Here is a 144,179-nt window from a genome sequence, read left to right as displayed (position 1 = left end):
AAAGAAAACAAAGGTTTCAAAATTCAAAAACTGATAGAAATGCTAATTGTGATGACAAGATTAGTACAGGTTGCATAAATGTCTTCAAATATCACATTATAGCCTATAAATATGGACAAGTACTTCACATTAACCAAAAATGCATGAAACCTTCTGGAATATAAAAAACTAAACTTAGATGTTATTTAAAGAAATGTTTTCTGTTGCAACTTCTTCTAAGCTTTCAAAATATAATTTTCCCTAAACTCATGCATTTTCCCCTACAGTCTTCAACAGAAGGAATACAAAACATGCATGACAGTTTGTTAATATGTACTCTTTGTACTGTATAGATAGCAGATATTAGCATGATGAAGTTCTAAACAGATGCTTCCACTGAAATTACTTCAAATGATTTTTATAACCTTGTGAACTCAAACTAAGAAATATAATATTTATAAAGCCATGAATGGCACATTTTATACCAGAGTAAACTAGGTAAAAAATGTTATAACCATATATCAATTTTGCCTTGCTACATAATTTTGGAATATTAGTCAATTACTATGAACAGTTCTATAATTTGAAATCACTAGTGATATTATACATGTCATCTTGAGTGTTCATCATTTCATCCTACATTCACTTACAATCACTTTTAATGTAAATTAATCAAAAAGAAGAAATAAAATGCTGAAGTATTTAGTGATCAAAATTACATGGAGAGTGTCTAGAAAAAATGAATAATAATATATATGCACAAAACATGATAATGGTTTATTATAGCCAAAAAGGAAATCAATTTTATATAAATGTTTGGGAAATCTCTGGGGTAATAATTGAGTGATGGAATCCAATCCTAAAAGTTACCCGTATTCTATAAGGGAATATCTGAAGAAGTCTACCTCTGGTCTCCCATTTACCCATATAGAAAATTACCAAATTGGGGCTGGCGCCGCGGCTCACTAGGCTAATCCTCCGCCTTGCGGCGCCGGCACACCGGGTTCTAGTCCCGGTCGGGGCACCAGATTCTGTCCCTGTTACCTCTCTTCCAGTCCAGCTCTCTGCTGTGGCCAGGGAGTGCAGTGGAGGATGGCCCAAGTCCTTGGGCCCTGCACCCCATGGGAGACCAGGAGAAGCACCTGGCTCCTGCCATCGGATAGGCGCGGTGCACTGGTTGCAGCGCGCAGGCCGCAGCGGCCATTGGAGGGTGAACCAACGGCAAAAAAGGAAGACCTTTCTCTCTGTCTCTCTCTCACTGTCCACTCTGCCTGTCAAAAAAAAAAAAAATTAACAAATTGAGAACCTTTGGCTAAAATGTTTTTTGTGCATCATTTTTAAATTTTTTAATGAGTGCATTTTTATGTAGATACAACTTTAGGAATATAGTGGTTCTTTCCCCCAAGTTCCATCCTGCTCCCATCCCACCTCCAATTCCCTCGCCTATCTCCTTCTTCATAATGGATCATTTTTAGTATGACTTTATATACAGAGGACCAACTCTACGTTAATCATAGACTTCAACAATTTGCCCCCACTCCCACACAGAATGCATAGAGTACGGTTTGGGGAGAGAATCTGCAGTTGAGTCTCATATTACAATTTAATAGGGACAGAGGTCCTACCTGGGGAGCAAGTGCACAGTAAGTACTGTTGTACCTTTAACAATTAACACTCTTTTATAACATCAGTGATCATCCAAGGCTCTTGTCATGGGCTGCCAAGGCTATGGGATATGGAAGCCTTTTGTGGCCACAGACTCCATCGGTATTTGGACACTGCCATAAGCAAAGTGGATGTTCTCTTCTGCCTTCAGAGAAGAGTGTCTCCTTTGATGACACCTTTGGGCAAAATGTAACCAAATCCTACACTGTCTGTGATAATAAATGTTTGCAGAGAAGCTACACACTTATGTGAATCACAAACGAAACATTTAGTGATGACATTTTTTTTTAAACTTTTATTTAATGCATATAAATTTCCAAAGTACGACTTATGGATTACAATGGCTTTCCCCCCATACCGTCCCTCCCACCCACAACCCTCCCCTTTCCCACTCCCTCTCCCCTTCCATTCACATCAAGATTCATTTTCGATTATCTTAATATACAGAAGATCAGCTTAGTATACAGTAAGTATGGATTTCAACAGTTTGCTCCCACACAGAAACATAAAGTGAAAAATAATAGATGATTTTTTAAAATGATGATGAAATCAGAGCAGACCTATTGTCATGTTTAATCCCAGTGAGAGTCAAGTTGGGAATTGATAATTTCTTTTTTTCTTTTTTTTTTTTTTTTTTTTCAGGACATACTACAGGGCAGTTGTAATTAAAACAGCATGGTACTGGTACAGAAACAGATGGATAGACCAATGGAACAGAATTGAAACACCAGAAATCAACCCAAACATCTACAGCCAACTTATATTTGATCAAGGATCTAAAACTAATTCCTGGAGCAAGGACAGTCTATTCAATAAATGGTGCTGGGAAAATTGGATTTCCACGTGCAGAATCATGAAGCAAGACCCCTACCTTACACCTTACACAAAAATCCACTCCACATGGATTAAAGACCTAAATCTACGACCTGACACCATCAAGTTACTAGAGAACATTGGAGAAACCCTTCAAGATATTGGCACAGGCAAAGAATTTCTGGAAAAGACCTGGGAGGCACAGGCAGTCAAAGCCAAAATCAACTATTGGGATTGCATCAAATTGAGAAGTTTCTGTACTGCAAAAGAAACAGTCAGGAGAGTGAAAAGACAACCGACAGAATGGGAAAAAATATTTGCAAACTATGCAACAGACAAAGGGTTAATAACCAGAATCTACAAAGAGATCAAGAAACTCCACAAAAACAAAACCAACAACCCACTTAAGAGATGGGCCAAGGACCTCAATAGACATTTTTCAAAAGAGGAAATCCAAATGGCCAACAGGCACATGAAAAAATGTTCAAGGTCATTAGCAATCAGGGAAATGCAAATCAAAACCACAATGAGGTTTCACCTCACCCCGGTTAGAATGGCTCACATTCAGAAATCTACCAACAACAGATGCTGGCGAGGATGTGGGGAAAAAGGGACACTAACCCACTGTTGGTGGGAATGCAAACTGGTCAAGCCACTATGGAAGTCAGTCTGGAGATTCCTCAGAAACCTGAAGATAACCCTACCGTTCGACCCAGCCATCCCACTCCTTGGAATTTACCCAAAGGAATTTAAATTGGCAAACAAAAAAGAGGTCTGCACCCTAATGTTTATTGCAGCTCAATTCACAATAGCGAAGACCTGGAACCAACCTAAATGCCCATCAACGATAGACTGGATAAAGAAATTATGGGATATGTACTCTTTAGAATATTATACCGCAGTAAGAAACAACGAAATCCAGTCATTTGCAACAAAATGGAGGAATCTGGAACACATCATGCTGAGTGAAATAAGCCAGTCCCAAAGGGACAAATACCATATGTTCTCCCTGATTGGTGACGACTGACTGAACACCAAGAGGGAAACCTGTTGGAGTGAGGTGGACACTATGGGAAATGGTGGCTTGATCAGCATAGCCCTGACTGTTAATGAACAACTAAATACATTATCCCTCTTAGTAGTTTTTTTTATCTGTTCTACTTAATATGACTGGTTTAGATCTGTAATTGATGCACAGTTATTCTTAAGTGTTGAAAATTAACTGAAATGTGATCCCTGTTGAAGATGGTGGTGGGAATGGGAGAGGGAAGAGATGTATAATTTGGGACATGCTCAGGCTGACTTGCCCCAAGTGGTGGAGTTGGAAGCATACCAGGGGATTCCAATTCAATCCCATCGAGGTGGCATGTACCAATGCCATCTCACTGTTCCAGGTGATCAGTTTCAGTTCACAGTTGGTCATGGTGAAGGGACTGGGAGTCAAAGGGAGCACATAGACAAGTCTAGTACCTGCTAACGCTAACTGATGGAGTAAATAAAGGGGAGAGTGATCCAACATGGGAAGTGAGATACTCAGCAGACTCATAGAATGGCAGATGTCCTAAATAGCACTCTGGCCTCAGAATCAGCCCTAAAGGCATTCGGAGCTGGCTGAAAAGCTCATGAGAGTATTTCAGGCATGGAAAGCCAAGACACTCTGGCAAAAGATCTCTGCGAGTGAGATCCCAGTGGAAAGAACAGGTCATCAAAGAAGGAGGTACCTTTCTCTGAAGGGAGGAGAGAACCTCCACTTTGACTATGAGCTTGTCTAAACAAGATAAGAATTGGAGAACTCAGAGGGCTTCCATAGCCTTGGAAACTCATGACTGGAGCATAGGGAGATTACTGATGCCATAGACAGGAGTGTCAATTGGTAAAGTCAACAACAGGAGTCACTGTGCACTTACTCCTCATGTAGGATCTCTATCCTTAATGTGCTGTACATTGAGATTTAATGCTATAACGAGTACTCAAACAATATATTTCACTTTGTGTTTCTATGGGGGTGCAAACTGTTGAAATCCTTACTTAATGCATACTAAACGGATCCTCTGTAAAAAAAAAAAAAAAAAAAAAAAAAAAAAGTGATGACATTTTGTGAGAGCTATCTGCCAATAAACCTGAACTAGCATCCAGGATGCTGGTGGCCTTGGCCTATATGATAAATCTGCTGAAAATTACAGAAACATTGAACAAAATTATAATATTAGAAAAACATGAGTGAGGAAAAGATGGATCTGCCTAATGTGGATGCAGCATTTTCTTGGGACATACTGTAATCCCTGTAGTGTATTTTCTATAGCCTCATAGTTTTAAAGTAATAGAGACAGATCAGAAACTCTGGATGTGCTCACAAAAGGTCTTCATTTGAAAGTTTTCACATTCCATTGATTTCTTATTATACTTAATTTGAAAATCGCAATCCAAAAGTAAAAAAAAAAAAAAAAAAAGTTATGCACAGCATTAAGCTTTGTAAAGTGATAGGGAGGCTCTACTGGCACATACATGTCACTTGGAAGGATTCATGATGTGACAAAAGGAACACTGTAATTTGATACCTGAAAGTGACAAAGATGGACGCATCTACACCATGGGCCAGAATTCAAGTGGAAATGCTGGGGGTCCATAGGACTAAAATTTTCTGTTATAAGAATACACTAAACCTCTAAAGGAAGTTGGAATAGGAAAGCTGGTAAAAGCTAAAAATTCTATATATTATTAATAAAGAAAACATCATGAGCATCTTCATAAGACAGAGATTTGTATGTAACTAAATCTATGGGAAGCATATAGAAGAAAAGAGTTTAGCTTTATCTGTCAATTTATTAACAAGTTGTCATTTTCTTGTTTTTTCCAACATAACATAATATTCATGCTGAGGAATTAGAATCATTGTGATATTGTGAATTGGATTTGGCATAATCAAAGAGATTAAATTATGTTCAGCATCATTCAACTGTTACATAATCATTTGCCATTGTTTTGCAAAAATAATTAATAAATGCATATTATCATTCGTGATTCAGAATTCTTGTTTAAGATGATTACAGCATATCCTAATTACGTGTTGTTTATAGTCAGGATTTTGTAAACAGGAGTTTAAACACATAAAATCTGCACACATTATGGAAATCATAGTTAACATAATTGTCATTGCAAAATTTTCTGCAAAAGAGTCAATCAATTTGGTGAAATATCAGTTAAGAAAGTAATTACTTTTAATTGCCTATGTAATGAGCCCAATGTTTTAAATCACTGGTACAGTGTAGATTTAGAATTAAGTAGTGGAAGACTAATGTGTAAAGATATAGAAGCATATGTGTTTGATATTCAAGACCTTCATTTCCCAGGGAAATATTTATAGTTTTTCTATTTCTTCTCTATATTTTGCAATGGTAAATATGTCAAAATTTTATTATGAAAATAAATAAAGAGATCCACATAAGATTTGAAAACATAGAGGATTTTTTAACATATGCCTCATTATCCCTAAACACTAATTTAGACATAAAATTTACCCAAAGTAAAGTGCTACCATAGATGAGTTTCCAATAAAGGCTGCTCATTTTTTCTCTAATATACGAGATACGTATATTCACTAAAAGTTTCACATTTTAGAAGGCTTCTTTCATAAGCCACACTGATGAACAATAATAGCTTTAAAATTTAACAATGTTGCTAAGCAGATGCCATTGTAACTGTAAAACACAATTATTTCTGGCCGGCGCCGCGGCTCACTTGGCTAATCCTCCATGTGCGGCGCTGGCACCACTGGTTCTAGTTCCTGTCAGGGAACCGGATTCTGTCCTGGTTTCTCCTCTTCCAGTACAGCTCTCTGCTGTGGCCCGGGAAGGCAGTGGAGGATGGCCCAAGTGCTTGGGCCCTGCACCTGCATGGGAGACCAGGAGGAAGCACCTGTCTCCTGGCTTCGGATCGGCGCAGTATGCTGGCCATAGCGGCCATTTGGGGCGTGAACCAACGGAAGGAAACCTTTCTCTTTGTCTCCCTCTCTCTCACTGTTTAACTCTGCCTGTCAAAAAAAAATTATTTCCAACTTTGGGAATAATCACCTTAAAATTATTGGAAATAACTAATATAGGCCTGCTCCGTGTCTCACTTGGTTAATCCTCCACCTGTGGTGCTGGCATCCCATTTGGGCGCTGGGTTCTAGTCCCGGTTGCTCCTCTTCCAGTCCAGCTCTCTGCTGTGGCCCGGGAGAACTTTAGAGGATAGCCCAAGTGTTTGGACCCCTGTACCCGCATGGGAAACCAGGAAGAAGCACCTGGCTCCTGCCTTCTGACCGCCACAGCGCCAGCCTTAGCGGCCATTTGAGGAGTGAACCAATGGAAGGAAGACCTTTCTCTCTGTCTCTCTCTCTCACTGTCTATAACTCCACCTGTCAAATAAATTAAAAAAAAAGAAAATAACGAGTATAATATGTAGCTCAGTAAAATGAGACACATAATTGCTTTCATCATTATGTCACCTCTTTACCTGTAATCATTTTCTATTTTTTCATAGATTACTTCAATTGGGTATATAGTGTAAGAGTGTTCCATGCTCTTCCATGAAACTTGGGGATCAGTACAATCTGTACGAATTCTAATCACCAATTTATTGAAAAGTTGTTTGAACTTGATATATTGTGATCAAGAATATTATATAATAATTTTAATGATTATCTCAAGGAAAAAATCAGCATTCAAAATTCTCAGAGAAAATGATAGTACTAGTTTGTTTCATAAATCAATTCATTTTTTCCAAAATAATGCATGCACTGTTACCTAATATATATAAAGCACTGTTATATATTAGGTGGCAATGCCCTGTTTATAAAACTAGACATCAGTTTCAATTTTATTGACATCAAGCTGAAGTGATTTTCCCATTCATATTTGAAGTCAAATACTGTGTTATAATTGATACTTTGTCAATTTTCTACATTGAGAGATTTCTACACAATTATAGCATGTATTAAATGTATAATGCTAATTTTTTCATAGCAAAAGAGCAATTATTCAGATTATTCAAGTTTATGCAACATAGTATTAGAAGTCCTAGCTAGAGCAATTAGGAAAGAGAAAGAAATAAATGGCATCCAAATTGGAAAGGAGGAAGCCAGATTATCACTATTGCAAATGACATGATTATATATATACATATAAATTTATATATATATACATAAAAATCCCCCAAAGAGTCCACCAAAAAGTTGATAGAATTAATAAATAAATTTAGCAAATTTACAGTCTACAAAGTCAATATAAAAAATAAGTAACACTTTAGTATACCATTAGTGGATCATCTGGGAAAATAATTCAGGATATTAATATCATGTCCAATAGCTACACTAAAGAAAAGTAAAAGTGCCTGGGAATAAATTTTTCATCAATAGCTAAAAGTCCTGCACAATAAAGACTGTAAATCATTGATGAAAAAATTAAAGAGTATTTTTAAGTTTGAGATTAGCATGTACTACTTGTAATTTCATGGGCTATAGCAAAATATTTTAATACATATACCTAGCATAAACTGATCATACAAGACAACTAGCCTTATTTCATTTTTTAATGCATTTTTAAAGATTTATTTATTTATTTGAAAGGCAGAGTTACAGAGATGCAGAGGGAGAGAGAGAGAGAGAGGCCTTCCATCCGCTGGTTCACTCCCCAATTGGCCGCAATGGCCGGAGCTTTGCTGATCCAAAGCCAAGAGCCAGGAGTTCCTTCCAAGTCTCCCACTTGGGTGCAGGGGCCCAAAGACTTGGGCCATCTTCTACTGCTTTCCCAGGCCATAGCAGAGAGCTGGATTGGAAGTGGAGCAGCCAAGTCTCGAACCCGTGCCTATATGGGATGCTGACACTCTAGGTGGCGGCTTTACTTGCTACACCACAGTGCCGGCCCCAGAGATCTTATTTCTTTAGAACTTTGGATTCCTGTCTAGTCTTAAATACTCCCTTCATGCAGAGCAGGTCTAGTGGTAATAAATGTCCATGTCGCCCCCAAACTCCGTGCTCAAATGTCAAGCTCAATGCCACAGTATTAAGAGGTGGGAATCTAGAAGGTGTCAAGGCCTTGGGCAACCCACTCTCCTGGACAGGAAAAGTGACTTCCTTTGTTTTTTAAACAAATATTTATTTATTTGTTTATTTATTTGAAAGGCATAGTTACTGAGAGAGAGAGGGAGAGATGCACAGAGATCTTTCATCTGTGGTTCACTGCCGAAAGGGCCACATAGGCAGGGTTGGACCAGGCCAAAGTCAGGAGCCTGAAACTCCATCTAGGTGTCCTGCATGGGTGGCAGTGGCCCAAATACTTAGACCATCTTCTGCTGTTTTCCCAGGTACATTAGCAGGAGTTGGACTGGAAGTGGAACAGCCAGGGCTACAACTAGCGCTCATTCAAGATGCTGGTGACACAGGGGGCATCTTAACTCGCTGAAGCACAATGCAGGCCCAAGGATGGGTGACTGTCTAAAGTGGCTTGAAGAGGTGGGCTGTTTCTTTTCACCATCTGAGTGCACCTCAAGAAGGCACTATCTTTTCAAAATTTACTGAGTTTTAGAATAAGATGTAGTACTTATATACTTTTTAAGGCCTTAATCTACCTTTTCAACTCTTCAGCATTTCTCCAACTGACCACACAAAACCACCAGTCTTTAAGTTTCCTTATTTTTTGGTGAAGGCACCATCTTAGAAGCAAAGAGTGAGCTCTTTCCAGACATCATGTCTGCTTGTGCCTTGAGCTTAGACTTTCCAGCCTGCAGAACAATGAGAAACAAATTCCTGTTCTTTTTCAATTACTCATTTCATGTTTTTTTTTTTTTAGTAGTATCCCTGAAAACCTGAGACATCTAGAAATGCCTCTATTACTCCATACTTTTCAAAGAACAATTTTAGAGGATATAGCTCTCTCAGCTGACACTTATTTAGCTTTCCATACCTGAATACATCAACCCCACTACCTTTTGGTCCTCCAGAGTTTCTGATGAGAAATCTGATGATGACCTCAAGGGGAAATGATGATGAAAGATACCTTCCTCTAAGCTCCATAGATGCGAAAATGTACCTCATGGTATCTTAGGCAACAGAACGTTTTGTTGCAGTATCATGATATCAGAGAAGTTGGACCATCATTTTGAGATTGATCATTCAGACATTAAATGAAAGGGATGTGTATTTTGAGAGCATATATTATTAAGTCTTCAAAAGCCAAATGTTATTATAACTTTTTTAATTAGAAATGAAAAGACCATGGAAATATGCTACAGATTTTATTTTTTTCATAAAATAAACACCAATCTCTATCACCAACCAAAGCATAATTCTCTTGGGGTCTATGTTTTTATTGGAAGATTCTTGAGAAAATCCCTGTGGATTATCTGTAGCTGTGATTGGTACATTTCTTGCTCTGACTTCATAAGTAGCCACTACTGTTATGTAATTCCACAAGTCTAGATAAGCTGCTGGCTGGGATGTGGTTTTCATCTGCCTTACACAGGGAGCTATTTTTGGTGACCTGTGTGAATTGGACCCATCTATCTTAGTTTCTGAGCTTCTCAGTATTTTTGTTTGTTTCTTGGTCTATTTTATGTATTCTTTTTCCCATGCCCCCTTTTTAGTTAGATGGCACTGTTAGATTTATTATTTGTATGGTAATTTCTTTGCAGTTTTCCTGTTTTTTTTTATTTTCAGTTTTGTTTAGAATAGCACTTAGCCTTGCTGATTAGTATTGTTAGTGTAGTTAGTATAGCTAGTGTTGTTAGTTACATTTACAGTACACTTGATATATTTTTGTTTATTAGATACTATAGTCAGGGTAGTCGATTACTTGGCATTTGTTGATAAGTCGAGTAGTTGATAGAGTAGATACATGGATATAACGATGAAAGGCAAAGCCATGTGAGGAAGGAAACAGCAGATGGACTCTCTCTGTCTCTGTCTGTCTCTCTGTCTCTCTCTCTCTGTGCATATGTGTGTGTGTATGTGTGTTTGTGTGTATTCCTCTCTTTCCATGACTTCAGTATTAAGACAAATAAATAAAAATCTTCTTAAAAAGCTACAGAGCTGGAGTGGATGTTATGGCACAGTAGGTTCAGCAGTTCATGTCAGGATGCTTCGTTTTAAGTTCCACTCCTGCTTCCAATCTAGCTTCCCACTAATGTTCCTGGGAGGCAGCAGATTATGATCCAAGCACCTGGGTTCCTGCCATCCATGTGGGAGACACCAATGTAATATCTGGCTCCTAGCTTAAGCATGCCCCAGCCCTGGCTTTTATAGGCATACGGAGAATGAATTTGAAAATGGGAGATTCTCTCTCTCTCTCTCTCTCTCTCTGCCACTTTTTCAAGTAAGTGAATCTGTATTTTTAAAACAAGTTATATAGCTATGACATATGAAATTCTGAGCAAGTTTGCATTATAAATCATCCTCAGAATCAACCTAATAATTCTATGATGCACTGCAATACCAACCATTCTAGACTGGCATTGAAAAAAAATCAGTCTTTGATTAAAATTGAATATATATATATATATATATATATATATATAGTTGACAGCTCACATGGTTTCTTACAACTTGTTATCCCAATTCATCAACATATCATCAGCATACCTAATATGCTATGAAAGATCCTTGCAAATGTGCTACACTATAGCCCGATGTTCCCTGTCTTCCACCATGTCTTCTTATCAAGGTGTGAACAAGTCTTAGGAGACATTATGTGTCACTTTTTGAATTAGAAAGTGAAAAGACTAATAAATGCAACTTAGATTTAAACATTGAGTTATTCAGCCCAATTACATGTATTTTACTGAGCAGCTATTTTGTTCATATGATGCTAGATTGATACAAAAAAATTAAAGTGGGTCTCTTGGAATTTTCAGGAGATAATATCTAATGACTAAATTATAGAATACCTGCAGATTCTGACCATAGACATGAGAATAAAAGGAAATCGGTATGAAAAAAAAGGGTTGGACCACTTTCAAGGGAGAAGTAGATATTGAACAGGGCCCTGAAGGTTGCACAGTATTCACTTATCACGATTGCACTGGGGGTGGTAAAGAAGTGGAGTATTCTAAGGAAAGGGAACAGCAGTAGTAAAGGAAAGGGGAAGAAACAGTGTGGTTTGAGCACATTTATTGGAAGCCTAGGAGCGAGAAGAAATGAAAAACAAGATTGAAGAGGGTGGTAGAAGACCCTGGGTGCCTGGTGTGAGGATTAACATTTATTGTCCTGGAGCAACACAGGATACCAATTCTGGATCATTTGTGTGAGAATCAAGCCCCTTTGCTGCTCTATGCTACTGAATATGCAGATTATCATGATTTACCCCAGATCTACTAAGTCAGAACTGCCTAGGAATTTACTTAAAACTTTTTTTGAAGATTGAGTTGTATTTAACATTTTTTATAAATGTATTTTTAATTATATTTAAGAGGGATAGAAACAAAAAGACAGATTTTCCACCTGCTGGTTTACTCTGCAAATGCCCAGAAGTCCCTGGGTTGGGTCAGGTCAAAGTCAGGACCTGGAATCTCAATCCAAGTACACAACATGTGTGGCAGGGATGCAGGTAACTGAGCCATCACCTGCTCTCTCCCAGGTACACATTAACAAGAAGATGAAAATTGAAAGTGAAGGAGGCCGACGCCATGGCTCAACAGGCTAATACTCCACCTAGCGGCGCTGGCACACCGGGTTCTAGTCCCGGTCGGGGCGCCGGATTCTGTCCCTGTTGGCTCTCTTCCAGTCCAGCTCTCTGCTGTGGCCAGGGAGTGCAGTGGAGGATGGCCTAAGTGCTTGGGCCCTGCACCCCATGGGAGACCAGGAGAAGCACCTGGCTCCTGCCTTCAGATCAGCGTGGTGCGCCAGCAGCAGCGCGCCAGCCGTGGCGGCCATTGGAGGGTGAACTGACAGCAAAGGAAGACATTTCTCTCTGTCTCTCTCTCTCTCACTGTCCACTCTGCCTGTCAAAAAAAAAAAAAAAAAAAATATGAAGGAGCTGAGACTTGAACCAGAAACTCAGATATGGAATATGAAACAGCAAATGTCCACTCTGGAATTAGCTTTAAACTGAGAATTCAGTTAACTCTTGTGTGCCCAAGATTTTGAGAATCTTTGGGTTGTCATTAAAACTTGTGGTACAGTAGAGGGCTATGGTGGTAAAAGTCATTTAGGAAAATCCATCTGGGAAAGTTTATGAAGGAGAATAGCTGAAGCTCAGAAGGCAGCCTTGGAGTGATAGGACTTGGGTTAGGGAGGGAAACTAAGGACTGAAACCCAAGGAGGAGAGGCTGAGACACTGCACAAAATCTGCGGAGCTTTGTGACTGCTCAGAGCTGTTTCCAAACTAACACTTTCTAGTTCAGACCTCTGGGGCTCACGGCAGACATTGTAAAATTGCTATTTGGAAGAAGTGCACAGGTAATTCTGATATAAACTTAGACTGGGTAGCTTGAGGATACTAGGCTTAAACATCCAGGTTCCATGTCCTGTTCTTATGCTTAATAGCTGAGAGACCAGGGCAAGCCATTCAGCGTCTTCAAGTCTATGTCCTCACTGGGATAGATGCACTATGGTCCTGGGTGACCTCTGAGAGTCATTCAATCACCACACGTCTAATTCTACAAACTTAAGTTTGAGAGAACTAGCAAAGTTAAGTGAAAGCTGATTATTATTTTTCTTTCTGTTTTCTCCTCTCTATATCTTTTTCTTCTTTGGTGGAAAGAAAGAAACATTGCTTTAGATGCTGTTTTTTGAGTTGATTCAGGTTATTCAAGTGAAATCAATGACAGCACATAGAAAATATATAGTGTACCACACAAGGCTTTCCACTGTGGTCAGAATGAATTGATTCTTAGATTACTACTTGATAATCTACAGAATAAGCAATTACAAAAGTACCCACTCATACTCTTATCAACTGAATTAGATTGCCCTCCTCCTTTCTAAGTTCACACTGTAACTATGAAGTCCTGAAATAGTATAAAAAATTATTCTTATTCATCCAGTAAGCACTAAGAGTCTCCCACAAAATTAGGCTACAAGTACTCTAGAGCTCCTGTCCTCAAGGCCTTACACTCTGATGGAGTGGTAAAGAAGTAAACAAAATAAAAATTACAAGCACTATGATTGGCGCTGTTTGACCTTGACTCAAAGGAAAGAAGCATCAGTTAGGAGTGGGGCACTAACAGAAGAAGAAGGATCTGAAGGAGTTGTCCCTTGAGCTTGATATTTAGTGGAGAGGTCAGCTGCAACGCGTGGAAGCAAGTTCTGAGCCACTGGTGGTTTGGTGTGGTGAGATGGCAGGGCTGTTTGACTTTACAAATACTAGGAACTTTCTGAAAAGTTTTGGCCAGAGAATAATCAAATTTGTGTTTGAAGAAAATGATGTTAGCAGTAGATGCTTGATGCTACCTCATGAAAGGTGATTCCTGAAGTGGCAGTTTGTATTTTCCTTAGGATGACCTATATTACAATCTAGCCTATTGCAATACACTTTCCTTACAACATGACCTTGATACTCTTCTCTTAGAGCGGTCAAGTTTATGGCCTTTTCAACCAGTGGAGTCCAGTGGAAATGAAGCTGTGCAATTCCACAAGGCTGAGTCACACAAAAGGATGCAGTTTCTCTGAGGCCAACATGTGAAAAGCCTTCTCTTCTCCTGTTTGCGATGGGAAGAAAAGGGAGCTCAGTGGTGGAGGCCCTGCATGGAGTGTATGTTATAATAATGCTTACTGCAAAGTATGAGTAGCCCTGCTCAACTCTTGCAGAAAATTATCATTGGAGTAGAAATGTTAACACCAACAATGTTGCTAAAATGGAAAGCTGAGGAAAGTGAGATGGTAAGAATAAGTCAGGAGCTGTTGTGAGAGGGAAATATTGACAAGTCACCCAACAAAGCAATCAAAGATTTTAGATAGAGTCTTCAGCAGGTCAAAACCTAACCCTCTCTGCATTTCAGCCACAGATCTCGCTCATATTTCATTATACCTAAAATCCTTGCACTTGTGGTCAAGGAGCCATTGTAAATCACATTTGAGTAATTGGGAGTACCAAGAAAGGTGTTGACATGCTACAGACTGGCCCATGTTGTTTTAATTTGGAATTACTTGATTAAATATTTTCCATTGATTTGAAAGGCAGGGAGAGAGAAACAGGGAAGTCTTCCATCCACTGGTTCACTTCCCAAATGTCCTGAAAAGCCAAGACTGGGCCAGGCCAAAGCTAGCAATTATGAGCTGTAACCACGCCCACTACATGAGTGAAAGGAATCCAAATAATTGGGCTATTGTCTGCCTCCAAGGCATATTAGCAGTAAGCTGGTCCAGAAGTGGAGTTGGGACTCAATCCCCAGCTTTCTGATATGGGATGTGAGTACCTCAACTATCAGCTTTACCTGCTCTGCTGTAACACTTACCCCTTTTTTGAACTCTTAAGGAGTCCTGGTAATTTTTCACTGCAGAATGGTATTAAACAACCAAAATCTGTACAATGGGTGTGCTTATTGCTACTGAGTTATTAACTACTTCTCTTAGGAGATCAGTTTAGAAAATATATATGGGAGCTTATGCTGTGGCACAGCGGGTAAAGCCTCTGCCTGCAGTGCCAGTATCCCATACGGTTCGAGTTCCAGCTGCTCTACTTCCAATCCAGCTCTCTGCAATGGCCTTGGAAAGCAGTGGAAGATGGCCCAAGTCCTTGGGTCCCTGCACCCATGTGGGAGACTCAGAAGCAGCTCCTGGCTCCTGGCTTCAGATCGGCACAGCTATGCCTGTTGTGGCCAACTGGGGAGTGAACCAGCAGATGGAAAACCTCTCTCTCTCTGCCTCTGCCTCTTCCTCTCTATAACTCTGCCTTTCAAATAAATAAATAAAATAATTTTAAAAAGAAAATATATGGGTACACTAACCTACATACACACACGTGCTGGACAGTGTTATCTCTTGAAGAAAATGAATGTCAAATACTAGACTAGTGAGCCCAGAGGTATTCTTGGTGTAAGTCTCAGCAGAGATGGTCAACTTCATTCAAAACTCATGAACACCAAAGAAACACACACACACACACAGGTTCGTGGATTCACAAAGGCAAACTCTACTAAACTTTCTTTATCAAAATACTTTTGGCATCAGAAAAAATCTTGTATTCTTAAAGAATAAGATCTAAAAACATGGTTTGGAAAATTATACATACAACCGATTGAACACTTTCATTCAAAAGGTGCTATTTAACATGTCACTTTAAACTCAATATCCAGTCATGTCTAGCAGAATGACAGCCTCCCAATTAATGTATGCTAAGCAAATTATAAATGTTTTCAACATCATATAAGTTGGAGTACTTCTCTAAATCAGAGGCCATAAAGGTAGGAAGTTTACACAATCTACTAGAATTGGGATCCAGTTGCTTTTAGGTGACAAAATGGTGAGTTGAATCAAACATGAAATGATTAGACAAACTTTTTTTTTTTAACTTTTATTTAATGAATATAAATTTCCAAAGTACAGCTTATGGATTACAATGGCTTCCCCCCCATAACGTCCCTCCCACCCGCAACCTTCCCCTTTCCCACTCCCTCTCCCCTTCTATTCATATCATGATACATTTTCGATTCTCTTTATATACAGAAGATCAGTTTAGCATACATTAAGTAAAGATTTCAACAGTTTGCTCCCACACAGAAACATAAAGTGAAAAATACTGTTTGAGTACTAGTTATAGCATTAAATCTCAATGTACAGCACACTAAGGACAAAGATCCTACATGAGGAGTAAGTGCACAGTGACTCCTGTTGTTGCCTTAACAATTTGACACTCTTGTTTATGGCATCAGTAATCACCCTAGGCTCTTGTCATGAGCTGCCAAGGCTATGGAAGCCCCCTGAGTTCACTGACTCTGATCATATTTAAACAAGGCCATGGTCAAAGTGGAAGTTCTCTCCTCCCTTCAGAGAAAGGTACCTCCTTCTTTGATGACCCATTCTTTCCACTGGGATCTCACTCGAGGAGATCTTTCATTTAGGGTTTTTTTTTTTTTTTTTTTTTTTTTTCCCCCAGAGTGTCTTGGCTTTCCATGCCTGAAATACTCTCATGGGCTTTTCAGCTGGTTCTGCATGCCTTAAGGGCTGATTCTGAGGCCAGAGTGCTGTTTAGGACTTCTGCCATTCTATGGGTCTGCTGTGTATCTCACTTCCCATGTTGGATCATTCTCTCCCTTTTTGATTCTATCAGCTAGTATTTACAGACACTATTCTTGTTTCTATGATCCCTTTGGTTCTTAGTCCTATCATTACGATCAATTGTGAACAGAAATTGATCACTGGGACTAGTGAGATGGCATTGGTACATGCCACCTCGATGGGATTGAATTGGATTCCCCTGGTATGTTTCTAACTCTACCGTTTGAGGTAAGTCAGCTTGAGCATGTCCCGAATTGCACATCTCTTCCCTCTCTTATTCCCACTCTTATATTTAACAGCAATCACTGTTCAGTTAGGTTTCAGCACTTAAGAAGAATTGTGTATTGATTACAGTATTCAACCAAAAGTATTAAGTAGAACAAACAAACAAACAAAATACTAAGAGGGATAACATATCAAGTTGCTCATCAACAGTGAGGGTGAGGGCTGATCAAACTTTTAAAATTTTCTACTGAGCCAGTGTCTCTGACACCCAGAGTGCAAAATTTGGATGCTAGGTCCCACTTCTACACATTTTTTTTTTTTTGACAGGCAGAGTGGACTGTGTGAGAGAGAGAGACAGAGAGAAAAGTCTTCCTTTTTGCCATTGGTTCATCCTCCAATGGCCACTGCAGCCGGCGCACTGCAGCCAGCGCACTGCGCTGATCCGAAGGAAGGAGCCACGTGCTTCTCCTGGTCTCCCATGGGGTGCAGGGCCCAAGCACTTGGGCCATCCTATACTGCACTCCCTGGCCACAGCAGAGAGCTGGCCTGGAAGAGGGGCAACTGGGACAGAATCCGGCGCCCCGACTGGGAATAGAAGCCAGTGTGCCAGTGCCGCAAGGCGGAGGATTAGCCTAGTGAGCCGCGGCACTGGCCTAGGTCCCACTTCTAGAGACTCCATGCTTTCAGGGTAGTTTTACATTTTCAACAAAAACATTATGTGACTCTCATGATGGAGATACCCCTATAATACACTGCAACTGAGCAGTATACCCAGGATCAGCCATATAATTTATGGGTCAAGCACAAAATGAAAATTGAGGGCCCTCATTTGAAAATCATCAGTGATAGCAAAACGCTGTTAAGCATTGGCCCAGAGTGAAAGGAAGCTTGCATAGCTATGAAGCCATTGATTATTTTCCTTCAAGTAGTCATTTACCTGCCTCTTCCACTAGATTAAAGGACTATTATTTGTAAAACAGAATGGAATTGTTTGTGAGTCTAGAGTAACACCATAAGATGATGAACTTTTTGAGTGGAAGGAAAAGTTTATATGTGTTCTGTCCAGTTTTGTAGTCATCACAAACTTGTGGTTATTGACCGTTGAAAAGTGGCTAATGTGACCTTATCATTTGTATTTTGTCAATTTTTATACATTGAGAGATTTCTATACAATTCTAGCATATATTAGTTGGATAAAATAAATTTTAAAAATTATCTAAACTCTCACTTCTGATAACAGATATTAAAATCAAACTACAGCCAGTGCCGCAGCTCATTAGGCTAATCCTCGGCCTGTCGCACTGGCACACCAGGTTCTAGTCCCAGTTGGGGCGCCGGTTCTGTCCCGGTTGCTCCTCTTCCATTCCAGCTCACTGCTGTGGCCCAGGAAGGCAGTGGAGAATAGCCCAAGTGCTTGGGCCCTGCACCCGCATGGGAGACCAGCAGGAAGCACCTGGCACCTGGCTTCAGATCCACGTGGCGTGCTAGCCGTGGCAGCCATTTGGGGTGTGAACTAAAGGAAAAAGGAAGACCTATCTCTCTGTCTCTCTCTCTCTCACTGTCTGTCAAAAAAAAAAATCAAATTACATTCGTATGGTTGCATTTCTAGTACTTTTCAATAACACCTTTCATATATGTATCAGTCTTCAATTCTATAAATAATTAGTAAAACAGATGAAAAATCCCTACCTAAAGTTATCAGAGAGCAACCTAGAGCAGGCAGAAATTGAAGGATATTCTATAGTTAGAAAGGGAAATTGCATTAGATTATTTTCCTATATAGCATGGATTTTTCCTGAATGACAACCTGTGGTCATACTTAATTGAATAACTAAAACAGAGCTTAGAGAAATCACATCAGATGTACACTAAGAGGGAGAATACCTAACTGGAAAGAGCTCAATGGGATTTAAATGCTATATATAAACTCCCTCCAAACTTATGGCTTTTTTTTTTTTTCATTTTATTTGAAAATGAGGGACAGAGAGTCAAAGATAGAGAGTCTCTGTATGCTGGTTCATTTCTAAGATGCCCACTGGTCCAGATTGAAGCCAGGAAGCAGGTCACCCTTCCAGGTCTCCCTCTGGATGGCAGGGACCCAAGCACTTGAAGTGTCACCCCTGACTCCCAGGAGCACACCCGCATTAATCTAGACTTGAAGAGGAGCCAGGAATCAAACAGGCACTCAAATGTGGGGTGCAGGTGTTTCAAGTGGCCATCTTCACTGCTGCACCAAATGCTAATGAGTTCTGGCTTATTTTTAAATTTCCCATTTCCAAGAGAAATTCTCAGAAACACAGCTAAAAGTGAAATAATGGAATAAATCTTGGAATATAGATTTATTAAATAAATTTAATAAATAATAAATAATAAATAAATTCATTAAATAAATTATATTAATACAATAAATCTTGGAATGAATAAATGGAATAAACTTTGCTACAAACCATAGGAAAGATCAAGTTGGAAATTTAATTTCACCCACCTTAACTCTATATTAAAACACACCAAAATTGTACTTTATGTTTATAACAAAATTCAGACTCTTTAAGATATCCTTCATATTAAAAAAGAATTATTTATAATTATCAGGTTTATAAAAATAAATGTGGATTATATACAAACAAAGAAAGCTGATTTCATGTTCATTTTAAAAAAATGTTGAAGGATCTATTAAAATTATACTGAAGGAAGAAAAAGAAAACCTTGTTTATGATGAATGAAAAATTAGGAATATTTGTTGAATGAACAAATTCAGCAGAGGGAATAAAGTATAAAAATGTGGATATTATAAATAAAAATACAACACACATAATCACACAGATGTGCTCTCTCTCGCTCTCTTCCTCCCCCTACACACGCGCACATAGACACATCCATTTCTATATATAATATATACGTAATACTTGATGAATTTGCCAGTGGAACATGCATTTAACAGAAGAAAGTACTTATTAACTTGAAAATAATAGGGCAATGGAAATGGACCAATCTGAACAGTACAAAGACAGAAACAAATGAAGATTCTAAAAAATGTAACTCTAACTAAAACTAAAAATAGGCAGTAGAAGTTGTTTAAAGAAACAAGATTTTTTAAAAATCCCCAAATGGATCTAGAGATAAATGTGTATATTTCAAATACCAGTTATTCCCGAGAAAGATTAATACAGCAGTATAACCCTGATATACTGTATCTAGATTGATCATAGCCCAACATTGAAGGTCAAAACTAAAAAGAAAGCCCTCAAATTAACCATGAAAATGACACACAGACCACAGAACAATGATCATGACGACAGAACATATATTTAAACTACTGAAACACACAGACATATTTATAGGAATATATTTTTAGAAATCTGCCAATCCAGAATTCCATCTTCATTAAAACTGTCATTCAAGAATGAAAATGAGGAGCCAGGGCTTTGGTGCAGCAGGTTAAAGCCTTGGTCTGAGGTGCCAGCATCCCGTACGGGCGCAGGTTCTAGTCCTAGCTACTCTTCTTCTGATCTAGCTCTCTGCTGTGGCCTGGGGAAGCAGTGGAAGATGGCCTGGGTCCCTGGATCCCTGCATCTGTGTGGGAGACTCGGAAGAAGCCTCTGGCTTCTGGCTTTGGATTGGCTCAGCTCTGGCCTTTGCTACCATCTGGGGAGTGGGCCAGTGGACAGGAGACCCCTCTCTATGTAACTCTGTCTTTAAAATAAATAAAAATAATTTAAAAAAAAAGAATGAAAGCAATATAAAGGCATTTTTAGCCAAAGAAAATGAAGAGTATTTGGAACAGCAAACCTGCACTGGCAATAATGCTGAGAGATGCTCAAGCTGAACAGAATGGCACTGTGTGGAAACCCAAATCACTTAGGAATAAGCAAAAAGCACCATAAAAGGTGAAGAGTTAATAAATAAAATAGGATATTTTAAATATTTAAAATATGCTCGGCTTTCAAAAAAATTATTACATTACCTGACAATGTTCACAACATGTTACTAATGGCAATAATAGCATAAAGGACGGATTAAGAGTAAGAAATGAAGAGTTAAAGAAAATGTGAATCCAAAAGAAAATTATCCCTAAAGAAATCAATGACTTGTGTATGTGCGTGTGTGTGTGTGTGTGTGACTGTGCATGTGTGACAGAGAGAGTGAAACGTGATAATGTAGAGTAGAAATATATGAACTGAAATAGAATACTAAAATAGCATTCATTAAATAAATAAATAAATTGAAAGCAAAGAATAAGAAAATGAGAGGATTAAACAAAAAACAATTCTCAACTGGTAGAAATAAATCCAACCAGATTAATGAGATTCTGTTAAATCTCACTAATCTATAAATATCTCAGAATTGTGTATTTCAAATTTTCAAGTGTGAATAATTATAATGATTTTCAGTAAACAACGCTGTGTAACAGAAAAAGTGGTTAGTACAGCTTGAGATTAGATATCTCAAATACTTATCCTTTAACAAGTGGCATTCCTATGTACTTTAGGTGTACTTGTCATTTTGTCATCAGAATATTAAGATGTGTAATTAACAGTCATAATTTATCAAAATTAATGTTTACTGTTCTAACAAGACCGTTTTTAGTTGAAGCTGACCTTTTGCTCTTTTAACTCTGTGTGCATGTGGCAGTGAATGGTGTAATGCATGATAGACTAGTTTAAAGGGAACTGCCTAGACTCCTATCAAGATGTAAGCAGTTTTATCTAATTTTGGTTTATATAACTCCAAAGGTCATCACCCCAAGTCTGCTGGAATTTGTAGGTAAAGTCTTTAGGATATAATTGGGTTTGTGAGAGTGGGATCTCCATGATGGGATTAGTGCCATTATAAGAAGAGAAATCAGAGCTTGCTCTCTCCTCCATCTCCTCTATGTGAGGACACTGTAAGAAGTTATTTACCAACCAGAGTTCTCACCAGACACATAATATGCTGACACCATGGCCTGGGTTATGTCTGTTGTTTAAGCTTCCCAGTATATAAACAAATACCTCTTGCTTAAGCCAGCCAGTCTATGATATTTTGTTAGGGCAGCCAGAGTAGGCTAATACACTCGCTATTGATTTTTCATTGTTTCTAATATCAGTAGTTGAAAAAAATCAAATAAAATAATTATTTTGAACATAGTTTTATTTTCCATAGTTCCTGAATGTATAGCAGAGATGCATGGGAGCATAGAATTTATTCATAATTTATAACAAGTGCACCATATCAATAAAAACAAGTAGTTAACTAGGGGTTCAAAGATATGAAATAAAAAAAAAACATAACATTCACTTATATTTACTGTATATTTGGTGGGATGATTTACAAGTTAATATCCATAACTTAAGAAATAATATATAACCTTTCATATTTTCAAGTGCGTAGAGAGAAAAGTCAGTTTTTACTCAAAGCAATTTAGCTATCATCATTAAAACTGAAAGGCTGTTTTTGCCAATGAAATATGACTCTTCTGTTACTGAAATCCACATTTATTTTTACTCAGTGCCATGAAGGTTAGAGTTGAAATATATCTTTGCAGAGTACCTACGATGTAATGAAAAATGTGACTTCATAAGAAAGGAAGTGAATGATGATAACCACTCCTAACAGTTTGATCTCATAATTTACTTAATGGTGCTGGCATAGCCACCATAACCTGCTGACCATTTCTAATGTGTCAAGAGATGGTGTCAGGGGAAATATGTTGTCCCACACATAGGAAGATGATGGTCTTATCCACTGGATTACTCACTCAGTGGTAGTGATGGATTTATGCTCATCTCCATTCAGATGCCTTTGCCCTTTCCACTTCCCCTACTTTCCTGATCACTGAAACTATTTTTATCAATATACTGTAAGCATGAAGATGAACATAAGTAGGAAAGGACCACAGGAAATAAAAATATTGGGCTTCTATTTTTGCATGTTTTCCTTGATTATAGATAACATAAGAAGAGTTAAAGTAGCCCTAAAATCATCTACCTCAAATGCCATTATTTTGTGTGCCCAATACTTTATCAATTTCTTTAATTTATGCATTAATATAACTATGTATAGATATAGGTTAGATAGATAAAATATCAATATTACGTTAGTAAATATCTGGCACACTGTTAAAGGATCAAATAAGATTGATAGAATTCAAGGAAAAGAGTGGAAAACATTTATACTATTTACAAAGAATGGCATTATAGAATTATTTGTCCCTTTGCCTAATTATGAATATGTAATGGGTTTCAGTTGTAACAGAAATGATAAAGTTGACATAAACCAAATAGATCAACAACTCATGAGAAACACTCATTAATGACAGTTTTTTTTTTTTTCAGAAAACTTTCGGTTATATATAAAATTAAAAACTAGAAGAATGTAATATTTTGAATGATCAATATACAGCTCACATTCAAACTACAAATGGAAGAATAAACCACATGGAAAATGTAATTAAAAGTAACAGGACTAATGTTTTAAGAAGAGAAAAGAAACAAAACAAGGATTCCAGGATAGCCAATAACATGCATTACAACTAGATACTTCTCATATCTAATAAATATTATTGAATGGGGATATATGTAGAGTGAGTCTGATTCAGATTATCATGAAACTACAAGAGGAATAAGATACCTTTGTTTGGACAATTGGTCAGACAAGCATGCAAAGAAGATTTGAGATATCACAGAGGAAAACAAAAAACGTGTAAAGCCAAAGGATCATGATATAAAAAACTTGCCTAAATATTGTAGAATAAACCTTTCATTTGAGTAGAAAAGGAATTAAAAATAGTAATTACAGGAATTAAAAATAGTAATTAAAGGAATTTAAAAATAGTAATTACACATTGGTCTAGTTGTTTTCAAGGAAGTTGGTAGAAAGGATGAGGAAAAAAAAAACATATATAATGATTTGATCATGGTGCTATCGAAGACATAAATGAATTTCAATTCATCCAATCACTTGTGATGCAACTAACAGTAATGAATTTAACATATAGTATCTTGAAAGAATTGGGAGACTGCCTTGGCAGGCATTATGTGAGAATGGAAATCATAAAAATACTCTATCAAAAATATGAATTTGTGTTTTTTGTAAAAAGTAATACCTAGTGTGCTGGAGTTCCAAACTGTGAAAATTAAAATCCAGTTTTGCCTTTAGTTTAAAAATGTAGTCAGTTTTAGAACTTTCCTTCATTTCCCATGTCAAATCCTTTGGTTATGTTCCATTCTTTCGATAGTGATTTATAATTAAGATTATCTCAAGGCCGTCATGGTGGCTCAATAGGCTAATCCTCCGCCTGCGGCACCAGAACACTGGGTTCTAGTCCCAGTCGGGGTGCTGGATTCTGTCCCGGTAGCCCCTCTTCCAGGCCAGCTCTCGGCTATGGCCTGGGAGTGCAGTGGAGGATGGCCCAGGTTCTTGGGCCCTGCGCCCGCATGGGAGACCAGGAGAGGTGCCTGGCTCCTGGCGTCGGATCGGTACGATGCCCCGGCCGCAGTGCCCCGGTAACGGCGGCCACTGGAGGGTGAACCAACGGCAAAAGGAAGACCTTTCTCTCTGTCTCACTGTCCACTCTGCCTGTCAAAAAATTAAAAAAAAAAAAAAAAAAAAAAAGAATATCTCAAACTCTCAAACCCATTCAGATTAACACCCAACAGTGAAACTCTATGCTCTCTGGTAAAATTGGCCATGTGCTTATAGGATTTTGTTTTTTCAGAAGACAATTCTGAGAGCTGTATCCGTGTGTACCTATGTCTTTCAGTATTTAAGAATCTACCCATGGAGGCCAGTGCCCTAGCGCAGTAGGTTAATCCTCCCCCTGCAGCACCTGCATCCAGTATGGGTGCCAGTTCTAGCCCTGCTTGCTCCTCTTCCAGTCCAGCTCTCTGCTGTGGCCTGGAAAGGCAGTAGAAGATGACCCAAGTCCTTGGGCCCTGCACCCGCATGGGAGACCAGGAAGAAGCACCTGGCTCCTGGCTTCAGATTGGCTTAGCTCTGGCCATTGTGGCCATTTGGGGAGTGAACCAACGGAAGGAAGACCTTTCTTTCTGTCTCTCTCTTTCACTGTAACTCTATCTGTCAAATAAATAAATAAAATATTTTAAAAAATCTACTCATGACACTGACTGTCTTGAGTAACAACCTAGTTTTGTTATAGTAGACTTATTAGATTATTTGAAAATTATAGTCCTGTGTTTAATTAATATTGTTGAGTATTAAAATGCATGTAAGTCAACTGCTCAGTTTCATTATATTAAAAGTGAAAAATACGTGCCGGTTCTGTGGCATAGTGGGTCAACCTGCTGCCTGAAGTGATGGTATCCCAAATGGGCACTGGTCTGAGTCCCAGCTGCTCCTCTTCCAATCCAACTCTCTGCTATGGCTTAGGAAAGCAGTAGAAAATGGCCCAAGTGCTCCCTTGTGGGAGACCCAAAAGAAGCTCCCGGCTCCTGTCTTTGGATCTGCACAGCTCTAGCCGTTTTGGAAATCTGGGAAGTGAACCAGAAGATGGAAGATTCTCTCTCTCGATCTCTCTCTCTCTCTCTCCGTTTCTCCTTCTCTGTCTGTGTAATACGGACTTTCAAAATAAATAAATCTTAAAAATAAAAGTGAAAAATGACTGAGTTATTTGACTGAGTCTTACCTAATCCAATCAAGTTTAAGTCATTTCATTAAGTCAATCGTATATATTTTCTTCTTGTCTCAAAAAACACATACAAGTACATTTTTGTCCAGAAAGAATTCCCTGGATCCCAGATTTGGTAGAAGAGCCAAAGTTGTAAAGTCATGGCAGACTCTAATTCTCTTACATTGAAATTATAGAAAATAGTTATGATATATTGCTTAAGTAACCTGCTACCCTGTAGTGCCTGCTGTGGTTCAGCATCTTGATCCCTCTTCAGAACTAAGGCAATAATATCTCACTTTCCAAAAAGGTTGAGTACTGATGATCTATGTTTGTTTCTTTTCACTGATAGTGGCTGCCTCACACAACTTTTCTTTTGCTCAACAAGGAAGTACAAAACTTATCTTCCTTGATTCTATCTCAGATTTTATTTCTAAATGGTCATTTTGTCATTAGCTATCTATCAATAGCTCTCTGTGGGACTGACTGACTGGGGCTACTATTGCAACTGCATCTTAGTTCAGTTTCTCTGACAAATCCTGCTTCATTCCTTTTCTCAAAGTCTTATAGCTGAGAGTTCTTCCCACTAAATTCTCCTGCATGAAAATTGTAGGGTCTGTTTGCAACAACACAGGCATAAGGTATTTCTTTGTAAAGGATCCTAGGGAGCAAATGAAAACATATAATTGTGTAGTTGGACCACATACACCAAGCTTGCAGTGAGGAGACCATCATGTCACCATGTTACATATGCACTGATCCTGACATAAAGTAGAATGCAATTCTTAAACTTCATGAGTAATAAGATCTTAAACTAGAATGGGAAAAATAGATGTTATCCCTACAGTGAGTACCATGTACCAGGCACTCGAGAAATTTGGGGAAATTAGTAATTATAAGAATGATGACATTTGGGTGTGTGTTGGGGGGAGGGTGACCAATACATTGGAGAAAGACAGTGAATCGGAGTATTATCAATCAACAGTTTAGTTCAAAATAAAAAGGCAAAGGATCACCTTATTAGCACACAAAACATTTCTCATCTCAGTTGAGGGTACTTAAGGCTGTGGAATGAGCCAGGGCTTAACTGGACTAACAAACAGAAATTAAAAAAAAAAATGATTGCCTTTTTATTTATTTAAATGTACAATGTTAGCATCAATGGATTGAATGAAAAGAATTGTAGACTTGAGATACATTATGAGGAACTCTGAATTGAAACACTTCAGAATTCTGAATCATAGATCCTCCTGCAAGTTGTGAGCCTATAAAAATAGTCATATCCTTTCAGTTTGTCTAACACTAGCTGGGAAAAAAAAAAAAACTTAAAATGTTTCATCAAATAAAGTAAATATTCATCAAGTGTTTATATTCATCACTCTTTCTAGGCACAACAAAATTAAATAGCTTAATTCCCATTATAACCTAGCAGAGTGAAGGAAGTATACTACACAAGACCCATGGGAGCCTAATCAGTTTAGATGGGAATGATATTAAGATTCCTGGATCAAGAGTGGCATATCACATACCATTTGATAAAGGACTAACTATTGCTATAGGAGCACTATCCTTTGCCTCAGAATATAAAACTTTGCAAAGTACTATAGAGGGGTGTAGAAATTAAAGGGGACACCTATTTTCACAGAACTAATTAGCCATTGACAGCTTGAAATGGTAAAAGTCCACCCCAATAGAAGTGAAATAAGTTTCTGAAATAACCTTGTTTTATTAGACAAAAAAATTAAGATTTGTGTATCTAGCTATGAATGATTCATTGTAAAACAGATTGCCCTCAATTTATGAAGGATTAGAAATAGCAAAATTCCAAAAATATGAAAGTTTCAGATATTGAACAAATGTCAGTGTAAGACTTTGATAACCTTTGGTTACTTAATAGGCTATTAGGCCGTTTCTTGGCTGCACTGTAGAGATAGGAAAAGCAAACAAGGCTCAATGGACTCACTGATTTGGACAGAGAAAGAAAAGACAAACAAGAGGAAACTTGTGGAACAGAACATTAGACTTTGGAGACCTGCAGAGAGAAACTCTGGCAAAATGGAGATTGCCTAACTTCTTTGGCTGTGCTTTGATTTACTTATGTAAATGGTGATTTCCCCTTGTTATGGGGACAGGAATGAAGAAACACTGGAAATCAGTAAGTTGGACTAAACTCTAGCAGTGGTGGGGAATGTGCAGTCCATAGGCTTTTGAAGACACATGAATTCATTTGATCTGGTCCCAACAAGTCAGCCACAGGTGGTATTCCAACTTTCATAATCTATAGCTGGCTGATTTTTAAGTTGATAATCTTGTACAGCCCATGAATGATGTTATAAATAGCCAAATGGACCTTTACAGAAAAAAGTTCTCCATCCATGCTGAAGCTCTAGTAATACTTTTAATTTTTATAAAGCTTATTAATAATAATGATGTTATTATAATGATAAACTGAGGCAAAAAATCAATCTCAACATATACATTTGGTGTTTAATGAGCCGATTCTTATTTGAAATATTTCAATGTAATACAGAACTTATTTAACTAATTTGATTAATAGAGATATTATATTTACTTAATGACAAATATTATTATATTTCCAATAATATATATTGACAGATTAACAAACCACTGTGATAGACATTCATAAATTTTATGATGGATCATATAAATTTTTTCCTATTTCATTTGGTATTTTATTATATATGGATTTAAGGTAATATGTGTAATTATAATTATATATGTACTTATCCTTATTTATAATATTACTCCACCTTACAGTGTTATAAACAACCTATTACTCCACAGTAGTTATTCACACATTTTTCAAAGATAAGCATTTATTAAAATATTTTATTTATTTATTTGAGAAGTAGAGTTACAGACAGGGGTAAAGACATAGAGAAAGATCTTCCATCCACAGGTTCAATCCCCAGATGGCCACAACAGTTGGAGCTGGGCCAATCTGAAGCCAAAGCCCAGAATTTCATCTGATCCTCCCATGCAAGTGCAGGGGCCAAACACTTGAGCTTTCTTCTAATGCTTTCCCAGGCTATAGCAGGTAGCAGGATCAGAAGAGGAGCAGCCAGGACTTGAATCAGCACCCATATGGGATGTCACTGCTGCAGGCAGAGGCTTAACACATTATGCCACAGTGCTGGCCCCTAACACATATTTTTTTTAAATAATTAGTTTTTAAATACTATTTTCAAAAAATCTGGCAAATTCTATTTAAATATTAAAGTTTAGGGGCAGGCTTTGGCTCAGCAGTTAAGCTGCCATTGGGATGGCTTCATTCCATATCAGAGTGCCTGGGTTTGATCACTGGCTCTGTTCTCCATCATAGCTTCCTGGGAGGGAACAACAGATAGCTCAAGTACTTGGGTTCCTGCCACTAAGTAGGAGACCTAAATAAAGAGATATAGATTGAGTTTGGGGCTCCTAGCTTGTGCCTGACCAGCCCTCAAAAACATCTCTGTATACAGGTAAATAGATGATAGATAGACAGATAGATAAAAATTAGATAAATAAAAGTAAGAATTTCAAAAATGACTTTAAAAGAAAAATAAAAAGGGGGCCAGTACTATTTCGTAGAGGGTAGAGCCTTCACATGCAGTACCAGTTCAAGACCTGGCTGCTCCACTTCTAATCCAGCTCTCTGTTACAGCCTGGAAAAGAAGTAGATGGCGGCCCAAGTTGCCCTGCACCCGCCTGGGAGTCTGGAAAGAAACTTCTGGCTCCTGACTTTGGATCAGTGCAGCTCCGGCCATTGCGGCCATCTGGGGAGTGAACCAGTGGATGGAAGACCTCTCTCTCTCTCTCTCACTCTGCCTCTGCCTCTTTGTAACTCTGGCTTTCAAATTAATAAATAAATACTTTTAAAAAAGAGAGAAAATAAAAAAATTCATTGGGATGTCACTGTCATTTACAATTTGAAATTAGTGAGTAAAACACTAACTTCCATTATCTATAATTATACATATATATATATATATACCTAACCCATGTTTATTTAACATTGTACATGTTTTTACTAAGATAAGCAATTTGTTGCATTTTTGTGCTGATGAAAGCTGTAGTTCATTTGAAACAAAAGTATTGCGATCATTGTAAATAGAAGTACACATATCTAGAAACATTTGAACAAAATTCACTCAACAGAGATCTCACTCACATCTATCTACTGCGTAACAAACTTTATTGAAAAGGTTGAACTAAGGTGCTAAGTCTGTAGTCTCATGACTAAGTCTTCTCTGGTACAACCCACGAGCTTAATAACTGACCATAGTTTTTTTTTTTTGTTTGTTTGTTTGTTTTTTTTGAGGAAAGTACATGCAGAAATGATGATAATTGAACAAAATCTTCAAGTACAACGAGATGCGTATAAATACTGCATTGATGTTTCATTTTTGTAAACCAAGAATCCTTGTTTGGATGGATTCTGCCTGCTTCAGGCAAGGCAAGGTTTTGCTGATTACCAAATACTAAAACACATTTAATGAAGTGTTTACGAAAGTCACTACATTAGTTAACAGAGTTTGGGTGATTTGGGCTTGGGGTAGGGAGTGTAGTTACTGATGTAACAAAAGTAGCAAATGCCAGAGCCAGTGTTGCGGAGTAGAGTTGGAGCCTCTGCCCGTGGCTCTGGAATCCCATATGAGGACCAGTTCCAGTCCCAGCTGCTCCGCTTCTGATTCAGCTCCCTGCTAATGGCCTGGGAAAGCAGTGGAAGATGGCTCGAGTGCTTGAGCCCCTGCAACCATTTGGGAGACTCAGAAGAAGCTCCTGGTCCCTGGCTTTGAATCAGCCCAGCTCCAGCCATTACAGCCATTTGGGTAGTGAACCAGAAAATGGAAGATATTTCTCTCTCTCTCTCTCTCTCTCTGTAGCTCTGCTGCTCAAATAAATAAATATCTTTTTAATTCTTTTTTTTTTTTTATTTGACAGGTAGAGTTATAGACAGTGAGAGAGAGAGAGACAGAGAGAAAGGTTTTCTTTCCGTTGGTTCACTCCCCAAATGGCTGCAACGGTCAGTGCTGTGCCTATCCGAAGCCAGGAGCCAGGTGCTTCTCCTGGTCTCCCATGCAGGTGCAGGGAGACCCTCCACTTGGGCCCTCCACTGCCCTCCCAGGCCACAGGGACAAGATTACAGAGACACAAAGAGAGACATCTTCTATCCATTGATTCACTACCTAGATGGCCCCAAAGGCCAGTGTTGAGCCATGCTGAAGCCAGGACCCAGGAGCTTCATCTGGGTCTCCTACATGGATGGCAAGGACCCAAATGCTTGGGTCATTTTCTGCTGTTTTCCCCAGACCATTCACATATGTGATGTCAGCATTGCAGGCAGAGGTTTTACGAGGCTCTGCTAGCTCCCTGACCAACTTAATTTGTAAAAGGAATTACTTTAATAATATTTAAAATGTTAAAGAAAAGCAGAGAGAAGGGGAAGAGGAAAACTTAAATAATCATTTCTTATGAAGGACAGGAACATGCACAGCTCCAGAAATTTCAATCAAGAACTCTGGGAAAGTACATGTATATTTCTTGTAGTCTTATCTTAATGTATTCTTGCACTCAAACTTCAATTGAACAGGAGCTAGAATCTGCTTATCTTGATTGGATTTCTTGAACATCAGCTGACAGAAAGTAGTAGTAGATAAGAGGGGAGTTAAGTTTCCATAAGTAAAATTCTTCCCAGAACCATACAGAATCACATGTGAAGAGTCCCCTAGGAAATGAAGGGTCACTTTAAGAAAAGAAGGAGAAATATGGTATAAAGAAGAGTGAAAAAACGATCCATAATACAGATCTTATTGTGTCAGAAAGATAAGGTACAGTCATTCTAGACAAAGCAATCAGTTTTTAACCAATATTTCCAACTTTTACTTTTTTGCATTCTTTCCACAGTACCTTTAAAAGACTAGCAGTTAGATCTCAATTTAACATTTTACTTATAAGTAAATGCTGGCAGATGTCTACAGCCTGCCAAATTACTTATGTATGCCCATACAATTGTGATGATTTCTATTTATAGACACACACAGATCAGAGCAACACAGTATTTCATAGATAAATTTTAATAATTAAATGTATTATACTTCTGATTCTTTTATATTCTTCTGATACGTAATTTCAAAGTGAAATTCTGTACAATAATTGTGGTCTGTCTGGGAAATCTAAAATTTAAAAAAATAACCTGAGCAATTGAATCTTCTTTGTTCAATGTTTTAACAGTAAACAAAGGTCTAAATTAAAATTATAGCCTGAAACAGATGTTCAACATATGCTACAGATACAGGGATGATTGTTATCATTATCAATTAAGTGCTCAATGACTGGATATAATAGGTATTGTAAGGAGAATGTCAGAAGCTGTAAATCTTAAATCACAGTAAATAGGGCAAGGGAAACATTTAAGCTGTAATGTAGAGTAACAATTTCTTACTGTATTAATTTCCATAAAAATAGAAAATAATATAATTGGGAAAACTTATTTGGTAGGCATAGTTTATAAAAATCATTCCCATTTCTCAAAATAAATAGTTATGATAATAAAAAAATAAAATTAACAAGGATGGAAATTTGACTCCGCAGCTAAGATACTGTGTGGGAAACTAGCATCCCATGTCACAGGGACTGGTTCTACCTTCCTGTTGCTGTGTTGCCTGGAGACAGCAGATGATGACTCCAACAGTGGAATCCCTGGCAACCATGAGAAAGACCAAAATTGAACTCCAGGCTTCTGGTGTCAGCTTGGCCTAACTGCTGTGAGCATTTGGAGAGTGAACTAACAGGTGAAAGATTTCTCTGTCTCTCCCTCCCTCCCTTCCTCTCGACATCCCTCCTTCTTTTATAAATAAAATTAAAATAAATAATATTTCCATTTGATTATTATTTATACTCCTCGCCTATATTCCCACTCAACAAGAGTCTTTCTACTTTTTACTTGTTGAACTCTAATTTTTAGAGCATTACAACCTTGACTGCAATGTAAAGTAAAAATGTTATCTCAAAGACAGAAGGAGAGAGAGAAGAAGGGAGGGTGAAAGAGAGGGAGTTAGGAAGGCAGCAGGAAGGGAATATTATATTCTTAATATTGTATCTATGAACTATATTGAATCTGTTAAAAACTAAAAAAAAAAACATAAAAAAGAATTTAAAAAATAAAAGTAATGCAAAACCAAAAAATACAATTGATAAATATAAAATTCATTACACTATACAATTTCATTTTACTATCCTGTAGGAATGCAGGACAGTGCAGCTCTGAGAAGACCAGTCTATTAGCAGTGAGTGAAACTGGCTTCTCGATCATAATGGAAATGTCAATAATTAAATTTTATGTACAACATGCATCTGTCAGACATTATACAACATTTTTTATATTTGTTTTATAAGTAGGAAAACATTATTGTGAAGTTTACATTATTAACATTTAGAGCACACAAGTCATTTCTATCAATGTTAACTATGTTGCACAATGAAAGTTGATCATGTACTACGAACTTGTTCTATAGGGATGTCATTAGCTCCCTGAGACCTTGTTCTATTGGGGTGTCTTCAGACACTAGCTAACATGGAAAAAAGCTTGTACAGTAAGGGAAATATTTTGAGTCAAGTGAAACAAATTTCCACAGACAAAATAGCAAATCTTGAATGAAGATGTAGTGTCATAGCAGGTTGTTGACTATTCATACATTTTTGGGAGTGCATCTGGAAAATCTTTTGTGAAGAAAATACTTGGATATAAAATAATAAGTGGTAGTGGAATATGCATAATTGTCTAATTTAATGTAAGAGTTCTGTTGAAGTTTAGATGTGTTAGCTAATTTAAGTAGAGGTTAAACGATTGACAGTTAACGAAAGGCACACAGATCAGAAAATCCCACCTGTGAATGGTGCAGAGGCAGCCAAGTACCGAGAGGGAATGTCTGCACAGACAGATGCCACCAGGAAGGATGGAGATATGCTGGAAGAGCACAGTCGTGGATGAGAGGAAAACCCATGTTTCTGTGATGTACCCAAATCGAAAAACCCAGTGGAAAATTGAACATAATGCTCCTTAATTTGTAAGGAGTGTAGACTCAGTCATAAAAATGACAAATCATTGAGAAGAAAAACACCTGTTGAAACTCTACCCACTATAAAAATAATTGAAGCAACTATATTTAAAAATACCATTCTCTGACAAAATGGGTGATGCAGTCTGTTGAGTATGACAATGGATGCAGGGGAAAACTGAGAGCACACACTCTGCAGCACAACAGCTAAAAGGTTACCCCTGTACCCCAAGGATATTGAAGCCACACACTTACATCAGCAAGGCTTTAAAAATATATAAACAACAAAGTAAGTGGAATATACAAAGGAAAACTATGAGTATAGTAGAAAAGTGACATATTTAATAAAGCAGGGTGATCAGTTCCAATATTTCAGAAATTTGTCAGTTAAGTCTGAATTTTCTTAGGCTACAGGACACCACTTCAGGATGACCACTAAACTGTACCTACTTGAGAGGTAAATAGTATATGCAAGCGGGCGCCATGGCTCACTAGGCTAATCCTATGTCTGCGGCGCCAGCACACGAGGTTCTAGTCCCGGTTGGGGCACCGGTTCTGTTCTGGCTGCTCCTCTTCCAGTCCAGCTCTCTGCTGTGGCCCAGGAGTGCAGTGGAGGATGGGTAAAGTTCTTGGACCCTGCACCCACATGGGAGACCAGCACCTGGCTCCTGGCTTCACGCCGGCCGTAGCGACCATTTTGGGGGTGAACCAACAGAAGGAAGACCTTTCACTCTGTCTCTCTCTCTCACTGTCTAACTCTGCCTGTCAAAAAAAAAAAAAATAGTGTACGGAAAGTAAGATTATGAATGGAAATAAGTAAGTTGGTAAACTGACTTACACTACTCAATTTTTTTATTTGAGAGAGGTTGTCAGGAAGTAAGCATATAAAGAGAAGGGGAACTAAAAATTAACTAGGTGTGAGTCATATTTTCTCCCAGACAAAAATATATAAGAATGTAGGATTATACACATGGAAATGCACTTTCAAGAGTCATGGATTTGAAACAAGAAACATCTTACCAGATGACCTCAACTTTCACAATGGAGGTCACAACTTTCTGGAAATAATGAAGGAAAGTATCTCACATCATTTATGGAGAAAACTTTAATTACTAAGATCAGTGAGAAAATTAATGGCTAGAGTCCTATGGAAAAGTTACTTGGTATATAGGGTTGGAAATGTAACTGAGTTTGAAGAATGTGGAGCAGTATCTATGATATTTAGCTTTTGGTGTTTCATCTTTCAGATGAACTATTTCAACTAATTTCCTCTAGCTGAATATTTTAATCCATGTAGAGTCACTGTCAGTTTGCAGCATAAAAAAGCAGGAATGCTAAGATTCTTTGTTAAATGTTATGCCATTAAGAGCAGATGTTAATCTTAGAAGTTAAGATTATTGTGTCCCACATCGGAATGCTACTGGCTCTAGCAACTGAATCCAGCTTCCTGCTAATGCTCACATTAGAAGCCAGCAGTGACCTAAAGATTCCAGCATTTGAAGAATAAAAAAGTTGAAAAGAAGGAAAAGAGGATATTGGAAAGAAAACAATATACAATTTTAAATTTTGTTATGTGTATAATTTCAGGTTATGAAAATTGGCTATATATGTCATGAGAATTGCAAATGAAAAATAGTGACAAATTGTTCTTTATCTGTAAATCAATATTCTAATTTTGTAAAACTGCACTAAGATTGAATAATACGACAACCCATGTAAATATCTAAAAAGAATGGCTAGTTGGTAGCATTTGTGCAATAAATATTATTTTTTTATGAAACTATACTTTAAGTCCCTGTTGCCATCTATTCGGTAATTAGTAGTCTCAGCAGATATCTAGCCTCTACATAGATGGCTCCAGGTTGAATATAGCAAGGTTAGAGGCAATTTGTAATATAAAATTGTTCACTCAGAACTCTAGAAGGAAGAAAATGATGAAGGAGAAATATGTCTCTATAAAACTTATTCCCAGAATGAGTGGATGGCAAAGTTGTGCCTCAGTCAGCAAGAAAGCTACTATTCTTCTAAGTCAAAGAATCTTATGGCCAAATAAAATAAGAAAATTACTATTTAATAGTCTGTGATTAATTCCAAATTCAAATTACTGTATTATCCAAATATTTATTTTCTTATGCAAATTAACATCAAAATGTCTCTTTGGAGCTCATTATATCACATATACTCACATTTGAGAGAGAGAAAGTGAATAACTGAATGACTGACTGAAGGGGTGAATCAACATATAAAAAATCATGGAACATATTAGTTAAAAAATAGAGAGAATTACTCCACTGGCTTAGAGTTAACAGAATACTAACAGCCCTTCTTCTTCTTTTTTTCTTTGACAGAATTTCTGGAAAAGTACAGTGATTTCACTTCTCAGCTGCAAAAGCTGATATGCAAATTTATTGTAGCAATTTAAATTAAAGAAGGTATAAATTTTTACAATCTTAGCATATGTACTCTACATATTTTCATAATACACAAACAAATAGAACCATATTTTTCTCTCATCCATGATTTTCAAAATTCACAGCATAATTACTTGATTTCAAATTTTGATCAAAGGAGATACTGCTTCTCATTACCATAATGTTGAATAATGAATTTTCAATTTATTTTCCACTCAAAGATGATAAAAATGAGACATCAAATACAGAAAGCAAATATTATTGTATTAGTTATACATAAACTTTTAGTTTGGAACTTGTTATAAAAAAATTTTAGTCATTATAAGCAACCAGAATCCATGAATTATATAAATTTTTCTCCTTATATAGGTTTTTAAAAACTTTCAGGTGTCATGCTCTCACACTTTAACACTTTGTAGATTTTATTGTGTGATTAGTCAGAAAGTGCAATGATGGTCAGTCCAAGTTACTGCAACTGAGATCTTTTCGACGAACAATCATCACTGAGAATCAATGATATTTGGCAAAAGCAACTTGTGTCACACAGTCACTTTCTTTAACAGAGAAAAAATTGCATGGAACTAAATTTCCAAATAAAGAAATTCGTATCAATCCCTGAAAAATAAGTAGACTATAACACAAGACACATACATTCAGGATATTTTAAAGAAAGTAAAAAGGTTTGATAATTGGTCCAAATATATCTGTTCTGAATATTCAGCATCTCTTGGAAAATCCTTTCTTATTTCCTAGTTTTCTTGTAGGGGTCATTCATGTATCATGACTCCATTAAAGGATAGATCCCTAAGTTGATATTTTAAATTAGTTATTCCCACTCCAGGGATGATTTTCTCTATTGTTCTCTGAAAAATCAAACATCTTGCAGGTTAGTTTATACGTCCAATGAATCCAACAGTTTATTACATTTCATTTACCACTACTTCCAAACTATTTTTTGAGTGTGGTTGGGGTTGATTATTTTCACACTGTGTTACAAATGCTATCACTTTTTTTTTGTGTGTGTAGGTATTTGGAGCTCTCTGTTCCTTGTTATGAGAAAATATGGCATGTTTACAGCAGGCATATGTTCAACAGGTTCAGTAGGTTCAGACTGTGGGCTTGTTTGATGGTTAAATGTACACAAGATGGCAAATTTCATTGAACTGCCTCTTAGCCCCGCTGAAGATGGCAAGGCTCTCAGTGGATATGAGAGCCACTTACTAAACTGTCCTTTATTGCAGCTGTCACTTTCATTTATTTTCTTTGATTAATAAAATTATACTTATGAAGATACTTCAAAAGTTTTTTTTTAAAAAGTGCTTAAAAGATAAGTTTATCTTGGTGCAAAAAATTGAATTCACACAAGACTTTTCATAATAATCATTTTCCATGGCTTTTTGAAATGCACTTATATGCATAGATTTTAAATTTCTTGAGATCCAAAATAAACATTCTTTACTTTCATCTTCTTGGAGTACATTTTGATGTACTCTTGCATGTATTACATCATTGTGGTCAGTTTATCATACATAATAGTTGAAGAATAAGAAATGTTAACATATTCCTTATTTCATCATACTATTTCACAGGCAGCCTCATTAAAGCATTAAGAGGAAAATAGGTTTCTGGTCTACTATTCACATCCTGCCATTAGTAAGATTTAAGATACTTTGGGCTGGTGTTCTGGTGTAGTGGATAAACCCACTGCCTGTGATGCCAGCATCCCTCTTGGGCACTGGTTCATGTCCCAGCTGCTCCACTTCTCATCGAGCTCCCTTCTAATGATGTAGGAAAAGCAGCAGAAAATGGCCCAAGTGCTTGGACCCTGCACCCATGTGGGAGATCTGCAAGAAGCTTCTTGGCTCCTGGATTTGGTCTGGCCCAACCTTGGCTTTTCAGGCATTCGGGGAGTGAACCAGTGAATAGAAGTCTCTCTCTCTCTCTCTCTCCTCTCTCTCTCTCTCTCTCTCTCTCTCTCTCCCCTCCCCTTCTGTAACTGTGCCTTCCCAATAAACAAAATAAATCTTAAAACAAATGATTCTATATTAAAATGACTGAAACACACTATTTAAGAAAAGTAAGTCATTTGTCATAAAATGTTTACTGTGGGAATCGTCAATGATTCAACTTTTCACTGACATGATATATGGGTAGAAAAGAGAGGGGGGAATATCCCAAAAGAGGTTCATTGGATAGTAAGTTCTAGCTGTGCGAGAAGGCTGTTACCTGAACACATAAAAGTTATTAAACACTGGATTTGGCGTGAAGATTTCAAAACTCTGAGATCCATAAAACAGAATGTGTTAAATATTGCACAGCTTCAAAATGTGTGGACTTCCATAAACTCAAACATTGGAACACTTTCACTTTTATGATATTTTAAATACTGATTGTATTGTTCACAATTTTCTTCAGACTAATGACATATACCACATGAAATGAGATTATTGTGATTATTTTAGTATATTTTTCTCTGAAATTAAGCATCTAGTTCAAGTTACAATGGAATAAGTATTTTTTAAATCCAATAATGAGAATATCAGAAAGCTAACTATTCAAGTGACTTATCGGAGAATGATAATAGAAATTCATACTAAAATGATTGTCATCAATGATATAGTAGGAGAGATAAATGTATTTGATGATATTTTTATTTGGTTAATGTTTTAAACATAGAAATGTTGATTCAGATGTTATAGGTTAAATGAATCATGATTTTTTTTTCAAGAAAGTTCATGTTATTTTTAATTGTGTACTATACACTTCACTACAAAATAACAAGATCTAAGTATTAGCATTTCTCAGATAACAGCACAAGTACATAATTACTCATTTCATGATTATATAGTAAAATGATTGCAGCAAATAGCTTGTCAAAGAAAGTTGACTTTTTCTGATTAAGACTGAGTTATTCAAATAAATAATCTTGTGACTCTGATAAACTAGGGGTTTCCAACATTTGATTTGTCATGCAATCATGTCTGTCTCGTTTAACCCTTCTATTGTTAGAAAGATAGTTCTTTCTTATAAGTGAAATGTACTCTTTAGAAATATGCTTTTTAAAAGCATATTTGTTATTTAGGCAGTATCAAATGTCAATTTTAAAAGCAGAAAAAAATTCATGGAAATTTTTATGCTAATACACAAGTATAATCCTCAAAAGATGAGGGATAAAATTGATGGGTCTCCTGGAAGTGAAGGCAGTGAAAGTGCACCATTGTCCAAGATTGCAGCCACATACGTTTTCTGCTCTCATGCTAGGCTGTAAGACCAGTTTCGAGTATGGGTTTGTGTTTTCAAACTGTTTATTTTGTGTGTGTGTGTGTGTGTGTGTTTCTTTGCTTTTCGCAAGAACATTTTGTATGAAAACCAGAAAGATTTGGTTGAAAGCCAGACATGTTATATTGAGGAAAAGAAACTGAGATAAACAGGAAGTGAGCGTGACGATTTATTATCATTTGTTTAGGTGACAGACTATGCTGTGCGTGATGTTTCTTGTCTCCACAGGTAACACAGACTTCAAACTCCTCTAGTGTCCTGGTGTTGTCTCCCTTCTTGGATTTCAGAATTTCGTGTGCATTTTCATTGCAGAAAGTTTGCAAATTCTTGTTTTTCCAGTCTATGACCAGCTTTTAAAACTGAAGTCTTGTTAATAAGCTATTAGGATATGGGAATGTTAAGCAAGAATATGCTAAAGTGAAACGTCAGATTTTAGTGGCCTTGTGCATAGGAGATTTTGCCTTCACAAGATTTTTTCCCTTATAATTGCTGAAGCTTTTTATTCCTCGCCCCATTCTCTGGTCTCTAAGAGAAAAATTTTCAATCAATTTAGTTGAAACCTGTCCTCTACTAGCTATGGTTTATAGATGACACAAGAAAGATGGAGGGAACTGGTTTGTGAAAATCTCTCCTTCCAAGTTGTGGTAAGATTTGATACAGGTCCTGTGAAACATTGCCCATTATTGAGTTCAGTTCTACTCACTGTTTACCACTGTTTACTTATTAGTAGAGAACACTCTAGGCATGTTTCACAATGGTTACACTTCCCCTTCATTTACCAGGATAAGGAAGGTCCTCCCTTAGATGCACATTTAAAGAAATTGATGGGGCTCCTGGAAGTAAAAAGTCCTAGGGTTGGTTGTTTGTTTTGACAGGTAGAATTACAGACAGTTACAGTTAGAGAGAGAGAGAGTTCTCAAATGGCCGCTACAGCTGGCCGGCGCTGCGCTGCACCGATCCAAAGCCAGGAGCCAGTTACTTCCTCCCTGTCTCCCATGCTGGTGCAGGCGCACAAGCACTTGGGCTATCCTCCATTGCCTTCCCGGGCCACAGCAGAGAGCTGTGGCTGGAAGAGGAGCCCATATGGGATGCTGGTGCCGCAGGCAGAGGATTAACCTAATGAGCCACAGCGTCAGCCCAAGTCCTAGGGTTTTAGATATGACTAAAGACATGTCAACTTATACTTGAAAGTTGTCTGTATAACTCTGACTTTCAAATAAATAAATAAATCTTAAAAAAAAAAAAGAAGAAGAAGAAGCTCCTGGCTCCTGGCTCCTGGCTCCTGGCTCCTGGCTCCTGGCTCCTGGCTCCTGGCTCCTGGCTCCAGATCGGTGCAGACCTGGCCGTTGCAGCCAATTGGAGAGTGAACCAGCAGGTAAGACCTCTCTCTCTCTCCCTGCCTCTCCTTCTCTCTCTGTGTAACTCTGACTTTCAAATAAGTAAATAACTCTTTAGAAAAAAAAGAATGACTGGGAATAAATCTACATGGCAATATGCTTTCTGATTTGACACCAAAAGGATAAGCAACAAAATAAAAAAAAAAAAAAAAGAAATATCTGTTCTTTCAAATTTATTGTAGCATTGCTAAAGCACCAATTGACAGATGGATAAATAGAAAGAATATGGTATACATGCACAATGGAATGTTACTGAAGGTGAATAAGTTCCTGCAATTCATGTAAAATATGATGCCTGTAATGAACAATATACTATTGTGCATTTAAAATTTGTTAAGAAGGTTAATATCATGCCTACCACAAAATAAACAAACAAAAAAAAAAACACAGACAAATGAGGTTTTATAAATCCTCTAAGAAAGCATTTTTTTTCAACAGACATCGTTAAGGAAGTAAAAGATACTGTACAAGCCAGGAAATATTTTTTAGAACTACATATCTAACAACAGTTTATAACCCAAAAATGCATAGATAACTGTTACTCCTCAACAACAAAAGGTAAATACCAAAAATTTTTTAAATATACAAAGTAAGATAAGCTAACAAAAGCACAAATAGATAAATGGAATTACACAAAACTGACGTTTTTGTACAGCAAAGGAAACAAGTAACATAATGAAATCCAATCTGGCCTGTGCCGCGGCTCACTAGGCTAATCCTCCGCCCTGCGGCGCCAGCACACCAGGTTCTAGTCCCGGTTGGGGCGCCAGATTCTGTCCCGGTTGCCCCTCTTCCAGGCCAGCTCTCTGCTGTGGCCAGGGAGTGCGGTGGAGAATGGCCCAAGTAGTTGGGCCCTGCACCCCATGGGAGACCAGGATAAGTACCTGGCTCCTGCCATCGGATCAGTGTGTTGCGCCAGCCAGCCGCAGTACGCCGGCCGCGGTAGCCATTGGAGGGTGAACCAACAGCAAAGGAAAACCTTTCTCTCTGTCTCTCTCTCTCATTGTCCACTCTGCCTGTCAAAAAAAAAAAAAAAAAAAAAGAGAAAAGAAATACAATCTACATAATGATAGGATACATTTGCAAGCCATTTATATATATATGGGAATATATATATACTTATATATATATAAAAGAGGTTAACATTTGGAATTCAAACAACTAAATAACAAGAAAAAAAAAACATTTTAAAAAGGACAAAGGATGTGAATAGATGTTTCTTAAAATAAGACCCAAAATGACCAGCAGACATATGACAAGGTGCTCAGCATCTCTAATCAATGGGGAAATGCAAATTATAACCACAGTGAGACATCATGTCACACCTGAAACAATAATCATTATCAAAATGATAAAAGGTAACATACTTTTGTGTGGATGTGGAAAATGGAAACTAGTGTATACCATTGGTTGGAATGTGAATTGATAAGCCATTCTTGAAAAATTATGGTGAATAGTTTATAAATAGAATGACTATATTATCAATCAATATTGCTACTGAATATATGCAAATAGCATGCAGCCAGTACGATTAGGAGATATCTTAACTCCCATGTTCATTACAACACTATTCACAACAGCTAAGATAGCTTCAAACTGTCTAAAAACTGTCTAAAGAAATTGTCTCATATATACATATATATGAAACACTTTATATGTCATAAATATTACACATATAAATATATGTGATACCATTTGGTCTTGAAACTCCTGTTATTTGTGACAACTTGGATGAATCTGGAGGACACCACATTAAAGCAAAATGAAGTAGCCACAGAAAGACAAATATTTCATGATCTCACTTTTAGGAGAAGTTTAAAAAGTCAAATTCCTATGATCAGAGAGTAAAATGTCTATCAGAGGCTGGGGTGCAATGGGCTTGGTGAGATGTTGTTCAAAGAATGAAGAACTTCAATTAGATAAATTCAAGAAATCAGCTGTATATCATGGTAAAAAAAAAAATTGACACAGGACTTGAATGGACATTTATCCAAAGAAAATTTTCAAAACCCAACAAGCACTTCAAAAGATACCAACATTAGTGATAATTAAGGAAATGAATTACAAAATGAGGTAACCCTTCATACCCATTAGAATGTAACAAAAAGATGGAAAATAAGTGTTATTGAGGACTTAAAGAAATAGCAAACTTTATGTATTGCTATTAGAAATGTAAAATAATATAGCCACTGTGGAAATCTGCTTGGAAACCAGCAGATTGTTCCTAGGAACATACCCAAAAAATGAAGACATATGCCCACATATAAACTTGCACACAAATGTTTATAGCAGCATTAATCATATCAAAATGTAGATACAACCCAAATGTCCATCAGTGGGTGTTATAGTTTGAACAGGATTTGACTCCCCAATTATGTGGATGGAGTCTTACTCCAATTATGGTGTTTGGGAAGTTGGTCTAGTGGGAGATCACTGGAAGTATGTCCTTGAAGGCAGTTATTGCAAGAAGTTCTCATGTATAAATATTGAGTTCAGATTAACCATCTCTCTCTGCTTCCTGACTTACTGCATGATCCTCTCAGATATCTGCCATCTTGATCAGATGCCAGAATTGTGAGGCCACCCAATTTTGTACAATAACCATCCAAAAGTCATGAAGAAAATAAATCTTTAACTTCTTAGTTTTTTTTTTAAGTTATAGAAACAAGAAGTTGGTTAATATAATGGGTGAATGGAAAAACAAATTTTGGTATACAGTGATTCAATTGGGCATAAAGTAGAAATGAAATATTATCCTACCATAAAAAGAATGGTATACTGAAACTTGCTACCATGTGGATGAAATTTGAAAACACCACACAGTGAAAGAAGCCAGACACAAAATGCCACTTAGTGTGTGATTCAGTTAATAGAAAATATCCAGAATAAGCAAATCTTTTGCATCAACAAGATTAGTGGTTGTCAGATTGTGGATAGAGAGGTAAATGGGGAGTGATTACTTAACAACTATGGATTTTTCTGGTGTGATGAAAAGGTGCTGGAACCAGGCAGATATGGTGATTATACAATATTGCAAATACAATAAATGCCACTGAATTGCGCACTTTAAAATAGTTAAAACTATGTTGTGTGAATTTTACCTCCACAAAGAAAGGAAAACACATAAATGTGAATTAAGCACTTTCTCAATCTTTCAATCAGAAGTTTCAGCTTCTTGAAAAATATATTTAAAAAGTCTTATTTTTCTGAAGTATGAGTTGGCAGTGTGAGTTTAAACCAGTTTTCATCTGGGGTTTTTAAAATGTGAGCTACACATCAGACACATATGTGTTCATGAAACATGTCTGCATTTCCCAAGACATTTTAATCCAACAGCTTATGAGAAGAGAACTGGAAAATGTTCAAGTTAAAATTGAATCCATGGATATGTACTTGGTTAAGATTCTTGTTTCTACATCAAAATGATGAGATTGAGTTCCAGCTCCACTCCTCAGTCCAGCTACCTGCTAATGTAGACCTTAGGAAGGAGAAAGTGATGGCACAGGTAATTAGGTCTCTGCTGAACATGTGGAAGACCTAGATTGAGTTTTTGGCTTCTAGCTTTAGCCTGCTCTAGTCACATCCCAGCTGTTGAGGGTGTCTGAGGACTGACCTAGAATTTGGGATATTTCTCTCTCTCTCTCTCTCTCTCTCTCTCTCTCTCTCTTTCTCTCTCTCTCTCTGTCTTTCCAATAAATCAAATAAATTCTTTAAGAAAACTACATACAGAACCATCTTTCAGGTTACAAAGTAATGATAATACACATTTTCTATGTATTCATTGAGGCTTTTTGTATATTATTGATAGAAGTTAAGAAATAAGAATATACAATAAGGCATCACTTTATTTAAAATCCAAATTTCCCAAATATACATTTATTGTCTTGTATATAGAAAGTCATTCAATTTCTTTGTACCTTATATTAATTTTTCTAACATTGGTGATTCAAATTGGCAAGGTCTAATAGTCTCATTTCTGACTAACAAGCATCTATTTGAGGGTTAATGTAAGTAACCTGTTTGGTGTTATTTTCTGAAATATCTCTGTATACAATCTCAGGCTTCTTCTTAGGAATAGGATGGCTCTTTTGGGAGTTACTAGATCTATACAAAATGAGTATGAAGTTATTTTTTCTGTCTTTTGGTCTGTAGGGAACTAAATAATGAATACCAGGTGCATCTTGCATTTTTTTAGTGCTTCTTCCCTATTTTTGGAACAATATGACAAGCTTGAAATGTAGTAAGTATTTTATGACAGACATCAACAGAAATCAGGGATGTTTTGTAAAGAAAAATAAAATAGTGTAAGGCAAAAGAATTTCCAACGAGTAGCTGAGATGCAATGAGAGAGAGAACATTAAGCTTGACCTCAATTTTTTTCCATAGGATTCTCCACATCCTGGTCCATTGTCCTCAAGATATTTTAGGGGAGTCTAGTATTTGTGGCATAACACATGGCAGGTCAAAGGCAAAACATAACAGGATGCTTCAAAAGTACCAGTGAACTAGGGAATATAGATTTTAATATCAACAGGTTCAAGTTGCTGACAGATTGGACATGTTTGCTAAGACATCTTATCCCACAGGAAAAGTGTGTTTCAGAAATTGATAGCTGATCTCACTGTGGCAGTGTATTGGGAAAAAGAAAGTAAAAGAATGTGTTAAGGCTGAAAAAACTTGTAGTTCTCTGATTACATTTTGTGATTCTGTTACATTTCCATTCAAAAACATTAAAAGCTAAAATAAAATAGCAAAGTGTTTTCTTGGAAATTCATTTTATTTTATCTTGAATACTATATTTTGCTGCTCACATAGAAATAGGACTGTACAAATATATTGGTTTAGATTTAATCTTATGAAAAAAAAAAAGGACAAGTCTATGTAAGCCCTGTAAAAGTGTCAGTGTCATTATTCCAAGGAAAAGACAGTGACAAAATATATTAATTGTTCTCTCAAATGTTGTGAAATCATTAAATCAAATAATATCATGTCCCTTTATAGATTTTCTAGCATGCCTGAGGATGTTTCTAACCGAAAGAAACACTCCATCTAAGATAGCAAAGATGAGATCTTGCCTGTCACTGTGAATTAGTTCTAATATAAGGTTTCAAGTGAGGGTATTGATTAACTCACAAAAGGAAGGAAGCTACTTTTAGGATATGTGGGAGGATATTTTGGGATTTTATTTGAGTCATTGCATTCAAGAACTGAATTTGTTCCTCTGTCCTTTCTGCATAACTTGTAAAATCAAAAAATAAAAACACATAACAATAACTAATAGATTTTAACAAACTAAAATGACAAAGAATTGAGTATTTATATTCAAGAATTATGTAGTTTATCCTGCCATCTATTTAGATAAATTATATGCGTGTTTTCAAAAATTCGTGGAAAATGTGTGTTATGAAAACTATGCATGGATTTTAAAAAACAGTTTTGCACAAAAATAACCTTTAATTACATTTTCCATTAACTTTTGAAGTACCTCCTCCATACAAAAAAATACACAGACATACACACACATGCACACACAGCTAAATAAGTGATAAGTTTTATTTATGGTAAATAAAACAAAACAACTTTAGGCTAAAATAAACAAATCCAATATATCATTATGGCTTTAAGGCTTTAAGGCACAATTTTAAATTTAATATAAAATTTGAATTGGTATGTGATCAAGCACTTGGAAAACTATACTATAAAAGCAATCATTTTAGCAATCTCTATGATTCCAAGATATGGTTGTCTGGAACATTCTGTCATGCTTCTTAACCTATGTTGAAGATTGGGATGGAGTTTCTGATTTCTGGCTTCAGCGTGGCCTGTACCTAGCTACTGCAGACATTTGTGGGGTAAGCCAGCAGATGAAAATATACTCTCTCTCTCCCTCTCTCTCTCTCTCTCTCTCATATATATATATATACATATATATATAGCTGTATCTTTAAGAGATATATTTCTAAAGAAAAGTTCATTCTCAAGAGACTCTTTTCAACTACAAACTAAGGAGAGCAAAAACAATTCTTAAACTATGGGCAGATTTGCAATATATAAAGAGGTTTAATTTATTTTTTTTAATTATTTAATTTTTTAAAATTTATTTGACAGAGTTATTGACAGTGAGAGAGAGACAAAGAGAAAGGTCTTCCTTCCACTGGTTCACTCCCCAAATGGCCGCTAAGGCCGGCGCTGCACCGATCCAAAGCCAGGAGCCAGGTGCTTCTTTCTGGTCTCCCATGTGGGTGCAGGGGTCCAAGGACTTGGGCCATCATCCACTGCTTTCCCAGGCCACAGCAGAGAGCTGGACTAGAAGAGGAGCAGCTGGGACTAGAACCAGCACCCATTTAGGATGCCGGCACCACAGGCAGAGGATTAACCAAGTGATCCATGGCGCCGGCCCCAAGAGGTTTAATTTAAGAATTGTAAAATAAAAGATAATGGGTATTGGTGAATTTTTGAAGAAAATAAAATATTTTTACACTGTTGTTGGGAATATAAATTAATATAACAATTATATATAAAACAGTATGGAGTTTCTTTTAATCACTAAAAATGGTGCTATCAGATGATCCAGCAATCATATTACTGGACATATATGTCCAAGTGAAATTAAATAAGTGTGTCAAAGAGTTATCTGCACTTCCATATTTACTGCAGCACTACTGACAATAGGCAGATATGGAAATAATATATGCGTCCATTCACTGCTAAATGGAAAAAGAAAAGGAGATGCTAATACACAATAGAAGTCTATTCAGTCATTTAAAAAAAGATGAAATGTCGCTATTTCAATAACATGGGTGACACTGGAAGTCATTATGATAAGTGAAATAAGTCAAGAACAGAAAGACAATATCACATGGTTTCAGTCATGTGGAATGTGAAAGAGGTGATCTCTTAGAAGTTCAGTGTATAAAGGTATTAATCAGAGACTGGGGAGAGATAGTGGGAAAGGTCAGTTAATGAGTACTTAGTTACAGTTGTAAATGAGTATGATGATCCAGGGTTCTACTGCATAGCAAGTAGGGTGACTACTGATAATGTTAATGAACTGTCTATTTTATAAGAAATTATAAGATATAAATAAACAATGTTAAATACTTGAGGAGGTAGATATATTGATCCAACATTATATAATGTACACATGTAATGAATAGTTACATGGTACCTCATAAAAGTGTGCCCTGTTGTATGCCTCTTTATAAAATGCTTTAAAAATACTGCAAAATAGTTTTGAAAATAAAATCTCTTTGCTTTGTTTTTTGCTCCTTCCTGTCGATCTCAGAAAAATAACTAAAAAAGAGTGATATCCCCAGATTTATAGAAAATGCACAGACGCAACACAATTATTCCTGCTTTAACACATTTGAACCAATCTGATGTTCAGCATGAGATATTTGCTGGGGGCTACAACTGTGGGAAGAGTCCTCTGGCTATGATAGGTTTGCCAAAGAATGACACAGTGGAAAGAATCCCTCTGTCAGGATCAACTTTAAAAACATCTGTCCTTTATGTTTTTCTCTATCCTAGAGGTCAAATAGAGGAGGCTCAGTCATACCATCCCTGTACATCCAGCTGCCCCTAAAGGAGGTCCAGATCTTTTCAAACAACAGTGCAAATCTTTTCCCTTGTTGTTCACTACATCCTTCAACACCTTAGTGCTATTCCCTGTTTGCATCTCTCTTGACAAATGATGTTGACATTGCCCATTAAATTCTAAAGGGAAAAATTTCAGGAAGACAAACAATCCTTGGTCTGTTGTCAAATTAGTCTGATAATAACTAGAAGTGACCCAAACAAGATTCTTTGACACTCAGAGATTAATGTAGTGACCGTGAATGCCAAAATATTAAGTCTTATGTTTGGTCATGTTGCTTACTTTCTGATTCATCATCACTCTTTTGTTCAAATTTTTGTTTCATTGAATATTTTGTGATTGTTGTGTGTCTATGAAGTCTCATGGTGACTGTATTGTGAATATTCTAATGACCTAACACAGACTAAGGTACATAAAAGAAAAATTGTGAGATGTCTGCTGGGTCCTATGGTTATAGCTATAACTATTATGACATTTCTGATTGCATTGTGTTTTCATCCTCAAAAAGAGAATCAAATTGACAGTTGAGCTTTTCAAAGTCATACATAAAGCCATCAGTAACTCTGCTTCCCTGCTGCTACAACCACTGTGGACATGTCACCCTTATTTTTTTTTCTTCTGAGTCCTCTGGGTGCCATACTGTTGAGCCTGGAAAGAGCAAGAGCTGCTGAGGTTATCAATTCCATGTGGAATAAAACTTTCAAGCATCCATCACATGTGCTGATACCAAATAATTGGCCTCATTCGGGTTAGCAAGTTCATACAGCAAATAACTCTAGCTGAGAGCAGTTCCTTATTATTTCATCGGAATTAAAAATGACCATTTTGATGGCACAATCCAACCATCTCTCCCCAATATTTTTCTGCTACTATCAAGGAATAATTGCAGAAGTGTTATTTTAAGTAACTCTATTGAGATTTTCAAGAATAATTCTTGTGCATATTTATAACACTCGAGAGAGAATGATGCATACTCAGCTGCTATTTCTGGTGTTCTGGTGTCTAAACAAATGCCTGAGACACCTCAACCAGAATGTATATGCTGCCCCTGCAGTATAACAGCAAAAGATGTACTCAAAATATTATCCGAGAATTTAAGTCATTTATATTTGTCAATTGCTTTGGACACTTCATAGTTTCTATAGGAAAGGTATTAAGGGTGGTGCAGGGCTTTTAGAGAACTGGTCATTTAGCTACAGCTGTGCACTCCAAATGAGGGTAATCCTTTGTCATGGATATGGTTCTTTTTGATTTGATTTGTTTGTTTGTTTTGCCTTCTTAGTATCCAATTCTATTTTACTTGTGTTTGGAATGGTACAGGAGCAGTTTTCCTATGTTTTGCTGTTGATAGCAATCACGAGAAAATCCTTACTTTATGGACCAAAAGTTTTTGAATTTTTTGAAAAAGGAGAAATAAAATGATTCAAGGGCACAGAGAGATATTAAACCATTAAGGAAGGAAGAGGGAACGGAATTCCAGCCTGCTGTGAAATAGTCATTTATTACATACTTGCAACTGGAAACCGCTTAATTTGCTAAGATCTACTTATGGAATGAGCAAAGCCTGATTAACCCCTAGAAAATAAATAACAAATAATAAGAAAAGTTAATAAATGTATTTCTCTATTTTACCTATCATTATGCTTCTTAAATACCAACTAGAAATAGCAATAAATCAACATATCAAAAATAACTTTATTGTTAAGGTTGACTTCCAAACATAAGAAATCTATTTGCACTTCCCCAGTGTTTTGCAATCTACTAATCTACTCATTTAACTATTTTCCTTAAGTTTCCAAATATTGAGTGCCATTCTTTATCTTGTATTTCTTAAAAATATTTTTCTACATATACCTCTATTGGTTATGGATACTCAATGATATTTGCAAGACAGTTTTCACTTATCTTCATTTTAACAGCAACTATTGAATCTCTGGGCAGATATTTTCATATAGCAGTTAAACGACACAAAGGCACGATGCTATTATTTATTAATAGACCTAATGGAATCTAAATCTCAGGATCAATGCAAGTGTAAGACAATTAAAGACCAATGGACCACAAAAGCCTGTGGAGTATATTGTAGGATACCTTATCCACATATGTTACTTAGCAGCATCTCCTTCCTGAGGCTGCTGCTAACTCTAGGAAGCAATTAAGATTGAACTAACTAAAAAAAGTGATTGAGAAAAGCAATGTATCATGTCTAGATAATTGTCTTACATTTAATGGTGTTTGGTTGGACACACACTTCAATCAAGAGATAGAAATATTTCAAAGTAATTATTGGATTTTTATGCAGAGATTTCCAGGAATATACCCAAAGTTTAAAAAAAATTAATAAATTCATAACAGATTGTGTCATTCTTTACACAACAATAGTAAGAATATAATTGTGGAGTGGGTTTTTGGCCTAAAAGTTACAATGCTGTTTAGGTTGCACATATTCCATGTCAGAGTGCCTGTGTTTGATTCATGCCTCTGGCTCCCTACTATTACACATTTTGGAAGACAATAGTGATGGTTCAAGGATTGGGTTCCTGACATCCAAATGCAGGACAAGAACTGAGTTCCCACCTCCTACCTGCAGTCCAGTCGTGTTCAAGCCATTAGAGGTATTTGAGGAGTGAACCAGTTAATGAGAGTGCTGCGTGTGTGTGTTGTGTGTGTGTGTTGTGTTTGTGTGTGTGTGAGAGAGAGAGAGTAGGTGTATTTGTGTGTATGTGTCTCTCTCATATTTTTTTCAAAAATAGAATGTAATTTTTTTCCATCAATGAGAAAAAGTAGGCGACATAATCTGAAATTTATGTTTCAAAGTGCAGTAATGAGTAAAATTTGAACTTAAATTACATTTCAGGAATAGTACTATACTTTATTAAGGAATATTTATAAAAGTTTATATTAAGGAATATTTCTAAAAGTTTAATTAAGACTAAATAAGGTATTACCTCTGTATTTTTTTTTTATTTATTTGACAGATAGATTTAGATAGTGAGAGAGAGAGACAGAGTGAAAGGTCTTCCTTCCGTTGGTTCACCCCCCAAATGGCCGCTATATCCATAGCTACGCTGATCCAAAGCCAGGAGCCAGGTGTTTCTTCCTGGTCTCCCATGCTGGTGCAGGGGAACAAGCATTGAGCCATCCTCCACTGCCTTCCTGGGACACAGCAGGGAGCTGGACTGGAAGAGAAGCAAATGGGACTAGAACCAGTGCCCATATGGAATGCTGCAGGTAGAGGATTAAACAAGTGAGCCAGGGCGCCAGCCATCAAGAACATTTTAATTATACCTGAAGCCAATAACATTAAGGTGGTACTATATTCTGAGAAGCATGAACTGAACCTCCTAGAGTGAATAAGACATTAATATTGCTCAGGAAATATTGCTATATCAGTGAATAAAGTAATATAAATTATTTTTAAACATTTTTGTCTCAGAAATATTAATATTTTCTTTTCTACTTGCAAACTATTTGAACACTTCATTTATTTTTAGTAATAATGTATATTGCCTATAAAAACCCAAGACCTGAGAAAGTATCTTCAATATAAGAGATATTCCCTTGGGGCTGGTACTGTGGTACAATGGGTTAAAAGCCTGGCCTGCAGTGCAGGCATCTCATACAGGTGCCTGTTTGAGTATTGGCTGTTCTACTTCCAATCCAGCTCCTTGCTAATATGTCTGGGAACTTGGAGGAGGAAGGCCCAAACCCTTGGGCCCCTGCATGCACATGGGAGACCTGGAAGAAGCTCCTGGCTCTGGGTTTAGATCTGCTCAGCTCTGGCCATTGCAACCATCTTGGGAGTGAACGAGTTAACGGAAGACCTCTCTCTATGTGTGTCTGTACCTCTCTCTCTGTAACTCTGTCTTTCAAATAAATAAAAGTTTTTTAAAAAGAGATGCCATCTTACTTGTTAAAGTGATCAGTTTAAGTTCATAATTGATCAAAAAGATAGGATTAAGTGTCAAAGTGTTTACATAAATAAGACCAGTGTCTGCAAATAATTGATAGAATTAAAAAGGAGAGCATGATCCTACATGGAAGCAGGATACACAGCAGACTCACAGAATGGCAAAAACCCTAAACAGTACTCTGGCCTCAGAATCAGCCCTTAAGGAATTCAGATCTGGATAAAAATCCCATGAGAGTTTCACAGGCATGGAAAGCCAAGACACTGTGGAAAAAAAAAAAAAAAAAAAAAAAAAAACCTATATGAAAGATCTCTCTGGTGAGATTCCAGTGGAGAGAATGGGCTATCAAAGAAAGCAGTATCTTTCTCTGAAGGGAGGAGAGAACTTCCACTTTGACTATGGCCTTGTCTAAATAAGATTGGCATTGGTGAACTCAAGAGGCTTCCATAGCCTTGGTAGCTCATGACAAGAGCCTCGGGTGATTACTGACAGCATAAATAAGAGTGTCAATTTTTAAATCAACAAAGGAAGTCACTGTGCACCTGCTGCCCGTGTAGGACCTCTGCCTTTAATGTGTTATACTATGAGAATTAATGGTAAATCTACTACTCAAACAGTACTCTATACTTTGTGTGTCTTTGTGGGTGCAGCCTGACTAAATCTTTACTTAGTATATACTAAGTAGATCTTCTGAAAATGAATCATGATGAATAGGATGGGAGAGGAATTGGGAGATGGGATGGTTGCAGGTGGGAAGGAGGTTATGGGGGCAAAGTTGCTATAATTCAAAAGTTGTACTTTTGAAATTTATATTTATTAAATAAAAATATGAAAAGAAAAAAATAGAATACTATATAGCAGTAAAAAAGAAATCTGGTCATCTGCAACAAATTGGAGGAATCTGTAAAACATTGTGCTGAGTGAAATAAGCCAGTCCCAAAGGGACAAACATCATCTGTTCTCCCTGATCTGTGACAACTAACTGAAGACCTAAAAGGAAACCTGTAGAAGTGAAACAGACACTATGAGAAACAAGGACTTAATCAGTTCTTGTCCTGACTGTCAAGGAACAACTTACTATTTTATTCCTTTTAGTATTTTTTTGTTCTACTTAATACCATTAGTTGAACTCTTTAATTAGCACACAATTATTTAACTGAAAAGTGATCCCTGTTAAATATAAGAGTGGGAATAGGAGAGGGAGGAGATGCACAGTTCAGCACATTCTCACTCGGGCTTAGCTCTAATGGTAGAAGTAGAAACGTGCCAGGGCATTCCAAATCAATCCCATCAAGGTGGCATGTACCAATGCTATCTTACTAGTCAAAGTGATCAGTTTAAGTACTTAATTGATCAAAAAGATAGGAATAAGTGTCAAAGAGATCACATAAACAAGACTAGTGTCTGCTAATACTGACAGAATTAAAATGAAGTGAATGATTCAACATGGGAACCGGGATATACAGCAGACTCATAGAATCAGATGCCCTAAACAAAACTCTGGTCTCAGAATCAATAACAAGAAAGCAAAGAATTCAACTAAAACTTAGGCAAATTATATGGATCGTTCTCAAAAGAAAAAATTCAAATGATCAACAAATCAATGAAAAAATAATTCAACATCATTAGCTGTCAGGGAAATGGATATTAAAACTTCAAGGAAGTATAATCTCACCCCAGTAGGAATGGCCATTGTTAAAAACATGAAAGATACAAATGATGAGGAGGATATGGGGAAAAGAGAACTCTTACAAACTATTGGCGGGAATGTCAATTGGTACAATCATTATGAAGAACAATATGAAGGTTCCTTAATAAACTAAAAGTAGACCTACTTTTCCTTCCACTTCTCCCATTTCTGAGTTATATCCAAAGGAAACAAGCATATCAAAGAGATACCTGCATTCCTCTCATACTTATTGTTGATAAATCCCCTCAATAGCTAAAATATCAACTTAGATACTCACCAATAGGTGAATACATAAACAATGGAATATCATTGTCCACAAAAGTATGCTATGCTATTGTCTGTTGCACAATGAATAGAATAAAAGGACATTATATTAAGTGAAACAAGTCAGACACAGAAAGACAAGTATTGCACGTTCTTTCTCATATATAGAAGGTAAAATTAAAAGTCAATCTCAATGTAGAATAATCGTTACTAGTGATTGGGAAGGGTGAGGAGCGGTAAGATAGAGGGACACTGAAAAACATGTGCCATATATGGATGGAGGGAATAAGTTCTGGTATTCAACAGAATGTGGCAACTATGGTTCATGGTAACATATGTAATGAATAACTGGAAAAGAGAAACTTGAAGTCTCTATTTCTAAAATGATTACAAAGAGATGAAAATGTTAGTTACCCTGATTCATGTAAAGCATTGTATGCATGTACCCTTGACATATGCACAATTATCATATGTTAAACATTCTTAAATATTCAGACATGGGCATGCTAACTACCATGATTAGATCATTTCACATTGGATATATGGATTAAAGTATCATATTGCACCCCACAAAAATGTACAATAAAAACTTCAAAATACATAGCCTGCTTATTTTGTTAAGTGCTATGTCTTCAACAGCTAAAAGAATGCCTAACATATAATTAGTCAATCAATTAATTTTGTTGGGGACAGTTATTGGCATACTGGTTAAGATCTGCTTAGATACTTACGTCTTGTATTGAAATGACTAGACTGAAGTCTCAGCTCTGCTTCATGCTAACACACACCATAGGGGGCAACAGATGATGTCTCACATTCTTGGATCCCTGCCAACCACAAGAGACATCTGCATTGGGTTTTCAGCTCCTGACTTCATCTTGGCCCAGCCCTGACTGTTGCGAACTTTGAGGGAGTGATCCAGTGGATTGTAAACCTCTCTCACTCTCTCTCTCTCTCTCTCTCTTTCTCTGCTTTTCATATATATATTTAATATATATCTGCAAATAAATTTTAAAATGAGATGAAATCAACATATGAAAGAGTTATTTGTTCTCCTGTGTGTATTACAACTCAATTTAAAATAGCTAAGATTTGGAATTAACCCAGATGTCCATCAACTGATGATTGGATAAGGAAAATACACACATATATATGTGTAAATATATATATATATATTTATATAAATATATACACACACCATGGAATACTTCTCAGCCATTAAAAAAGAATTAAATACTGTCTTTTGCACAAAATGGATGCAAATGTAGACCATCATGCTGTGAAATAAGCCACTCATAAAAGACAAATATATATTTCCTCTGATATGTGGTAGTTAATGTAGAATACAAAAAAGTGTATAATAATGAAACTGATATCTTATCATTTGATTAGTATTGTAGCACATGCCTATACTCCTGTGGAACAGTAGTCTTACTACATTTTATTATGGTTGGTGGTGCATTAAGTTTTGTGATTAAAAAGTAACTTGAGGGGCCGGCGCCATGACTCACTTAAGTAATCCTCCGCCTGCGATGCTGGTTTCTCATATGGGCGCCGGGTTCTAGTCCCAGCTTCTCATCTTCCAGTCCAATTCTCTGCTGGGGTCCAGGAGGGCAGTGAAGGATGGCCCATTTCAGTATAAGCACCTGACTCCTGGCTTCGGAGTGGCCGTTTGGGGAGTGAACCAACGGAAGGAAGACCTTTCTCTCTGTCTCTCTTTCTGTCTAACTCTATTTGTCAAAAAAAAAAAAAAAAAAAAAAAAAAGAACTTGAAATTATGTTGTATAAAAATTAAAGAAAAAGAGAAAGGTAGGAGACCGGATTGAAGGAAAAAGGGAGGGAGGGATGGAAGTATGGTTCTCTTAAAATTATATCATGCTATGAAATGCATGAAATCTCTTCTCTATATATTAATAAACTTTCAAAAATAAAAAATGAATTTTGTTAAATGAACAAGTCATTATGTTCCATTTGATCTATAATTTAATCTCTCTGCCCCTTAATTTCATAATCTATAAAATAGCAATGAAGAGGAAGGGAAAACATAGGTATTTGTCTAGATCTTATGAACCTCTGACCTTTAAACAGTTGAAAGATTATAATATCTGATACATATACTGTAGCTAAATAAGGTGGATAAAAATCTAGTAGTAAATACCAAATGTGAATTATTTCAATATGGAAGAAGTCAGGGTGAAGGGATATTGCTGGCAATTTAAAATATTATTTCCATGATGGAAGACTATTTATGAATGTAACATTTGGTCATGGACCAAATGAATGTAAATGGATTTAAGTGGGTGTAAGTAATCATTTCACTGGAAATATGCTATCATTGATAATACAAATGCAAATATAAAATGATAAGAAAATGTAAAACATGAAAAAGTTTGATAAAGAACCTGTTTTAAACCTTAATCCCACTAGTTCTCTTTGTTATGGAAACTGTCCACAAAATTTCAAAAGTTAGCTCTTTGTGGTGTGCTATGAATAAAAATATAAATAAAGTAATGCTCTAATCTCAAATAGCCAACTGCTTCAATCGTGCACAAAATTATAATGTGAAAAAATAAAGAAAATGTATCACAATTTCTCACATATTGTTTTAGATTTATAATCTGAAGCACTATTGAAATTTCACTTGTGAATTTGACCATGTTACACATAACTAAATGATGACATGGCTAAGTGGAGATGATTTCAGTGTTTATTATTGTTTATATAAATGAAGGTATTTAATGTTATGATGGAACATAGTTAATTTCAATTTCTTTATTCTGCAATGTACTTAAAACAAATATATATGCATGTATGCAATATAATGCATTGAATACATTCAAATGAAATTTGTTCATATAAAAATTGTTTAATATCAATTTACAAATTCTCTGGATTATAATTGCCAAAGCTCGCTGTCAGCTTTCCCGCCACCAACGACTGGCTAGGACGCTGACGGAGGAGACTGAGAAAAATCAGGTTAAACGCTCTTTGTTATCACACTGGCAGTAGGAGGGAAGGCCACTCAGCTGGCTCCTGCAGGCACTAGGCTCTACAGACCGGGGAGGGAGGCTAAGTAGCACTCCGAATTATAAGCATCTGAGGGTCTTCTTATATACCCTTGGTTAGGGTTAGCCCCACCTATGTTCCCGCCCTTCGAGCCCCGTAGTCATGGCAGCAGCGGTTATAACGGTTTTGCGGTTAGGCCATTATAATGGTCTGTGGTTAGGCAATAACAGTTTGCGGTTAGGCCATTTCCTCTTGCAAACTTTGCTACAGCGCAGTTTCCTTCCCCGATAAATGATGAGTTTCGTTTCTTCACGAGTGGATCCCTAACACTCTCCTCGACATAAACCCTGAATGTTCATATGTAAATTTTAGTTAGGGTACTTTACAGAATCTGTATAAAGACATAATGTCTTAGAGAAGCCTCCATTGGATACTTGCCTGTGTCTCCTGACTTCAGCTTCCTGAAAATGCGGATCATAGGAAGGAGCATTGATGGGAGATCTGGATTGAGGTTCTGGTTCCGGGTTTTGGTTCTGGTCCAGCTATTGTGGCCATTCAGGGAGAAGACTAATCCTATCTCTCCCTCAAATAAATAAATTTAAAAATAATAAAAAGAAATAATATAAACACAAAATTATGTATGTTTGCTTTCTTCATGATAATTTAAGTACCAAAATAGTTCATGTTATCACTGCCTACAATACTGACAATGTAAATCATTATTCAGATTTTCAAATTATAAAAACTTTATTTACACCCAAAAAGCTACTGAGTATTAATATATTATGTAACATAACATAAACAATAAAAATTACATAATATGCAGTGTATCATTTACAAGTTCATCGAAACTGTGCACTGCAAAAAGTTTACTAATTTCGAAATCTTTTGTACCAAAGTAAATTTTTTAAGATTTATTTATTTATTTGAAGGTAGAGTTACAAAGAGGGAGAAACAGAAAAAGATCTTAAAATCCACTGGTTTACTCCACAGATGGCTGCAAAGGCTGGAGCTGAGCCGATCTGAAGCAAGGAGCCAGGAGCCTCTTCTGGGTCTCCCACCTGGGAACAGAGGCCCAAGCACCTGGGCCATCTTCTACTGCTTTCCCAGGCCATAGGTAGAGAGCTGGATGGGAGGAGAAGCAGCCTGGACACAGACTTGTGCCCATATGGGATGTGGGCACCACAAGGGGAAGCTTAGCCCATTATGCCAGCCCCTATACCAAAGTAAATTAATTCTATTCCCCACTCACATTTTGAAGTACTTAATAAAAAATAAGTTTGTTGATATGAAGAATGTTAATGAAGTATTCATGAACAAAAAGAACAGCATTCTTTTTTAAAAAAAAATATTTATTTATTTGAAAGGCAGAAGCAGAGGCAGAGGCAGAGGCAGAGAGAGAAAGACAGAGACACAGAGAGATAAATTCCACCCGCTGATTCACTACCCAAATGACCGCAACTGCCAGAGCTGGGCCAACCCGAAGCCAGGAGTCAGGAGGTCTCACATAGGTGCAGGGTCCTAAAGACTTGGGCCATCTTCTGCTGCTTTCCCAGGAGCATAGCAAGGAGCTTGATCAAAAGTGGAGCAGCAGGGACTCCAGCCGGCGCCCATATGTATGCAGGCACTGCAGGCAGCGGCTTTACCTGCTAAGCCACAGTGTGGGCCTCCAAAGAACTGCATGTTTAGCTAGTAAATATCTAGCATTATCAGTCTAAGGATATAAGGAGTATGCAGGAAAGTTGTTAAATGAATTCAGAAATTAGGAGATCCCTAAAAGTGAGAAGAGTGATAGGACAAATGTTTCCCAGGAGCAAACCCTTAGGCAGTGATTACTGTGCAAGCGACCATGAATGCATAGTAGGAAAATGAGACAGGGACACCCAGCCAGAAGGCCTGCATTACAATGTAGATACTGTTTTGGCAGGGTGGGGCACCAAATCCTAATCACATCACACTTGAGTAGAATTAGGAAAGGGTGTACACAGTATTCTTCTTTTAGGAAGTAAGATAAATCTAATGATGCATTCTAAGTTACATTTAGTTCAACTATTGGGAAATCATTCTTTTTTTTTTACAGTTTGAGAGAATAACTTGGTTAATGACTTTAGATACATTCAGCTTGCTCTTTCTTCTTCACTACATTTTCTTCATAACCTAAGTATGAAGTCAGCCTTATTATACCCTTAACAAAACCTTTCACCTAACACATATTTTATTCCAAGCAAAGATTTGATTCCCTTTTCAAAAATCCATCTGTATTATGCCATACAAAGTGAACTATTTTAGCATACTGTATAAAATAGAATATGATGGTTGTTTTATTCCTACCTCTGTGATGCAGAGAATTTGTCCTACAATGTACTTTCACTTTCAAACATCTTCTCCATTTGTTCACATAATAGTAAAAATACATAATTCTAGAATTATAATAATTAGAAGATAATCAATTGAGTCCAAGTTCTGGCTTAAGAGAGTCTATGATAAGTCTGAACTAGTAAAATGAAAATAGAATGAACATATTCTTAGTACATTCTAAAGTTGAAAAGAAAAAAAACGAGATCAGAAAAAGACAACTTGGAAAACTGTTAATTTAATATTAGTCAGTTCAATGTTCTGTGTTGAAAACCAAATCAGACATTGGCATTTTCTGTAAGAAATGTATTTTTAACACAACCTAATAAGTAGAAAGGAAGACAGCCTGCTAAAAGAATAATTTCATTTTTTACTCAAGATAACTGCTATATCATAATGATGAAAGATTTCTTATATGTGTAAGACAAAGCTGAACTATAATGAGGCTATCCATTTTTTCTAGACCAGCAAATAAATGAACTGTGAGTAATGGGCTTCAATTTGGAGATATTTTTTCATGCTGAATATAAGGACTTTGCAAAACTCTAATATATCTTTGAATGCCTCTGCATCCTCTTCAATCATTAGAAACAAATTTATAGGGGTTGAGGGGAAAAAGAGACTAGAGTTCTATTTATATTTTATAATATAGTAGCATTGTCACGAAACCCTAAGGCTAAACTTTCGAAGAAAATAAAGAATGCCTGCAATGAAAAAAGAAAAAAAAATAATACAAGAAAACCTTAATTGACACTAAACTAAAAAAAAATTTCATAAAGCGGTTTAAAACAATACAACGGAATGAAGGCACTGCAAAACTACATAGGATAATCAAAAGAAAATTTGAATGAGTTGCAAACTAGCTATACAAAGGGATGTGGTATCTCTGTTTTGTTTGACATTTCTAGGGTGTTTAGGCAAATATTTCTAACGTCTAAAATTCATTTTATATTGAATTCAATGCAGATGGTTTAAACATCTAAATCATTTGCCTAACGTAGTTTTATACATAAAGAAGTTGGAAAGGATAATTGAATTGAGAATGGTTTTAGCAGTATGTTAGAGAAGAACATTTTTAGATTTATTACAATAGAATGTTAACTATCAATATTATTGTTGGAATTTTTTTTTTAGTTGTCCCAATAAAAGTTGATTCCAAACAAAGGAATGTCAGGAAACACTGTGAAAAGTGTTTTGTCTCACTTTGATTAATTTCTAATATTAACACAGTTGCTTGCAGACTGAAATGAAAGCTCATATCCTGACATTTCTAGCATCTTCTACTAAGTAGTTGTGGTTATGGTTTTATCACTTTGGAAAACAGACACTATTGGAAAAATATTCATATTTCTAAAAAGTATCAAAGTGTGTGGACAGAATTTAACACTACATCTAGGTGAAATTTTTGAATAGAAACTATTACAATTAATATTGTTAAATAATAAGACAATAGTTAATAGTTTCTATTGTCCCTCTCTGTTCTGTCTGAGAATCTAAAACACTATTGAAGACTGAACTCTAGTCTGCATTTCTTATTTAGTGTATTTATGTACATACTAGCCAAATAGAAATAGACAAAAAATCAAATTAAATAAAATAATTTTTATCATGACCTACCTATAGTGCCTTAGTTTTCAGTCTACATGGATGCTGAGTTTACCACCACATTGCTTTTGTCTCTAAATGCAAGTTTATATTATTTTAAAGTTAACATATATATTTATTTATGTATTATAAGCATGTTATGGATTTTTTTCTGGTAAGCATGGACATCTTTTTCTATAGAAATATCACCTACATAAAATCAATTTTGTAGGGCCGGCATTGTGGCATAGCTGGTGGGACCACCACCTGTGACTCCAGCGTCCCATATGGACGCCAGTTTCTGTCCTGGCTGCTACCTTTCTCATCCTGCTCCCTGCTAATGGCAGTGAAAGATGGCCCAAGTGTTGGGGCCCCACTACCCAAGTGGGAGACCCAGAGGATCCTCTTGGCTCCTAGCTTTAACCTGGCCCAGCCCCAGCCATTTACGGTTATCTGGAGAGTGAACCAGCAAATGGAAGATCTCCCCTCTCTCTCCCTCTCTCTCTCTTTCTGTAACTCTGACTGAAAAATAAATAAATAACTTCAATTTTGTTCAGTAGACATGTATTGAGTACTTATAATATTTTAGATATTATACCACATGCTAGTATAGTAATAAAATTATTAATATTGATAGGTAAGCAATTACAATGTAAGTTACCATTTGAAAATATTAACAAAAATGTACAAATGTATTAATTGTGTCAGAACATAATACTGAAGAAGGAGAGGGAAATTATTTCAGTCTTCAGAAAGGAGAGAACATGTGCAGAGTGTTGAAATCAGTGGAATGAGTAAGGCAGGAGAAATGGGAGACAGGCTTGCTCTTCTGAAGAATTCAGTAATTTTTACTTTACTCTTGCAGGGAATGGTGCAGTATAATTTGAAAAAGACCTATGGAGAAAGCTAGTGTGCAAAAATCCCAGTTTCCACACACAGTAGCAAGTCGCACAGTGCTATTTTCTTATCTGTAAAATGGAAGTAAAAGTAACACCTACTTCATTGAATCAGTTGACTTCTTGCACCTGGCACACTGTATGTATGCAGTAAAGGTATCTCTTCCAGCTTTACTTACTACTCCTCAGCATTTCCAAACATTGCACCTCCTTCTCTGGAGCCTTTGTTGAGGTTCCCTGGGAGGCTGTGTGTGCCTTTCTGCTGCTTCTCACCCCGTGTTGCTCTTGGCCTGCTTCTCTCCATTCCCTTTTCTCTCCATCTTCGAAGACCCATAAACCATCAACTTACTTATTATATGTCAACCTTCTCTTCCCAGCTACAATGCCTGTTTTTCTCATACCTGTTCACCAACATTTAAAAGATGTTTTAGAAGGAAATGAAACAAATTTGTCAGTGCATTGTTAACCAGATGATTGAAGATGCCACTTTTTTGAGAAGTTATTTCCAAGGGTTACAACCAGCTAAAACAGCAAGAGACAACAAACAGAAATTGAGAAATCCTGTCAGGGAAGTTTATCTTGTTTCCCAAAAGTAGATTTTTTTGTTGGCTTTGTTTCATTAAACTTTAGCGTTTCCTTGGTTTTATTCAACATATTTACTCTCTCAAAATATTGGTCATATTAGTTCTTCACTGTCTTCCTAACGAAGCTGAATTGAGAAATTTACTGGGTAAGATCTTTCCATCTTGTCACCAAGGGAGAAAAGGTGTATGTGATCAGACTGTATAAAGGATTGTGACACATACTGAGAGACAGCATTAGTGATGCACTAAGTAATAGAAGACTACAAGGAAAACTGACCCTAAAAATATATTTCTAAAAACTATGAATATAGGGTAATCAATCATTTTTAACCTAAGAAGACTGAATTGATTATTTCTTTTTTTAATCTCCTGGTTGTTTTATTTTTAAAAAAAGATTTATTGCATTTATATGAAAAGCAGAGTTGAGAGAGAGAGAGAGAGATGAATTAATTATTTCTAACCTAACAGAACCTTAAGGACAGTATACAAAATTCTTGCAAAAAATTTCCCACTCCACACCCTCTCAAAAAAAATCGCATTCCTTCTGTTGTCTTCATTGGTGTATTATCAATATCATTTAATTTGACTCATTCAGCAAATCAAATACCAGATATCGTATTTTAAATTTTAATTAAGTATTTATAATTTGGTAAAGTGTACTTTCAGTGTTTAAAGTCATTTCTTGAAATATGCATTTCTTTTAACTCACTTAATAAAAACATATCATGTATATACATATCATTTCTTTTCTATGACATATTTTTGTGAATATATCTAAATAAAAATTTAAAACCTTCAAAGCTGGGGCTGGTGCTGTGGCATGCTTGATTAAGCCTCCACCTGCAGTGCTGGCATCCTATATGGATGCTGGTTCAAGTCCCTGGCTCCTCCTCTTCCAATGCATCTCTCTGCTAATGGCTTGGGAAGACAGTGGAAGATGGCCCAACTGTTTGGACCCTTTTGCCCACATGGGATATCTTGAAGAAGCTCCTGGCTCCTGGTTTCAGCTTGGTCCAGCTCCAACTGCTGCAGCCATTAGGAGAGTGAACCCACAGGTAGAAGACCTCTTTGTGTCTCCCTCTGTCTGTCTGTAACTGTGCTTCTGAAATAAATAAATAAATCTTAAAAAACCTTCAAAGTTACTCATGGCATAAAAATCCAATCTTATTTTGATAGCCAGATAGCTCTGCTTTGTTGTATTACAATCAGAAAAACCATCCTACAGTGTGGGAATTACTTTGGTAAAGATTTGTTAAAAGGCAATTTAAATATTTAGAGCCCTGTCAACAAACACATGGCACACTCAAGTTGGATAATTTTAGAGAACATTAGCACCTGGTTTAAGATGTGGGCAGTCACTGGGAGGCAACATAATTCTGGTGAAATGGAATAGAGAGCCCTTACTCCCTTCTTTGGTTGTGTTAGGAGTGTCTCTGTTTTTCTCTGCATTTACATACCTGTCTCCCAACTTTTCCTAAACATACATGAAACAATGATGATCAAAGTAGTCTGCAATTTTCTGTTTTACATGGCATGCAGTTTTGGAAATCTTATCTGCAACAAAGCTTTCTTCAATATGGAGTGATCAAAGTTTAAAGTAATAAAGAAAAATAAATGGTAAATAACTGTGGAATAAATGCATAAACAAAAAAGTAAGGAAACAAATATGTTAAATGAATTAAGTAAAGAAAAAGTAAATAAAAGCAAAATGCTTTGAAGCTGTGAAATTTTATTTTGCTAAGTTCATATATGTCTAAATCACTACTATAGAGATATCTATGGGTGAATATACTGCATAATGTATTGTATGATATGTTTGATTAATGATGTGATAATGCCATGATAACAGGCTTAACAGCAAATATTTCAATGACTCTCATGCACCACAAAAGTTTCGGTCAATGATGGTCACAAATTGCCCTGATCCTAATATTCTAATGGACTTGAAAAACTGCTGCTGCTTTGAGAGATCCTAGCCATCCTAATGCCCTGTAATAGTGATACTGATGTATACAAACCTTTCATACAGTCAAAAGATAACACAAGCAGTTATGCACTGTACACAACTCTTGATATGCTTTTAATGATAATGAACAGCTATGTTACTGGTGTATGTATTTATGATACTATACTTTTGACCTTTATTTGAGAGTGGCTTCCTCTCCTTACAAGAAGTCTATTGTAAAACACCTTATACAACAGCAGCCTCAAACATCTGGTACCTACCACACCTTTCAACTGACTCAAAAGCCCTTACAGAGTGATTGATCTACCCCATCAGGGTTTGTACAAGCGATAAAGTTGGCTACAGACACATGCTTGGTTTTTCAGAACATATTCTCATTATTAAGCCATACATGACAGAATTATTAAAGTTTCAAAAATTCAAGTAGTCACTATTACACAATAGCTCTACATTCCTCTGCAGACATAAGGGAATACCTGCCTTCCCAATTATTACTTTGTCAACCTGAGAAAGCATATTCCAAAATACTTTCATGAGAACATCTCCTTGGTAATTTAAGTCTTCAGTTAGAAAATTGTGTCTGGAAACTCTCTAAGAAGCCCACGTTTTTGATCCCCTGTAAGTGTTTAGTGAATGAATCATTGCTTATGCTCTTCCTTTCAAGTATTTATTTTATGTGCTTTGCATTGTTTTTCTGAATTAAAGGAATATCTTAACTGCTTGTATTCCCCTGTGTACTATTGTTTAACCTTACTGCATTTTCTATTCAATCTGAATACGTGCAGAGTGAGACAAAATTTCAGGTAGAGGGAAGGCTGATCTGGTCAAGAAAGCAAGCAGCTCAAGTCAGTTATTAGGTTTTGGGAGAAAGAAACTGCTGTGAAATTACACAGTTCTCTCACTTCCTCTTCCACTATGTCAATAACAGACAAGGATAAAGATTAGACAAATAACATTATTGGATATATATCAGGAACATTTCAGTTTTACCGATATATTCGAACAGCTTAGGTGAATTCAAATGGAAATCAGCTCTGAAAAGCCTGGAGCAGCATTCAGTTCACCATTTGAAGCTGGTTTTGAAATCACACAAATGAATATTGAATTAAGAGTAGGTAAGGAAGCAAAAATAAAAAGAATAATTTCAAGAACCACTCACACACCGTAATTAACGTTAGCAGTAAGTGAATACACTTTGATTACATTTTAGGTGAATTTACTCATTTATGATGAAGGATATGACATCGTTTACTGTTCCTGTCTAATATTCGAAAGCCTATTACATCAGTTTTGTATTAAACCTCAAGCTATATTAAGCCATTTATTTGGTTTTATAATTTTAGTTTTCAATTTTTATAGAGTTCATTGATGACATCACCTTCCTCAGATGACTGAGAATGACTTAAATATGCTTAAAGTAATAATTTGTGTCAATTGCTCATTTATTGTTTCTTGGCTCCAAATTCGCTAATTTGTCCTTTGATGTGAACAGTAGAGGGCGCTCCAGGAACAATTCAGGAGAAAGAACCCTGCGTGGGCTGGATGTCCGCAGCAGCTAGAGTGTCAGGTCTGCTAAGGCCTCCCCAGTCACCGGCCCAGCCCGGGTCCGGGTGTGATCTTTCAACCTCAGCCCAACAATAGCCTTTGCACAGCCCTCTCCACAGGGCACCCAGAGCCCCTTCCTGGGCTGTGCCTTCTGAAAACCTCCTGCCTCACGAATTGCCTGGATTCCAACAGCCCACCTGCACCCCCAAAACGGCCCTCTGCTTGCAGAGTAACTCAGGTCAGCCTCTGTCTGGACTCATTGACAAACCCGCGTGTTAGCCTGTCATCTGATCTGCTGTTTCAAGGAGACCCATCTGTTCTCAGACAGGCTTCCTTTTCCCCAGCCTCAGGGTTCCACTCCCTGTCCTGTTTTACCACTGCCCTTTCCCATACGTAACACTGCTCTGGGTCAAATAATTGCTGTCCAACCTACTATGTGCTGTGCACCTCCTGGCTAGACCCAGAGTTCCACATCATATTAATTTGGTCTTCGAATTTATCAAGTACAAAAGTTCTCCTTTCTTAGAGAAAATTCATGAATGATTTCCTGCCACCATAAGAAAGATAGGTCATGGAAAATGCATTGAAATCTTTTAAAATGCCATTATTTGCTTTCAGTCATTTATGATTTTAATAGTGTACAGAATGAATATGCGCTTTCAGGGCAGAAGCGTCCTAATTAAAATGTTGCAGATGGGTTCCTGAAATAGATTGTATCTAACTTAATGGACTTCTTTGAGGAGCTGGTTGGCATGAAGGGTTTCTAAAATTAAAATTTCTATTAATTTTCTAACGCCCTTGACATAATCTTAAATTTAACTTTGGTGGCTGAGCGTAATCACACCTGTGAAGAAAAATTAAGAAAAACTAATTTAAGAAAATCATCTAAAATATACACATACATTTTCTTGAGACTGTGTAAAAGGGAAATTTAATATTTCTTTTTTCCCCCTCTTATCTTCATAAATGTTTGTCACATTGTAAACAAGAAGTTTGCAAGAATGTATCTGGGATGAATTTCATACATTAAGAAAACTGATTGTAGGACATTCGAAATCTTGTGGATTATTTAAATGACATCAGAAGTACTAAAGATTTAAGCCAAACTGCATTTACTCAGGAAAATCTAATTTATAACCGCATAGCTGGGAAGTCTCCAAATAATATTATGAGGCTATAAATTATATTTTAGGCCTGTGAGGTATAACTCTATTTGAATTCTAAAAGTAGTGATGTGCCTTGGTCATAGCCTATAAGAGAAAACAAAGATGACCATATTCCCTACAAGGCACAATCATCTCGCCTTCACTTAGTGAAGGTGTGGATCCAGGTTGATTAGAGGTTGATTAGAGTTTTTAGGTTTGGGTATTATTTTATTGAGGAGCACACTTTATTATTGCTACTGTCTTGATTTTCCATTTGAGGGAAGTTAATTTAACCAGGCTTGTGAGAAAAACATGGCATGTTGGTTTTCTGAATGGACAATTAAATCCCTGTGAGAGCAAACCTAACTGGCACCGCGGATCTACCTACTGCCAGTGATGTTTTAGTGTTCTCTGTGGATGGAAGTACTGGGCTCCTCTGTACAGCCTGATCTTTTATTCTGGCACCATCTAGAATAGTTAGTGTTTAACAAACCATATAAACATTATTTAAAATTCATGCTTAATGAAGCATACTACCTTTAGGTTTATAAAGTACATTTTCATATATCACTGTGATCTTTACTAAATAAAGTAACAAAAATAAAGAAGTAGGACCCCTTCACAATACAAAATCCTCATATGCATAAAGGGTAATGACTATCTTTCTTGAACACATTTGGAGGTAGTATTGAAATAACAATTTGTATGCAATGTATTAATTCTTCCATTCTAATTTGCTCACAGATGTGGAAAACAAAGCCCAATCCCAATAAAACTGGAGAGCAGAAAATTTTATCTTCAGAAAGCTCAATTGTAGCTCAAAATCTCTTGTGTTAAATCTTTTTGTAAAATCATTCCTTTGCTGTGGTTATTGTTGGACTCTGAGAACCCATGGTTGAAATTTGCCTACACCAGGTACAGCGTATTCTAGTGTGTCAAATTTGCTCTGAAAATAAGTAATAACTAAAGAATGTTAAAGGACGTTTGGTAACAAAGTATTGTAGCAGTTTGTAGATGATATATAAAACATATCTGAATTGTAAATCTGTAATTTGATCAGCATTCACAAAAAAATCCTAGGACTCCATGGGGAAGAAGGTAATTGCTAGGAGATGGCATGAGATAATATGCTGATTACTTTATGTTGACCTATTTCCTCATTTTGTAGTTCCTACAGTTTGATTTTTTATTATTCAGTGAATTTTATTGTTTCAATAAGTGTATTTTATTTTATGTGTATTATATTTCATTCTAAGTACACTTTGAAAAGAATATTCCAATGTATAGCATTTAAAACTCTGATTTTGAACATCATTTTTTATAAAATATAATTTAATATATTGTTCCATTGTGTAGAATGTTTGTTTTATATGTCAAATTTTTCTAAGAACCTTATTCTACTTAATTCTTAATATCTGGTAATTTTTTTATATCATCTATTATATCTTATTCAAGTTCAGTAAAGAATACTTGTTAGCCTCTCTTAAATTTCCTTACTATCTCTGACAATCTCACCCCTGAAGTTTATAAAGTGGAGCAATATTTTTTTTACGTGTTATTTGATCTGCATATAATTCATAGCATCTCATTTCACTATATATAATGGTTTAGAAACTCTAGTTTTATATCCTATTTTTAGCTATTTTATAAACTGCAGAAATTGCATTTTTTGCTTTTTTAAAGATATCCCCTCTAGTTTATTTATGTCATATATGTTCCAAACATGTGTCTGCTGTGCTTTATGTGACAATCATATCCATAGCTAGAAATTTCAAAAAACATTTTTTTTCCTGTTGTTATATTTGCAGATTGAAAATTAAATGAGGGGCCAGTGCTGTGGCGTAGCAGATAAAGCTGCAGCATGCAGTGCCAACATCCCATATGGACGTGGGTTCGAGTTCTGGCTGCTCCACTTCCAATCCAGCTCTTTGCTATGGCCAGGGAAAGTAGCTGAGGATGGCCTAAGTGCCTGGGCCCTTGCACCATCTGGGAGACCCAGAAGAAGCTCTTTGTTCCTGGCTTCGAATCTGCACAGCTCTGGCCCTTGCAGCCAATTGGGGAGTGAACTAGAGGATGGAAGACTCTCTCTCTCTCCTCTCTCTCTGCCTCTCCTTCTCTGTGTATAACTCTGACTTTCAAATAAATAAATCTTTAACAAAATTAAATGAATGCTATCTTTCTTAGTCCCTCCCTTGAAATAATACTTAATTGATTATTAAATTGTTAATATTTTGAATAGCAAGTATACCATTAAAGAGTGTATTTTAATTTCCTATCATTTTTATGCAATTTCATTTATGTCTGTCCCCATATCTGTCTTCTGTTCCATTGATGGACTGCATTTGTTCCTCTTAATTTCTACTGCCCCTCATTACCACACTTTATTGGAGGTGGTGGGAGAAGCTCAATGGGTATTATTTACTGATATGAACTGATTTCTTTCACTGGTTTAATTTTATGCTTAGAAACAACTGGAGTATTTATTAATATTTGTGTACCCTTATAAATAACTAATTTCTGAATATAAGAATTTTATACAAATGAGAGACAATAGAACATCAAGAACTCCAGTCAGGAAATTAAATTATTTTCTGTGATATTAAGGCATTCTATACACTTTCACAAATGTAAAATCTTCTCTTAATACAGGCAATTTCCTTCTTCTTCTTCGTATTGGTTGTGCAAACATACCAATAAATATAGAAACAGAAAATGTAATTTAACCCAATAATTTCAACTTAATTATAAGTGATCTGATAGTAATTAAAATCTATACAAAAATATGAACAATGAAAGTTTGATGAAAACTAGCTTAAAGCCTTTAAATGATGTAGCAGACTCTATCCACTGAGCCCTATATTTGCTACCTCTCTGTTTCCATGTCCAGTACCATGCCAATTTGATTTGTCCATTGCTTAGCTCTAAAATTGATCATGGGATTTGCTTTGACCAACTCGATGTAAGCAGACATTGCACAAGGAAGAGCTTGAAATATGCCTGCAAGACTGATTTTCCCTCTCCTCAGTCTTCCTTCAAAATGGTAAGAATATGTCCAGACTAGTCTTCTGGAAGAATTGCTGAGCTACTGCATTGCTGGTATTGCTTACTTTTATTTTACTTTCTTTGGAGATATTTAACTCTGTAAGGACCATTTTTGTGAAAGATTAATAGGATTCAGTTAGAAGAGTAAGACTTTCCAATGTTGTTCCAATCTGTATATTTTCTGATTGAGTCTCAAATATAAAAATAATGTGCCTGGGAAAGCAGTGGAAGGTGGTCCAAGTGCTTGCTTGGGCCCCTTAAACCATGTGGGAGACCCAGAGGAAGCTCCGGGCTCCTGGCTTTTGCCTGCCCCAGCCCCAGCTCTTGCAGCCATTTGGGGAGCTGAACCAACAGATGGAAGATCCTTCTGTCTCTGTTTCTCCAGCTTTCTCTGTAACTCTGCCTTTCAAATAAACAGAAAAAAAATCATTAATAAATAAATAAAAAATTTTAAAATAAAAAGCAATTTTATCACCATTTAATTTGTAAAAAAATTCTGTTTCATAGGAACATTTCCATATAAAATAAAGCAAGTGTGCACTTGATGATAGCAGCAGCTGCTTACTGATGATGAGTTTTGAACCCCCAGCTATTTTGAGGGCTAAGCCCCAGTGGGAACTTTGTCAGAGTCAATACCTATTAATAATTGCTGACAAATTTTCAGCAGCCTGGGAGCAAGCTTCCTGTTGATGACTTGTGAAAAACAAACATATTGAAACTTTGACATTATTTTGATTTTTTTCTCCTTGCTTAGAAACTTAGGAATCATTTTTATTTGAGATCTGAAATACGATTCCTAAAATATCAATTTCTCCAGAAAACCATGGCTACATAACACCGAATTGCTCTATTACGTTAAAATGTGAATTAAACTCAAATACAAAAAGCATGAAACAAATCACCATCCTTCAACAATTTGAACAAAGATTCAATGCCTAAAGAACAACATAGATGGATTTGCAGATGGTGGGCTGTTTTTTACTGCAAGCACCATTAGAAAAAAAAGAGACAAATGCATCGGTTTTCCAGTATATACATTAAGTTGAACCTTTGGCACTAGGAATCAGGGCTTTTTTTTTTATAACAGCATTAACACATACTAGAAAATTGTGTAGTGTCTAAAGGATGGAACCGGCAGCATTCAAGCAATGTTGTCAACTGTGCAATGAAATGTTCTACTGAATTTTTTCTTATTTTTCTAATTACTGTATACACTGGTAGCCACTTTGAAATGAGAAAAATATGTTTTCCCAATACCAGACATTAATGGCGAGTGGTCATTAGACCCTCACAGAGCTTTGGTTGTACTCAGAGGAAGCCACTGGCAGCAAACAGAGATGCAGAATTCTTTGCCAGATATTTTAGGAAATCATACAAATAACTAAACAATAGAGCAAGGTCTTCTCATCAAGGGGCATGTAAGCCAACATCGCTCCAATTCTCACAAATAGTCTCTGTAGGTGTGGCAATCCAGGAACCTGGGGCACTGGAGCAGAAGGGTGAGCCAACAGGATTTCAGCACACTCAGGCCTCTAAAACTTGCAGAGCAGCTGAGCACCCAACATCACATGCAAATATTCTTTTATTCCTCATGGCTTCATTGACTCCATATTCCTTTTTGTTGATGTTTCCCTGTGACTTCTTGCAATTGGCATACTCTTCTAAAATAGCATCTACATTATTCTTAGCAGGAAGTTGGGACATCTGTTTCTGCCTGGTTACTAAGTCCCAGTCCTTGACAAGCCATGGTTTAAATTCTCCAGGAATCCTCAGTTTACCTTCTTGAAGACATTCTCACTTTTGACAGTGGGATCACCTGGGGCCCTCTTCGAGGGGTCTGGGATGCTTTGCTGGTACTGCTACTATTCCGTTTCTGAGAGTCTTCTGAGTTTTTGCAGATCCCTCATAGAAACCCCATGGGATATAAGCAGGAGAGGATGTTATTCTATTTTCCCCCAAAACATGCTAGCTATATAACACAGTAAATCAGTTTTAACACATTAAACATTCCTTTTTGGAATTAAACTCCCCTCATGAAATTATAGAATTCTGTGTAAATATTCAGCATCTTAGAATAAATTCAAGGAATTTTCTTTTGAAGGTTGATCGTGATTTATATATTTTATCAATAAAATTGTATATTAAGTCATATTTTAAGTGATAAGTTGAAAGCTTAATTCTACTACCACATTAGACATAAAAAAGTGCCATTGACTGTCACTATAACTCACAAAAAACAATGTAGATAGGCCACACACAATTGGGGGAGGGGCTTCAAAATTTCATAGAAAATATATGTATTCTATAACCTTCACTTCCTTATGAAAGTTTTGAAGCTCTCTCTTATATACTCGTGTGAGATGTGGACATGGATGTGTGGGGAAGGGGAAGAGACACACCCAGAGAGAGAAAGAGAGAAAGAGAGAGACAGAGGCATTTAAATAAATTCATCTCAGGGCCGGCGCCGCGGCTCACTAGGCTAAACCTCCGCCTAGCGGCGCCGGCACACCGGGTTCTAGTCCCGGTCGGGGCGCCGGATTCTGTCCCGGTTGCCCCTCTTCCAGGCCAGCTCTCTGCTGTGGCCAGGGAGTGCAGTGGAGGATGGCCCAGGTGCTTGGGCCCTGCACCCCATGGGAGACCAGGATAAGTACCTGGCTCCTGCCATCGGATCAGCGTGGTGCGCCGGCCGCAGCGCGCCGACCGCGGCGGCCATTGGAGGGTGAACCAACGGCAAAGGAAGACCTTTCTCTTTGTCTCTCTCTCTCACTGTCCACTCTGCCTGTCAAAAAAAAAATAAATAAATAAAAATAAAAAAAAATAAACTCATCTCAGTAAAAAAATTCAATATGAGTATGGTAACAATGAGAAGTAGACTTTGGGAAAAATTAGCATAGAAAAGTCACAGTTCTTATTGGTAAAAGAATTAATAAAATAGCACAGCAATCATAAACAAAAGTAACTTTAATAACAGAATTCTGTTATTATTTTATTACATATCAACAAATTGTAGTTGTATATAATTATGTGATGAAAAGTGGTGTATCCATTGTTTAATACACTGAGGGATGATTAAAACAAGCTGTGTAACCTAACTATCAACTTATATATTAAGCATTTTTGTAATGAGAACATGTGTGATTTGCTTTCAATGATATTGAAATGTGGAGTCTTTGATTGTTCAGTATATTCACTACATTGTACAACAGATCTCAAAAAAGAAACAAAACTTACCTTTTCCATCTAACATTTTGCCTTTTAATTATTATTCACCTGTTCCTCCCACCCCTACTCAACTTCTGGTAACAGAACCATCCACTATCTAACTGTATAAGTTCTGTTTTCTTTAGATTCTGTCTGTGAGAACTTGCAGTATTTATCTTTTTGTGTTGTCTTATTTTACTTACCTTATTGTTCCCATGTTTTATCCATTTGTTGAAAATAATAGAATTTGTTCCTTTTTAAATGCTGAGCAGGGGTAGGTATGGTGGCAAAGCAGCTTAAGTCACCACTAGGGATACCTGCATACACTTTTAAAGTGCTTGGGATGGAGTCCTAATCCAGGACGTCTGATTTTCTGCTCCATCATCCTCCTAAAGTGTCCAGGAGGCAGTAGATGATTGCTAAAGTACTTGGGTCCTTGCCACCCACATGGAAGACCAGGATAAATTCCTGGCTTCCATCTGACCCAGCCTTATTTGTTGTGGTTGCTTGGAAGTGAACCAGTAGCTGGAAGATCTCTCTTCACTTTGCCTTGCAAATATTTTAGGAAAATAAAGGCTAAATAATATCTATGGGCTTCCTCACTCATACATCCATTGGTGGAAATTAAGATAATTTGACCATTGTGAAGATTTCTGCATTGAACGTGGTTGTCGAGATATCTCTTAACACACTGCTTTCAAATATTTAGGGCAAACACCTAGAAGTGATATTGTTGGCTCATATGGCAATTCCATTTTCAGTTCTTTGGAGAAACTCCACACAGTTTTCCACAACTAAACAATGTATAAGGGTTCCTTTTTCTCCATATCCCTACCAACACTTTTTTATTTTTCACCTTTTTTATAATGGTCAGTCTAACAAGTATGTGATAATATCTCATTGTTGTTTTATTATGTCTCTTCCTACTGATTCGTGATGTAAAGTATTTGTCATGTATTTAAATCACAGAATTTAAAAATGCATAAAGAAAATGCTAAGAGAATTGAAGAGACAAGTCAATTATTATAATTAAAAATTTTAACACATTTCTCTCCATAATTTTTAAAGTAACAGATAAGAACTGCCAACCATAAAGATTTGAAAACTCTCAAATCTCCTTGACCTAATTAACTTACATAAATACTCTATCCAACTATTAAAGAATGCACACTTACTTGAAATGCTTGGAATATTAGATATAATACAAAACACTGATTAGTCCTAATAGATATCAAAGTATTGAAATGAAGCAGCATATTCTCTGAACATATATTTTCAAACATTTAAAAAGTAACATATAGGGCTCTATAAAATATCAAATCATTATAAAATAATTGTAAAAATTCTATGGCTCATAGTGATTCTTCCCACTGTACCCATTCTCTCACCCACACTATGTTCCTAAAGTTGTATTTATGAAATGTGTTGTTTGTATACCTTAAAATAAGGTTTCTGGGGAAAATATTCTAGGCTCAAAGTATACATCTCATGTGATGTCATAAAATATTAATTCAATGACTCAGCCTACTAAGATCTGAAATATACTAAAAATGATTTGTGCGAAATTGACAGCATATACTATAGATAAATGAAAATTAAAAATCAATAAACTAATCTTCCAACTTAAAATATGCCTAAAATGAGGAGAAACAAATTAATAAAAATAAACCAGATATAATTGAAATACAAATTTACATTAAAGAAAAGCTGAAGTCAAAAGTTGATTCTTTAACATTCTTTTTTTTTTTTTTTTTTTTTTTTTTTTTTTGACAGGCAGAGTGGACAGTGAGAGAGAGAGACAGAGAGAGAGAAAGGTCTTCCTTTGCCGTTGGTTCACCCTCCAATGGCCGCCGCTGCAGCCGGCGCACCGCGCTGATCCGATGGCAGGAGCCAGGATCCAGGTGCTTTTCCTGGTCTCCCATGGGGTGCAGGGCCCAAGCACCTGGGCCATCCTCCACTGCACTCCCTGGCCATAGCAGAGAGCTGGCCTGGAAGAGGGGAAACCGGGACAGAATCCGGCGCCCCAACCGGGACTAGAACCCGGTGTGCCGGCGCCGCAAGGTGGAGGATTAGCCTATTGAGCCACGGCGCCGGCTCTCTTTAACATTCTTACTAAAAATATGGAGCCAGTATTGTGCCGTAGTGGGTGAAGCCATCACCTGCAATGCCGGCATGCCATATGGGCAATGGTTGGAGACCGGGCTTCTCCACTTCTGATCCCCCTCTCTGCTGATAAGCCTGGAAAAATAATGGAAGATGGTCCAAGTCTTTGGGCCTTTGTACTCAAATGGGAGACCTGGATGAAACTCCTGTTTCCTGGTTTCAGGTTGGCCACCCCTAGTCTTTTCAACTATTTTAAGAATGAACCAGGAGATGGAAAATATCTCTATCTCACTCTCTGCAACTTTCAAATAAATAAAATAAATCTTTAAAAAATCATTACTTACTTACTCCTCATGTAGGATCTCTGTCCTTAATGTGCTGTGCATTGAGATTTAATGCTATAACGAGTACTCAAACAATATAATTCACTTTGTGTTTCTATGGGGGTGCAAACTGTTGAAATCTTTACTTAATGCATACTAAACTGATCCTCTGTAAAAAAAAAAAAAAAAAAAGAAAAAAAGAAATTATCAATTCCCAACTTGACTCTCACTGGGATTAAACATGACAATAGGTCTGCTCTGATTTCATCATCATTTAAAAAAAAATCATCTATTATTTTTCACTTTATGTTTCTGTGTGGGAGCAAACTGTTGAAATCCTTACTTAATGTATACTAAGCTGATCTTCTGTATATTAAGATAATTGAAAATGAATCTTGATGTGAATGGAAGGGGAGAGGGAGTGGGAAAGGGGAGGGTTGTGGGTGGGAGGGACGGTATGGGGGGGAAGCCATTGTAATCCATAAGTCGTACTTTGGAAATTTATATTAATTAAATAAAAGTTTAAAAAAAAAAGAAAAAAAATCATTACTGGGGCAGTACTGTGGCTCACCGGGTTAACGCCCTGGCCTGAAGCGCCAGCATCCCGTATGGCACCAATTCAAGACCCAGCTGCTCCACTTCCAATCCAGCTCTCTGCTATGGCCTGGGAAAGCAGTAGATGATGGCCTAAGTCCTTGGGCCCCTGCACCTGCTTGGAAGACCTGGAAGAAGCTTCTGGCTCCTGGCTTTGGATTGGTGCAGCTCTGGCCATTACGACCATCTGGGGAGTGAACCATCGAATGGAAGACCTCTCTCTCTCTCTCTCTCTCTTGCTCTCTTGCTCTCTCTCTGCCTTTCCTCTCTCTGTGTAACTCTGATTTTCAAATAAATAAATAAATCTTTATGAAAAATAATTACTAAATTGGTAAAGATTTAACAAGAATAATTATGGAAAGGGCAGAGAAAATAATAAATTGTCAACACCAGCTCTATAAAAGGCCTTGATACAGTTCATACAGAAAATATAACCACATTAAATAAGCAACCAATAATTTAACAGAATGATAACAAAAAATACTGTTGAAATAAAGTCTTATCAATTTTGATGAAAGAAGAAACAAAAGTAAAAGCTTAAATCACCCTTATTCATTAAAAATATTCAATTAATTATATTTTAAAAATTCTTAATATGAAAAATCCTAGGTGCATATGAATTTCTTAGTGAAGTCTACCAAATACTTCAGGAAAACAATACGAAAATTACATAAATCTTTCAAAACAATGAAGAAGATAGAATAATACTTTTAAAAATCATTTATTTGGCCGGCACCGCGGCTCACTAGGCTAATCCTCCGCTTTGCGGCGCCGGCACACCGGGTTCTAGTCCCGGTTGGGGCGCCAGATTCTGTCCCGGTTTCCCCTCTTCCAGGCCAGCTCTCTGCTGTGGCCCGGGAGTGCAGTGGAGCATGGCCCAAGTCCTTGGGCCCTGCACCCCATGGAAGACCAGGATAAGTACCTGGCTCCTGCCATCGGATCAGCGTGGTGCGCTGGCCACAGCGCACTGGCCACGGCGGCCATTGGAGGGTGAACCAACAGCAAAGGAAGACCTTTCTCTCTGTCTCTCTCTCTCACTGTCTTCTCTGCCTGTCAAAAAATTTTAAAAAATCATTTATTTATGGGGCCAACATTGTGATGCAATGGGTTAAGCCACTGCCTTTGGTCCTGGCATCCCATATATGTGCTGTTCTAATCTCAAGGCCTACACTTCTGATGCAGTTCCTTTATAATGTACAGAGAAAGCAGTGGAAGATGGCCCAAGTGCTTGAGCCCCTTCCACTTACATGGAAAATCCAAATGAAATTCCAGGCTCCTCGCTTCAGCCTGGATCAACTCTGCCCATTACAGCCATTTGGTAAGTAAACCAGTGAATGGATAGCTCTCTCTATTTTTTGTCTCTGTCTCTCTCCCTCTGTCTGCCTCTCTCCCTTTCAAGTCAATAAATGTATTTTTTTGAAAAAGATTTTTTTAGTTCAATGGCAGTTACAGGAGAGAGAGAGAAAAAAAAAACTTCCATCTGCGGGTTCACCGCCACCCCCACCCCCCGCCACACAAATGGCTGCAGTAACCAATGCTGCATTAAGCTGAAACCAGGAACCAGAAATTCCATCCAAATCTCCCAAGTGGGTGGCAGAGACACAAACACTTGAGCTACCTTCTGCTGCCTTCCCTGGTGCATTAGCAGGGAGCTAGATCAGAAGTACAGTGGCTGGGGCTTGTGGTGTGGTATATCAGCTAAAGCTGCCATCTGCAGTGCCAGCATCCCCTATGGGCGCCAATATGCCTAGGAAATCAGTAGAAGATAGCCCAATTCCTTTGTCCTGGTACCTATGTGGAAAGCCAGAAGAAGCTTCAGGCTCCTAGCCTCAAATTTGCCCAGCACCAACCATTGCAGACATTAAAAAAAAAGAAGAAGAAGTAGAACATCTGGAACTTAATCTGTCACTTCATTATGGGTCAGCGAAATTGCAGGCAGTGACTTATCCTACTGAGCCACAATACAGTTCAGACAAGATACTTTTAAATCTGTGTTACGATGCCAACATAACCTTGGTATTAAAAGCTTACCTACTTCAAAGCAAGAAAAAGGAAGTAAATGTTTTGCCAGAATGTTTCCCACTTCAGAATGTCTGAGTTTGAGTTCCAGCTTTAATTTTTGATTGCATTTTCCTGTCAATAAAGACACTGGGAAGCAGTGGTGATGGCTCTGGTAAGAGGTTTCCTGAAACCCATGTGGGATATATGCTTTATTTTTCGCTCCCTGGAGTGAACCAGGGGATGAGTGCTTTGTGTCTGTTTTCTCTATCTCACTTTGAGATAAAATAAATCTAAAAAGCAAATTACAAACCAATATCTCTCTTGAACTTATACTCGTATCCTTACTAAAATTAATCAGTTCAACCCAGAAATATATAAAAAGGAGAGCAGATCATGGCATTTATATAGAAATTAAATATCTTAAACAGCAAAGTCAATCATGGTAATTCACAAAAATAGCATAATAAGGAAACAACAGGTTGAGGCGGGAACTTGCATTTCTAACCACTCAGGCTCACATCTCATGACCATGAAGAATTAGAAGCACAGACAAGGGAGGGAGACTATGTAAAGCAGAAGTAGTTTATCAAACTAAGCAAAGGAAGTTTTCAGGAGCTAAGGAAGTCTCGTTGTCTAGGGATTTTTATAGGCTGTAAAAGGGAAAATTCTCATGGTTGGTCCAGGAGGGCATTGAAACTGATATTTTGATTGGTTAACTGGATAAAAGTTGAGACTCAATAACTACAACAGAAAACATAAATTTTTCTCCCAAATAACATAAAATTTTTGTTGCCTAGTCAGTTAACAACACACACACAAAAAAACCGTAATTAAAAGAACTAACACATGACATCAGCGTCCTTTCTCAGATTCTCTAAGACTCATGTCAAGGTGCTGGAGATGGGCCCTTGGTCCCTGTCTACTTTACCAAGAATCTGTCTAGCAATTGCCTCTCTGGAAAGGTGACCTTAACTGCCTTCAAGGAGAAGATGTAACAAATGATCTGGCTGCTTTGAGCTGGAGAGGATGTTATTAGAGACAGCGGTCTCATCCAGAGGTCTGTCTAGGGGATCCCAGTAGAAAGCATGCATCTGTAGTCCATCTTCAGAACCATCTTGAGTGTGATAGCTTCTAAACATGAGAAGACAAACTTTACAAGAAGTTTGAATATACAGGGCCCAAACCTAAGCAGTATAACAAAAGGGCAAAGAGACCTATAAAGGGAAAAAGCCATGCCCACGTGTTACAGAGTCCTGAAGAGGACAAGAATGACTGTAAATGAGTGAAGACTTGAGCACTTGTGTTCTCTTAGTTTATCTATGAGCCTGATATTGTCTTTTTTCTACCTCATGTGAAATATTAATCAAAAGCAAACTATTTCATTTAATAATTCAAATGCTCCACCTTGTTGGACCATGAGTATGTTTAATCCCTGATGATTTTTCAAGACCATGGGACCCAGTGAGTTAATGGAGATTTTTTGAGCCTTGCTGGCTCTTACTAGGACCTCCTATCCTTGTTGAACCATCTCTCCAAGGTGGGGTTCCCAAGAAACCAAAAGAGGCCTCTGTAAACAGTATCCCACTTCAGGTCCTTCTAAGAGGCATTGTCATGGGCATGTACCCCCCAATCAAAAGAGGGAATGTTTATAAGTCTCACTGTGTCACATTCATTCATCAGGGTTTAACCCATGGCGGTAAGCAGGTAAGCAATAATATGAAAAGAACCAGCACACTGAGAAGCAAGGCTGTGCCCAAAATAACTGTAACTTCATGATGGGATTGAGGGATGAAGCCTGTGGGATGTGCGTAACAGATTTACTTTTCTTTTTCAAAAAAGGAGTGTGCTTGGCGGGAACTCATCTTCTTTGGAGTTTTTGAATTCATCCTCTAGGATTGAATCTGAAGTTAGTTCAGAAACCAAGGCTTTCACTTTCACTCAATAATGGTGGATCAAGCATTATTATCCAGACACAATTAACACAGTGGGAGTAGAAAGAAACACAATGTGAGATCCCTCCCAACTCTTCTCTAAAGGAGAGTGAAGTGGGCTAGCCTTGACTAACACTGAGTCTCCTGTGATATATTCAGGGCTCCCTGATCCCCTTGGTTTTGTATTGAAAGGTCTTTTGGATCTTTTGAGTGTGATGATGGATCTGATTATGCATGAAGTCTCATTATCCATTGGGACATTACTAAGGAAATGATGACCATACAACATTTCAGAAGGATTCAAATCTGACTTGAGGGGGTATTTCTGATATGCACTAATGCTATAGGAAAAAAGAGCAATCCATAGAAGGTGATCTTCCTGAGATAGTTATTTTAAAGATTTATTTATTTATCTGAGAAGTAGAGTTACAGACTAGTGGATGGACACAAAGAGACACAGAGAGATCTTTCATCCAGTGATTCACTCCCTGAATGGCTGCAATACCTAGAGCTGGGCTGATCTGAATCCAGGAGCCAATATCCAGGAGCTTCTTCTGGGTCTCCCACACATGTGCAGGGCCCAAGCACTTGGGCCATCTTCTATTGTTTTCCTAGGTCATGGCAGAGAACTAGATTATAAGTGGTGTAGTTAGGACTCAAACTGGTGCCCATATGGGGTGCTGATAAAACAGGCGGCAGCTTAACCTACTATGCTGCAGCACTGGCCTGTGAAATAGCTTCTTGAGGATACCATTAGTTTTTTTCTACCTTCCCTGATGATTGGGATCTCTATGCACAATGGAGATGATATTGTATACCTAATGCCTTAGAGACTCCCTGAGTGATGATTGCCTTGAAGGAGGGACCATTGTCAATTGTTGGCATTTAGGAACTCCAAAGTAAGGGGATTTTTTAGACCTTTCCTACTTCAGTAGCCTCAGTTCTACTGGAGAAGACTTCCATCCAATTATTGAAGGTGTTAGCCCTTACCAAGAGAAACTGGATACTTCATTAAGCATGTGAGTAAAATTTCATTACCAGTCTATCTGCCCCTGGATAGTTTCCTTTTCTTTATACTCCACTGGGAGGAATACTTTAAGAGGTTGTACCTAAGACAAATTTCACATGCTCTCACAATCTCTTTTATGGTCCTGAGATAGCCCTTTCCATTTATAGCCTCTGGGTCAGCTCAAAAGTCCTATCTTTTCCCAAATGGAAAGCTTGAAGAAATATTTTAAATGTCTTCTAGTGCCAGGAGGAAGAAAGATGAAGCTTCCTTTTTCAGATGGAAGCCATCACTGGGCTGGACAATATAACTTCCTGAACATGCCCATTGGGCCTCTGTTGGGGAGTGCCCTAATGTAGTCTAGGGGGTTTCCCAAATGAAAGATGTCTCAAAAGTCTCAATGGAGAGAGTCTTCCCAGTTGATGATTTGGCTGCCAAATTTTGCCAATCAGTTTCTCTCATCTAATTCATCAATCCCTCTTTGGTGCCCTTTACAGTGCATAATTGCCAATTCCCGGGGGAGGAACACCAAAGACAATAATCAATTGCTTCATGTGTGGGATGTGATGGGAGACTTGTCTCTGGTGAGCACAATGTCTTTCTTTCCAATAACAAAATGAGTTTGAAGAACTAGGGTAGATGTGCTTAGAATCAGTGTAAATATTAACCCTTTGTCTTTGCTTAACTTGAGTGATCTGGTCAGATTTACCAGTTCCGCCAGTTGAGCATTCATGTCAAGAGGAACATGAAAACTCTGATGGTTTCAATTAGGGTGACCATGGCTTATCTAGTCAGCTTGTTCAAAGAAGGATCTCCCATCTATAGAGAACCCACTCTAGGTCCCCCATGTGGTCTCCTTGATATCTTGTCTGGCTGAATAGGTCTGTAGAACCACCTGGTCATTGTCATCTCCCAAAGGAGATGGTAGCAGGACAAAGAGAGGAAAAAAAATTAATCTGGATTGCATGGCCCTCTAGCATTAATGTCAGGTACTTTAAAAGGCTTCTTATGGGGGGTGTATATACTAATAAATTCTGTTCCAGGAGCTGTTTGGTGGCTTCCAGAATTGGGTGGGTGATAACTGCCACCACTCAGAGGAAAGCTGGCCACGCTTTAACAACCAAGTCAACTTCCTTGCTTAGATAACTTACAGGCTGCTTGATAGGTCCCTTAAGCTATTCCCTAAAGCCATCCTTTTTCTCTCTTTTACATTTAGATTGAAGACTTTGCCTGTGGGAAGTCTTAAGACCAGGGTCTTAAGTTTGAGTTACAAAAAGGTCTGTTGGATTTCAAAAATATGGGTCCCTGCCATCTGAATATCTTTTATCAATCAGAAAAAAAGAAAGTTTAATTCCCTATGTCTGCAGATCCAGAGCCAACAGAATGTTCTTACTCCTAGGAAGTCTCTAAACTGTTTAAGGATTTTATGAAGTGGAACATTGGCTGTGGGCTTGATTCTATATTCTCCCAGTGCATATGTTCTTTCAGATGAGATTGAGCCTACAGGTGGGCTTTAGATTGTGGGATTTTATAGCTTATTTTTTCTAGAAAGTTGAGAAGGGCCTGTCTGAATGCACAGAGGAAAATCATCCACACATTGTAGAACTGTGATCTGTGGATCACAGAGGAAACTCCAAAAGCTCTTTAGACAACGTGTGTCCAAACAAATATGGACTGTCTCGGATTCCTTTAGGCAACACAGTCAAAGTTAATTGAGTGGACAGAGTTGAGGAGGTCTTCAAAAGCAAACAAATGTTGGGAGTCAGCATGGTGACAACCACTTCCAGGGTTTTTATCCCTTAGTCCTACAGTTTGCTCGATGTTAAAGGGTTGTAAGCAAGGGTGGGTGAATAATGGGCGGGGGTAGCTAGCTTCTTGTTCCAGCACTGACCCAAACGCTGGGTGTGAAGTACAGAGCCTACATCTCTGCTTCCTTTACCATCACTAACCAATATAATGTGTAAGACAAGCCATGTTTGGCACCAGGAATCCTGTCCCATTGACCTCAGAGCACAATACATTCAGGCATTTATATAAGCAAAACATAAATTTGGCATCATTTCATAGCCTGACAGTGTATTTTACACAATTTAGATCAACTCAAAGAGTTATTATCTCTCCCAATTGAGAGCTTTATCTTTTGAGAGTTCTAGGAATTCAACTGGAAGTCTCAAGGTCAAGAGATTCAGTTTTAAAAATCTTTTCAAGTTTTATTTTTTTAAAAGATTTATTATATTTATTTGAAAGAGTTACAGAGAGAGGTAGAGACAGAGAAAGAGGTCTTCTATTCCACTGGTTCACTCCCCAGATGGTTGCAACAGCTGGAGCTGCGCCGATCCGAAGCCAGGAGCCGGGAGTCTCTTGCAGGTCTCCCACGTGGGTGCAGGGGCCCAAGGACTTTGGCCATCTTCTACTGCTTTCCCAACCCATATCAGAGAGCTGGATAGGAAGAGGAGCAGCTGGGACTAGAACTGGCACCAGTATGGAATGCTGGCATTTCAGGCCGAGGCATTAACCCACTGCACCACAGCGCTGGCCCCAATCTTTTCAAATTTTCAAGAAATTAAAAGTTATTCTTGGGATTTTAGACTCAAACTATGAACCTTTGGTGGTAACTGAATACTTAGAAATATATAACTTCTTTTTATTTATTTATTTAAATAGTTACTTATTTGAAAGAGGGGCAGAAAGGGAGAGACAGAGAAAGAGAGAGCAGGATCCTCCATCCATTGGTTGATTCCTCAAATGCCTGAAATATTCGGGTCTGAGCCAGACCAAACAAGGAGCCAGGAACTTCATCTGGACCCCCTACATGGGAGGAGAGGACCCAAGTACTTGGCCAATTGTCTGCTGCCTTCCTAGATTTATTAGACAGAATCTAGATCAGAAATGATGTATCTGGGATGCAAATTGGCACTACAGTATTGGATATGGATATCTCAAGTAGCAGCTTCATCTGCTAAGTGACAACACCTACCCCACTTCTTTTTAAAAAAGGCAATTTTCTGGAGCCAGTGCTGTGGTGCAACGCATTAATGCCCTGGTCTGAAATGCCAGCATCCCATACGGATGCCAGTTCTAGTCCTGGCTGCTCCTCTTCCTATCCAGCTCTCTGATATGGCCTGGGATAGCAGTAGAAGATGGCCAAAGTCCTTGGGCCCCTGCACCCACGTGGGAGACCCGGAAGAAGCTCCCGGCTCCTGGCTTCAGATCGGCGCAGCTCCAGCTGTTGTGACCATCTGGGGAGTAAACCGGTGGAATAGAAGACCTCTCTCTCCACCTCTGCCTCTCTCTGTAACTCTGTCTTTCAAATAAATCTTTTAAAAAAAGGCGTTTCTCTAAAATATTATTTCTCTGGACTATTTAATCTATGCTACTTGTTATAAATCCTGGACTTATTTTCTTCTAATATTTTATAATTTATTATGTGTCTGAATTTTCACCATATTTTGAACAGCAACATTTGTTGTAGTTGATGATTTGTGGTTTATTATACACATGATTTTATATTAAACATTACTACAGCTTTATGTTTACTGTTTTTACTCATCACATGAATAACATTCTTAAAATACAAAACTTCTTACTACAGAATAAACTGCAGCACTATACTTAACATTTTGGTATATTATCATCCATTTATTTTATTAGCCAAATTTCCTATTATCATAGACATTCAAATTGTATCAATTTATTTTACATTGCCATTAGTTTACTCAATTGTATTCATACCAATATGAGAATTTTATGAAAAGTTCTCAAATTCTCAATATGATCACTCACAGACTAATTAATACAATATTTCATAAAATCTTATCATTGTATTGTTGGGCCTTGCCTAAAATATTCCTTAACAACATGGTGCCTGGCGGATGATTGGGGGGCGTGTCTGCGGCCGCTGTGGTTAAACTGGGTGAGATCGGACCACCTGCAGGGATAGGTCCAATTTATTTCCAGACATGTGGACAGTGTGTGATCCTTATACCTTGCTTAAGGCGCCCCTGTCCGTGGTCCACCCGTGCCTGCGTGACCTTTTCGCTGATTGGCTCCCCTACTGCGCATGTCCTTCGTAAGCTTTATAAGCCTGTACACTTCCTCAATAAAGCGGTTCCTGCTTCCACAGAACTCACGGGTGCTTGCTGTGGTGTGCTTGACCCGTCGACCTTATCTCTCCCGTTCACCTTGTCGGGAAGTGCTTGTACTGCCCCCTGCTGGTCAGGGGACAGTCTCCGGCTTAAGACCCCAACATTGTATAGTATCCAGAAGGTAAAGATAGGATAAAATAAAGTTACAGAGCTCTCCAGCTGCATGCCTACATATAGGAAACAAGAGCAGTAAATATGCAATTTATAAATAATGCTTATGTCTAAGTGGTACAAACTCTGTACCAATCCATTGCATTACTTATCCTAGAAAGGACTTTGCTACTGTTGATAAGGACTGGAAGAATGATTTTAAAGATGTCTCATCTCTATGTCAAGTAGGTCGAGAGGTCACTAGGGAAGCTTCTTCTACCACTACAGGCTCAAAGCTTGATTCCTCTTCAATTGTCTCTGAAGAATTGTGCTTCCTCCATGCATGGTGGCCAGGTTCCAAGATACCAAGAGAAAGATGTATTCTCTTGTATAGAATAGCCTTGGAAGTGACAGAGTGTTACCTTGATTGACATCACAAGTTTATTCATAAACACAGGATGACACATAGAACCTTACCTCTGAAAAGCAAGAATTCAAAAGTCACACTGAAAGAAAGGGATATCCATGTATGATTTTTTCATGACCTTTTTGGACAATAATGTTTTCAAAAGATGAAGTCACCCACAACTTTACATCAAATACTACATCTACTTTCAAATAATGTTCTAGAAGAGACCCTTAAGGGAGATTTTGCACAATCATGAACATTTAAGAACATGCAGAGACATTTTTGGCTCTCACACCTGGAGATTAATACTAGCCTGTTGTGGGTAGAGGCCAGGGATGTTGTTAAACGTCCTGCAAAGAATGTGCCATATCCAGCAATGGAATTATCTTCTCTGGTTGAAAAAGTTCATAGTATCAGAGTTGAGAGACCTTGCTTTAAATAATAAAAACTTCAACATTTACTGGGAAACAAAATATTCTTATTCCACTTAAAGTCACCCATTTTGGTAGAGTATCAATTTCTGCTCTGAATTTTGCTCCTAAAGTACTAAAATAATAATTAATGAAAAAATGCTAAGTTACTTGAAAATAATTTTTACTGTTTTGAGAGTCCATTAATTTTCCCAAATTTCACAACAAATTATAACAGTCTGGTGGCTTAAAACAACAGAAAGTCATAGAACTGGAGATCGGGTTCTAAAATGAATGTAGCAGCAGGGCTGTCTTCCCTGCAGAAGCACTAGGGCAGAATCAGGTGTGTGCCTTTTTCAGTTTCCAGTGCATGCTAGCTCCTTAGTTTATGGCCACAAGGCTGGAGTTTGCCTCCAAGGCCATATTTCCTCCCCGTAAGCTGCCTTTTCTATTCTACCTTTTCAAATCTCTTTTTTTCTCTCTTTCTTTTTCTCTCTTTTAAAGCAACACTTGTCATTGGATGTGGTTTCCAACAGATAAACTCCTCATAGCAATATCCTTAATTAATCATACTTACAAAGTCTTTTTTCTTAACATAAATTTCTAGTTATTTGATGTGAATATCTTTGGAAGTCATGTTTCAGTCTATAGCAGAGAGTAACTTTTTTTGTAATAATCAAAGCTTGATAAAACATAAATTAAGAAGAGAACGATCCAACATGGGAAGTGAGATACACAGCAGACTCATAGAATGGCAGATGTCCTAAACAGCACTCTAGCCTCAGAAACAGCCCTTAAGGCATATGGATCCGGCTGAAGAGCCCATGAGAGTATTTCAGGCATGGAAAGCCAAGACACTCTGGGGAAAAAAAAAAAAAAAAAAAAAAAAAAAAAAAAAAAAAAAAACCTAAATGAAAGATCTCCGCGAGTGAGATCCCAGTGGAAAGAACGGGTCATCAAAGAAGGAGGTACCTTTCTCTGAAGGGAGGAGAGAACTTCCACTTTGACCATGGCCTTGTCTAAATATGATCAGAGTCGGTGAACTCAGGGGGCTTCCATAGCCTTGGCAGCTCATGACAAGAGCCTAGGGTGATTACTGATGCCATAAACAAGAGTGTCAAATTGTTAAGTCAACAACGGGAGTCACTGTGCACTTACTCCTCATGTAGGATCTCTGTCCTTAGTGTGCTGTACATTGAGATTTAATGCTATAACTAGTACTCAAACAGTATTTTTCACTTTGTGTTTCTATGTGGGTGCAAACAGTTGAAATCTTTACTTAATGTATGCTAAACTGATCTTCTGTATATAAAGAGAATCGAAAATGAATCTTGATGTGAATGGAAGGGGAGAGGGAGTGGGAAAGGGGAGGGTTGCGGGTGGGAGGGACGTTATGGGGGGGAAGCCATTGTAATACATAAGCTGTACTTTGGAAATTTATATTCATTAAATAAAAGTTAAAAAAAATACATCAGTAAAAAAAAACATATTTTCAATGAAATTCTTATTCTGAAATTATTTTATATTATTCTAAGTTAAAGCTGCACTGGAACACCTACAATTAATTCACAGATAATGCCAAATATTGGCAGGCATACTGAAAGCTCAACCATTCCATAATGTGAGAGAATGTCATATGCTGAGAGATAACACATTTGAATTTATGAAATTGCCTGCCCAGCATGAATTACAGGCACTAAAGCTAAGAGGCATGCTCTGTAAGATTTTCCTATTATTGTTCTTAGAACACTGCTAGTTATCAGATTCTATCAAATAATATATTTACTGTTTCAATATGTAGAAATGAAATAAGCATGTTTTATTATGGAGAAAGAGTCAACTTCCAAGTCACTTTTTTATATAAAGATAATATTTTTTCATCAGTTCAAAAGATAAATGTTGTTCAAATGGAGAAACAGCTGGCACAGATTTCAAAATTTCTATGCTCTGAGCTAGTCAAACTGAGGTTTATATCCAGCTTTCCTGGAGCCTCAGAGGAACATAACAAATGGTCACCTTGAAAGAAAGGTGACAAATTTTGCACTTTCATTTTTTAACTGTTAATTTTATGAAAACATTATACTGTTTCAATATACTAGTGACCCTCATAAATAGATGAAAGTGTTGAGCCACATCTGTCATAACTTGTTAACACCCTTGGGATGTGACATAGTAACCCTGCCTGTGGCACTACTGTAAAGAGAAAATAGAAGGAGAGGATATTTGGATTACTGTTTCATATGTTTCACTATAAAACATTAAAATATGCAGCAATGCACCATACATTAACATCAGATTTCATAACTCTGTCACAAAAGTCCTTTATTATGACCTAGAAGTATTTGACAATTGTCTACAGAATGAATCTTAGGAGAAAGCCTCTGAAATACATTGATTTTCATATAGACATGAAGACCTCATGAATGCTATGCTAATTGAAAGTCCTGGTTGATTGTTGTTTGTCTGAGAATGGGTAGTGTCACTAAAGATCATTTCATGGTTTCTGGAAGTCATTTGTGAAAAATGATACATTTCAATCTGTATTTTTGACTGTATATGGCTTCTTGTGTTGATAATTGTGTTCTAGAATCCATTTAATCACTAGGACTATCAATAATTCATTTGTTTTTATTATTGAGCACTCAATTGTATAGCATTGTCATCCATTCTCTTCTTGATAACTAGCTGGCTTGCCTACATTATTATTATTATAAGGCTTCCATTAATATTTTTATAACTTTTTTTAAGCTCATAAGTTTTTATATTCATCTTAGGTAAACACATCGTAGTAAGATATTTATCTTTCTTAATTTAATCTTTAATTAATTTTAAATATTTTTAAAATATTTTAATTTGAAAGGGAAAGCACAAATGTATCTCTCTATATATACATATATATATGTATATATACACACATGGATACATAGAGAGCGAAGGGGGGGGGTGATACTGGTTTTCTTCCCAAGTGGCCACAACATCCATGGGGCTTAACTTCCACTCAATTAACCAGTCAAAACCATAATTTCTCAATGTGTCTCCCAGATCAATCATGAGAAATTTCCCTGTTGTAGCCTACCAAAACCCCTAGACAATCAGCCTTCCTTGGTTCTCACCTTCAGGAACCACTTTCACCTGTTGGTAGCGTTTCCTGCTTCTTTCAATGAACTGCGTTCCTTTGCAAATTCTCCCTTTTCCGTGCTCCTAATTCTTTGTGGTAAGGAGACACAAAACTGAAAAATTCAGAGCCACAGACTCCTGCAACATTTTTTGGTGTCCCATTTGAACTTGTCAGAAGGATGAGTGAAATGGATCACTTTTGTCTTTTGTTCAGAGATTCTGAAGTCTGCTATGGTGCTCTGTCAAATAAAAACACCAGGTCTCTGTCATCCAGTTAAAAGTAATTAGTGTGTCTAATGTCCTAAGGACTCAGAGAGCAGGCTTGCTGGGGAAAACCTGATTAATCTTCCAGAGTCTTTTGGTGCTAGGAATGTTGGCTTGTTCTGCCTCAGTTTCCTTTAGTGGAAATTCATTCAATGCTTGAGACTGTATTAAAGTCTTCGAATAATTACAGGTTTTGGGTCAGTGCAGCTCGATGTTGTTGCTTGATGTCTCCCGGATCAGATCCAGGTTCTGGCCACCTGAAGGATATTGGACTCAATCTGCACTACTCACTTTCCTTTCTACCCCTCCACACTGAGTCTTGTATGCCAAAAAAGGAGGGTGGAACACCTCCAGCTGCAGCTAGCCTGACAAGTTTCCCAACCTAAGATAACAAGAGAGAGGCTTTAGTACATTAATCCTTTTCAATTTGATAGATTTTTTTTCTCCCTTCTTTGCAGATTACATTTTGTTGATGACTCATTTTTTTTTTTTTTCAGCTCTTGATAAGATTATCTGATTCTCTATAGCTTGGAGAACTATCTAAAGGATTTAGCTTTATCTACCTATGTAATTGATTTTAAAGATTCATTTATTTTGAGGGAGGGTCAGAGTTGGGGCTGGCACTGTGGATTAATGGGTAAAGCTCCCACCTACAGTGCCAGCATCCCATATTTGCACTGGTTTGCTGGTTTGAGTCCTGGCTGCTCCACTTCTGATCTAGCTACCTGCTAATGTGCCTCGGAAAACAGCAGAAAATGGTCCAAGTATTTGGGCTGCTGAACCCATGTGGAAGACCTGGAAGAAGCTCCTGGCTTTAGATGTACCCAACTCCAGCTGTTGTGGCCATTTGGGAAGTAAATCAGCAGATGGAAGATATCTCTCTCTCTCTCTCTCTCTCTCTCTCTCTCTCTCCCTCTCCCTCTGCCTCTCTGTAACTCTGCCTTTCAAAAATATATTGATAATTTTTTTAAGAAAGGTTACAGAATAGACAGAAGTGGGCAGAGAGGGGGAGAGAGAGAGAGTGAGAGAGAGAGCGAGCGAGCTCTTTCATTTACCAGTTTACTCTTCAGATGGCCTTCCCTGGACCAGTATAAATCGGTTGCTTTTCCAGGCCATTAACACAGACCTAGATGGGAAGTGGAACAACCTGGACACAAGTCAGCACCAATATGGGATGCTGGTATCACAGGTGGGGACTTTACCTGCTGTGTTATGAGCTGGTCACCTATTTAATTGTTTCAATGATTATTGTAACTCTGATTAGATCTGGCATGCAGCTTTGGTTAAAATACTCAGGGTAAATGGATTATTACTACTTTTACTTTGATCAAATGGCCAAAAACTCTGACAAAAGCTAGTTTTTCACAGATCTGTATAAAATATATGTGTGTATTTATTGCATGACTTTCTGAGATCTTTCTTTTAAAGATTAATTTTAGCATTTATTTGAAAGGCAAGAGTGACAGTAACAGAAGGAGACATAGAGAGAGAGAAAGAGAGAAACCACTTCCACTTTCTGTTTCACTCTCCAAATGGCCACAATGGCCAAAGCTGGGCCATTTCAAAACAAGGATTCTGAAACTTTCTTCTGGTCTCCCACAGTGGTGGCATTGGCCAAGATAGCTGGACCATCTTCCTCTGCTTTCCCAGGAGCATTAGCAGGGATCTGGATCAGGATTGGAGCAGCTAGGACTCAAATCAGCCCACTGATATGGGATGCTGGCAACACATGCGGTAGCTTAACCCACTGTGCCATAGTTTTGGCTCTATTCCTGAAGTCTTTTGTTATCTAAAGGCCAGTTTTTTTTTTTTCCTTCTCTATTCATGGCTTCTGTAATTTTTGATAAGGAATTATTTGAGTTCTTAGAAATGCTATTTTATATTAAACCTTAATATTACTAGTGAAATATCAGCAATAAAGTTAATTAAGCTGTTAGATGTTTTGTCTATTGTGAAATAAGTTGTTAAATGACAAATCAATCATTTTTGTGGTTATGTATACCCTTATGTTAAGAGGACCTAAAGGACCTCCTCAATACATAATTCCCAGATTCAGGCAATTATAATTGATATATTATATTTATAAATGTGTGTATTATCACATTACATTTTACAAGCTTGTAACATGTTAATTATGCACATTTTAACAAGTATTATAAAATAACACATGCACATTATTTTTATCAGTTATAAATTATAGAGCTAAAAATGCTAAATCATTTCCTTCTTGTGATAATACCTATTAAGTGAATTTAAATTACAGAATAGCAGGTTAATTTTAAGTGTAGACCTATAAGACACTTCTTAAAATCTGTTCTTTCAAAATTTGCATTCATTACATGTTTGTACTATTACGGTTTCTTTGTTTGCTAAGCTATATCCCATTCAAAGGCCTCTTTCTTGACATGGTATTGAGCAATGTCTTGTTGATTTTCAAAGGATCACAGCTGGGATGCTATTCATAAATAAGCTGAAAGAAAATACTACTTTTCAATATTATGCAGCACTTTTTAGGTTCACATTAATGTGTAGATGCTGAGTAGCTATTGTTCATAATAATCATGGATTTGCTGTTTTCTCTTTGGGCATGGAAAAATAATTTAAATTGGAAAATAACTTAAAATGGAACACTTCACATATCATTTTCTTTTCCATCACTTTATTTACTTTAAAGATTATTTATTTATTTATTGGTATTTATATGAAGCTAACATTACAAAGATAAGACAGAGTTTTTGCATCTGCTGATTGACTCCCTAAGCGGCCACCACAACAAATGGTGGGCCATGCACAAAGCCAGGAGTCAAGAATTCCATCTGGGTCTCCCACTTGGGTGGTGGGATACAAGTACTTGAGCCATCGCCTGCTTCCTTCCAGGTTATGCATTACCTAGAAGCTGGATCACAAAGGGAATCAACACTCCATCCCCATGTCTCAAGCAGTGGCTTAATCCACTAGCCACAATGCCTGCCCCCATTGTTTATTACTCCTTTTTTAAAAACTCTCACCACCCAACCTTATTCTTTAGTAGAAAATCAACCACATACTTGATTTACTGAATAATAATCAAATATCTGAATATTTGAAGTATATGCTTTTAATTGTTCACTAACCTCATCTTGTCTTTTTTAAAAGAAACAGATAAACTTAAATGTAGTATTGTACAAGCACTGAATTGATCCCGCTAATTATAATATGTAAATGAGAAAATATTTAGTTTTTTCTTTTGTTGGTTTCTTCATAATCTGCAGATACATCCTTATCCAGCAATCCAACAAACATTGATAGTAAGATGTTTTTTCAAGTTTAGAAAAGAATCTTCTAGTTATCTAATCATCTAATTGCATTTACTGTTATTTCTGAAATACATTGCACCCGTATCTGTACGTACATTGTGCATTTATTTTAATACAAATTACATGTCACTTTCTACAACAAATGTGATATGAAATCGTTGGAATTCTCTGAAAAGTTTTCTTTAAACAGCTTTCTGTTTAGTGTATAGTAATTGAAACACCTGCGCATTGAGGATTCTTCAAGTGAGGTATTGAAATTATGATTAGATGTTAACATTTTCAATCTAATCTGTGCCAGAGAAGTTGATACATGGCCAAGAACTACACCCTATTTTTCAAGTAGATAAGAATTTTTCAAGTTGATAAGAAGCACTTTGTCCTGAAAAACCATGTATCTCATCTTCAAAATGGAGAGAAATCTGTATCTGCAAAGTTATATTAAAAATGCAGCAGGCCAGAGCTGTGGCTCACTTGGCTAATCCTCCGCCTGTGGCACTGGCACCCTGGGTTCTAGTTCCGAATTTTGTCCCGGTAGCTCTTCTTCCAGTCCAGCTCTCTGCTGTGGCCTGGGAAGGCAGTGGAGGATGGCCCAAGTGGTTGGGCCCTGCACCCGCATGGGAGACCAGGAGGAAGCACCTGGCTCCTGGCTTCAGATAGGTGCAGCGCGTCAGCCACATGCAGCACACCAGCCATAGTGGCCATTTGAGGGGTGAACCAACGGAAAAGGAAAACTTCTCTCTCTCACTGTCTAACACTGCCTGTTGAAAAATAAAAAAAAAAAAATGCAGCAAACATATCCTAAGGATATAATGCACAATGTCATTTTTTCATAGAGAGTTGTAGGATTCCAAATGCCTCTTGATTGATCTGTTGGAACAACCTGGACACAAACCTTATGATATGACTTAAGTGTTGTTTCTTATTAAAGGTATTATGGCTGGCGCCACTGTTCAATAGGCTAATCCTCCACCTAGCAGCGCCGGCACACGGGGTTCTAGTCCAGGTCGGCGTGCCGGATTCTGTCCCGGTTGCCCCTCTTCCAGGTCAGCTCTCTGCTGTGGCCCGGGAAGATATCTTTACAAGCTACTTCATCACTGATATTCAGAAGCTCCTAAAATGTTTGCTTAGGAAATACGACTTAAATCAACCTTCAACCCACATGATAGGAACAGCTCAAAATCTGAATGGGGAGCTGACACGGCCTGTTGCAGCCTACTGATCCACTCATCCTCTGCCAATTCCTTAGATACAACAAACACTCTGTTTTGCTTCTCTGACCTCTCCTTTACGTTATATAATCATGAGCAAGATTAAGACCTTTCCACTTTTACTGATGGTAGATAGGAGTCACAGCATTTTTATGGAGTATATTGAATGCAATACATCAACACATACACAATCAGAACAGAAAACCTGTCTTGTAATGTCCTTTTCTTTGTGTCTAGAGCCCATCAGCTACTCTCTTTAGTTCTTTATACAGGGATGATACAATATTGTTTTGTAATATTTGTATAATTTAAAAAAAAGAAGAGGAAATTTTGTAACTGAATATTGGCACTTTTTTCTGGCTGATACTGTGGTACATATGTTCTCTTGGAATGAAGACTATCTACAAAAGGAATTAATGTATTTTAGGCAAGAGCACATGAGAGAACCTATTTTATATTAGCTCTTAAGAGTGTATTTTCACTGGTTTTAGATAATTTCCATCTCACTATGAATCCTGTTATATGATTTATTATGAAAATATAGTATACTAAGTTTCATTTTGTTTTTTGTTTTCGACTCTCATATTTTTGTTTGTTTGTTTGTTTCTGTAACTAAATATTTATTCTGTTATTCACCACTATGACTTCCTTGGTAACAAGTAAGCAAACAAATAATGACCTAAAAAAGAAACTTATTAAGAAGAAAAAACTTAATTCCAACAAACAAAAAAGCATTGTATATGTGTGTAGGATGCCTGATCACGTAAGACATTGTGCAAAGGGATGATTGTTTTTAAAAAATTATATTTATTTCTTTGAAAGCCAGATATGGAGAGAGAAAGGAGACACAGAGAGAGATCTTCCATCCACTGGATCAGAGGTGGAGCAGCCCGGATTTGAACTGGTGCCTATATGGAATACTGCAGATAGTGGTTAACCGGCTACATCACAACACCAGCCCCGCAAATGGGTGATTCTAGGGCATCTTCTTTAGACCACAAAGAAGTTTTTAGGGGATTTTTGCACAATAGGACAGCATTTACTGAAAGCTGCAATAAAGAATGTAAGTTCAATGGAATGTTAATGTACATGTTGCTTGTAAAAATATTCCTGATCAAATAACAATGAGGAAGATCAATTTTGAAATAAAGATTTCTTTATTGCAAAACGCTTTCTCTTTCTTTTTCTCTCTCTTTCTTTTTCTCTCTCCCTTCCTTCTTCTTTCTTTCTTTCTTTCTTTCTTTCTTTCTTTCTTTCTTTCTTTCTTTCTTTCTTTCTTTCTTTCTTTCTTTCTTTCTTTCTCCTACTTCCTTCCTGTCTTCCTGCTTTACTTTTTTTTTTTTTTTTTAGCTTTAGCCCCCACATAAAAGAAAGAGCAAATGTTATTTGTCTTTTTGTATCTGGCTTATTTTGTTGAACATGATGCTGCCCAGTTAGAACCATTTTACTGCAAATGATGTATTTTCATTCTTTTTATGATTGAATAAGACTCCATTATATATACATATAAATGTATCACATTTTTATATCTGAAAGCTTCTCTTTCAAATGTAGTGTTTCGTCAAACTTTGTTTTCAATATTTGTACCAAACTTTGATAGGTATATTTCTCTCTCTCTCTCCCTCTCTCTCTCTATATATATATGTACATATACATATATATATATATATTCTAGTATAGTATTAGTGATTTTGTGACCAATTTAATGTTACTTTGCATAAGTGAAGTTGAACATTTTTTCATCTGATTCTGTTTATAGTCTTTGCCTTCTTTCTGGCTAGACCATGGTCTTTTTTACATTTTGCTTGTTGAATTCCTTATTAGTAGAGCCATGAGGCCTTTGACTATAATATTAATTAAACATGTGTTATCTCAATAAATTAAATTAAAAAAATACTGCTATTATGTGCAACTTGAAAGTTACCCACAGAAGAAGATTGAAATGCCAAGAAAAGCTTAGTTTTGCGTCTGAATAACACCATTAGTGTATAAGTTTATGATGTTAAAAAGACGATGTTGTTATGTATCAGTATATCAGTGTATGAGTGCATTGTCCTTAATAAGATTTCTTTAAATTTAAAACTTGCATAAAACTGCTTTAGGTTTTTAATATATAATTAATAAAGAAATTTAGAAGATTAAAAAAAGACTTTTTGGAGGGGTCAATTAAATTATGGCTTTCTGAATTACCAGTATGCTATAATACATATCTAAAATAAATGACATTTCCTGAGAGTTCTTAGACCATGGAGTCTATCACAGATCATATCATAAGGTCAGTAATTCTAGGAATACACTTTAAAAAATCAAGGAAATTAAGAATCAGAGATTTTATTTTACAGTTGTTAATATGTGAGCTGTAACTCAGAGTTCTTTTAGTACAAAGTCCAGGGGACAAATCATTTTAACTTATACACAATTAGAGAAAAACAGAAAATATATTTCTAGATACTTTGTATCATGTAAAATGAATTTAGATCATTTGCCATTTCAATAAAAAGAAATAAGAATAGCTTAAGTGTAAGAGTGCTATTTATGATTCCAGTGATGACAGAATAAGAACAGGATATATTAGCAAATAATACTCATAGACAGAAGCTTTATTCCCTGCAGCTAAAAAAGAATAAGATCAAAAATTGTTAAGAATATATTTGAGATGATACAGACATGGTAAATGTAGTAAAATAAGTTGAAACTATTAGCCAAAAGCACAAAAATGTAAGAAAGGGATATTTTGCATATTGATTTCCAACTTTGAAACTTATCAATAAACTTACCTATATGAGCAAATTTTTTGAAACCAGTGTTACCTCAGAGTTCAATATAATCTCCATAGCTAATAAAATGCAAATACTTCAGTGGAAAAGTAATAAAAATATGAGAGTCTTAGTGCATACTTTGATTTTATGTTATAAAGACATTAATCTATGATAGGAGTTGTTATATGGCCAATCATTTTTATGTGCAATGTCACAATATTTTTCATCCAGGAAATACTTATAACATTCCTTTATTATTTAAATGCATTTTAAGCAATTCATAAAAGTGTTTCACGCAGAGTTAGAATTTTATTTCAACATATATTAGTCTGTCATTTGTTCTAGGAAAGAACCTATTCTTTCTTTTACTCTATGCATGGTGCACCAATATTCATCTTCATATGGGATAGGCAAGTGGCTAGATAGGTTGGTTGAGCTGAAAGCCAACATCCCCATCCCTTGTACCCTCCTATGTGTCAATCAAACTGCCCCCCTTTTTAAGGATGTATTACTTTCACCTGGAACCTGGGGAAGGCAATTGTATATAATCACTCTCCCTTCTGATCTCATATAATAGGCTGACAACTGGGGAGAGCTCTCTCCAGCTGGAGACCTCTCTTCTTCCCCTCCCCATTCCCTTCTCCTTCTGGGCCCAATTCCCACTCATGACAGGTATCTCTCATTTGTGTATGTGTGTGTGTGTGTGCATGTTCACTTTCTCACCTTCTAAATAAAATGTATCTTATATATGTAAGCATTAAGAATTCCTCTCTTTATACATGGTAGGAGACTGAAATAAAAATTGAACCTCACATCCCCCATAACATAATGGCTATCCAGCATCCAGGAGACTGAGAAAGTCAGTTTATGAACCCCAGAAATGGCAAGAGGTAAGCGATTGGCTCAGCTGTACATCCCCTTTAATTCTAAAAATCCTTCTTTCTCTCCCTTGTCTCACTTCTCTTGGAATTCACAGTTCAGCCAGGTCTGTTGAGATGCAACTGTGTACATGATTGTTCTAAGACAAGTTTACTATGACAAGCTGCGTTGTGGTTTTTTTTTTTTTTTTTTTTTTTTTTACAGGCAGAGTGGACAGTGAGAGAGAGAGACAGAGAGAAAGGTCTTCCTTTGCCATTGGTTCACCCTCCAATGGCCGCCACGGCCGGCGCACTGCGGCCAGCGCACCGCACTGATCCGATGGCAGGAGCCAGGAGCCAGGTGCTTTACCTGGTCTCCCATGGGGTGCAGGGCCCAAGCACCTGGGCCATCCTCCACTGTACTCCCTGGCCACAGCAGAGAACTGACCTGGAAGAGGGGCAACCGGGACAGAATCCGGCGCCCCAACCGGGACTAGAACCCTGTGTGCCGGCGCCGCTAGGTGGAGGATTAGCCTAGTGAGCCGCGGCACCGGCCTGACAAGCTGTTTTCATTAAGGAAGTGTTGATGGAGACGACAGGCCAGTTCGAGGTCAACAAATGAAAATGTGTAGTTGTTTCCAGTTGGTCTGTAGTGTGGTTCCACATTTTACTTGTTGAACATTATGGAGAGTTTGCATTAAGTCTATGATTTAAAGCAAATTGAAATTCTATTACTGTAATAATTAAAGGAAAAAAAAAAGAAAAGAAGGGGAGATTGAGGAAGGGAGAGAAGTATGGTTATCTTCTTGGAATTGTGTCTATGAAAAACATTACATCTTTTCTCTTTACATTAATAAAAATTTTAAAATAAATACATACATTTTTAAAAAGAAAAAAAAGTAAGTTTTTGCCTCAAAATAAGCCAGTGCTTAGCATTTAGCTTCCATGGACAAATACTACATACAAGAACCAGGTTTCCTTAACACTTTCATGAAAATTGGGTACACACGGCTTACACTTGTGAATGCCATCTCTACCTGGAAGTAGGAAGAAGCTGTTATTCAGTTAACACACACAGCATCAGAAAATGGTACCCCCTGCCAGAGCTGCGGCTCACTAGGCTAATCCTCCGCCTGTGGCGCCTGCACCCCAAGTTCTAGTCCTGGTTGGGGCGCCAGATTCTGTCCCGGTTGCCCCTCTTCCAGGCCAGCTCTCTGCTGTGGCCAGGGAGTGCAGTGGAGGATGGTCCAGGTCCTTGAGCCCTGCAGCCGCATGGGAGACCAGGAAGAAGCACCTGGCTCCTGGCCATAGCAGCCACTTGGGGGGTGAACCAATGGAAAAAGGAAGACTTTTCTCTCTGTCTCTCTCTCTCTCTCTCACTGTCTAATTCTGCCTGTCACAAAAAAAAAGAAGATGGTACCCCCAAACTTGCCAAATGTTCCATATCTGGCCATGGAGGGTGGGACTTTTCACCCAGTATGGCAACTAGTGGGCTTGTGCCTACATCATGTCAGCTCCTAGTGAGACTTCCATTTTTGCTAGATGATGAATGGGACTTCCTCCCTCTTATGGCAACCTCCAAGGCTAGTTATGCACCGTGTGCCTGATCAGCCAGAATTCTTGTCAGAGACATTTCTGAGTTAGAACATACAGAGATTTTTGTACACAGAAATCACCCTAGAGGCTGATCTCCAGGCACGGGTTTCACTGCCTCCCAGACACTGAAAAAGCTGTTGGGCCAGTAGTGCGAGCGCCTGAGAATTTTCAGGATGTTTGAGCTTCAGGGTTTACACAGAACTCTTGCAGTTGGTTTCAGACACGTGGTGGTTTTTATCACGCAGAAGCTTAGCCTCTTGACATGAGGTATGGTGTCCCATAGAGATTAAGAACTCTTGTGACAGTGGTTAACAACCCTCAAGGTCATTTGGGACACTGGGAAAAATGCCCCAATTATACACCTAGTTGCCTCTTGGTGAACTGGTACCTTAGTGAGGATGCAGTAGCACCACCTGGCATCCAGTTCATCCCATCTGTGGTGGGTATATATATATATATATATATATGACATAGGGTTATGATAATATCCTAGATCTACACTGACCCTCAGGGAGCCCTGCAGTGTGCTGGCTAAAGCAGGGAACTGCACTTTGGGGTACAAAAAGACATTCTTCAGAGCCAAATCACATCTAATACAAGGGATTTAATTCACATGTTCAAGTATAACTGGGATTGTGGGGACCCATGTCTACTTATGTTTTCTTAACTTCTAAAGATACTTTTCAGTTATTTATGATCATTAATTCTTATGCATTCACTCCTTAGGAATCAGTTTCAAAAGCTGTCCATGAGACCCCAGTTCCTCATGGGTCATATGGTAAAAAAAAAGATTTTAAGAGTTTAGTAATAGTATAGACAGTGCTAAAAAAGTCGACTCCAGCATGGAAAGCAGTTCAAACAGGTTCATAGAATGACAATCATTGTAACTAACACTCAGTGACCTGAGAATCAGCCTGGTAGGAATTCTGGTCTGACTAAAGCACCCATAAGAGAATATTTCAAGTGAAGAAAGCCAGAACATTTGTGGGAAGAGTGTCCCTCCATGAAGGACCTCTGTGGTCCATGCCACTAATGCAAAACAGTGGTTACTAAAAAAAGTAATTTACCTTCCTTCAAAGGGAAGAGAGATCTACTTTGCTCGTGGCTTTGTCTAAAGTCTGATGGAGTCTGAGTACTCAGGAGGCTTCCATAGCCTAGACATTTCATGTCAAGAGCCCTGGGTAATCACTGATATGAAGATATAAATAATGATAATTTGTTAAATTGACAACAGGAGTCACTGTGCACTAACTTCCAATACAGGATGCTTTGCCTTCAAAAATCTTTATTATTATGGGAGTTGATGGTAAAACTTTCTCTCAAAAGATTAGTTTACCCTTAGTGTGTCAGGGCATTCTTATCACTCACCAGTTTTTGATGATGTCTGAATGACCAACTCCTTTTCTTAGAAGACATTTGCTTTTAGCCATAGTGTTTCCTACATTGAAGTCGCTTGTTATGATGTTAGCAAGCATAGAGGCAGACTGCAGGTTGGATAATCTTGATAATAAAACAAAAGATAGAGTAGATTCTAAAGTCTGGGATCAGGGAATACCTGGGTGGGCTACACATGCTGTGCTATTAGTCTTCTTTGTTTAACATTTTCTTTATTTATATAAGGTGAACAAATTTCATATATTTCATGAATACAGATTTAGGTGCTTGGTGATTTTTCCCACCCCACACTCGCTCCCACCCCATGTTCCTACCCTCACCTTCCCTCCTCCTTCATTATTTTTTTTAATTTTACAATTATATATTTTCAAGTCATTTTATAATCATAAGCTTGACCACTCACTAACTAAAGATTTCAACAAATATCAATTTCACTCATATACATTACACTTTTGTATTCTATTAGTTACCACATACTGGGGAAAACATTTGGTATTTGTTTCTTTGGGGCTGGCATATTTCACTAAGTATAATGGTTTCCAGTTGCCTTTATTTTATTCAAAAAAGACAAGAGTTGATAATTTTATGGCTGAGTAGTATCCATAATGTATATTTACCACATTTTTTATCCAGTAATCAATTGATGGATATCAGGGTTGATTTCATATATTAGCTATTTTGAATTGAGCTTTAATAATATGGGGATACAGATAACTCTTTCACATTTAATTTCATTTAGATAAATTCCCAGAAGGGGAATAGCTGGATCATATGGTAGATCTATTTTCATATTTCTGAGGAACCTCCATACTATCTTCCACAATGACCTTACTAGTTTGCATTCCCAACAGTGGATTATTGTTTGTTAATTTTTGTATGAGAACCATTTTAACTGGGGTGAGAGGAAGCCTCACTGTGGCTTTTGTTTGTATTTTCCTAATGGCTAGTCATTCCTAGAATTTTTTTCATGTGTCTGTTATCCATTCAAATTTCATCCATTGAAAACTGGCTGTTTAAGTCCTTTGCCTATTTCTTAACTGGATTTTTTTGTTGTTGTTGAGTTTTGTGAGCTGTTTATAGATCCGAATATTAATCTTTTATTAGTTGCATAGTTTTCAAATATTTTCTCCCATTTGGTCAATTACCTCTTCACTTTGTTGAATATTTCCTTTGCAGTTCAGAAGCTTTTTATCTTGATGGAATCTCATTTGTCTATTTTTGTTTTGATTACCTGTGTTTCTGGGTTTTTTTGAAAAACATGTTTCCTATGTCAACGTCCTGCATAGATTCTCTGATGTTTTTCTCTAGTAACGTTATGGTATCAGGTCATAGATATAGATCCTTTATTCATTTTTAGTTTATTTTTGAGTAAGGTGTAAGCTAGGAGTCTGGGTTCATACTTCTGCATATAGAGATCAGATTTTCCCAGCACTAGTTTCAAAGAGGCTATCTGTTCTCCAAGGACTGATTTTAGCTTGTTTGTCAAAGATTAATTTGTTGTAAGTTATGAACTGATTTCTGGGGTTTCTATTCTGTTCTATTGGTCTATATGTCTATTTTTGTGCCAGTACCAGACTGTTTTCATTATAACTGCCATGTAGTTGTCTTGAAACTTGGTGTTGTGATGCCTTTGGCTTCTTTGGTTGTTGTTTTCCCATGTAGGTGCAGGGGCCCAAACACTCAGGTCATCTTCCACTGCTTTCCCAGGCGTATTAACAGAGAACTGGATTGGAAATGCAGCATACTAGTCTCGAACTTGTTCCCATATGCGATGCCAGCATTGCAGGCAGCAGCTTAAACATCTACACCACAGTTTCTGCCCATCAGAATATTCTTAAAATATAAAACTACATTTCCTCATCAGCACCAATATACCACAAAACAAGAAGCTAAATTGAGACTTCAAGCCTTGATTGATAATTTTCTCAAATGTAAGACTTTTGGTTCCATGTCAGACTCCCCATAATACTCCTATTAAGTCTGCTTTGAAACTAAATGTAATGAGGCAGCAAATCCAAGTCATCCTATTTTGTCAAAATGTACACTATACTGCCACAGATATCTGAGGTAACTTCACAGCATAAAGTCCTAGAAATAAACACCCTTTCTTTTTACATCATATTAAATCCAGATTCTCAGTTTTTGTTTGCCTTTTAATGGACCAGTCCATTTCTAAATATAATTCAAGAATATACAATGATAATTCTTCTTCAGGACTTCAGAGATAGTCCTCATTTATTTGGTAACACTCTTGCAAAGGAGCTCAGAGAACATCAAATAAAGAATGGAAGAGTTCTACAATACATAGACAATATTTTCATTTGAAGCTCCTCCAAGGAGGATTAAGATGCAAATCTCATCCAGGTTTAACATTTTACCAAAATGAGAATACAAAATTTTTCCAACAAAAGCTCAAATTTCTAAACAGTGTACATTATGTGGGATATATTTGACACTAGGAAATCATGCTCTTTCACTCAAGAGAAAGGAAGCTATGTTATGTAGAGTGCCACTACAAGAAAACAGCTAAGAACATTTCTTTGAAATGTAGTATTTTGTAGAAAGTGGATTCCAGTATTTGAGGTGACTTTAAATGAGGCTGTAAAGTGTTCTGACACAGATCCACTTTACTGACAGGAGAACAACAGGAAGCCTTACAAATTACAGAGCTATTAACAGTAGCTCCATCATTAATAATTTTTATCTTGGAAAAGCCATTCTCTCTTTTCATAGCAGAAGAACAGAGGATAATCTAGGTGTACGGACTCAGAAACTGGGCCCCCTTCCATGAAAAGTGGCCTATTTTTCTAAAAACCTGGAATCAGTGGCCTCAGAATGTCCTGCATGCTGAAGGGTGGTTGCTGAAACAACAATGTTAGACCACTCACATGAAGTTCAAACTCCACATCACGTGCAAGGAACTTTAGGAACTAAAGAACATTATTGGCTTATATAAGGTGCCTCACAAAATATCAGATTCTTGTTACACTCAACTAAGATAACTCTTAAGGTATGCTGAGTCTTCAATCTGGCTACTCTTTGGCCATCTCAAAATATTAAAGAACTAAATCACTATTAGTGTAGAGACCATAGAACAGGTATATTCTAGTAGGCCTGGCCTGCAAGATGAAGCTATAGAAAATTCAGATATTGAGTGTTTTAATAATGGCAGTTATTACATGAAGAAAGAGTTAGAATGGCAGGTTATGCCACAGTGGGTCTTACTCAGGTGATATAAGTTCAGGCATTATTATCTAACACAAAAAGGCTGAACTTATTGACTAGAATCTTGCAGTTAGGAAAATACCAGCAACAAATATTTATACAGTTATGCGTTCCTGTGTTAAATGTACCTGCAGCAATTTGGAAAGAAAGAGGCCTACTGACAGCAAAGAACTCACCTATTAAATGTGGAAAATACATAATAATTTTCTTCAGGGAACCTGGAACCTTTAAAAGTGACTGCCGTTTTAAGTTCAGAAGACCAGAAAAGATAGCCAGGTTAGTAAGGAATTGTACCAATAAATAAGGTAGCAAAAATTGTTGCTTAACAGGTAATAAAAATCACTTTAATACATCAGCCTGTGGGGGTAACTAAAAATCCTTACTATACCAAACCTAGGATAGAACGGGCCCAACAGTAATTTTATAGTGAAGATGCCAATAGGTGGTAGATTTAAGATTATAAAATCCTACTGCCAGTGGCCTCTCAGTGGAAGATTACTAAGGAAATACATGACTTGACCCATCTGGGAAGAGGAATTTAGTTTAAATAGTTTCTGAGCTATTTGGAGGGAAAGGACTGTATACTGTGATAAGAGAAGTAACTGGTTACTGTTTCTTCTGTTAGCAAAAATAACTCTGGTGGTCACATAAAGCCATTTCCTTTGGTTACTCCTGTGAAAAGGAAAGGAACATACCCACGTAGATATTGGAAAATGGATTTTACTAACATACCTACAGCACATAATTAAAAATATCAACTGATCTTTAATTATACTTTCATAGGATGGGTAAAGACTTTTCTAACTCAAACAGAAAAGGCACAAGAGGTCCCCAAAGCCCTGCTAAAGGACATAATTCTTTGCTAGGCCTTCTAACGTCACCTCAGAGTGACAATGGTCTCTCATTTTTATCTAAAATAATAAGTAGCTACTGGTCTATGGATTTCTTATTATTTCCCTGTCTCTTTGAGACCTCAGTCATTAGGCATAGTTGAAAAGGCTAATCATATTCTTAAGAAAGTTCTGGCAATGTTTTGCCAAAAGACCTCAAAAATAAAGCATTAATTATTGCTTATTTCCCTCCTCATGGTGAGAATGACACCTAAATCTACTGTAAAACTTGGTCCACTTGAAATGTTATATGGGAAGCCCTGCCTCACCTGTGAAATTCCATTTGAGTCAGAGACTCAAGATCAGAAAAATTATGTGATTAATCTAGGTCAAGTATAAAGGGGTATCAAATTTAACAAATGCTTCCCATATCCAGATCCCAAGAGTCACAGTCTATATCCCCAGGAGACCCCCTTGGGTGAATTGCAACCTAAATGGAAGGGACTTTACCACCTGCTGCTGAGCCCTCCTACTGCAGTCAAATTAGAGGACATTCCAAGCTGAGTATTTTTTTTTCCAGGAAGTGAACTTTAAACTTCTATCTCTTGAATATTCACATCTGCAGACAGAAGACAAGACTGCATACTGCTGTGAAAAAATAAAAGGCCCCAAATACCTCTTTGAAAAGCAAAAATTGAAGTCTTTGCTTTTGTCATATCAAGGAGGTTGCACTTTATGGTCTACATGTTATGCCTACTTCTGATTCTTTCATGAAGCTGTTATTAGCAGGAAAACTCCTTAGTGCATTCTTTTAGCATAATAGTAAAAGATCTTGCTATACTTCATGAAGACATTTTTGAAAATCTGTTAAAATCTGCTTATTGCTTGATGCAACCTGGCCTACATTTCAAGCCAGCTTTTACAACAAATACTCAAGTCTCTGTATGCTTTATCTGCAGCATTCATGGACAACCAATTGGCTATAAAATACATACTGGCAGAACAAAGAGGGGCATGTACAGTGATTAATAAAGCCTCTCATATTTACTCTAATAGCAATATGTTCACTAAAGGAGGTGTTCCAACGTTTTTCACCCAGGCTAAATGGTTCTATAAGTTGGGTATTTAAAGACTATCAATGCCTGCTATTAGGGAATTGATAGAATACATTCTTATTTTATAAAAAGGAATTCTATCTGTGATTTATCTTTTTCCAATTATGCTTATCTTGACTCGTGAATTTGTTTCCTTGAGAGTTAAACAGCTTCTCAAAGTAATGATGACAACCTGTATGTGTGTGTGTGTGGTGGGTGGGTGGAGATAGGCACAGTCAATGTCACTGACTGAAGGAATTCTTCCAGTATATAAGATTGAAATATTAGATGAGATAGGAAGAGATTTCTGTACCTAAATTGGCAAGGTCTGCTCTCCTGAGGAGCAGGAATTGGATACAAAGAATGGATCACCAACCTTCGGTGTTCCCTTAAGATTATGGATCTGAAATCTCTGATATGTGATAGACAGTAGCTAGAACTGCTAAGTTGGAAGCCTTCTCCAGCCCATGTACCCTCCTACTCATCCATCAAACTACCTCCTTTATGGGATGTATCTCTTTCATATGGGAACGGCAGGTTGGATGTAGGCACCATGCAAATAGTCACTGCCCTTTTTCACCTTATTAAAGAGGCTGACAACAAGGGAGAGCTCATTGTCTCTCACTTGAGACCATTATCCGAGCAGATGCTGAAGTGCTGTCTCTCTCCGTTTTGCCTCCCTCCAGTCCTTTCTTCTTTCAGGCCCACTTCCCACTCGTGATGGACATCTCTCTGTGTCAGACAAAACATGTTTGTGTAAGTGTGTGTATGTGTGTGTGCTCACTTTCTCACCTTCTGAATAAAATTTATCGTATAGTCCAGCATTAAGTATTCCTCCCTTTATGTGTGACAAAAGCCTAGGCCTGGAACAAAAATTGAACTTCACTTTACTCACAACAATCTTGGCTCAAAATGCAACTTACACTAGGTGAAAAATCCTCAAGTTGGCTGAACTATACAAAGTCAAACAGAAGTTATCTAAAGTTGTTATCTAAAATTTACCTAAAAATTGCCCACAAATAACCAAAAGAAAACCATATTAACTAAACTAATGTTCAAGCCATATTATCACAAACTATTTTTTATTTATTTTCAAAATTTTTTCCGTGCATAAACAGAGTACTGATGATATAATAGCAACACTTCAAAGAGCGATGAAGCTCTGCTACTGAAAAAGGAAAAGGAATACATAGATTAACACCATCACTTGAGAAGGATGAATGAGAGCCACTTTCAAGTCCAGAATTCCTGAGCAGTGTTCAATACTAAACTTACTGAAAACATATGAGAGGTTTCTTCATCTACACCATCACAATGCCAGCAAAATTCAAATATAACTAACCATTAAATGTGTTGGGAAGGGCATTCTCATGTGCACAATCTTTGATCCTCTATAATTTTCCATTACTCTGTATCACAATATTTATCAAATCTACAGGTCTGAGTATTTTTCTCCATATTCATACTATCAGAGACAAATATACAGTAGACACAAATATAATAGCAAATATTCAATTATGCTAATTGTATTGTTCCTGTCTGTTGCTCCCCCTCTTCGTGGAGGAACGACACAGGACCCTGCGCTGTTCTTTCGTCTGCTCGGCCCTCCCCGGGTTTGCTGCTGGTTCTTCCCGGGTTGGCTACTGTCCCTTCCACCTCCGTGGAAGGGCGGTTCCCCCTGGCCACATTCCCCACTTCCGCAGGGGAGCGGCACACCGCCGGCCGGCTCTCTGGGGGGCTGCACAGGTGTTCCCCTTAGATGTTCCCCTTAGATGTTCCTCCTGAATGCCGTCTCTCTCCTCCTTTATAGTCCTCCTCCGCCAATCCTAACTCGGCTGCCCACACGCCGAGTACGCTGCTCTCCTCCAATCAGGAGCAGGTCCTACAGTTTATTGGTTGAACTGGAGGCAGCTGCGTAGAAGCTGTTTTCTCCTCTCCCAGCGCCATATTGTGGGAGAGCAGATGCATAGAATAAGTCTTAATTCCAGTAACTCAGTCTAGTCTGGGTTGCTCCCCACAGATCCCCCTTTCTTTTTATTTTTTGGCGTTGATACGCGCCTGTCTTCGGTGCCCCGCGGCACTCACTCTGCTCTGCTTGCTAGAGTTGCCACAGGTTCTTACTAGTCCTATCAATCAGGCAAACCGAATCCGGGTCCTCTCTTCGCCATGTTGTGAGGAGGTTTTTAGGCGCTGATGTGTGCCTGTGTTCGGTGCCCTGCAGCGCATGCTGTGCTCTGCTAGAACTGCCTGCAGGTGCTTACAAGCCCTATCAGGCAAACCGAATCCAAGCCTTCTCATTGCCGTATTGTGGGGAGACTTATTGGTGTTGATAACATGCCTGTCTTCGGTGACCTGCAGCCGCCTACAGGTGCTTATTGTCTTACTAATAAGGCAGACCGAATCCAAGCCTTCTCATTGCGGTATTGTGGGGAGACTTATTGATGTTAATTCGTGCCTGTCTTCGGTGACCTGCGGCGCATAAGCTGCTAGCCGCCCACAGGTGCTCACCACCTCCCTAATCAGGCAGACCGAATCCAAGCTCTCTCATTGCCATGTTGAGGGGAGGCCTTATTTTTCTCTATTTCTCTATCTCCGGACATTCCTATCTCTCCTATTTTACTTCTATCTACCAGCATTCCTATTTCTCTCATTTTACTTCTAAACTTCTGTTTCTCTTATCCCTGCGGCTTCCCGGCGCCCGCCCCGAGGCTGCTTCTCGGTGGCTTCCCTGCTCTGAGCCACTTCAGCCCGTGCTTCTCTCATCTGCGCGGCTTCCCGGCTTCGCGCGCGCACTCCGCGGTCTAGGCGCCCCTTCACGTCCGTACCACGGCCTCGCGCTAGCCCCGGGTTCCCTATCTACTTGTGCCCCACGCGCTCTCTCTGCACGCGGCGGCTTCCATGAGTCACACAGCACAGCTCATGTTTCCACCACCACCGGTATTCAGTCCAAGTTCCCCGGACTAACCTGGCGAATTCCAACCTGGCGGCCCACGTCTCTGCCTCTGGTTCCAGATCTTCGCCTCTTGCTCCCTGGGGTGACTTGAAGAATTCCAAGATGGCTTCCGTCTCCGCCTCAGCCTGCACTCGCGGCTTCATCCTCCCTAACATTTTTCTCTACCCGGTATGTTTCCCTAAGTTTTCTTCCAACAATATTCCTCCCTCATTTCTCCTGGCCTCTCCCCACAGTCCGTATCCAAGTCTAAGTTTCTTATAGGTTTCACTTTCACTTTCAACCTGCAGTCCGTATCTGAGTCTAAGTTTCTTCTTGCTTTCACTTTAAATCCTAACTTCTTTCCCACAGTACGTATCCGAGTCTATGCCTAGGCTTTCAATAGCTTCTTCCGGCACCTTTTCTGTCCGGCTTTCCCCTAGGCTCTTCTAGTCTCTCTCCAGTATTTTCCTGCTTCTTCCCTCCTAGGCTTCCTATCTGAGTCACGGCACCATTATGTCACTCCCCGTCTTCGTGGAGGAACGACATAGAACCCTGCCTAGGCTTCATATCCGAGTCACGGCACCATTATGTCGCTCCCCGTCTTCGTGGAGGAACGACACAGGACCCTGCGCTGTTCTTTCGTCTGCTCGGCCCTCCCCGGGTTTGCTGCTGGTTCTTCCCGGGTTGGCTACTATCCCTTCCACCTCTGTGGAAGGGCAATTCCCCCTGGCCACATTCCCCACTTCCGCAGGGGAGCGGCACACCGCCGGCCGGCTCTCTGGGGGGCTGCACAGGTGTTCCCCTTAGATGTTCCCCTTAGATGTTCCTCCTGAATGCCGTCTCTCTCCTCCTTTATAGTCCTCCTCCGCCAATCCTAACTCGGCTGCCCACACGCCGAGTACGCTGCTCTCCTCCAATCAGGAGCAGGTCCTACAGTTTATTGGTTGAACTGGAGGCAGCTGCGTAGAAGCTGTTTTCTCCTCTCCCAGCACCATATTGTGGGAGAGCAGATGCATAGAATAAGTCTTAATTCCAGTAACTCAGTCTAGTCCGGGTTGCTCCCCACACCTGTCTACAGTGGTTTGCATCTTTGTCTTGCCAAACTCATGCAGCAATTCAGTATCCAAATTCTTAAGTTACTGGTCTAAGAGGGCAGTGACTTTAATGTAGTTGAGGTGTATGGAAGTAGGTTCTTTGAGTTTCAATAACCATAAGCCAAAATTTCCCTCTGGTTTTTTTTTTTTTTTTTTTTTTGTAAAGTTAACCAGCATCAGGTATTTATTATACTGTTTTAAGCATTTTAAAGCATTACTTTATTTAACATTTAGAATATCTTTATTAGTTAAGCATTTCATATCATCTGCATTCTCCATATGGAAAGTGTGTTATGAAGAGGTTAAGCAGCTTACCCACAAGCATTGATGTGGCAACCTGCAGATTTGGAATTAATATCTAAATTGTCTGTGTCCAGAATCCAAGTTCTACCATGCCTCACAGTCTCCTAACTAATGGAAACATGAAATATTTAGCCTTGTATCATGATGCATTCAAAGATGTTGTTTATACTATATTAATGCATAAGAAAGAACAAGTAAAATTCTTTAATCAAATTTTACATTATATTAATTAAATGTACTTTAAGAAGGAAAGGAGTTGCTGTTTTTGGTAGAAGAAGGAGAAATCACTAATGAGCGAAATAAAATATTTATGGAGTTTTTATTAAACTGTCTTATTTAATTGTCTTCAAAGACTTGACAAATATTCTCTCTGGTAAATTACATTCTAAATTGTTATTTTTAGTGGTTTTTAAATAAGACATTCTGATGAATGAAATTTGTCAACCAGCAATAATAAGAGGTTTATATTCTCCACATATTTCAAATAGGTTTATGTGTTTCCTAGATATAAATCTAACTTAACACTTTGAGTAAATAAAACAAAAAGAAATTTTCTCTTAAACCAAAAGTGTATATACACAGTAGATGGTGTGGGATCATCAGAAATTTTGGGGACGTTACGATTATTGACTGTTTTTAAATTAGATTATTTCTTAGCAACTATGTCACAGAAGTTTTGATTTGAAACAGACATTAAAGTATTTTCTAATTTACTTATGTTTTCTATTTTCAAATTAATGTGATTTTATTTGAAAGTTCAAGATGTCCAGGGAAGCCAATTTTCTTCTTGTGATCACTCATTTAAGAAAAAAAATAAATTTAATCATATTTTCATTATACTCCTTGCTCAAGAGCAAGTTTCCAATTTACATTATTCCCAAGTATAAACTGAATATTAAAGATTATTATAAACTTATTAAAATGAAAAAAACAAATTAGTGTAAACTAGTAACATTCATATATTCCTTAAACTCTGGCTTAGATTTGGGTCCTATAAGAAATGTTCTTTAGTCTTAGTCAAGAACATTTTAGATGTAAGAACCAGAAATGAATCAAAGCTACATAAAAGAAGAAACAAAAAATACACATATGTGCTAATACTAAGTGTAAGGGGAAGTACAACAAGATACACAATCATCTCACAGAAAGCAAACAGAATCAGTAGGAAATGCGATGAGATCTTACAGGTAGAAAGTCATTGAGACCTGGTGTCTGATTCTCAGGCTTTCTCTGTGTGGTGTCTCATCTCATCTGCACAATTCTATTGAAAAATGAAATTCACCTTCTCTTTATTCTCATCAGAATATGTTCTATTGAATCAATCCAGATGTCCATCAACTCTTGACTGGATATAGAAATTATGCTACAAGTACACTATGGAGTATTACTCAGCTGTAAAAAATATAGAAATCTGGTCTTTTGTAACAAGACTGACAGAACTGGCAACCATTATTCTTGTGAAATAAGCTAGTCCGCAAAAAAACAGTTATCATATGTTTTCTCTAATCTAAGGTAACTAATAGAGTACCTAAAATGTAATGTATTGGAGTGAAATGGACACTTTGAGATTCCATGATTGTTTACAGGACTTGTCTCTTCTATTGAGGAACAGTGTTTTTTTTTTTTTTGTTTTGTTTTTTTTTCCTTTCTTTCTTCATACTATCTGTTGAACTCTTTTATTTGCTGTAGGGTTAATTATATGATCATTAGTAAACTGAAAATAGATCTTTCTAAAAATTAATAGTGGGAAACTGAGAGGGAGGAGGAAGAAGGATTGGAGTGTTTACAGGAGGAAGGGTAGAGGGGAAGTAACACTATATGTTACTTAATCTGTATATTTGAAATACATGAAACTTGTATAACATATTTTTTTTAAAAATTACATTTTCTATTAAGTTAATTCTTTAAAAACTGAGATGTCTCAATCAACAAGCCTTATTTCTAGGGTGAATAACTGCCTAGCCAAGCTGCTTCATTTATCTACTAAAATTTCAGCTAATTTTCCAGGTGAAACTATAGAGTCTATTCCTGGACACCAAGCATGTTGATGGAAATTACATGTGGGTTCTTTCTCTCTAATTAAACATATTCAAAGTACATTGAATTAAATTTCTTCACAATAAGCATTGTTATATTTAAGGAAACTAACTCAAGAATTAATTTATTCAATTTTTAAAGTAAGTAAAGAAGAATTATCTTGTAGGGGATAATTTAAAAATTTCAGTGGCTCTTTATATAATTTGAGATAAAATTGAGATGTGTATGTAATTTAAATTAAATGAATAGCAGTCACTTTACAGTGTCTAACTTACTTCATTGCACATGACAAGTACTCAGTAAATATTTTTAATGCATGAGGATCTACATTAGATTATATTCTTCAAAATAAATATGATTCAAATGGTACATAAATGAAGTTGAAGCAAATTTAAATCCTTATAAAATGAAGATAACTAATTAGATCATATTTTCTTTGTTATATCCTTGGCAAAATTCAATTAAATAAAATATCATCCATATGCCTATTAGTAAGTTTTTTTCATGTTTATTTAATCATCAATTATATATTTTATAAATTAAATTGTAAGAATTCATTTATCTAAAACTTTTTCCTCAGTAGATGGAAACTTTGTATTTGCTCAACCTCATTCATGTCTTATAGGTATTTAATTTTCCAGTTGAACACTTCTAAAAATTTTTATTTTAAGTTGCTTCTTTTGTTCTTATAAATGAATATTTCTAGTGAGTAAAGCATTGTTTCAAATGTGTATTTGCCCTAAAAGATCTTTTAAAAATTCTGATGTGTTTCCTTCAAAACATAACTTATAGTGGATTTGAAATTGTGCTAATGGAAAAGTGCTTGGTAGATATGAACACATACATAAAATCTGAACACAGATTTTCTTCAATCTGCTTTATTTGCAATACAATATACAATATACCTATAAGTACATAAGCATACACATACATGCATGATCAGTCTGCTGGCTTCATACATAGAAACTCCCATTCAAATAATATTCCCCTTTCCCAAATGAGATATTTTTTGTTTTGTGCTGTACTTTAAATTGCTTAATATTAAATAGAACCTTCAATAGTCATGCTGCTGAATCTTTTAATTAGAAAATTTACTAGTTTGAGTCATAGATTCATTTTAAATATATTTATTAAAGTTTTTTAATATTTCAGTCTTTATAAAACAAACCTGAAATCCATTATTACTCCATTATATTGCCAAATTGACCATTTAGATTGAATGTTTAAAAAAGCACATTATACCAGTATAAAATAATTTCTTTGATGTTTTTCCCTACGAGATCTAAACCCTTTAATTGGTTTATTTTACTATTAGTTCAACGCTCTTGAAAACTGTTGAAAGATTATTTTGTCTCTTCAAAACTCTTAAATTACAGTTTCTATTCATTTATATATAATACAATTGTAACAATTCTATAATTTAGCTGTATAATATCCAAACCATTTCTGAGTTTTATGAAATATAAATTTATGGATTGTGTCCTAGAATTTTTCTTTAATCTTTGGTGTTTTCTGAAATTAGTCTTTATAAATCTTCTTAAGTAATTCTTTTTTAAAATTTTTTATTTTTTATTCGACAGGTAGAGTTATAGACAGTGAGAGAGAGAGACAGAGAAAGGTCTTCTATCCATTGGTTCAATCCCCAAATGGTCACCATGGCCGGCGCTGCACCGATCCGAAGCCAGGAACCAGGTGCTTCTCTGTGGTCTCCCATGCAGGTGCAGGGGCCCAAACACTTGGGCCATCCTCTACTGCATTCCCGGGCCACAGCAGAGAGCTGGACTGGAAGAGGAGCAACCGGGACTAGAACTGGCATCCACATGGGATGCCATCGTCGTAGGCAGAGGATTAACCAAGTGAGCCATGGTGCCGGCCTCCTTAAGTTATTCTAATATGAAGACGAGTGTAAAAATAATTTAAATGTGAGCTTCACAATTGAGTAAAATGATTTCAATCACAAATATGAACTCCCAGAATATATTATTATTTTAATGTGTTATTCCAATGATTTAACTGTTTTTTATTCATTATCATTTTAAATTTACAAACAAATTTTCGAGGTAGTAATACAAATATCTTTCACATATGAAGCCAGGGAACACATTTTCACTATGTGTTTAATAATATTATTAGATATGTTTCATGTCATAACATACATCTTTTCAAAATATACAACACATTATTTTTTTTTGAAATGAAAAGTTACAGAAAGGCAGGGACAGAGAGAGAGAGAATGAGGTCTTCCATCCACTGATTCACTCCTCAGATGACTGTAATGGCCAGAGCTGGGCTGATCCAAAAGAAGGAGCCAGGAGCTTCTTCCAGGTCTCTCAGGAAAGGGCAGGGGCCCTAGGGCTTAGGCTATCTTCTACTGCTTTTCAGGCCATAGTACGGAGCTGGATAGGAAGTGGAGCAGCCAGGTCTTGAACCAGCACCCATATTGGATGCCAGCACTGCAGGTGGTGACTTTTCCTGCTATGCCACAGAACCGGTCTCAACACAATAATTTTTGAAAGAAGATTTGTGGAACACAGTATGGAGACTCTATAGAAATTTGAATATAGACCTACTATATGATCCAGCCATCCCACTCCTAGAAATTAACCCAATGGAAAATGAAATCATTATATGAAAGAGCTATCTGTAACCCTGTGTTTATCGCAGCTTAATTCACAATAGTTAAGACATGGAATCAACCCAAATGCCCATCACCTGAAGACTGGATAAAGGCATTCAGGGTTATGTACACCATGGAATACCACACAAGGAAACAACAAACAAACAAAATCTGGTCATTTGCAACAAAATGAATTAAACTGGAAAACATCTTATGTAGTGAAATATGTCAGTCCCAAAGGGAAAAATACCATATCTTTTTCCTGACCTGTGATAACTAATAGAGCACCTAAAAGGGAATCTGTAGAAGTGACATTGACACTTTAAAAAGTAATGACTTTCAACAGCCTTTGTCTTGACTGTAAAGGAGTAATTTTTTTAAATACTATATTTTGAACTCTTAACATAGAGTTAATCATAAATGTATAAAGTTAATTCAAAATAAATCAGTAATAAATAAGAATAAGAATAAGAGATGGAAGAGGAAGGGGGATGGGAATGTGGGTGGGAGGGTGGGCCTAGTGGAAAGAATCTCCATGTTTCTAAAGTTGTAATTATGAAAGATATGAAGCTTATAACTGAAAAGCTGTGTAGTTCTGCATACATTCCTATGGACTGACTTCTAAGGGTACAGTTTAAAAATCTGCCATGGGATGCCAAATCCCCATAAATGGATGGCAAAAAAAAAAAAAAAAAAAAAAAAAAAAAAAAAAGGATTTTTAAGTTTTAAAGTAATCATAGGGATAGGATTAAGCATTAAAGTGATCATATTAGACAAGATTAAGTGTTAAACCAAACATAAAAATAAGATTAAGTGTTTGGTAATAATAATGGATAGAATTTAAAAAGTGTGACTGCTCCAATATATGAAGCAGATTCATAGAAAGACAATTGCTTAAAGTAGCACCCTGGCCTAGAATCAGCCCTTAAGGCATTCAGGTCTGGCTGAATGGCCCACAAGAGTATTTCAAGCATGGGAAACCAAGACACTGTGGCAAAAAGTGTCCTATATGAAGGATCCATGTGGGTGAGACGGAAGTGGAAATAAGTGGTCATCAAAGAAGGACATATTTTCTCTGAAGGGAGGAGAGAACTTACACTTTGCTTATGGCCTTGTCTGAATATTGAAGCAGTTTGTGGATTGATAGTCTTTAATGGCCTAGTCAGATCATGTCAAGAGCCTTGGTTGATCACTGACATCATACATAAGAGTGTAAATTGTTAATAACAGGAGTCACTGTGCACTAACTTCCCATGCAGGACCTCTATCCTCAAAGAGTTGTATTATGAGAGTTAACAGTAAATCTTCTCGAAGACTTACTTCATTTTAGTGTGTTAAGTGAAGGATATTCTTATGTCTCATAAGTTTTGGATAAACCTAAGAGTCCAACTCAATTATCTGTTTCCTTAACTTCTTCTTCGATTAATGATAAAACTTGTTATCAAAGAAAAAGAAATTATATTATGGCAAAAATCAAAATGAAAAATAAAAAAGGAAGCAGGAGGGAAGATGGGAGTAAGGGAGATAAGGGAAGATGGGGTGGGAAGTGTCATTATGTACTTAAAACTGCATATATGAGACATGAAATTTGCTCCATTTATATAAATTAAAAATTTTAAATAAAAAAATAAAGATGTGGGAAACTATCATCACTATCTAATTGGATAATAATTCATCTTATGAAAAAAAAACTGATTTCAATTCTTAGTGCTCTATATTTTCTCTTCCTCTAGCATCTGGAACCATTGGAAAAAATGTATGTTTCTGTGGATATGCCTATTCTATGAATTTTTAATAAATTAAGTCATTTATTACATAAGCTTTTGGGATTTGGTTTCTTACATTTCATGTGAGGATTCATCTATGTTTAGCATATTTACCATTTCATCCCTTTTTATTGCTAAGTTGCTTTGCTTTTCATAGAGTATACATATATGTATACACACATACACACACACACATACTACTTTGAATTACCCATTCATTGTTTGATGGATATTTGGATTTTATAATCTGTTGCTATTTTTAATTATGCTTATTTGAGCTTTCATCTATAGAGCTTTTTTGTGGTATATTTTAGTATCTTTTGGGTTTATACTTAGAATTACAATTATTAAATTGTTTGATAATTCTATTTCTACTTTTTAATCAAACTCCAAGTTGCTTATCATAGTAACTAAACCCTTTTATACCCCCTCCAGCAATGTATGAGAATTCTAATATCCCAAATTCCTTTGTAACATGTATTCCTATCTTTTCTTTTATGATATCTATTCCACTGATGTCTCATCATAGTTTTTTTCCTAGCATTTCCTTATTGACTTCAGGAAATTAGGCCCCCTTTTTACTGGCTTTTAAGATATGTATGTCTTTCAAATCATGATGACCATCTTAAAATAGTCCAATATAATTTTTTGACTATTTTTATTTTTAGGCCTTTTTTCTTAATTTATGCAGAAACAAAGTTATCTGACTAGCTCTATTCACAACTGTTGGAATCATAAAGCACAAGGGAAATCTGAAGAAACTGTTGCAGATTGGAGGAGATTGAAGAAACACAATGATTAAATGCAGCATGATATCTTGATTTGAATCTTGAAACAAAATAAAGACAAGAAGTGTGGAAAAAGTCTGCAGTTAATGATAGAAAACCAATGCTAACTTCTTAGTTTTGATAAATACTTATATAGCCAATGTTAGTGAAACATAAAAATAAAGGTAAAAAGTTACTTTGTAAACTATCTTTGTAATCCTCCAATGAATTTAAAATTAATTAAACATTTAAAAAATAAGTAATACTGTATACACAAATGAAAACTATCAAAACTGTAAAGACTTAAAGTTTTTGCCAAATATCTTAAATATGCAAAAATGCAACCTAAAATAGCATTTTTATAGAACTTAAAAATTATATGGATAATTAAATCCAAGGTTTGTTAAAAGAATAGGTAATAGATTACATAGAAGTGTGTGTGTGTATCTGTGTCTGTGTGTGTGTTGTCCTAGCGTATTTAAGACACTAGACTCTATGATAGAAATGGATAACTGTATGCAATTTAGGCCCTGCTGACCAATACAACTTTAGAGTGTGACACTCTCCATTTTATTTCCTACGCCCCTGGTGCCCTAACCTTAGAATTATCAGTTATTTTTTTTCCATCAATCCAGTTTAGACTTTCCAGAATAATCTTCACTTCACCTGATTGAATCCACATCAATCCTTTGTTTCAGAATAAGTACAAATTTCATGAATCTTCTTCTGATATGTGACTGGGTAAGAACTGACAATCTGTTTTTGAAATTTATGTCTCCCTTCTCAATTCTTACTAACATAACAATTTTGCATGTATACAAGTAATTTCTTTTTTTAAAACTTTTATTTAGTAAATATAAATTTCCAAAGTACAGTTTATGGATTACAATGACTTTTTCCCCCCATAACTTCCCTCCCACCCACACCCCTCCCATTTCCCGATCCCTCTCCCATTCCATTCGCATCAAGATTCATTTTCATTTACCTTTATATACAGAAGATCGATTTAGTATATATTAAGTAAAGATTTCATCAGTTTGCACCCACACAGAAACATAAAGTGTAAAATACTGCTTGAGTACTAGTTATAGCATTAAATCACATTGGACAACACATTAAGGACAGAGATCCCACATGAGGAGTAAGTACACAGTGACTACTGTTGTTGACTTAACAATTTGACACTCTTGTTTATGGCATCAGTAATCTCCCTAGGGTCTAGCCATGAGTCTCCAAGGTTATGGAAGCCTTTTGAGTTTGCCGACTTTGATCTATTCAGACAAGGTCATAGTCAAAGCGGAAGTTCTCTCCTCCCTTCAGAGAAAGGTACCTCCTTCTTTGATGGTCCGTTCTTTCTACTTGGCTCTCACTCGCAGAGATCTTTCATTTAGGTTTTTTTTGTTTGTTTGTTTGTTTTTGCCAGAGTGTCTTGGCTTTCCATGCCTAAAATATTCTCTTGGGCTCTTCAGCCAGATCTGAATGCCTTTAGGGCTGATTCTGAGGCCAGAGTGCTGTTTAGGACATCTGCCATTCTATGAGTCTGCTGTGTATCCCACTTCCCATGTTGGATCGTTGTCTCCCTTTTTGATTCTATCAGTTAGTATTAGCAGACACTAGTCTTGTTTGTGCGATCCTTTTGATTCTTAGACCTATCAGTGTGATCAGTTGTGAACTGAAATTGGTCACTTGGACTAGTGAGATGGCATTGGGACATACAATCTTGATGGGATTGTATTGTAATCCCCTGGCACATTTCTAACTCCACCATTTGGGGCAAGTCAGCTTGAGCATGTCCCGAGTTGTACATCTCCTCCCTCTCTTATTCCCACTCTTATATTTAACAGGGATCACTTTTCAGTTAAGTTTAAACACCTAAGAATAATTGTGTTTTAATTAGAGTTCAACCAACAGCATTAAGTAGAAAAAAAACAAATACCAAAAGGGATAAAGTATTAAATTGTACATCAACAGTCTGGAGAAGGGCTGATCAAGTCACTGTTTCTCACAGTGTCTCTTTCACTTCAACAGGTTTCCTTTTTTGTGCTTGGTTAGTTGTCACCGATCAGGGAGAACAATTCTAATAATAAAATGCCCTATGCTAGTTTAATCACTACATTCATGACCTTATTTCTAAATACTGTTATATTTTGAGACCACAGGATTTGTGATTTCAGTATATTAATCTTTCCATCTATAACAATCCTTATTAGATTTTGCTTCATAACGAAGTAGCATATCTGTGTTTTTCTCATACCTTGATGTAGTTATTGAAGGAATGAATAAAAAATTTAGATGATGACAGTGTATTTATTTGTGCAATTGATGACTTTACTATTTTTAAAAGTTGTTTTTTATTTATTCATTTATTTGAAAGGCAGAATGAGAGGGAGAGAGACAGAGAGAAATAGAGAGAGAGGAGAGAGAGAAAGATGAGGGAGGGAGGAGATAACTTCCATCTGCTTGTTTACTCCCCAAATTGCCACAATGGTCTGGCCTGGGCCAGGCTGAAGCCATGAGCCAGGAACTCCATTCTAGTATCCCAAATGGGTGGCACAGATACAAGTACTTGGTCATAATCAGCTGTCTTTCCAGGTGCATTAGCCAGAAGCTGGAAAAGAAGCAGAGTAGCCAGGACTCCGACCAGCTTTCAAGTATAGCATGCGAGGATTCCAAGTAGCATCACAACGTCTGCCCCATAACTTCACTTTTATTTACAATATGGTCCTAATCAAATTGCCTGCCACAATCTATAAGCAATTGAACAGCTTTTAATCAGGTGGCAATATATTCACAATCTAAGACAGTAATAGTCATTTTGAAGTTGGCTATGAAATTAATGCCAGTACAGCATCAGATATCTCTGTCATTTTCCATTTTATCTACTTATGGATTTTAAAAAGGAATGTCATCAAAACAGGAAAATTCAATATGATCAAATAGTGCCAAGCCATCTGTTCTTGAGCTAGGCTTCTGAGCTGGTTCCTTCAGAGACTTAAGCTTGTAATCTTCTAAGATGTCTCCCTGTTAACAAGTAATCATTTCCCTGACAATTTTTCACAGCAGTTCATACATTAGAATGGGGTGTTTAATAGCTTTTATATTTGTGTTTCATTTTAAAAATACAGAAAGCAAAAGTATAATTATATTTAGCTGTATGGAAGCATGCATTTTAAAGACTCTCAAAGCCCCATATATTGAAGGATCATGCAAATATCATAAAATACCCATCTGTGCATGTGCTTTCAGTAAACTTTTTATTAAAGTATAATATTCATACAAAAATGGTGAAAATGATAAGACTGCAGCTCAAACTCTATTTATTTAACAAAATCCGCAAGTGGTCAGGACCAAAATGTGAAAAAAAAACTAGCTTACCTTACTGCCTCACCAAATCTATAACCTCTCCCCAAAATGATATGCTCGCTTCTGTCGTCTCCATGGACTTTTCTCTAGAGATTTCAAATTTTATACAAATTAAATTATAGATATGGCTATTTTAAGTCTAACTTAACCTAAAACTATTCACTCAGGAGTATGCCTGTGAAGTCATCCATATTGAACATAGCAATAATTTTTAAAGAGGTCCATGAAACACATTAGCTTTTATATGCATGTCCTATTGTTAAGGAATATTTAGATTACTTTTTTTGCTTACTTTTCCTCATTTGAAATAAATTCTAGTGTGTTCTGCAATAAATAAATACTCTTCTTAGAGGGTGTATCCCAAACTTCATGCCTCCCCAGTTCCCACCAAGACCAGCTCAAAATGCAGACTTGCAAATAAATGAAGGCAATTGGTGACATTGCTATTAACCTTTAAGAATTTGATATGCAGCAATTGATAATCAGCAAGGGAGAACACTCATTAAATTTCCAGGTACTTTTGGATTATGATAATGAAATAGTAAGATGCTTATATCTTTATCATTTGGAACATCTGTGTCCACATAGTGAGATATCTGGTAACTATGTAATTGTAAAATTTCCATGAATATCTATTTGAGATTATATTCTGATGTGATGCTTGATGTCACACAATTGATTCTCATAGTAGACTATCAAACATTTTAAATCAGAAGATTGATCAGAACCATCAAATTTATTATTTTTAAATCAAAGAACACAAATGTGAGAATGAATGTGTACATATCATATTTTTAAATAAATTAGTTCCATTAAATATTCATATATGAAAACTAAAATGGCATCAACTTGATATTTTATTTGTAAAAATGTCATACACTTTTGGAAATGATCAGTTTCTCATTTAAAAAAAAAAAACCTTAATTGGAATCATGTGATTAGTTGAACACTATTCAGTGTATCTTGAATAAACGTATTTAAAACTGTAAATATACATAACAGGAATATACCTTTTATCTGATTGTAATAAATCAAAGGAGGACTAAAATTTTACCTTAAAACACTTTCTCTCAAAAAGGCACTAAAGAAATAAACAAAACCAAGAGTGACATTGCTGGATCTATGGTACTTCTATTTTTAGTTTGGAGGATTCTCAATCCTATTTTCCACAATGGATGTACTACACATTCCCACCAACATTGAGCAAGTATTCCATTTTCTCCACATCCAGACAGCATTTGCATTTCTTTTCTTTTTGATAGCAATCAAATGGCTGCTACAGCTGGTGTGCTGTGCCAATCCAAAGCCAGGAGCCGGGTCCTTCCTCCTGGTCTCCCATGCAGGTGCAAGGCCCAAGCACCTGGGCCATCCTCCACTGCCTTCCCGGGCCACAGCAGAGAGCTGGAATGGAAGAGGAGCAACCGGGACAGAATCGGCGCCCCAACAGGGACTAGAACCCAGGATGCTGGTGCCACAGGTGGAGGATTAGCCTAGTGAGCTGCTGCACCAGCCAACTTATTGAGATTTAATCATAATCTATGAGGTTCATATGGATAAAGAGTGTAATTGTCAGATCACATCTGAAAGGCATGTCAAACTTTACTAGAGACTTCCCTGTTGTTTTCAAAAGTGGCTTTAACTTTTTATTTTCCTACCAGAGACATTCATTGGATGCTACATCTTTGCCATTGCAGTATAATTCATTAAGAAATATGATATAGTGGAGTGGAGTGTATAGTATGCAGTAGTATTTTCTTGTGGTTTTACTAAACATTTTACTAAGGATTGATGGTAAGATAATTTTCTTGTCATTATTGGCTATCTGTGTATCTTCTGTTTAAAGTACCTATTCAAATATGTTCTCCTTATATTAATAAATTTAAAACAAATAAATAAAATCTTTTATAAAACTACCTATTCAGATGTTTTGTTGCATTGAGTATCTTTGTATCATAGATGCATAAAAGTTTTTACTAGCAGTTTGTCAGATACATTTTCCTATTCTATTTAATCAGGATGTTTCTTTTCTTCACCTAATCATTTTTTTTTGACAGGCAGAGTGGATAGTGAGAGAGAGAGATAGAGAAAAAGGTCCTCCCCTTGCCACTGGTTCACCCTCCAATGGCCGCTGTGGCCGGCACATCACGCTGATCCGAAGGCAGGAGCCAGGTGCTTTTCCTGGTCTCCCATGGGGTGCAGGGCCCAAGCACTTGGGCCATTCTCCACTGCACTCCTGGGCCATATCAGAGAGCTGGCGTGGAAGAGGGGCAACCAGGACAGAATCTGGCACCCCGACTGGGACTAGAACCCGGTGTGCCAGCGCCGCAAGGCAGAGGATTAGTCTGTTGAGCCACGGCGCCGGCCCTTCACCTAATCTTGATTACAATATCATGGTACTAAATCTTGAATTCAGAAGCTTTTTAATTACTCATTGCTTTTGGAATTCTATATAAACTTTGGGGTTGATTTAATTCTACATTAGAGCAAAGTACTATTTTGGCTGGGATTGCTTTGAATTGATATGTAAATTTGGAGAGACATCTTCTTAACCAGTTTTGAATTTTAGATACATTTATTTAGGTCTTTATAAATAGCTCTCAGTAAAGTTTTGTAATTATCAAGTTTGAATCTTACATGTATTTTGTTTATTTTTTGTATTTTTCAATATTTAATTATTTGAAAAGCAGAGTGAAAGAGAGACAGAAATCTCCCATTCACTGTTTCACTGCATACTGAAACCAGGAACCCAGAAATCTATCTGGTCTCTCATATGGGCAGTAGGGACACATGTACTTGGACCAACATCAGATGCCTTCCTGAATGCATTAGTATGGATCTGGATTTTCTTAAATTTTATTTAAAGAATACAAATGTCATGCAATTCACATATAGAGATTCAGGAACATAATAATACTTCCTATCCTACCCTCCCTTCTGCCCCTGTGCCCACTCTTCCTTCTTCATCTCCAATTTCATTCTTATTTTTTATGAAGCCTATTTTCAGTTTACTTTATATGCATAAGATAAACCCTACACTAAGTAAAGAGTTCAACAAAAAGTATAAAGAAAAAAAAAAAAAACACTGTTACACAACAGTTAGACAAGGGCTATAACAATCATGAATCTCAAAAATGTCAATTTCACTCCTGACATTAACTTTTAGATGCTCTGTTAGTTACTGCAGTTCAAGAAAAATGATATTTGTCTTTTACTGGCTTATTTCACTTAGTATAAAGACTTCTAGTTGCATCCATTTTCCTGTGAAAGATTGGATTTCATTTTTTTTACTACTGGGTAGTATACCATAGTGTATATATATATACCACGATTTCTTTATTCAGTCATCAGTTGATGGGCATCTGGTTTGATTTCATATCTTAGCTATTGTGAATTGAGCTGCAATAAACATGGGGGTACAGATTACTATTTCATATGCTGATGCCAATTTCCAGGAGTTAGATAGCTGGGTCATATAGTAGATGTATTTTCAGCATTCTGAGATATTTCCATACTATCCTCAGAATGGCTGTACTAGTTGACATTCCTACCAACACTGGATTAGAGTACCTCATTCCTCACATTCTTGCAGCATTTACTACTTGTTGATTTTTGTAATAGAGCCATTCTGAGATAAGGTGAAACATCATTGTGGTATGATCTGTGATTTCCTTATGCCTAGGGACCCTGAGCATTTTTCCCTGTGTCTCTCATTCTGAATTTCCTCTTTTGAAAAATTTCTGTTCAAGTCATTTGCCCATTTCTTAACTAGATTGTTTGTTTTGTTGTTATTGAATTTCTTGAGCTTTTTATAGATTCTGATTATTAATTCTTTTCATTTCATAACTTGCAACCATTTTCTACCATTCCATTAGTTGCCTGTTCACTTTGCTGAGTGTTTGTTTTCCAGTGCAGAAGCTTCTCAGCTTGATGTCAGTTTTGGGTTTGATCACCTATGCTTCTGGAGTCTTTTTCAAAAAGTCTTTGCCTATGCCAATATCTTACAGAGGTTCCCCCACATTCTTTAGTAAATTTGATATCAAGTTGTAGATTTAGGTGTTTGATTCATTTTGAGTGGATTTTTGTCTAAGGTGTAAGTAGGAGTCTAATTTCATACTTCTGCATGTAGAGATCCAGATTTCCATTAACACTTGTTGAAGAGATGTCCTGTCTCCATGGACTGATTTTATCCTTTGTCAAAGATAAGTTGGTTGTAGATGTGTGCATTGGTTTCTAGTTTCTATTCTATTCCATTGTTCTACATGTCTGTTTTTGTGCCAGTACCAGACTGTTTTGATTGTAACTACCCTTTGTACTTTTACTGGGAGATTTCTTGCCTTTACATTCTTTCATAATGGTGACTATCTGTGTTTCTGTGTTGAATAACATCCTTCAGCATCTTTTGTTGGATTAGATGAGCAGTGACAAATTCTTTCAATTTCATTTGTAATGGAAAGTCTTTATTTCACCTTGATTCATAAATGAGAGCTTTACAGGATATAGCATTCTAGGTGAAAGTTTTTTTGTTGTTGTTGTTGTTGTTCTTAAGACTTGGACAATGTCTTTCCATTCTCTCCTAGCCTGGAGAAATTCTGATAATAAGGGAGCTGTGAGTCTAATTTGAGATCTTCTGAAAGTTATCTGGTATTTCTCTCTTGCATATTTTAGAATCTTTTCTTTATGTTTTTCTGTGGAAAGTTTGACTACAATGTGTCTTGGTAAAGATCTTTTCTGGTCATATCTATAAAGAGTTCTATGTGATTTTTTACTTGCACATCCCTTTCTTTATCCAAATTGGGGAACTTTTCTATAATTATTTTACTGAATAGACCATCTAGTCCATTCTTTTGTTCTAAACCTTCAAGATTTCCTAAGACTCTTATTTTGGGTCATTTGATAGTATCCCATAAATCTCCAACACTATTTTTAATTTTTCTAATTTCTTCTTTTTTTGTATGACTGAAAAATTTCCAAAAAGAGTTATCTCATAGTCCTACATGGGTGCCCAAGCCCTTATCAATCCTCTCATCCAGCCTCAAAGTCAGTAGAGAATACAGACTTTTCTCTCTGATGAAGTCCCTAGATCATATGTGTACATAAGTGTCACTGGCCACAGCCCCTGCTTGTTTCACAATGTCTCTCTTCCAGTTGTAGGGCGCACACAAGAGCCTTTGTGGCAGGTACTGATGTCAGAATAGCTCCTTCTTCCCATCCATTGCCAGTTGTGCTCACTTGAGCTGCTGTCATTGCTACTGCCGTTAAGATGACGTCTTCTCACCACCAGTTGCTGAGTGCATGCACAAGAGCTGTAGCAGCTGCTACTTCTGTACAAAATGGCATCTGCTGTCTCTCAGCCAGTTGCTGGGTGCCATTTGGGGGGAGGCATGTGCCCCAATTTTTCATTGGGTTAATGAGAAAGCTGTTCCCTTAGGGCTCCAGGCCAGATTGAAAGACAATGCAGTCCACCAGACTCTCCCTCCGGCTATATCACCAGTGGCAGGGGCCACTGCAGTCTGATATCACCTTTGCTCTCCAAAGGTGGCACTTCTTTCTGCTCTCTGATGCTGGGTTCCTGTATTGTGTCTATGCTTGTTGCTGTGTGTCTGCACCTTCCAAATAGATCCACGACATCCCTCTTCCTTCTGCAGAATCTGTACTGCAGTTTTATCTCTAACTCTCCCCTGAGAATGTACTTTCTCTATTTTATTTTTCCCCTAGACTAGAATAGTATTCCCTTTCTCTATTCCTCCATCTTGAAACCCCCTCACCTCCGATCAGTATTGAAAGTGGAGCAGCCAGGACTCAGAGACCCTTTAATAAGGGATGTCAGCATAGTGATTGCTGGCTTAATCCAATGTACCACAGTGATGTATTTTAATTTTTGATGTCTTTAAAATGGCATCTATAAAATATCTTTATGATTGTTTGTTGCTAATGTATAGGAATATAATTTGTATTTAAAGTTTTCTGTGTGCTCTGAGACTTTTCTCACTAACTAACTTCTTGGCTAGTCTGATTAATTCTAGTCGTGTTATTTCTTGTAGTTTCCTTAGGAGTTCTACATATACTTTCTATCTCTTGGTATGTCCACAAGACTTAATTTGATGGCTAAAATAAAATATTATGTTTTTAAAGACTTAAAAAGTTGAATGTTATGTTTTCCATTCTCAAAGGAAACTTAGGGATTTTCTTTTAAGGTAGTTAAATTATCTGCAAATCACTTTGGTTCTTTGAGACTGATTGTTAAACATGACAGACAGATTGCTAAAATGAGGGCTTCTCCAGTAATAGTTAAACCTTATTATTACTATGCCTTTTTGGGGGTCTTTGTTAAATGTTCCAGTGGATGCTGAAGAACTCTCCATATTGGCTGGTCAGAGTTTGGAAACCACTCCAGCCTGTGTGAGCTCTGCTGATGTCTCAGTTTACAATTTCCCATTCTTTTTTTGTTTAAAGGGGGATTCATTTCATGCACATGCAGCCCAGTTTGTAACAAAGATTCTCTGCTTATCACTGAAGCTCTTTTCCCCTGTATCTCCTTGTTTCAATCTCTGTTCTTACAGCTGCCCCAGACTCCCTAAGTGCCAATTATCTCTTTTAATTCAGTGAGACTGCAAGGCTCTTTATAAGTACCTGCTTTTTGTCCTTGATTTTCTGAAATTGCCTTCCGGAATAAAGCCAGAGTGTCTGGAGCATTTGCCTCCTTGGTTTCCATATCCCAGGGACCACAATCTGGCGTTTCCTCATGTTCAAAGTCTGCTACCAATTTTTTATATGGTGTTCTAGTTCATTATGGTGAAAGAGCAAGTAATGAATGTCTTATTCTAACATAGCTGGCAAGTGAATTCCTCAAAGATAGACAATGTGAAAAATATATTTTAATATTGAAAACATTGAACAAATAAATATTACTTAAGATAACAATTTAAATGAATATAATTTTAAATGAGAGTTTGTCTCTGAAATCTTAAGTAATTTGGTTAATAACACTTATACACCAGTATATATACACACAGTAAGAGGGGATTTCAATCCTCTGATTTTACACAAATACCACATATCAAAAATTTTACACACTGATGACAACTTAAATATACTTTTGAAATGGTGTGGTGATCATATAAATACAAAATTAGACTAGTAATAAGTTCTATTGCACTTTGACACAAGAATAAAAATTCACAGGAAGTCTTAGTAATGATAAAATTAACCATGATAAAAAAATCTTATTTTTGGCAAAAAGGTCTGTTTTGTTAGTTGCATAAAATTAACAACCTATTAAAATATTTACTTTCTTTTAACTATCTTAATCTATACTTTTACAAGCAATTTATGCTCAGTTTTCCTGTTTCGAATTATGGACATTTATTTGTTCATCTCCAATTTGGAACAAGGTAATATGAAGAAGAAAAAAGTGAGAGGCATATAAATTATTTTTAAAAGATTTATTTATTTATTTATTTGAAAGAGAAAGAGAAGAAGGGGAGAGAGAGAGAGAGAGAGAGGTCTTCCATCTGCTTTTTCACTCCCCAATTGGCCACAATGGCCAGAGCTGCACCAATCAGAAGCAAGGAGCCAGGAGCTTCTTCCATGTCTCCACATAGGTGCAGGGGTCCTAGGACTTGGTCCATCTTCTACTGCTTTCCCAAGCCATAGCAGAGAGCTGGATCAGAAGTGGAGCAGCCAGGACTCAAACTGGCGCCCATATGAGAGGCTGGCTCTGGAGGTGACAGCTTTACCCACTATGCGACAGTGCCAGCCCCAGGCATATAAACTATCTTTACTTGTATGTAATGGTACTAATTATTTACTTACCTGGATATACAAGTATGAATTGAACAGACCAATATAAGGAGCACTGTCTTTATTCAGAGTAGAATTAGAATTTAGAATTTTTTTTTTCTCTTGTGATTGGCACAATAATCAGCTGGAGAAAAAACCTCTAAACTTAATGACTAGTTTCTGCAGACTTCACACCTCTCTATTCAGTAAAACTATCTATTTTCAATAATCTCTTTTGTCACAAAACCAGAAAATGTTATTGACTATACTTATAATAGCAGTCAAGCCAGCATACTGGAATGAAATAATGTATATTTCAATTATAAAATATGGTGCTGAATTGCAATATTGGAGATCTGAACTGACCCTCAACATTTAAGGACACATTATGGTTTAGTTGCTGTATTGATAGAATTACAATAAAATGAAGAAATGAAAGTTGTAACATGACTAAAAAATAAAAGGATAAATGATAATAGGAAATAACAGTTTTAAAAATTTGAAAGTTATTCATTGTGCATTACATTTCATTTTTCTGACACATATACTGAATATTAATTAAATTTATCATTCTATTTTGATCTGACCAACAGAGTAGTTTAAAGTGGCTAGGGAAACATGGATGTCAGCTATGCGGATGTGTGTGCATCCATGTGGTGTGCTCTTACAGTAAATATTAAGATAAATAATACAAAGAAAATATCAACATAAATAAAAATAATGCAGTAATACTACTAATTTTGCATTATTTTATTAAATATTTTGAACAGTCCTCCAGGTTTGTCAAATTGTCCCTCAAAAACACCGTCTGACATTGTTCACACTTACATTGCAGATAGGAGTAAGCAGATAGATATAAAACGTGCTCATGAAGTTTTTGACTGACTTGTGACCCCCCCAAAATTTATATGTTGAAAACATTAACCTACAGTGTGGCTGTATTTGGAAAGCGTGACCTGCAGAGCCATTATTACATTATTAAGCCTAACTGAGGTCCTAGGGTATGGTTCCTAATTAAATAAAATGAGTGTCCGTATTTTAAAAACAGGAGAACAAGAGCAGGAAGTTAGTTTAACAATGAAGACACTTGAATCCTGTATTTGCACACCTGGGTTCTATTCCTTGTTCCAGCTCCTGACTTCAGATTCTGGACAACATAGACCCTTGGAGGCAATGGTAATTGCACATGTTATTAGATTTCTTTTTTTTTTAAACTTTTATTTAATGAATATAAATTTCCAAAGTACAGCTCATGGATTATAATGGCTTCCTCCCCCATAACTTCCCTCCCACCCACCACCCTCCCCTTTTCTGCACTCCCTCCCCTTAGATTCACATCAAGATTCATTTTCGATTCTCTTTATATACAGAAGATCAGTTTAGCATATTAAGTAAAGATTTCAACAGTTTGCTCCCACACAGAAACACAAAGTGAAAAATACTGTTTGAGTACTAGTTATAGCATTAAATCACAATGTACAGCACATTAAGGATAGAGATCCTACATGAGGAGTAAGTGCACAGAGACTCCTGTTGTTGACTTAACAAATTGACACTCTTGTTTATGGCATCAGTAATCACCCTAGGCTCTTGCCATGAGTTGCCAAGGCTATGGAAGCCTTTTGAATTCACCGACTCTGATCATATTTAGACAAGGCCATGGTCAAAGTGGAAGTTCTCTCCTCCCTTCAGAGAAAGGTACCTCCTTCTTTGATGACCTGTTCTTTCGACTGGGATCTCACTCGTGGAGAACTTTCATTTAGTCTTTTTTTTTTTTTTTTCCCCCAGAGTGTCTTGGCTTTCCATGCCTAAAATACTCTCATGAGCTCTTCAGCCAGCTCTGAATGCCTTAAGGGTTGATTCTGAGGCCAGAGTGCTGTTTAGGACATCCACCATTCTATGGGTCTGCTGTGTATCTCACTTCCCATGTTGGATCACTCTCCCCTTTATTTATTCTATCGGTTAGTGTTAGCAGGTACTAGACTTGTTTATGTGCTCCCTTTGACTCTTAGTCCTTTCATTATGATCAATTGTGAACAGAAATTGATCACTTGGACTAGTGAGATGGCATTGGTACATGCCACCTTGATGGGATTGAATTGGAATCCCCTGGTATGTTTCTAACTCTACCGTTTGAGGTAAGTCAGCTTGAGCATGTCCCGAATTGCACATCTCTTCCCTCTCTTATTACCACTCTTATATTTAACAGTGATCGCTTAAGTTTCAACACTTAAGAATAACTTTGTATTGATTACAGTATTCAACCAAAAGTATTAAGTAGAACAAACAAAAAAAATACTGAGAGGGATAACATTTTAAGTTGTTCATCAACAGTTAGGGCAAGGGTTGATCAAGTCACTATTTCTCATAGTGTTCATTTCACTTTAACAGGTTTCCTTTTTGGTGCTCAGTCAGTTGTCACTGATCAGGGAGAACATAGGATATTTGTCCCTTTGGGACTGGCTTATTTCTCTCAGCATAATGTTTTCCAGATTCCTAAGAGGGATCACTTTTCAGTTAAAATTTAAAACCTAAGAATAATTGTGTGTTAATTACAGAGCCCAACCAATAATACTAGAACAAAAAAATACTAAAATGGATAAAGTATTAAATTGTACAACAGTCAGCACAAGAGCTAATCAAGTCATTGTTTCTCATAGTGTGCATTTCACTTCAACAGGTTTCCCCTTTGGTGCTCAGTTAGTTGTCGCCGATCAGGGAGAACATATGATATTTGTCCCTCTGGGACTGGCTTAATTCACTCGGCATGATGTTTTCCAGATTCCTCCATTTTGTTGCAAATGACCGGGTTTCATTGTTTTTGACTGCTGTATAGTATTCTATAGAGTACATATCCCATAATTTAATTATCCAGTCTTCTGTTGATGGGCATTTGGGTTGGTTCCAGGTCTTAGCTATTGCGAATTGAGCTGCAATAAACGTTAATGTACAGGCAACTTTTTTGTTTGCCAATTTAATTTCTTTTGGGTAAATTCCAAGGAGTGGGATGGCTGGGTTGTATGGTAGGGTTATATTCAGGTTTCTGAGGAATCTCCAGACTGACTTCCATAGTGACTTAACCAGTTTGCATTCCCAACAACAGTGGGTTAGTGTCCCTTTTTCCCCACATCCTCGCCAGCATCTATTGTTGGTAGATTTCTGAATGTGAGCCATTCTAACCAGGGTGAGGTTAAACCTCACTGTGGTTTTAATTTGCATTTCCCTGATTGCTAGTGATCTTGAACATTTTTTCATGTGTCTGTTGGCCATGTGGATTTCCTCTTTTGAAAAATGTCTATTGAGGTCCTTGGCCCATCTCTTAAGTGGGTTGTTTGTTTTGATGTTGTGGAGTTTCTTGATTTCTTTGTAGATTCTAGTTATCAACCCTTTATCTGTTGCATAGTTTGCAAATATTTTTTTCATTCTGTCTGTTGCCTCTTCACTTTCCTGACTGTATCTTTTGAAGTACAGAAACTTCTCAAGTTGATGCAATCCCAAATGTTAATTTTGGCTTTGACTGCCTGTGCATGAATGCAGCAACACATCAGAAAAATCATCCACCCAGACCAAGTGGGATTTATCCCTGGTATGCAGGGATGGTTCAATGTTCACAAAACAATCAATGTGATACACCACATTAACATACTGCAGAAGAAAAACCATATAATTATCTCAATAGATGCAGAGAAAGCACTTTGATAAAATACAACACCCTTTCATGATGAAAACTCTAAGCAAACTGGGTATGGAAGGATCATTCCTCAATACAATCAAAGAAATTTATGAAAATCCCATGGCCAACATCCTATTGAATGGGGAAAAATTGGAAGTATTTCCACTGAGATCTGGTACCAGACAGGGATGCCCACTCTCACCACTGCTATTCAATATAGTTCTGGAAGTTTTAGCCAGAGCTATTAGGCAAGAAAAAGAAATTAAAGGGATAGGAATTGGGAAGGAAGAACTCAAATTATCCCTCTTTGCAGATGATATGATTCTTTATTTAGGGGACTCAAAGAACTCTACTAAGAGACTATTCGAGCTCATAGAAGAGTTTGGCAAAGTGGCAGGATATAAAATCAATGCACAAAAATCAACAGCCTTTGTATACACAGGCAATGCCATGGCTGAGGAAGAACTTCTAAGATCAATCCCATTCACAATAGCTACAAAAACAATCAAATACCTTGGAATAAACTTAACCAAGGACGTTATGGATCTCTACGATGAGAATTACAAAACCTTAAAGAAAGAAATAGAAGAGGATACCAAAAAAAAATGGAAAAATCTTCCATGCTCATGGATTGGAAGAATCAATATCATCAAAATGGCCATTCTCCCAAAAGCAATTTATACATTCAATGCAATTCCAATCAAAATACCGAAGACCTTCTCAAATCTGGAAAAAATGATGCTGAAATTCATATGGAGACACAGGAGATCTCGAATAGCTAAAGCAATCTTGTACAACAAAAACAAAGCCAGAGGCATCACAATACCAGATTTCAGGACATACTACAAGGCAGCTGTCATCAAAACAGCATGGTACTGGTACAGAAACAGATGGATAGACCAATGGAACAGAATAGAAACACCAGAAATCAATCCAAACATCTACAGCCAACTTATATTTGATCAAGGATCCAAAACCAATCCCTGGGGTAAGGATAGTCTATTCAATAAATGGTGCTGGGAAAATTGGATTTCCACGTGCAGAATCATGAAGCAAGACCCCTACCTTTCACCTTACACAAAAATTCACTCAACATGGATTAAAGACTTAAATCTATGACCTGACACCATCAAATTATTAGAGAGCATTGGAGAAACCCTGCAAGATATAGATACTGGCAAAGACTTCTTGGAAAAGACGTTATTAGATTTCTGTCACCCATGGGAGAGACTGGATTATGTTTCTAGCTTCTGGCTTCTGCCTAGCCCAGTTCTGGCATTTGGCGAGTGGACCAACAGATTGGAGCTTTATTTTTGTCTGTCTGTGCTTGTCTGTCTCTGCCTCTCTAATATTTTTTAAATATTTATTTATTTATTTGAAAGGCAGAGTTACAGAGAGGCAGAGAAAGAGAGAGAGAGAGAGAGAGAGAGAGAGAGAGAGAGAGATCTTCCAACTGCTGGCTCACTCCCCAAATGGCCGAAACCGAGGAAGCTGGGCTAGGAGCCAGGAACTTCTTCCAGGTCACCCACATGGGTGTTGGGGCCCAAGAACTTGGGCCTTGTTGTACTACTTCTCAGGCCATTGCAGAGAGCTGGATTGGAAGTAGAGCAGCCTGATCTTGAACCAGTGGCTGTATGGGATGCCAACACTATAGGCAGTGGCTTTACCCAATGTGGCACAACACCGCTCCTCACAGATATTTTTTAAATGTTAAAGTGCGGGAACTCTTTTCAGAGGAATACAGTGAAAATTCCAAGTGAAGACACAGCAAGAAGGGAGGTGTCTACACACCAGGAAGAGGTTACCACAAATGAACCGTGCTAGCCCTTTCATTGATTTTAGAATCTTAAAAACTATAACAAAATAAATTTCTGCTTTTTCAACCATACAGGCTTTAGTACTAAATAATGACAGTCTGAGCAAACTAATACAGTACTCAGTTTTTGAAGTGGATTTGGAACTGGTTGATGGTTACAGACTGAGTTTTCAGGTGAATTCTAGAAAAACAGATTTTCTAGAATGGAGTGTTTTCAGATATATGAATGTTAAAGGTGATTTTGATGAAGACTGAAATAGAAATGATGTGTGGGGAGCAACTGGGAGCAACTCGGACTAGACTAAGTTACTGGAATTAAGACTTATTCTATGCATCTGCTTTCCCACAATATGGCACTGAGAAGAGAACCAGCTTCTACACAGCTGCCTCCAGTTCAACCAATAAACTGTAGGACCTGCTCCTGATTGGAGGAGAGCAGCATACTCGTCGTGTGGGTAGCAGAGTTGGGATTGGTGGAAGAGGACTATAAAGGAGGAGAGAGATGGCATGCACCAGGAACATCTAAGGGGAACATCTAAGAGGAACACCTGTGCAGCCCCCGAGAGAGCCAGCTGGCGGTGTGCCGCTCCCCCGCGGAAGTGGGGAATGTGGCAGGGGGAACCGCCCTTCCACGGAGGTGGAAGGGTCGGTAGCCAACCTGGGAAGAACCAGCAGCGAACCCGGGGAGGGCCGAGCAGACGAAAGAACAGTGCAGGGTCCTGTGTCGTTCCTCCACGAAGACGGGGAGCGACATAATGGTGCCATGACTCGGATATGAAGCCTAGGCAGGGTTTAGTGTCATTCCTCCACGAAGAGGGGGAGCGACATGATGAAAATATTTTTGGAAAATGGAAGAAAGATGATCATTGTCAAAATGGAAATGAACATGAATAAACTACCTTATAATGTTTTGTGAGGGAGATAACTTGAAAACAATGGGATTATTTGTATTATTTAACTGAGGACCTTACTAAGCAAAGAGTTAAAGGTGTGAAATGGCTTCTCTATTGATTCTAGGTAAGTGTGAAATAAGAGAAATAGATGGAAAGAATTCTTAAGCAAATAGTACCCTAAACTTAAAGATTTGGAAAATTATTGACTTATATATATTGAGAAAGGAAAGAAAGAAAGAAAGAAAGAAAGAAAGAAAGAAAGAAAGAAAGAAAGAAAGAAAGAAAGAGGAAGGAAGGAAGAAAGAAAGAGAAAGGAAGGAAGAAAGGAAGGAAGGAAGGAAGGAAGGAAGGAAGGAAGGAAGGAAGGAAGGAAGGAAGGAAGGAAGAGAAAAAACTTGTTCTGAGAATACCTTCAATGATAACTTCTGGACAATCACCACATACAGAGATTGTCCATATTGTACATGGAGTTAACACTATTTCTAAGCTAAAGTCAGAAATAGAGATGTGATTACATGACTATATAGACCTACTGGTTTGCACCCAAAGGAACAGAAATGGAATTAAATAAAAGAAAGCATTCCTAATTCTTAGATTCTACAGATGGGGAAAATAGAGATACAAGTATTTGTCTGTGAGGTCATCCAGTGGTGCTGGAGCTGTGAGCCTCACAGGCATTGGTAGAATATTTTGTGCAAGCTGTGACTGGGAGGCTTGCTTTGAGACTCCCTTGCCCCTCTCCCCACTGTAACATCCTGTTCTATCTACGCAGGCTAGTGGTTTTGACCACATCTTCAAGCTATTTGCGATTTTCCACCCAGAGCTAGCAGAGGAAGGGGCTGAGCCCACCAAAGAGGACTTAGGCTGTCTTCAGGAGACCCCTGGTGTCTCCATGGGTCCCAAGCCAATGAGCACAAAGTATGCGCAACTACTGTCTAATGGGCACCCCCATGGGAAGATCTAACGGTAAGATAGTAAAGCCTTAAAAACCCTGTGCACTCCCCAAAAATCAGTGTCCCGCTTGAGCACTGTCTTGGCATTCTGTCTTAGCTGCTCTCAGAAGAGATGCTTTCCTTTCGCTTTGCAAACCAAAAAATAAAGTTTCCACTTCTTTGCAAGTTGTTTCCTGGCTTTTTATTTCTCTGCTAAGCTGAGGAAACGAACTCAGCAAATTTGCTCCTGTAACTACCCTCCCCTCCACAACAAGTAACAGTCTGCAGGAAAGGAAGGACTCTTGCTAAATGTGATTCAGCTGCTGCCACTTCCCAAGAGGGCCTGGTTCCTCTTGCCTGAACCTCTGTGGTAGGATCGTTGCAGAGTCACTAAAATTGGTCTGGAGGGCACAGCATCAAACCAAAATGAATCATTTTAGAACTTTAAGACATAGTAGAACTTACATTGCGTAGGTTTAGACTTGCTTGGGACATGTCACCCCTTTCTTTTTCAGATTTCTCTTTTAGAATAAAATTGGTCTATTGTACCACTGCACTTTGGAAATATATAACTTGTCAAGCTTTCTAGGTTCACAGAAGAATTTTGCAAGGGAATTATGAGAGGAAGTTTCGGAGAATAATTTTGCCTGTAGATGAATCGTATCTCAGGTCAGGCCTTTGGTGCAGTGCTTAAGTCAGTTGTGTTGAAGTACTTGGTTCAGGTCTTGACTCTGCTTCCAATCCAGATTCCTGCTAATGTGGACCCCACATGGCAGCAGATGATGGCTCCAGTCCTTGGATCAATACCACCCATGTGGAAGACCTGAATTTTGAGAAGTGAACAAGTTAATTGAATCTCTCTCCCTCTCCCTTTCTTTCTTCCTCTTTCCCTCTGCCTTTCAAATAAAATGAAAAAAAAAAAAAAACCAAAGATAAGCCATTTCTCAATTTTCATCCATTCCTTATGGAGATGATATTTAGATGAAATTTTAGACTAGAAGTTGTGAATTTTATGGCTCTTGGGATGAGGTAAATGCATTTTGCACTTAACTAACGGACATGAATTTTGGACAAAATGTTATCGAATGCTTTATGACCCCTCCCACATTCACATCCAGATGATCTATCTTGTAATGTGACTTGATTTGCAGATAGAGCCTGCAGGGAGGGAATTAGGTTAAATGAGGTCCTTTGGGTGGGGCCCTAGATTGGACATGGCCATAGAGATAGGACTATGTGAGGACTCAAAAAGTAGATCATTTGCAAGATAAGGAGAGAGGCTTTAGGAGAAATCAAACAATTGGACACTTTGATATTGTGTTCTTATCCCTTAGAAACATGAGGAAATTAATTTCTGTTGTTGAAGGCACTTACCCTGTGGTGTTCTGTTATGGGAACTCAAGAGGCCTAGTATGCAAGTATTCATACATATAACATCAAGATTCTCAAACTTATTAAAAAATTCTCATCAATAATAAAATTCTATATTTTCATATACAAAATAGAATATTTAATTTGGATTTTAATTATAATAATTAAGTATTCTTCATCATTTCTATCCCTTGTGTTCTAAATATTATCATTTTTGTAAGAAATTACATGTGTAACCAGATTTTACCATTTTCTGAGGCAAGAATTTGCCATAACAGTTGTCGGATGATCACAGGACTCCTGTAATAACTTCAAATAAAAAAAATTCCTAAAAACATGGTGGAATATATTTCATGAAATGCTAGGCCATCAGATACTATGTTTTTTAATTTTTAGCTTCATTTTAAATATGAATGACTGTTATAAATGATGGCAGATGGGGCTTAGCTATATTCTACGGTAGTTGTTTTAAAAATGAGAAGTATTAAAAAGAAATGAGGGGTCGGTGCTGGGGTGTAGCAGGTAAAGCTGCTGTCCGGAGTGCTGGCATCCCATATGGGCACTGGTGCGAGACCTGGCTGCTCCACTGCCAATCCAGCTCTCTGATATAACATGAAAAAGCAGTAGATGGGCCAAGACCTAGGGCCTCTGCACTGTGTAGCAGACCCTTAGGAAGCTCCCGGCTCCTGGCTTTGGATTGGCCCAGCTCCAGCAATTGTGGTCATTTGAGGAGTGAACCAACGGGTTGAAGATCTCTCTCTCCCTCTCTCTCTCTCTCTCTCTTTCTCTCTCTTTCTGCCTTTGCCTCTCTTTAACTCTCTGACTTTCAAATAAGTAAATAAATCTAAAAAAAAAACAAAAGAGAAATTAATGTACTTATTTGAAAACAACATATTAAGACATTTTATTCTTTGATTTTAGCAGTAAATTATTATTACCTTAAAATAGGTTTGTTGGCCACTGATGACTGAACATACTAAAATGCCTCACAATGATTATAGTTGTGATGCACTATATAAATTACAAAATAAAAATAAAATAAAACACTTTTGAAATAGTTCCCATAATATAGTTATCCCAAAGAAATTTTTAAGCTTGTGATTAATTCAGAGAGAAACTTGTGAGCCTGCTGACCACTCAACGGCACTCAAGATCCCATGGCACTCTCAGAAATAGCAGAGGCATTTAACCCTGCTATTCTGGCATTATTCCAGCTCCAGTAATTAAATTCTCCCTGCCTTCTATTCCCTGCGTATTTCCAATTAGGAAAATTATTTTTCATTTCTCTTTGATATTGCTACTGGGAAATAGTGCTGGCATAAATCTTCTGTATATGTTCTCCCTTGAAATTTTACTTCAACACCATTTGAAATTTGGGGTGAATGATGTCTTTATATTTAAGGTAATCAACCTTTTAATAAATTGTGACAACACACACCATTGGATATTTCATAGAATATTCTGATCAGATAAAACATGGCATTTTGTTTATATATTTTTTTAATTTCTTAATTGTAGATCATCATAAGAGAAGAAAATTAAGTGGTAACTTCAGGGATATTTTATCATGCAGGGAGTATTTCCTGACTAGAAAGTACAAGTTTATGATAATCAAATCAGAGCTAGAATTGCCGAGACTTTTCTTTCACTTTTAAGCTTCTACAGCTGGTTATGCAGAGGGAAAAACAGATGGGCTGAATTATATATTTAAACAGCCTTTGACATAATGTCAAACACCTTTTGCTCTGTAAAAGGAACGTTACTGATTTGCAGTTACTGCAATCATAACATAATTGCATTTTATTAAAATGGTATACAGTAGATAATCAACAATATATTTCTTAAAGATTTTGAGTTGTATATGAAAAAGAACAAAGCAAAATCAAAAATTCTATTTTAAATTAAGTACTGCGAAACAAGATTTTACTCTGAAAAATATGCTATCCTATTGCACTAAACATTTCAAAGTCAATGTATGTTTCATGAATTTAGTCTTTTTTACAAAAGTGAATATGATATTGAGTCTGATGTCAGCAAAATTCCTTTTGGATTTAACAAACTTATGGTATTTATCATTGGAGTTTAGTCATGTATTATAAAAAATCTTCAGAGGTATTAATGTATGAGTTAAGTGATTAATTCAACAAATATGGGTTGAAGATCAATTATATGATAAACATGACTCTAGGTGTAAAATAGATTTCAACCTCAAAAACTTGCATTTTTCTGGATAAGAAAGATATTAAACACTTAGCAAATTATTGTATAAATCTAGATATTATACAAGCTGTGAAGAATGAAGAAGAATAAGTAGATAGTCCTAGCAAGAATATTATCTACCTAAGGTGGGCATAAATGTTCTCTTTGAAAAGATATTTTTGGGACTGGCATCATGGTGTAGCAGGTAAAGCCACCATCTGTGACACAGGGATCCAATATGGGCACTGTTTCATGTTCCAGCTGTTCCACTTCTAGTCCATATCTCTGTTAATGGCCTGAGAAAAGCAGCAGAATATGGTCCATGTTTTTGGCCCTTGCTACCCTCATATGAGAATTGTAGTCAGCTGCTGGATCTTACCTTTGGCCTGTCCCAGAGCTGGCCATTGTGACCATCTGGAGAATGAACCAGTGAAAAATTCTCTCTCTCTCTCTTTTTCTCCTTCTCTCTCTGTAACTCTGACTTTCAAATAAATAAATATTTTAAAAAGATATTCTTAATAGACGTGTGAAAAAAAGCAGAAGAATGACCAATGCCTTATGGAGAGTTCTTATTTTCCAAATGATTGAACAGTAGTTGTAGTGTGTCCAAGACAGAAACATGATTTCTGCATGGAAGAACTTTGTAGAAGCTGCCATAAATGCATCAGAGTGAGCAAAGGAAAGAAGAGAGTAAATGTTTGAGTGGAAGTAAAACAAAATAGAGATGGTCCTATAAGCCATTGTGAAGAGGTAAGTTTTGTCTGAGGGTGTTCACAGCATAAAATGGAAAAGTACAGTAAGCTTAGTTAGAAGCTTCTTGCAATAATAAAAATTTGAGATGATAGTGGTTTGAACCAAGTGTTAACCAAAAGTAATGATCAGTAGTGATTGAATTCTGGAGGTAATCTTGAAGGTAAAAAATTATAAGTGATATAATAGATTGAATAAGTTTAGTAGAGAAAGACAAGAGTGAAGGGAAAATATGAGGATATTGTCTTTGTAATTAAAAAGATAAATCTGTAAATTAGTGAAATGAGAAAAAAGAGTATAGTGAGTTTAACATTGTCTTTTTCTAAATCCATGGTCACCTATAATCCCCACATATGATTTTTTTGGGGAATTGTCTTTATAGATCCTAAAGGTAAGCATGAAGATGAGATAATACCTGGTTAGGGTGGCTCCTAACTCCAATGACCGTGTCTCCTAAGACATTGGAAAGGGTGCATAAATACACAGTGAAACTGATACTATACAGTCAGAGGCAGAGATGGGAGCAATGCGTACCGAAGCCAAAGGACAGCATAGATGCTGGTGACCAACAGTAAGTAGGAAATAGTCATTGAGTGGACTCATTCAGAACCTCTAGATGGAACCTCACCAGCTGACACGTGTTGAGCTATAAGAAAATAAATTTCTCCTGTGTTAAGCCATCAGGTTTTTCGTACTTTTTTCATGGTGACCTATGTATAACCTACAAAGGAAAATGAAAAATTAGATCTTGTTGTAAAATCGAATTTGATTTTGTGCATGTAAACTTGAGATATCCATTACACATCTAAGGAAATATGTTTGGTTGGCAAAGGAGCTCATAATCTGGAGATCAGATCTAAATTTATTTCAAATTTAGATAACTGTGAATCATTAGGGAATTGATTTAAAGCCATCAGTAAGTGAATCCCCTGTGTGCAAAATTGAAGAAGTACCAAGCAGTTTGTATATGCTAATATTTAAAATTTAAAGAACGAAGGAAATTCCAAGCGAGAGTGAAAAGAAAAGCAAAGAGAGTTTCAAGCAGAAGATTCTTTGCCAAATGTTAACAGGTCAAGGAAGATGGATGAGGGAAATCGGATATTGAATTTGCTATGCAGAGATGACTGTATACCTTTCCAGGAACAGTTAATTCAATGTTCAAGTTTTGAAGCTTGGCAAGTTTGGGATGTTGTCTAAAGTTGGAGTAGAGATATGACTCAGATGATGGCAGTATATATATAAATATATATATAAATACATATTCAAGGTATATATATATGATGGAGGTATATATATAATCAAGCTTTGAAAGAGTTATATTTCCTAATACATAGCAAAAAAACACACAAATATCTTCTCTACTATGTCATTGTAGTCTTTCTAGTATTCACTGTGAACCTTATATTTCTTGGGAAATGTACATGTTGACATGATTGTAACAAAATTAGATATGAATAAATAATAGTGTAAGTAAATGAGGCATTGTATACAAACAGAAAATATAAGGGGATGTTATTCAAATGAATTGTATCCTGGCTTTAAACAACATACTAATAGTGAACCTTTAGAATGCCAACTAATATTCACAGCATCAAAAATTTGAAAATTCTCAATTATAATTTATATTACATTAATTTATTTGAAATATTTAAATTATTTTAATAAATGATTTCCTTATATAGCTACTCCATGTTTAAAAACAAAGTTTTATATAATTGACTTTAATATTATCACCGTATTTTAAAGCTTAAAAACAAAATGAAGTCTCTTTATCTTACTTGAAGATGAAAATGTACTGCACTTTGTGTTTCTGGGCTCAATGTTACCTGGAAGGACAGGCTTAGTATTGTCATGCTCTATTTTAACACTAATCATATTTTATTAATTAGTTATGCTCCTGATCAACTTCTTCTATTTACATTTTCCTATTATCCTTCCATGTTTTCTTTCATTTATATTTAAATTGCTTGAAAATATATTTATAGGGAAATTAAATTAATTAAATTAAGTTTCCTAAGAAGATAATTTTGCTAATTTAGTCCATTTGCTGTATAAAGGTTGCAATGTAGTATTTTAATTACACAGTGGCTTTAAAGCTAGGTAGAACTCAAAGAAATTATGACTTTTTAACAAAATATTCTCAAATTTCAAATAGGAAATCATTTCCATTCTTCCGCAAAACTGATGTCTATGAAAAATCTTAATGCTCTACATTTGTTCGCCTGTTTTCCTTTTCCTGGTCAGTGTTTTCTTTTTTTAACATTTATTTATTTATTTGAAAGTCAGAGTTACACAGAGAGAGAAGAAGATGCAGAGAGAGAGAGAGAAAGAGGTCTTCCATCTGCTGGTTTACTCCCCAATTGGCTGTAACGGCCAGAGCTGTGCCAATCCAAAGCCGGGAGCCAGGAGCTTCCTCTGGGTCTCCCACATGAGTTCAGGGGCACAAGCACTTGGCCATCTTCTACTGCTTTCCCAGACCATAGTAGAGACCTGGATCGAAAGTGGAGCAACTGGGACTCAAATCAGCACCCATATGGAATGCCGGCACTGTAGGTGGTGGCTTTACCTGCTACGCCATAGCGCCGGCCCCATGTTCAGTGGTTTTGCATGTAGCTGAGTTGTTTTCTAGTTCGTGTGAGAAAAATGTCTAAAAAAATTGGTAAATATGATTTCTGCATAAATACTTGAGTTCTATGACATCTAACATAAAATGCACTTATTTTAGTATAGAATTTAGAGTCTTCTTAATATAATTAGTAAGAAAGTAAATACAATAATGTTTTGAAGGGATCTATTACTCACCATAATAGTATATAATAAACAAAGTGAGTATAGAATGAGTTCTCTGTACTACTGTCATCTAATGTGAGCCTAATCTTGCTGTATGACTGCATTGCTTTCATGATCAGATTAATACTGATAATATGTATCTTGGAGTGATCAAATGCATCTTCAAGTAACTGCCTAGCCAAACCAAGCCAAAACAAACATGATTCAATTTTTTAAAAGATGTATTTATTTATTTGAAATGCAGACATTTATAGAGAGGCAGAGCAGAGAGAAGTTTTCCATCCATTGATTCAATCTTCAAATGGTGTATTGGCTGGAGCTGTGCTAATCCAAAGCTAGGAGCCAGAAGCTTCCTCCGGGTCTCCCCCATGGGTATAGGTGCCCAAGCACTTGGGCCATCTTCTTACAGCTTTGCCAGGTCATCATCAGGGCACTGGATCAGAAGTGGCACAGCTGAGACTTGAACCAGGCTGTGCCCATATATGATGCCGGCACTGCAGGTGGAGGTTTAGCCCACTACGCCATAGTGCTGGCCCCATATTCAATATTCTTTAAAAGATAACAAAACTCACACACTAACAATATAAAAATTATAGTAATCAGCAACCTTCTAAATATTAGAAGACATGTAAAATAGCATGGATATTCCATTTCTATAAAAGGGAACAATCAATAGAACCCTAGAGGAGAGAGTAGGATTAACAGACAGGGGTTCTGTTATGATAGCGTCATTTTTATCAGATTTTCCTTCCTCTCCTTCACATCCAGAAAATGGACAATTGTCAAACTGGGACAATAACCCCTAAGATAAGGGAGAGTCCTACAAAAGCTATTCTTTTTTCTCATTCTCTTAACTTAATTCATTGCAAGAACCTCACTTGCTGAGCAGAGTTATGTTGCTCCTTCTGGGGATCAGAGTGCCTACAATGAATCTTTGTAAACCACATGCATGGAGTATTTATTTTAACCCATTTATTTATTTATTAAACATTTGTTTATACCTATGTGGACTCATGAGTATTTATTATATCCTTTT

Source organism: Oryctolagus cuniculus, chromosome 3 (genome assembly GCF_964237555.1).
Source record: "Oryctolagus cuniculus chromosome 3, mOryCun1.1, whole genome shotgun sequence".
In the NCBI taxonomy this organism is placed as follows: Eukaryota; Metazoa; Chordata; class Mammalia; order Lagomorpha; family Leporidae; genus Oryctolagus; species Oryctolagus cuniculus.
The sequence above is the reverse complement of the archived record's forward strand: the minus strand, read 5'-3'. Positions refer to the sequence as shown.